We start from the raw sequence: 144,179 nt of genomic DNA, 5'->3' as shown, positions 1-144,179 counted from the left end.
TATCAAGGTTTATCGCAAATACGATAATAAACGACCGCAATGCATTAATATCGCTGAAAACTCAGCGATATTCATGCATTACCGAGCTAATGCTCTTAGCCATGTTATCCACCTCCCATTGGATAACATGGCTAAGAACTGCTCAGGGCAGGTGCTAGCTTTTGGAGATATTAGCGCTTATCTCGAATATTTCCAAAAGTTGATAATAGGAGATAGCGATGTTAGCGACTGTTTCCAGTCGCTAACATCCTGGCATGCCCACTTTGCATGTCATTAGTGATAAATATCACTCACATGCAAAGTGGGGCCCAAGATGGTCGCTATCTCCTACTAGCCGTCGCTAACTGGTGTTAGCAACAGCTAGGTAATACAGATATAATTTTATCTCCGCGAAGCGGAGCGCTGTTACAGATATATATCTTGTTTTTGAACGTTAATTTCTCAAAATCCACTGAAGCACATATATTGAGACCTAGCAAAGGCACATCGAGCTACCAGTCCCTACAATTTTGCCAAATTTCGTGCAAATCCATTCAGCCGTTCGATTATTATTATTATTTTTTTTTTGCCCCGCGGGGCCCTTTTAAAACCTCCACATCAAACCTAAGAGGTCAAGGAGGATCTACTATGCCCCCTTATGGTCATTTGCCCCTTCGCTTTGGCCTCCTCTTGTCTCTCGATCCTACCGAGAGACAAGATGGCGGCCGCTACGGACTGTTTGCAATGTTTACAGACGCCGGAGAACCAATCAGCTTCGCAAACCTCCGTTACGCGAAGCGGAGTGCTGTTACAGATATATATCTTTTTTTGAACGTTAATTTCTCAAAATCCACTGGAGCACATATATTGAGACCTAGCAAAGGCACATCGGGCTACCAGTCCCTAATATTTTACCAAGTTTCGTGCAAATCCATTCAGCCGTTCGATTATTATTATTATTTTTTTTTTTTGCCCCGCGGGACCCTTTTAAAACCTCCACATCAAACCTAGAGGGTCAGCGAGGATCTACTATGCCCCCTTATGGTCATTTGCCCCTTCGCTTTGGCCTCCTCTTGTCTCTCGATCCTACCGAGAGACAAGATGGCGGCCGCTACGGACTGTTTGGAATGTTCACAGACGCCGGAGAGCCAATCAGCTTCGCTACGCGAAGTTCCGTTACGCGTAAAGTCCGCGAACCGGAGCGCTGCCCGGTCCGCTGTTACAGATATATATCTTTTTTTGAACGTTAATTTCTCAAAATCCACTGGAGCACATATATTGAGACCTAGCAAAGGCACATCGGGCTACCAGTCCCTACAATTTTGCCAAGTTTCGTGCAAATCCATTCAGCCGTTCGGGCTAAAAGTGAGGCCAACCGCCCTATGGAAAACTCAATGTTAAAAACACGTTTTGGGACCCCCCTTTTTTCTCGGCCCCCCCTTGACGAAACCCCCCCAAATTTTCAAGGGCTGCTCAGAAACAAAATGTGCCATTTTCCTGAAAATTTCAGCCAATTCCGTCCACAAACGCCAAAGTTATTAGACATAGAATTTTTAAAAATCCCATAGAGAAAAAATCCTAACTATATATACCTACTGGCGACCGCCAGTAGGTAATATATATATATATATATATATATATATATATATAAAACTGCAATACCTTGCAGCGCTCCACCATTCCAGTGAAATAACAAGGCATGGACCTTCTTTGCAGTATACCGTTTATTGCCCAACAAACAGCTCAGCCATGACGCGTTTCGGCCGTCCCTGCGGCCTTGGTCACATGACGATACATTTTTTTCAACCCAATTTAAAGTGCTAGTGCATCACATGTCAACAGTAGACATAGAAAAATTACTACCGGTATACATACCCTTGCTGGATTTAGGTAACACTGTCACAGTTTCTATCTGTATAAATACAGTTAATCATTCGCACAAACGACAGTTGGTAATTCACTACCATCAAAAATAAGTTCATATTACGAACAAGCGCATCCCAATATTACCGTAGCTCTTATTCTGTCTACACATATAGTTTATATCCCATAACCTAATATCTTATACTAAATCTATATGACATGTGTTTGAAAAAGGAGATATCTAAAGAATAAACGTGCTCACCCTAACGTGTTTGAATTATATAATCATACTAAAGAAAAATTATTTTTTCACTCATAATGAAGTGCACAGGAGTTATTGTAAGCATGATGTTGGTCACTAAATACCAAAATTGAATTGCAATTAAAATTAAATCTATATATACACATATATGCAATTGCTTAACTGTTACCTGAATTTAATGTTTATCAAATCCAAGAATATACACTTTATATGATATATAGGAGGATCCCCTTCTATAAACAAGTTAAAGTGGCTTAGTGCAACAGTACATTAAAGGTAAAGTGACTCATGCTTTTTTTTAAAAGAAAATTAATTAATGAAACACCCAAAAGTATCATGATGACACTGATGAAGTTTCTGTTCTTTGTTCATTGTTACTCTGGGACTTTCGGGGGAAGAGGATACAGTTACTTCTTAATTTACATCAGGGGCAGCGTTACAACAGGAAAATCAATACAGTACATAACTTAATTTGATTGGCTATGTATCCCTATTCAATTCATCTATACAGAACCATGGTTCATAGTAAAAACAGATAAAAGAATACTATTGCAATGTAAGAACAAGCCCAATGTATAAAAAAGGATATCGGTGACATAATAAAACCAAACAATCTAAAATACATATGGATAAAACTACCCTAATATTTAGAGGTCGGCTTATATTAACTATAGATCACCTATTGTATATTGTTGCACGCCGGTATAATTTCAAAATCCTCTAACGATTTTAAAGGTAAAAGAGGAAATAAATATATATTCGGTACAAAATATGTGCAAAATACGCAATTTAATATCCTAATCTTAAAGCTTATTCTCAACAAATTTGGAGTGATACATGCCTAAATCTTCCTTTATGAATCCCTAAGTGGCTTTCCTTATAGATATGTATGGAGGTCCTCCGTAGTATTTAGACCTCCAGGCTACTTAGAATCAAATTCTAGAATGTAATTTGTCTCAGTTCTTCGCATGTTGGCCTCCCTATCCCCTCCTCTCTTTGTCAACGGGATAGACTCAATTGCATAGTATTTTAATCCTTGAGGCTTACTATTGTGACATGCCTCAAAGTGTCTAGCAACTGGGTAATTTTGATCTTTATTTGTTATTGCACGCAAATGTTGCAGGATTCTTTTATGAACCGGCAACTTGGTGCTGCCAACGTACTTAAAATGACATTCACATTCTAAAACATATATACAATATTCGGTTTTACATGTAAGCAATTGTTTGATTTCTCGAGTTGCCTTAGGGATGACCGTAGTATATTGTTTAGTATTCACCCCATATTGACACGTTTTACATGAAAAGCACTTATAAAATCCCCTACTTATAGGTCTACTAGGCTCTTTCTTCAGGCATTCCGGACTTTTCTTAGTTAGAATTGTGCCCAAACTCATACCTTTACGATACGTTATGGACGGATTGGCGGGCATCAATTCACCAATAGTAGGGTCATCTTGTATAAAGTGCCAATTGTGTCTGACTATATTTCTTAATTCCCTTTCTTGCTTGGAATAAGTCAGAACTAACCGAACTGTGTTAGTATCCACACTCTGGATTCTTTTGTCTTTGGGGATATATTTAAGGAGATCACTTCTAGCTTTTTGTCGGGACTTTCTAATAGCGGTTTCCACTGTTCTAGTGCTGTATCCTCTTTCCACAAACCTGATTAAGCTCTCTTGTTGCTTCTTGATCATATCCCTCTCATCACTACAAATACGGCGGATGCGAAGCATTTCGCCATATGGGATAGATTTGATCAAGTGTTGCGGATGGGCACTTGTCGCATGCAACAGTGTGTTGCCAGCTGTTGGTTTTCTAAAAAGGGTAGTACTAAGAACATTGTTGTTTAAAAAAACCTGCACATCTAAAAATGTCACCGATTCCTTACTGATACTAGAAGTAAAATTCAAATTAAGATCATTTACATTTATCTCCTGTATAAAATTTAAAACACTGTCCTCAGATCCATGCCACACAATAAAAAGATCATCAATAAAACGAAGCCAAGAGACTATATTGGATGTGCAATAGTGCAAATACTTTCGCCTGAGGACCAGTTCCTCCCACCACCCCATAAAGAGGCACGCATAACTTGGGGAGAAACTGGCCCCCATGGCTACACCCTGAACTTGTTGGAAAAATTGATCATTAAATATGAAATAATTGTTTTCCAAACAAAATGTTAGCATTTCCAGAAGCATTCTTGTATGATTGGAGAGTTCCATTGGCCTTCTGCTTAGATAGTATTCACAAGCTCGTAGGCCATCTCTATGTTTGATACATGTGTATAGGGAACTTACATCCAATGTTACCAGGAGATAGTCTGATTTCCACTCAATGTCATTTAATTTCCGCAAAAAGTCACTGGTATCCTGGACATATGAATTCAGGGATTTCATATGTGCCTGTAGAAAATAGTCTATATATTTTGATAAGTTCTCTAATGGTCCTCCACACGCCGAAATAAGCGGTCTTCCCGGCGGTTCAGTAAGACTCTTGTGGACCTTCGGAATGAAATATATGTATGGGGTTAGTGGGTGGTCCTTTTTAATGTACTTGAACTCATCACCACTCAACATCCCTACTCCTTTCCAGGCCACCAGGTTTTTGTTCAGTTGTTCTAACATTGTTCTATATTTTTGTGGATTGCTTCTTCTGTAACAGTTGATGTCATTCAACTGACTGTATGCTTCCTGGAGGTAATTCGCAATTGGCCATAGCACGATATTCCCCCCCTTGTCAGAGTTGCGAATTACCAGCTCAGCATTCTGTAGTATTTTTACCAATTGGTTCAGTTGTCTTCCTTGACTAGTATATTTTTTCTCCCTTTCATTGTTTACACGGGCCAGCCTTTTTATTTTCTTTACCACTGCTTCACTAAATGCATCAAGTCCATCACGGGTTGCCAGGGGAATATATTTTGATTTCGGTTTGAATGGGGTGTTGGGTTTTCTTTGGCCACTTAGGGTCACTCTTTCTTGCGTTCCCATACTGTCCTCACTTTCCAACTGGCACATATCATGATACAGTCCCATGTCACCTACTGTCAATTCAGCATCACCTCCACCTGATTTTGAGGGTTCAGTGACTATACTGGATTGTTTGTGCACAAACTGTTTTTTTAGTTTCAATTTTCGTATATATTGGTATATATCAGCCCTTGTTCTCGTGTAGCAGAAATTTGATTCTGGGCAGAAACTGAGACCCAGACTGAGGAGTTGCTCTTCCGCTCTTGTTAATGTTACAGGACTCAGGTTTATTATGGACTTGGATGCCGTTGATTCTATTACTGGTGTGTCCTGTATATCCCGAGTACTGCCTCTAGCCTCCATTTGGGACTCCTCATTCAGGTCTACTGTCGTGGTTTGCGGGTTGCACCCCGACCCCGACCACGATTGCTTTGACCTCCTCTGTTTTGCGGCATTGCGCCTGCTCCTCCTACGTTGGGTTTTTGTTGCACAGTTTTTCCTTGGAAGCGAGACCTCAGGGTATCTCTTCTGCTCTCTTTTAAAATCTCCAATTCTTCCCCCAAGGTCAATGCAACCTTGCTTCTTGTCCTTGGCCCCTCATTTTCTGAGCCACTTTCTGCTGCTGAGCTGTACACCACCGAATCTCCTTCTGTGGACTGGTTTATTGCAGTGGTTGTTGCACCCCGTTTACTGGCTGTTACTGTTCTTAGGCTATCATATCGGCGCGCAAATGTGAAAATCTGCCCGTTGGCATAGTCATCTCTGTCCCTTTTGAATTTCTGAATTTTTCTGATTTTTTATTTTGTCCTCTTCTTTTGCCAATCTTGCTATCATTTCCTCCCTTAATTTGGTGGTTTCGGGGGTCTCTTTTCCGTCTATTTGTAGTTTAATGTTCTCTTCAAGGGCATCTATTTTCTTTAATAACTCATCCCCATCAATTTCGGCAAACTGTACCAAAATTTGCATTAAACGACGTGAGTTATCAAGATTGCACTCACCCCATGCTACCATCATGAGGGGGTTTGGTGCTTCGTAGTTGGGGGCCAGCATTATCCGTAGCCCTCTAGGGACTCTCCCCACATCCAAATATCTTTTCAGTGAGCGTGCCTCCCACCATTTGGACTGTTTGTTACGTTTTAATTTTTCTAACTCCTTGAAGGCACTTCTGATGTTATTTGGCTGTACCCCACTTGGCTCCCTTCCTGTCCCATTGTTAACATTGGATTCGTTCTCTATCTCCTCAGAGAACATCTCCTGCGCGGCGAGCTCCCGGGCTCTACGTGCATCGCCTGACATTGCTGCTGTTTGGGCTGTATTATTTGTGCTGCTTTACACACACGAAGTCACCGCAATTATTCTCGGTCTCGGGCAGCAATCAACCACCCCGATATGACCTCCTTTGGGCTTCGTGCGTGCACCTCCTCCCTCCAATCAGTCACACTTGTGCATATATGTTTCTCTCTCCCTTACCAGGGTTGCTGACTTCACTCGGCGCGTGTTCGGTACCTCGCCTGCTTCCTTTTGACTGAAAAAACAATTGGTTTCACATTTGTTATAGTTAGGCATTAGCATTTAAAAAACCTTTGAAATTCACTGAAAAAACCATAGGTTTCACACCAGTTATAGTTAGCTGAACATTTTGCTCATACAAAACCATTGAAATTCCCACGTTATAGTTAGTTGGACTCACTATAACTCGCGCGCCCGCAATCCACTGCTGATGATGTCACATAATACATCATTCATTACATGGTCAGTGACATCACTGATGACATCTCAAATGACATTACTGATGACATCTCAAATGACATCTCAAATGACATCACTGATGACATCTCTGATGACATCATCCAGTGAATGTGTGTTTCTGAAAAGTAAAAATATGTTTTATATATTGAAAAATGAGTGGAAGAATGAGTCTCTGGATGAAGGATTTAGTAGGTGTGTGACTGACTGTATGAGTGAGTGATTAAATGTGTCTTACTGAATGCATTGGTTAGTGACTAATCTGTTTGAATGTGTGCATCAGTATGTCTGTTGTTGTGTAAGCTGCTGCATGTGTTGATTAGTAGCTATATGAGTGGCTATATGAGTTATTGATTGGTTGCCCAAGTGTTTGTATGTGAGGGTGAGTGTGTGTGTGGGTGTCTGGGAGGTGTGTGACTGTGCATAGATGTGTGAGCAGTTGATTCACTTGGTATATGGGTTCAACAGTGCATGTGGAAAGAGCTGTATGAGTGGTTGACTGTGTGCATGGGTGTGGTGGTGAGTGAATGGATATCTCAGTGCTACATGTCCAAGTAAGTACATATGTAAAACACAGTGCATGTGAGAGTTGGCATATATAAATGACTATACATGAGAGCCTATGATTGCATAAGTGACTGTATGGATCAATGTGTACTTGTATCAGTGATTGTAAACGTCATATGTGTTAGTCTATGTTTGAATAAGTAAGGTTTTGTGTGTATAACTGTATAGATGAGGAAATGGGAGTGTGATTGATTCTTTGCATGACTGACTAGGTGTGTGAGTAACTCCATGAATGAGTGGCAGTGTGTGAGTGTCTGTATAGGTGTATGAGTGCATATAATAGTGTTGTATTGATGAGTGACTGTATGTATGAGTGATTGTATGGGTGAATGAGTGGATGTGTGTGTAGACTTAGGAATCAGTGAGTGCGTATGTAGTAACTGTTATTGGTGTGTCAATGGTTTCTGGAATGGTAGTCTGTATTTAACACTGTGTGTATCAAAGGGTAGATTAGAGTGTGAGGAGGTGCATCGTATTATCACATCAATGATGTCATCAGTGATGTCATCAGTGATGTCATTTGAGATGTCATCAGTGATGTCATCAGTGATGTCATTTGAGATGTCATCAGTGATGTCATCAGTGATGTCACTGACCATGTCATGAATGATGTAACTATAACGTGGGAATTTCAATGGTTTTGTATGAGTAAAATGTTCAGCTAACTATAACTGGTGTGAAACCTATGGTTTTTTCAGTGAATTTCAAAGGTTTTTTTTAAATGCTAATTCCTAACTATAACAAATGTGAAACCAATGTTTTTTTCAGTGAATTTCAAAGGTTTTTTAAATGATAATTCCTAACTATACCGATTGTGAAAACTCTGTTTTTTTCAGTGAATTTCAAAGGTTTTTTAAAAGCAAATTACTTTGTATATCGAGTTTGTAACCTACGATTTTTAGTGTTTTTTATTAGCTGTTTTTTATAACTAATAATAATTATTATTATTATTTTTTTATTATTTGTTCAATGTATTTTTCTTTTTTTTTCATCATTTTTTCCTGGGGCGCTCAGGGTGCGCGCACCGGTAAGCTTACCCGTATCATTTTGTCTTGGAGCGCTCAGGGTGCGGCCACCGGTAAGCTCGCCCAAGAGCGCAGCGAGAGCGCCAGTTCTGCATTCGTAAAAAAAAATTTTATGAATACTAAATAATAATGCAAGACATTCAGTACCATACTTATAAAAGTAGTATTTTTGATTTTCAGAATGGAAATGATTTTGCATTTCCGTAAAGCTAGCAAAACGTCATTTAGGCGCGCCGCGTAAGCGCACACGGAAGCGCCCACGTTCGTGCTGCGTAAGCGCCCCCGGAAGCACTCCGGTGCGCGCAGCGTAAGCGCGTCAAGTCATGTGACCTTAAAATAACAATTTTCATTGGTTGCTAACAGTTTTTTTTTACAAAGAATGAAAACCCCACCCATTTCCTTCACTTCTTCTTTCACTTTTGTGACAGCAAGACCTGTTTTTTTCTGCTGAACGCAATAGGGATTAAAATGGGTGCTACACCCACCAGTAGCAGTGAGGACTCGGATGGGTTCATAGAGGAAGAGGCTCCTCAGCCCAGGGTATAAGAACACTTCATTTGGAAGTTTTTTTCCATTCCAGCTGATAAAAAAAAGGTGAATGCTCCAAAGGTGGAGTGCAGAATTTGCCATACTGTCCTTTCACGGGGTGACCCTACAAGGAAATACAGTTTTGGAAATTCAACTATGATTCGGCACGTTCAGAGGAGGCACCCCCAGAACTATGCCCGGGAGAATGTGAGAGCTCTGGCACGAGATGCTCCAAGGGATGGTGCCTCAACTTCGACTGGAGGACCAACTGCATCATCGGTGAGGGGGCGACCTGAACAGCTGATTCCAAATATTCAGCCTGTTTTTGATGGCATCACGATCAAATGCAAAGACTGTGATGAACTACTTTGTTACGGTGAACAAAGTATTATGAACATTGTCCGAACAAGAGAAAACCACCGCTGTCATCCCCATCCCTAATTTTGACTCTTTGTTTTTTGCTCCTGTTGAGCATTTTGAGATTCCCTGTTTTTGTTTTTGTTGAAAAAAAAGAAAAAAGAAAAAAAGTTCTTTTAAGAACTACCTCCAATTCTAAAAAAAGACTGTATTCCTAAAAAATTCAAAAAGAGTAACTGAAGTGGAGTGCAGTGAGAGAGGAAAGGAAAATGAGTGTGAAAGCAAAGAAAGGGACGAGAGGGGAAGGGAAGTGAAGTAGGGGGCCTGAAAGAAGGTGAGTGTGGAGGTGAGTGAGGAGAAGGAGAGTGAACATGGGGAATGAGGATAAGTGAAGAAAATGTAGTAAAGGAACGGGGGGGTGGAAGGGTAAGAAAAGAGCAGTGATGTTGAGGAAAGAGTGGAGATACAGACTGGATAAAGGCAAGTGAGTGTGAGACAAGGTGAGTAAGGGAGTGAAGAGACAGAGAAAGTGAAAGAAAAAGTGAGAGTAGAGGACTGAGTGAGGGAGGAAAGAAACATAAGTGAGGGAGTGTGGCTGAGTTATAGGGAGTGAGCGTGACAGAAGAGAAGTGAGAGACTAAAGGGACGGAGAGAATGAGGCAAATAGAGAGAGAATGAGGGAAAGGGAGTGTAGAAGTAAGAGGACAGAGGGAGTAAGAGAAGGAATTAGTGAAGTGGAGTAAGGAGAGTAAGGGAAGGGAAAACAGTGAAGGAGTGAAGGAAGGGACGAGAAAGGAAGGAAAGTAAAGGAGAAAGTCTGAAAGAAGGTGAGTGTGGGAGTATGGCTCAGTTATAGGGAGTGAGCGTGATAGAAGAGGAGTGAGAGACTAAGAGGACGGAGAGAATGGGGGTAACAGAGAGAGAGTGAGAGAAGGGGAGTGAGTAAGTTAGAGGACAGAGGGATTGAGAGAAGGAGTTACTGAAGTGGAGTAAGGGGTGTAAGGAAAGGGAAAACAGTGAAGGAGCGAAGGACGGGAAGAGAGAAGAAGGAAAGTAAAGGAGAAGGTCTGAAAGAAGGTGAGTGTAGGAGTATGGCTGAGTTATAGGCAGTGAACGTGACAGAAGAGGAGTGAGAGACTAAGGGGACGGATAGAATGAGGCTAACAGAGAGAGATTAAGGGAAGGGGAGTGTAGAACAAAGAGGACAGAGGAAGAAAGAGAAGGAGTTAATGAAGTGGAGTAAGAAACTGCACATTTTAATTGGTTGTACTTTTGAACACTTTGAAAGTCACATAACATTCATCCATCCCCCCAGTGCTCATTCCCCTGTTACCATGGTAACTCCCTCCTCACCCAGCACACAGTTCAGAAGTTCATCATACTATGTTGCAAAAAAATGCAGCAAGGGTGTTTGACCTCTCAATCTACCAGCTAATCATGTGCAATGTTTCTTGAAATGACTTTTCCTCAACCATTGAAATGACTTCTTTCAAAAAAAGTATGCACCCTAATTTTCAGTGCTGAATTTTTAGAAAGCACCAATCATTTTTGGTTTTTCAAGTGCACTGAATCTCAACCACTTTTTTATATAACTCCTACTTTCAAACTGCCATTTCATTTCCACAACTCATCTGAATACAAGCACATCTACCTTCAAGATGCCCAAAGTCTGGTTTGTGGGTCATAGCTTTGTCCACTGGAGTCAAAAATACGCAGCTAACAGAGGTATTTACAACCTTGATTTACCAAATGTGGACATTGTATGGATTGGACAGAGAGGATTGAGAAGTCACCAATTGATACCATTGGTAAAATCCTTTATGCATTTACCACACCCTGACCTCATAATTGTGCACTGTGGTGGCAATTGTTAGGATTTGGGGTCCAGTCCTCTCTCGTTGACCGTGGTCGACCATCACATGATTTGCGTGGCTGGGAATATAAGCAAGTCCTACCTTCTTTTCCTTGCTTGTAATTGTGAATGTGTGGGTTCCTGGTTCCAGTGATTTGGCTTTCCTTGCAGTTCTCTCACAGGCTTGTGAGTGCTTCCTTGCTCTTTTTCTTACCCCATTTTTTGTGTCTGCCAGAATTCCCTTGTGTTCATTGTTTTTGCCCTTCCCCTTCCCTGCTGGTCGTTTCATATAGTTCAGCCTTAGTCTAGTTTAATTAGGCTTCCCTTCTTTAGTTTCCCGATTTTCCCAGTGCCCGTTTTTGTACTGTTGGGGGGGTCTTGGGGCTCCAATTCCCCTGCCTTGTAGGATTTAGTGGTCGCTCCACTTGGGGCAAGTGTAGAGCTTAGAAAACGCGTTTTGTGTTACCGCTCCACATCGTTTTGTAGGCGGAATGACGTTTTGGGTCATTCCGCGATGGAGTTTCTAGCCGAGTCGGCTTTGTTTTGCTTCAGGGGACGAGCTGAAGCCCTTTCGATAATTTATACGATAAGGGGGTTTTTTATGCCCTACAAAAGCCTTTTCCCCCTTTTTATCCCGAAGTAAGACACCCTTATCTTAAGAACACTGTGCTTTTTGGTGTTCGTTTCTGTCCAGCTTCCAAGAGGTGTTATCTTGGATTTTGACTACTGTTACTGCCCTATTATTCTCCACGAAGCCAAGCCTGCATACTTGCCTGGTGCAGAAGCGTGGAGGCTGGAGTAGTGATTCAAACGACATTCTTGGGTGGAAATAGACGTGGTGTCTTGGGATATCCCACCCCCTTTTCTGGGTCACCTGCATACTCATAGTTTGTTCTATTGTGAGTGGCAGTTGGACTGGATAAGAGGACTGGAACATACTCCGTTCCTGCAGTGTATGGGCAGAGTGGACGGAACTCAACAGAATTACAAGCCCAAGTTTTATTACACTGCCCGGACGGGTATGGAGGACGAATCGGGGGAGGGGGCACTAGGTGGGGCCACTAGCCTTCCGACTATGCAGGATGTAATGGGCGCTTTGACGGCCTTACAAGCCCAGGTTCAGGACCTGCGACAAGAGAATGCAGGTCTTAAACAGGAATTAGGGGCGGTGAGGGCCAGAGAACAGTCACAACAGAGGGGACTGGGACCGGTATTACAACCTGCAACATTTCATTATGGAGGTAGCGGGTCAGGACAGAGTACTAGTGCTGGTGGGGTCCCTCTAGCCGTAACGGTTAACACTCCTCTCACTGTACCCTTGGCTCCCCCAGAGAGGTTCACAGGGGATAGTGAAAAGTTTGGCACATTTATGAATCAGTGCCAATTACACTTTATGTGTAAGCCGGGTGCCTTTCCTGATGACTCGGCCAAAGTAGCCTTTACCATATCTTATTTGGCTGGTACCGCTGCTCAGTGGTCTATTCCCTTAGTCGATAGTGATGACCGAGTATTGTACAACTATTCGGCTTTCAAAGAATTGATGAGGGGACCTTTCGCTAAACATGCATTTATGCAGGCTAGTGATGCGGAACTTTTGAAGCTACGGCAGGGCAGGCAGGATCTGTTGGCTTATGTTTCTACGTTTAACAGATTGGTGTCTGAGACTCATTGGCCTATGGACAAGAGAACTTCCCTGTTTTATCAGGGTCTTTCGGAGGAAGTTAAGGATGTGGTATCTCAGGTGGTGGATCCCCCTGAGGATTGTGCGGCATTCATTGACCTGGTGGTTAAGTTGAACCATCGGTTGTTAGAGAGACGAGGGGAACGCAATCGGTTTCAGGTATCTCGGGGCAGCTATGTTAAATCTGATGTCAAACCCCTTGGGGAACACAAGAGTGTGCCTGAACCTATGGAAATAGGAGGGGTGAGAGGGCCTTTAACCATGGAAGAAAAGAAGCGGAGGAGGGATTTGAATCTTTGTTTGTACTGCGGACAAGGAGGCCATTATGCAAGGGAATGCCCTGTGAAGCCTTCTGGAGTTGGGTATGGCAAGAAGGTGGCATGTACTCAGGGGAATGGTCGCCAAGTTGAGACAGTGGAATTGAAAGGAAAGTATGAAGTACTGGGGGTTCTGGACCAGGTGCCACGGCATTTCATTATAACCGCTCATCTCTTGCTCTCTGTAAATAACCGAGTGCCTGTGTCTGTTCTTTTGGACTCAGGTGCCACAGGTAATTTTATTGATATTACTCTGGCCGACAAATTGTTGATTCCTTGTCGAGAGAAAGAACAGCCAGAGCCGGTAAGGGCTATTGATGGGACAGAATTAACATCGGGTTATATCACTCGCCAGACTGAACCCCTAGGCTTGTTGTGTGATAATGGACATTGTGAGACTGTGACCTTTGACCTGATAGATGCTCCTTCTTTTGGCTTGGTGTTGGGGGTACCATGGTTGCAGGAACACAATCCTAAGATTGATTGGGTTCAACGTTTGGTGACTTTGGACTCCCCTCATTGTCTTCAACATTGTTACAATGAGGCTAGTACTCAGAGACCCCCTTTATCATGTGCTGTGACTGAGACGTGTTCTGTCCCTCCGCAGTATTCTGCCTTTAAGGGAGTTTTCGATAAGGGTCAATCTCAGGGTCTTCCTCCGCACCGGTCTTTTGACTGTAAAATAGACCTGGTGCCGGGTGTTCCTTTGCCGTGCAGTCGTGTATATGCACTATCGGAACCTGAGGAGCAGCACCTCAAGGAATATATAGAGGATATGTTGAGGATGGGTTACATTCGTCCCTCTTGTTCGCCGGTGTCTTCAGCGATCTTCTTCATACCGAAGAAAGAGGGGTCGTTGAGGGCATGTGTGGACTATAGGGCCTTGAATAAAGCCACAGTGAAGAACAGGTATCCTCTTCCTCTCATCCCCATGTTGTTGGACCAGCTTCGCAAAGCCACGGTATTTACCAAATTGGATTTGCGGGGCGCTTACCATCTTATACGTGTCCGCCCCGGGGATGAGTGGAAGACGGCTTTTAAGACCAAGCACGGATTGTTCGAGTACTGTGTGATGCCGTTTGGCTTATGTAATGCGCCTGCGGCATTTCAATTCTTCATCAATGAGGTACTCAGGGAACATTTGGATAGGACTGTCATCGTCTATCTAGATGATATTCTCATCTTTTCTGAGACTGGTGCAGAACATCAAAACCACGTGACACAAGTACTACAGAAATTACAAGACCATCATCTGTATGCTAAGCTAGAAAAGTGTCAGTTTAGTACCTCTACGGTGGAGTTTTTGGGATTTATTATTTCTGCAACTGGTATTCAGATGGACCCTAAGAAGATACAGGCTATTGTCACCTGGCCGATACCTTCTACAGTTAAGCACATTCAAGTGCTCTTAGGATTTGCCAATTTCTACAGGCGATTTATTTCCCATTTTTCTGACATCGTAGCTCCTATGACACGCCTGTTGAGGAAAGGGGTTCCCTTTGTCTGGTCATCTGAGGTACAGGACGCCTTTCGGTTGTTACTTGGGAAATTTACATCAGCGCCAGTATTGGTGCATCCTGATCCTGCCCTGCCGTTCTTTGTGGAAACGGATGCCTCATCGTGTGCAGTGGGTGGGGTATTATCGCAAAGGGATGAGGGGACTGGCCATATGCATCCCATTGCCTTTTTCTCCAAAACCCTGTTGCCAGCAGAACGCAACTATACTGTGGCAGAGAGGGAGTTATTGGCGGTGAAGTTGTCCTTTGAGGAATGGCGCCATTATCTATGGGGTGCACGCCATACCATCACGATCTACACTGATCATAAGAACCTGGAGTTCTTTCGGTCTGCTCGTGCCTTGACACCACGCCAAATGCGGTGGGTCCTATTTTTTAACGAATATGATTTTGTTATAACATATAGGCCCGCGGCGCAGCAGATCAAGTCCGATGCTCTTTCCCGGATTCATGTGGATCATCATGAAGTAAGTCCTGTGCCAGAGGAGACGCCTATGGTCGATGGTGCAAGGATCATTGGAGCTACGACCACTGATGACTTCCCCTCTCTATTGAAAGAGCGTTTGAGAGAGATGGATTTGTCGCCATGGTTGACATTGCCTCAGATTGTCACTCAGGATGGGTTGTTATGCCATGAGAGCCGGTTGTTTGTTCCTCCTGTTTTGAGAGAGATGGTGCTGCAGTGGTGTCATTCTTCTGCTTTGGTGGGGCATCCTGGGGTGCGGAAAACAGGGGAATTGTGTTTGCGATGGTTTTGGTGGGAGTCCTTGGCAAAGGATATTCAGGGTTATGTAGCAGCTTGCCCTGTTTGCGTAATTAGTAAACCCACTCACAGTAAGCCCTCTGGTCTTTTACAACCTTTAGAGGTCCCCCCAGTTCCTTGGCATATCATCAGCATGGATTTTGTGACAGACCTTCCTTCTGTGTTTGGATTTACCGCCATTCTAGTGGTGGTGGATTCGTTCACGAAGATGGCGCATTTTATTCCTTTAAGCAAGATCCCTACCGCCAAGGAAATGGCTTTGGTATTTATGACTTCTGTAGTGAGAATACATGGTTTGCCCTCGGTGATCATATCTGACAGGGGGGCTCAGTTTGTGTCCCATTTCTGGACAGAGCTTTGTTCAGTGCTAAAAATGGAAATAAGGCTGTCTTCCGCATATCATCCACAGTCAGGCGGGCAGACTGAACGTGCCAACCAGACTATGGAGCAGTATTTGAGGTGTTTGGTGTCTTCTTTGTCTTGCGATTGGGTAACGGCTCTTCCTATTGCAGAATTTGCATATAACAACAGTCTGCATTCTGCTTTGGGTCTCCGTTCTACTGTTCCTTGGGGTACCACCCTCGGGCGTTGGCGATTCAACCCACTGGGCATGTGCCAGCCATAGATGATGTGTGTAGGAGGCTGAGTGATATCTGGGGCGTGGCAAGGAAACAGCTGCTGGACGCTAAGGTGGCTATGAAGACTCAGGCCGATAAACATAGGGCCCCGGCTTACAAGGAGGGTGATCTAGTTTGGTTGGCCTCTCGTAACTTGAGACTACAGGGTTCCCGTAAATTGCAACCTCGGTTTGTGGGCCCTTTCCCTATCGTTCAGGTGGTTAATCCGGTGGCTATGAAGCTCAAGCTGCCAGACGACTATAGGGTACATCCTGTTTTTCATACATCTCTATTGAAACTTCTGCCCTGGTGTTGCCCCCCCCGCCTCCTCTGGTCATCGATGGGCAGGAGGAGTTTGAGGTTCAGGCTATCCTTGATTCTAGACGTAGGAGGGGCCATCTCTTTTATTTGGTGGACTGGAAAGGCTACCCCCCTGAGGATAGAACATGGGAACCGGCTGGTGGGGTGCATGCGCCTCGTTTGGTTCGCTTGTTCCATAGGCATCATCCAGGAAAACCCCGCCCGGTGGGGAGGGTTGTCGGGGGGGGGGTACTGTTAGGATTTGGGGTCCAGTCCTCTCTCTTTGACCATGGTCGACCATCACATGATTTGCCTGGCTGGGAATATAAGCAAGTCCTACCTTCTTTTCCTTGCTTGTAATTGTGAATGTGTGGGTTCCTGGTTCCAGTGATTTGGCTTTCCTTGCAGTTCTCTCACAGGCTTGTAAGTGCTTCCTTGCTCTTTTTCTTACCCCATTTTTTGTGTCTGCCAGAATTCCCTTGTGTTCATTGTTTTTGCCCTTCCCCTTCCCTGCTGGTCGTTTCATATAGTTCAGCCTTAGTCTAGTTTAGTTAGGCTTCCCTTCTTTAGTTTCCCGATTTTCCCAGTGCCCGTTTTTGTACTGTTGGGGGGGTCTTGGGGCTCCAATTCCCCTGCCTTGTAGGATTTAGTGGTCGCTCCACTTGGGGCAAGTGTAGAGCTTAGAAAACGCGATTAGAAAACAAGTGTTTTCTTCGTTTTCTTCCGCGTTTTGTGTTACCGCTCCACATCGTTTTGTAGGCGGAATGACGTTTTGGGTCATTCCGCGAAGGGAGTTTCTAGCCGAGTCGGCTTTGTTTTGCTTCAGGGGACGAGCTGAAGCCCTTTCGATAATTTATACGATAAGGTTTTTTTTTATGCCCTACAAAAGCTTTTTCCCCTTTTTATCCCGAAGTAAGACACCCTTATCTTAAGAACACTGTGCTTTTTGGTGTTCGTTTCTGTCCAGCTTCCAAGAGGTGTTATCTTGGATTTTGACTACTGTTACTGCCCTATTATTCTCCACGAAGCCAAGCCTGCATACTTGCCTGGTGCAGAAGCGTGGAGGCTGGAGTAGTGATTCAAACGACATTCTTGGGTGGAAATAGCGTGGTGTCTTGGGATATCCCACCCCCTTTTCTGGGTCACCTGCATACTCATAGTTTGTTCTATTGTGAGTGGCAGTTGGACTGGATAAGAGGACTGGAACATACTCCGTTCCTGCAGTGTATGGGCAGAGTGGACGGAACTCAACAGCAATGACCTGGGCACTTTGACTGGGGTAGGTCTGGAAATGCTTTTAAAGGACATCTTTGGGCAATTGATGTCACTTTTTCCAAAAACTGCCTTGGTATTTTCTAATATATGCCAAAGGCAAAAATGGAACTGGTCCAACCAATTTTGTCCACAGATTGAGAAAGCAAGGAAACATGTGAATAAATCTGTTTCTGCTTTCCTCAGAGACTATGGTATGGGTTCCATTTACCACAACAACTTGCGTTACAACATGCAAGACATCTATAGGAGAGATGGTGTGCATTTTACAGAGGAGGGGAATAGAGTTTTCCTCTTGAATATAAGACCCTGCATTGGTACCTACTTGTAGGTACAAAAAACACCCACATAACACAACAGCTCTTTTCAGAGCTACCCTACCTCTAAGCACTCTAAATTATTTTTTCACTCTATTTTCCTGCACTATTTTTCCCCGTGGTGCGCTCAGGGTGCGCGTACCGGAGAGCGCACCTGGGAACGCACAAAGCGCTAACCCTGTGAAAATTTTAAAAAAAAAAGAAAAAAGGTTTTTTGCCCTTCAGGGTCCTTCTAGGCCCCCCTCAGAGAACCTAGGGGTTCAGGGGGTGTCTACTCTGCCCCCTTTTAATTATTTCCCCCTTTCTTTTTCACCTCTTGTGTCTCTATTCTACCGAGACACAAGATGGCGGACTCTCCGGACTGTTAAGAATGTTGACAGAAATCCGACAGCCAATCAGCTTTCCGCTCGCGCACTCCCGTAGCGCGCCGGGTGCGCTCCCCGGTACGCGTACCGGTGAGCGCTCGGAGCGCGCCTATAGATATATATGTGTTTTTGAAGTTAATTTTCAAAAAAACCACTGGAGCAAATCTTACCAAATATAGCAAAGGCACATCTGCGTACCAGTCCCTACAATTTTGCCAAGTTTGGCGTAATTGCATTCAGCGGTTCGGGCTGTAGACTTGTCAGACCGTCCTATGGAATTTAACATGGGGAAAACATGTTTTGGGACCCCCCTTTTTTCTCAGCCCCCACTTCACGAATCCCCCCAAACTTTCAGGGAAGGAGCGGAGCGGAGCTGGACATAATTTTGGAAAATTACACACAAATTCCTCAACCGGCGCCAGAGTTATTCCCAATAGAATGTTGCGGATTTCCTATGCTAGCTAGGTCCTAACTATAACTACCTACTAGCGACCGCCAGTAGGTAATATATATATATATATATATATATATATATATATATATATATATTACCTACTGGCCGTTGCCAGGAGGTAGTTATAGTTAGGATCTAGTTTCCATAGGAAAAGCATATTTTGACTTGCCTATATCTTTCGCGCTGGTTAACGAATCTTCACAAAATGTTCCTAGAAATGTGTCATAGTAAGTCTTGTTGTGGATGGGAAGTTTTGGGGTGATTTGTGAAGAGGGGGCCGAGAAATAGTGGGCTAAAGAAAGTGAATTTTCCCATTTTAATTCTAATAAGACTCGTAGTCGAACCTACATCCCAAACCCCTGAACTGAATTACACCAAATTTGGCAGAAAGTTAGATGTTATTACACAAATTGTACTTTTTAGGTTTCGCCTCATCGAAAGCTGCGCCGCGCAGCTTTTCGGCGCAGGCGAAATCTAATGTTTACAGTATGTGGCTTGGGAATCCGCCCTCTGTTCCATTGGCTAGCTCCATAAATGGAGGCTAGCCATTGGAACAGAGATCTGTCCGTCAATTGCGGAGCAGATTTGGGGGCGTTCCGGCCATTTTTACTCATCCTGCCCCTTGGACAACGTCATTGCGGTGGTGGGGGGTTCCGATTTTTTTGGGGGGGGAAGGTTTGTTTTGGTCATTGCAGGCCGACCGCCGCTGGAAGAAGTCCAGGTGAGTGCTTTTTCTTGCCGTTTGCCGTTCCCGCCCCCCCTCCCGCTGTCCGTGCCTTTCCCGTCCCCCCTCCCGCTGTCCGTGCCTTTCCCATCCCCTCCCGTTGTCCGTGCCTTTCCCGCCCCCCCTCCCGCTGTCCGTGCCTTTCCCGCCCCCCTCCCGCTGTCCGTGCCTTTACCGCCCCCCTCCCACTGTCCGTGCCTTTCCCGCCCCCCTCCCGCTGTCTGTGCCTTTCCTGCCCCCCGTCCCGCTGTCCGTACCTTTACCGCCCCCCTCCCGCTGTCCGTGCCTTTCCTTGTTTTCTTTGAAAGTGCCACATCCGTCGTTCAAGGGTGGCCAGTGGGGAAGGGGGAGCCTTGTATGAGCCCCACTCCCAGCAGTAAACGCCTCCCTCTGTGAGGAGTATGGGTGCCCTCGCATTAAGATGTATACATGCTCTCAATGTTAGATATACTTGTGCTCTTTAGTGACTAGGTTTAGGTGTGATGCACAAGAGACGTGTGCTCTCATTATGACGAGCATAAGCATGCTCACTGTTTCATGCCTGGACTGGTACATGTTCTCTCGCCGTAAGGTGTCTAGGGGGTGTCCTTATAAGATGCACGTGTGCTCTCAAAGTGTGGGTGCCTTCTCACTTGGAAATGTATATACTCCCTCACTGAGTTGTATAGATGATGTGGCTGTAAGGTGCCTGTGTTCTCTTTATAAAGTATGCATATCTTCGCGCTGTGAGGTGTGTATTTTTTATCAATATGAGTTGTGTAGGCGGTGTCGTTATAAGATCAGTGCATGCTTCCGCAAGGTATGTAAATATACCTTGCCACTGGGCGTGTAAGGTCGAGCTCATGTATGCTGTCTCACTCAAGCGTATAGCATGGTCTGGACAGGAGATACATGTTTGCTCTCGCTATATGGCGTTTGGGTGTAATATTTACAAGTGCTCTCGATATAAGGTGCACTTGCACCCTCACTATAAGGTGAGTATGTGCCCTCACTGCGAGGTGCACTTGTACCCTCAGTGTAAGGTGCATGTGTGCCCATACTGTGAGAGACCCCTGTGCTCCCAGTGTAAGATGTAGATTTGCCCTCAATGTGCGATGTCCTCGAGCTCTCACTATAAGTTGTTTATGTGCCCTCACTGTGCTCTCATTTTAGGCTGCGTATGTGCCCTCATTGTGAGATGTGCGCGTCCGTGAGCACCTCACAGTGCACCCTCTGTCACATCTAAGTGTTGTCACGCTAAGGTGCATAAATATGCCCTTGTTGTGTAAGGCGCACGTTCTCTCAATGTACGGTGTTGGCGTGCCCATACTGTGAGAGGACCCTCTGCTTCCAGTGTAAGGTCCCTTCACTGTGAGAGGCACTTGTGCTCTCATTATAAGGGGCACAGGTGTCATCATTGTGAGAATCACATGTTCTCTCACTATAATAAGGTGTACATCTGTGTGATGTGCACGCCTACATGGACACTTCACAGTGTGTGCTACATCGGGTGTACTTGTGCTGTCATTATACGGTGCATAGCTGCTATCACGGTGAGAGGTGCACGGTACATTATACATTGGGTCAGATGTAGATGCTCTCACTAAAAGCTGCATGCGTGTCACTACTGTGAGATCTCCACATACATGTGCCCTTTGTCAGATGAATGTGTGCTATCACGAAAAGGTGTCCATGAGCCATCAGTGTGAGAGGTTCATGTACCCGGACACATTACTTTGGATACTTTGTCAGACGCACGTGCTCTCACTGTACACCCGCCTTCATTGGGGCATGTGCGTGTACTCACTATGAGGTGTGTGTGTTTACTGTGAGGTGTGTGTGTGTGTGTATATATAAATATATATCCTCAGTATAAGCATCTTTCTTTCACAGTCAGCACTCTGATAGATGTATGTTCGCACTGCAAGATGACCGTTCTCTCCCTGCACAGTGTAACTGTGTCTTCAGCATAAGATACTTATCCCACTCTATGCATGACATGTGCCTCCGTTGTGAGATGTGCCAACACACACGGCCTCTTCATAGCGAGGACTGCTTGTCATCTGTGTATGACACGCTCTCTGTGCAACGTTTGTCCTATGAGATGTTTGCAACAGTTTGTCCAGTACTTTAAGTGCCATGATTATACACTCTGGCCATACCATCTCCACCCCCCCTCCTTACAGTTTTCTGTAGCCAACAATTAACTGCGCAAGCAGACCTATCAGATCGCTACATCTGCTCCCTATCTAGAAGTAACCAGTTCCTATAGCTACAGGCTATAAACTCGCACTATCCAGCACAAAGCAGTGTGAGTCTTCTAGGGAGAGCATGGTGTGTGGGAGAGCATGGTGTGTGAGAGGCAGCAGTGTGAGTCTTCTAGGGAGAGCATGGTGTGTGGGAGAGCATGGCGTGTGGGAGAGCATGGTGTGTGAGAGGCAGCAGTGTGTGAGAGACAGCAGTGTGAGAGACCTTTTATTTATGTTTTGGTTTTTGAAACATAAATAAAACGCATTGTTATCTGCAATATCATTAGCTCAAACTTGCGTAAATACGCGATTGCATTGCAAATGCTATAGGTTTCGCATTTGCGAGAGATTAAGCTATTGGCATTGTAAATGACAATGCCATTTATTTATTTATTTTCAAAACCAACACATAAATAAAAATTGTCATTTACAATGCCAATAGCTCAAACTTTTCAAAAGGCGAAACCATTGCATTGTAAATGCTTGTTGTTATTTGGTGGAAACCTTGCAGCAGGTTTTGAGAAATTTAGTAGAAAAAGTTCGTGATATCTGTAGTTGTGAAGCCTTGGTGAAAAATGATGAGCATGTGCAGGGAAATGCACAGCTTTCATTGGCTGCCAACACTTCAGCCAGGAAGTGCTGGCAGTCACTCGCAGCCATTCTGAACCATAGACTGCAGTTTTTACCAAGAGATGATATTAAATGAGTGGTACCTAAAAAATGCATAGAATACAATACCTGTCCCAGGGCTCATAGCACCATCATTGACACAGCTGCTGGTTGGGAAATGATGGCCAAGGCACCCAGACTGATACTTCTTGTTCACCGCCCTTAAAAAGGCTAGAGGCTGTTTGATGGAAGTTGCCTCCAGCTAGAAAAAAAGTGAAAAGTGATTTCTACTTGGGGGAATATCTTAGCATCCCCCAAGACTGAACTTCAAAAAAAGGCTTTGGGAGAGGTATGAACACATCCCTTGTTTGCAGATATTCTTCAAAAAAGTAAAACCCCTAAAAATATATTTTGATCCATTCCTGGCCACTCTTAATAGCATTGATACCTCATTGAAGACCTTAATTGGGTCAAGTTTAACTAGCAGGTCTAAATAGGCAATAGAGCCTAATTTAGGGTTGCAAAAGCAACCTGTTGTTCAAAATCATGATAAGCTACACCCCTGTAAGAGAGTAGCCAGCAGGATAACAATTTGGCTGCTAATTTTTCTGATCTGATCTCGCAAAACAGAGCAGCCAGGGATCTGAGTATGGCTTAAAGAAATGGTCAATCTTGGCCTGAACATGGGCATAATATACCAGAGAAGGGCAGGATTACTAGCATTGAGCATCACACAGTGAGACCAAGCTCTAAAACACTCCTTCAGCTCCCGCCAGAAGTAACTCAGCTGGTAATAGTCTTGAAGAATGTTCCACCTTTATTCAATGAGAGAGAAGAAGCAATACAGCAATTAAAAAACAAAGTGGTACTCTGGCTAGTAAGAGCTTCAAACTGGCATAATTGTGAGAGCTTATTTAGGAGCATAAATAATGTGCAGAGAGTATTATGGGTCAGCTCACCACCAAAGTATGAATCTGGAGACTGTGTTGTTGTTGATTTTAGAAATATGTACATAGCGGGTTCTCTTCTGGAAAGGCTCTCTACACTTAGTCCTTTAAGAGACAGCATTATGGCAGTACCACTGGACTATTTTTATAAACCAGGTGCCCGAGCATGCTCTATGTTCCTCCACATTGATCGCTGAATACCTCAGAATTTTGCTGTTATGTCTTATAATCATTTCTCCCCTCTTAAACAAATTTATCTACTAGATGCAAAGACTCTGACCTCCCAATGTTTCAATCTTGGCTGGCTCCTTTAATTCCCATGTATAATCTAGAGTGTACGCTATATAATTATAAGGGACATCAACCCAGGAAATGGGGAGAAAAGATCTGGCTCCCAATATCAAAATGGTTTAACCGGGAAGGAAATGAAGGAGTCTGACTATAATTTTTTGAAGGGAATATCAATTGGTAGAAAAGGAGGATCATTATAATCAACTACGATAACAACCTATTTTTTATACATTAGGGGTACATTCTCTTGCTTCCGATTTCTTTATACCTGTAACTTCTAACTGTGTAATTTATTTATCATGGTATTACTGGTATTTTTTTATGATGTAGCTGGTACTTATTTGTACAGTTCCTCTCTGATAAAAAAAAAATATATATTGGCTGATAGGCAACATGCTGTTTGACCGTACAAAAAAAGTTTAAGTCGCACACCAGCTTGATTGTGTATTATATTGGTTCTCTTTAGCCACCAGTATTCTCATAAAATAAACAGCCAGCTGTTTGTCAGATGTTCACCACAGTTTGGTTCGCAACTAAAATTGCACTGCACCTTTAAACAAATTTGATCTAATTTCAACAATGGTTCTCCATTTCCTGGCAATGTTCCTCTGATAATTCCAAGATGGCACACATTTTAGAGATGCATGATGCTCTCCTTTCTGTTATTTCATGGTCTATGGTCATAAAAGCCCTTACTATTTACTTTTCCCTTTTCTTTTTTTAGTCCGCTTTGGTGCTTTCCCTCAGGTAATATTATATTGTTAGTTCACTTCATTTTGAGTTTACCCTCCATCCCTTAACCCCTGCTGTCAGTCCAACCTCTCACCTCCCTATGTGCAATGTTACCTCACCCTGAGAAGATTGTCTACTCAACATTTGAATGGAAAGTGTTGTGCTACTAAATTTGCCTCAGTAGCTTTTTCCAACTCTGTGTACCACCCATTCCACTCATGACCTCCTTGTCTTCAGCGCACTGTAGGAACACCATCCAGTACACCCCAATGACACCCACTTTTGGAGGCAGAAGCCAATGCAGAGCCACCCACAGGTCTCAAGGCAGGTCAGATCCTTGTATCAGGCTGCAGTGGAATTCAAGCTGTGTTTGCACCCTAACCCTTCTTAGCCCAAAAAGGCAAAGCAGAGTCAAGGAACTTGTTGGGTTATTATACATATGAGATTCTAAGCTATTAAGCAAATGTGTTCTAAAAACCGAGCCACGCAGAAGCTGAAATGTTCCACAAGTATGTGTGATAAAATACATTTTCAAATTTACATTATGTGGTGTCGTTTTCAGGTCCATGGTTCATATCCACACTTTGAGGGCAAGCACTAAAACTATCCACAATTTGAGGAAGAACACTTGATTTACAGTGCATACAAGTGACTTTCCAGACACTCCCTTTGGTATTCTCACTGTTTGCATTACTCATCAAAAATTATGCCAGTGGAATGTACATTTTTGTTGCATACATTGCATATGGTCATACCAAATCTTCTAGGTAGGTAATTCAGAGATTGATTCACAATTAACTTTCGAATGTCCTAACTGGTTTGTTAGATCTGGGGCATGAGGCGTTTCATGGTGGGCCAAACTGCATAAGTACATTTCTAGAAATTCAAATTAATGCACGCATTTACCCACCTGTTACTGCTAGTTTTCTCACCCTGGAAAAACACGCAAATGTAACCATGTGAAAGGCAGGAGTGTAATTGCAGGGAAGAAAATCTAAAAAACAAAATGAATAAGAAATAAAAAAAATGCATTGACTGCAATCACAGAGGTTATCTGTTGCCCCAGAGATATTGTGTGATGCTGATGCTATCGTGACAGACCCTTGGAAATATGCCATTATATCCCTTGTACGTCCGGATGTGAAAACTGATAGCTCATTCTTGGTTTGCCGCCACCGCCAACAGTCAGCGTTTTCGATCTTACCTGTTTGGGTCATTAAGGACACAGTAGCTGCCACCGCTGAGAGTCACCGGGGCCATTGCAGCGTGGACGGACGCCGGAGGGGAGGCGAACTACACCTCCCAGCGTCCCCTGACCTGCGCATCCCACTGACAGCAGCTTCGAGCACCAGGAGGCGCCCAAAAGGACGCTCGGGCTCCCGCTGAGCAGGAGCTCATTCTTGTTTTGCCGCCACTGCCAAGAGTCGGTGTTTTTGATCTTACCTGTTGGGGGCATTAAGGACACAGTAGCCGCCACCGCCGAGAGTCACCGGGGCCATTGCAGCGTGGACAGACGCTGGAGGGGAGGTGAACTACACCTCCCAGCGTCCCCTACGCTCGGGCTCCCGCAGCGCGGGACGTGCACGGTCGAACCTGGTCTGCGCCTGTCATAGCCTGACAGAGACTGGACTGGGCCACCCCCCTGATATTTGGACATTGTTAGCAATTAAACAGTTGGTAAGCTTCAATTATTAGAGTGGTTGGTCCTTTTTTCCCACTGTATTTTCTTTCGCTCGTTGTCTTACTTTTTTCTTTTCGTCATATTTGTGCTAAAGGGAAGTACCATGAGTAAACATAAGTGGCCAGCTGCTACCCTAGATGCTTTTATCATTAGGGCAGAATCGCTATTAAATCACGATATTCAAATTGCCGAAAGGAGACTGTCCCTTACACCAACACATACACAGAGGTGTTCACCTAGGCTCTCTGGTACACCACATATTTCACCGCTGGTATCCCTAGATACAGGGAAGGAGGATGGACTGGCTCTTAATTGTTCTAATCTGTCCGGTTCTACAGGGACAAACGATACAACTAGCTTGCCAATGGAAACCAGATTCAGAAACCAAAACCAGACACTGGCAAAAAAATAGATACCAAGTGTGTAAAATAGAAAGTTCAAGTCCCTAGGAAGACCAAGGCCAGAGCTGTTGGGGGATCGGTACAAGGAGGACAAGCTAAATCTAGTCTGGAACCCACCAAAGTCCTTGTGAAGAGTGTGTGCACCCAGACAGAGCCCTATGGTGATCAGAACTATCCTGTCCCAGGTAACTATCTCGCGGATCTCGAGTCTATTGTGAAGAGATCTCTGGATTCCGCTAAGGAAGGTATGCTATCTGACCTAGTGGACCATATTAGTGAGGCTTTAAGGCCGCTGGAAGAGAAGTTGGGCCTATTACAAAACACTATAGGACAGCTGAGTTTTAGTGGCCACCCATCTGGTGACTGTGCCCAGAAGAGAGGAGATTCATCAAAAGTTAGTGCACAAGAGGAATAGGTCTATCCCGCTTGAACCAGAGATAATTATATGTTGCGATAAGGCCAGGAGCAGTCCTAGTTCACACAATAAGCCCATAGTAGATAACAGAGCAATACCAACGGTGATTGAGGTAGGAGCTAGTATTGTACCACAACAGAACCTAGGAGGCAACCTACATGCTGCTCCAGCTTGTGATAGACGTGGCATTCAAATAGACAAACCACTACTATATAGCCCAAAAGGTACAGACCTAATCCCCAGCGAAGATGTCTTAAAGCTACCACCTGCATCATGTCCCTATATGCTAATTTTAGCAGGGGTACCGGCAATTAGAAGGGATTAGAAAGAGAACTGGTTGAACTTGAAAAACAAGGTGATTAATTGGCTAGCAAAGTTTAGGCAGTTTAACCCAATGAGAGAAGCTGATATCCTGATGGTACGCAGGGTAGGCTGGGTGGGAGAATCTAGAAAGAACATCAAAGGGGATTGTGTAGTACTAAACTTTAGGCGGCCACATATGATCAGGGCTATTTTAGCTACCAAAGAGATGACTGATCTGGGATATACTAGTATTAGCGCGTTACCGCTGGGATGTTTTTATAGACCGATGGAGAGAGGTAATATAAATAATTCCGATTCAAAGGTCACATTGAATAATTGTTTTGAGGTCCTATCAACCCTTGATGATCTAGAATGACATTCAAAGTCCATGCATCCTTGGTTGGAAATATTAACAGTGTACAGGAAGGATGATTGTTTGGACAGGAGTCTTGTATCTCAGCCACGAACGGTGGTGGATTATCAGCCATATCGGCGAAGGGATTCTAGGGCTGAAGCATTTACCCTGGTGATGGCAGAATGCTTCTGCGATCAACAGGTGGTTAACATTGAGGTTTCCCCGTCTCACATGCTAGACATACTGATCCAACCTCAAATACTGGGATTCTGGGAAAGGATTTATTGCAGCTCAGGGACTCTAGCAATATACCGAACCTGCATGTTAGTGGAGAAGTGTGGCTCACCGTGGCTCACCGTCTATTCTACCGAGACACAAGATGGCGGACTCTCCGGACTGTTAAGAATGTTGACAGAAATCCGACAGCCAATCAGCTTTCCGCTCGCGCACTCCCGTAGCGCGCCGGGTGCGCTCCCCGGTACGCGTACCGGTGAGCGCTCGGAGCGCGCCTATAGATATATATGTGTTTTTGAAGTTAATTTTCAAAAAAACCACTGGAGCAAATCTTACCAAATATAGCAAAGGCACATCTGCGTACCAGTCCCTACAATTTTGCCAAGTTTGGCGTAATTGCATTCAGCGGTTCGGGCTGTAGACTTGTCAGACCGTCCTATGGAATTTAACATGGGGAAAACATGTTTTGGGACCCCCCTTTTTTCTCAGCCCCCACTTCACGAATCCCCCCAAACTTTCAGGGAAGGAGCGGAGCGGAGCTGGACATAATTTTGGAAAATTACACACAAATTCCTCAACCGGCGCCAGAGTTATTCCCAATAGAATGTTGCGGATTTCCTATGCTAGCTAGGTCCTAACTATAACTACCTACTAGCGACCGCCAGTAGGTAATATATATATATATATATATATATATATTACCTACTGGCCGTTGCCAGGAGGTAGTTATAGTTAGGATCTAGTTTCCATAGGAAAAGCATATTTTGACTTGCCTATATCTTTCGCGCTGGTTAACGAATCTTCACAAAATGTTCCTAGAAATGTGTCATAGTAAGTCTTGTTGTGGATGGGAAGTTTTGGGGTGATTTGTGAAGAGGGGGCCGAGAAATAGTGGGCTAAAGAAAGTGAATTTTCCCATTTTAATTCTAATAAGACTCGTAGTCGAACCTACATCCCAAACCCCTGAACTGAATTACACCAAATTTGGCAGAAAGGTAGATGTTATTACACAAATTGTACTTTTTAGGTTTCGCCTCATCGAAAGCTGCGCCGCGCAGCTTTTCGGCGCAGGCGAAATCTAATGTTTACAGTATGTGGCTTGGGAATCCGCCCTCTGTTCCATTGGCTAGCTCCATAAATGGAGGCTAGCCATTGGAACAGAGATCTGTCCGTCAATTGCGGAGCAGATTTGGGGGCGTTCCGGCCATTTTTACTCATCCTGCCCCTTGGACAACGTCATTGCGGTGGTGGGGGGTTCCGATTTTTTTTGGGGGGGAAGGTTTGTTTTGGTCATTGCAGGCCGACCGCCGCTGGAAGAAGTCCAGGTGAGTGCTTTTTCTTGCCGTTTGCCGTTCCCGCCCCCCTCCCGCTGTCCGTGCCTTTCCCGTCCCCCCTCCCGCTGTCCGTGCCTTTCCCGTCCCCTCCCGTTGTCCGTGCCTTTCCCGCCCCCCCTCCCGCTGTCCGTGCCTTTCCCGCCCCCCTCCCGCTGTCCGTGCCTTTACCGCCCCCCTCCCACTGTCCGTGCCTTTCCCGCCCCCCTCCCGCTGTCTGTGCCTTTCCTGCCCCCCGTCCCGCTGTCCGTACCTTTACCGCCCCCCTCCCGCTGTCCGTGCCTTTCCTTGTTTTCTTTGAAAGTGCCACATCCGTCGTTCAAGGGTGGCCAGTGGGGAAGGGGGAGCCTTGTATGAGCCCCACTCCCAGCAGTAAACGCCTCCCTCTGTGAGGAGTATGGGTGCCCTCGCATTAAGATGTATACATGCTCTCAATGTTAGATATACTTGTGCTCTTTAGTGACTAGGTTTAGGTGTGATGCACAAGAGACGTGTGCTCTCATTATGACGAGCATAAGCATGCTCACTGTTTCATGCCTGGACTGGTACATGTTCTCTCGCCGTAAGGTGTCTAGGGGGTGTCCTTATAAGATGCACGTGTGCTCTCAAAGTGTGGGTGCCTTCTCACTTGGAAATGTATATACTCCCTCACTGAGTTGTATAGATGATGTGGCTGTAAGGTGCCTGTGTTCTCTTTATAAAGTATGCATATCTTCGCGCTGTGAGGTGTGTATTTTTTATCAATATGAGTTGTGTAGGCGGTGTCGTTATAAGATCAGTGCATGCTTCCGCAAGGTATGTAAATATACCTTGCCACTGGGCATGTAAGGTCGAGCTCATGTATGCTGTCTCACTCAAGCGTATAGCATGGTCTGGACAGGAGATACATGTTTGCTCTCGCTATATGGCGTTTGGGTGTAATATTTACAAGTGCTCTCGATATAAGGTGCACTTGCACCCTCACTATAAGGTGAGTATGTGCCCTCACTGCGAGGTGCACTTGTACCCTCAGTGTAAGGTGCATGTGTGCCCATACTGTGAGAGACCCCTGTGCTCCCAGTGTAAGATGTAGATTTGCCCTCAATGTGCGATGTCCTCGAGCTCTCACTATAAGTTGTTTATGTGCCCTCACTGTGCTCTCATTTTAGGCTGCGTATGTGCCCTCATTGTGAGATGTGCGCGTCCGTGAGCACCTCACAGTGCACCCTCTGTCACATCTAAGTGTTGTCACGCTAAGGTGCATAAATATGCCCTTGTTGTGTAAGGCGCACGTTCTCTCAATGTACGGTGTTGGCGTGCCCATACTGTGAGAGGACCCTCTGCTTCCAGTGTAAGGTCCCTTCACTGTGAGAGGCACTTGTGCTCTCATTATAAGGGGCACAGGTGTCATCATTGTGAGAATCACATGTTCTCTCACTATAATAAGGTGTACATCTGTGTGATGTGCACGCCTACATGGACACTTCACAGTGTGTGCTACATCGGGTGTACTTGTGCTGTCATTATACGGTGCATAGCTGCTATCACGGTGAGAGGTGCACGGTACATTATACATTGGGTCAGATGTAGATGCTCTCACTAAAAGCTGCATGCGTGTCACTACTGTGAGATCTCCACATACATGTGCCCTTTGTCAGATGAATGTGTGCTATCACGAAAAGGTGTCCATGAGCCATCAGTGTGAGAGGTTCATGTACCCGGACACATTACTTTGGATACTTTGTCAGACGCACGTGCTCTCACTGTACACCCGCCTTCATTGGGGCATGTGCGTGTACTCACTATGAGGTGTGTGTGTTTACTGTGAGGTGTGTGTGTGTGTGTATATATAAATATATATCCTCAGTATAAGCATCTTTCTTTCACAGTCAGCACTCTGATAGATGTATGTTCGCACTGCAAGATGACCGTTCTCTCCCTGCACAGTGTAACTGTGTCTTCAGCATAAGATACTTATCCCACTCTATGCATGACATGTGCCTCCGTTGTGAGATGTGCCAACACACACGGCCTCTTCATAGCGAGGACTGCTTGTCATCTGTGTATGACACGCTCTCTGTGCAACGTTTGTCCTATGAGATGTTTGCAACAGTTTGTCCAGTACTTTAAGTGCCATGATTATACACTCTGGCCATACCATCTCCACCCCCCCTCCTTACAGTTTTCTGTAGCCAACAATTAACTGCGCAAGCAGACCTATCAGATCGCTACATCTGCTCCCTATCTAGAAGTAACCAGTTCCTATAGCTACAGGCTATCAACTCGCACTATCCAGCACAAAGCAGTGTGAGTCTTCTAGGGAGAGCATGGTGTGTGGGAGAGCATGGTGTGTGAGAGGCAGCAGTGTGAGTCTTCTAGGGAGAGCATGGTGTGTGGGAGAGCATGGCGTGTGGGAGAGCATGGTGTGTGAGAGGCAGCAGTGTGTGAGAGACAGCAGTGTGAGAGACCTTTTATTTATGTTTTGGTTTTTGAAACATAAATAAAACGCATTGTTATCTGCAATATCATTAGCTCAAACTTGCGTAAATACGCGATTGCATTGCAAATGCTATGGGTTTCGCATTTGCGAGAGATTAAGCTATTGGCATTGTAAATGACAATGCCATTTATTTATTTATTTTCAAAACCAACACATAAATAAAAATTGTCATTTACAATGCCAATAGCTCAAACTTTTCAAAAGGCGAAACCATTGCATTGTAAATGCTTGTTGTTATTTGGTGGAAACCTTGCAGCAGGTTTTGAGAAATTTAGTAGAAAAAGTTCGTGATATCTGTAGTTGTGAAGCCTTGGTGAAAAATGATGAGCATGTGCAGGGAAATGCACAGCTTTCATTGGCTGCCAACACTTCAGCCAGGAAGTGCTGGCAGTCACTCGCAGCCATTCTGAACCATAGACTGCAGTTTTTACCAAGAGATGATATTAAATGAGTGGTACCTAAAAAATGCATAGAATACAATACCTGTCCCAGGGCTCATAGCACCATCATTGACACAGCTGCTGGTTGGGAAATGATGGCCAAGGCACCCAGACTGATACTTCTTGTTCACCGCCCTTAAAAAGGCTAGAGGCTGTTTGATGGAAGTTGCCTCCAGCTAGAAAAAAAGTGAAAAGTGATTTCTACTTGGGGGAATATCTTAGCATCCCCCAAGACTGAACTTCAAAAAAAGGCTTTGGGAGAGGTATGAACACATCCCTTGTTTGCAGATATTCTTCAAAAAAGTAAAACCCCTAAAAATATATTTTGATCCATTCCTGGCCACTCTTAATAGCATTGATACCTCATTGAAGACCTTAATTGGGTCAAGTTTAACTAGCAGGTCTAAATAGGCAATAGAGCCTAATTTAGGGTTGCAAAAGCAACCTGTTGTTCAAAATCATGATAAGCTACACCCCTGTAAGAGAGTAGCCAGCAGGATAACAATTTGGCTGCTAATTTTTCTGATCTGATCTCGCAAAACAGAGCAGCCAGGGATCTGAGTATGGCTTAAAGAAATGGTCAATCTTGGCCTGAACATGGGCATAATATACCAGAGAAGGGCAGGATTACTAGCATTGAGCATCACACAGTGAGACCAAGCTCTAAAACACTCCTTCAGCTCCCGCCAGAAGTAACTCAGCTGGTAATAGTCTTGAAGAATGTTCCACCTTTATTCAATGAGAGAGAAGAAGCAATACAGCAATTAAAAAACAAAGTGGTACTCTGGCTAGTAAGAGCTTCAAACTGGCATAATTGTGAGAGCTTATTTAGGAGCATAAATAATGTGCAGAGAGTATTATGGGTCAGCTCACCACCAAAGTATGAATCTGGAGACTGTGTTGTTGTTGATTTTAGAAATATGTACATAGCGGGTTCTCTTCTGGAAAGGCTCTCTACACTTAGTCCTTTAAGAGACAGCATTATGGCAGTACCACTGGACTATTTTTATAAACCAGGTGCCCGAGCATGCTCTATGTTCCTCCACATTGATCGCTGAATACCTCAGAATTTTGCTGTTATGTCTTATAATCATTTCTCCCCTCTTAAACAAATTTATCTACTAGATGCAAAGACTCTGACCTCCCAATGTTTCAATCTTGGCTGGCTCCTTTAATTCCCATGTATAATCTAGAGTGTACGCTATATAATTATAAGGGACATCAACCCAGGAAATGGGGAGAAAAGATCTGGCTCCCAATATCAAAATGGTTTAACCGGGAAGGAAATGAAGGAGTCTGACTATAATTTTTTGAAGGGAATATCAATTGGTAGAAAAGGAGGATCATTATAATCAACTACGATAACAACCTATTTTTTATACATTAGGGGTACATTCTCTTGCTTCCGATTTCTTTATACCTGTAACTTCTAACTGTGTAATTTATTTATCATGGTATTACTGGTATTTTTTTATGATGTAGCTGGTACTTATTTGTACAGTTCCTCTCTGATAAAAAAAAAATATATATTGGCTGATAGGCAACATGCTGTTTGACCGTACAAAAAAAGTTTAAGTCGCACACCAGCTTGATTGTGTATTATATTGGTTCTCTTTAGCCACCAGTATTCTCATAAAATAAACAGCCAGCTGTTTGACAGATGTTCACCACAGTTTGGTTCGCAACTAAAATTGCACTGCACCTTTAAACAAATTTGATCTAATTTCAACAATGGTTCTCCATTTCCTGGCAATGTTCCTCTGATAATTCCAAGATGGCACACATTTTAGAGATGCATGATGCTCTCCTTTCTGTTATTTCATGGTCTATGGTCATAAAAGCCCTTACTATTTACTTTTCCATTTTCTTTTTTTAGTCCGCTTTGGTGCTTTCCCTCAGGTAATATTATATTGTTAGTTCACTTCATTTTGAGTTTACCCTCCATCCCTTAACCCCTGCTGTCAGTCCAACCTCTCACCTCCCTATGTGCAATGTTACCTCACCCTGAGAAGATTGTCTACTCAACATTTGAATGGAAAGTGTTGTGCTACTAAATTTGCCTCAGTAGCTTTTTCCAACTCTGTGTACCACCCATTCCACTCATGACCTCCTTGTCTTCAGTGCACTGTAGGAACACCATCCAGTACACCCCAATGACACCCACTTTTGGAGGCAGAAGCCAATGCAGAGCCACCCACAGGTCTCAAGGCAGGTCAGATCCTTGTATCAGGCTGCAGTGGAATTCAAGCTGTGTTTGCACCCTAACCCTTCTTAGCCCAAAAAGGCAAAGCAGAGTCAAGGAACTTGTTGGGTTATTATACATATGAGATTCTAAGCTATTAAGCAAATGTGTTCTAAAAACCGAGCCACGCAGAAGCTGAAATGTTCCACAAGTATGTGTGATAAAATACATTTTCAAATTTACATTATGTGGTGTCGTTTTCAGGTCCATGGTTCATATCCACACTTTGAGGGCAAGCACTAAAACTATCCACAATTTGAGGAAGAACACTTGATTTACAGTGCATACAAGTGACTTTCCAGACACTCCCTTTGGTATTCTCACTGTTTGCATTACTCATCAAAAATTATGCCAGTGGAATGTACATTTTTGTTGCATACATTGCATATGGTCATACCAAATCTTCTAGGTAGGTAATTCAGAGATTGATTCACAATTAACTTTCGAATGTCCTAACTGGTTTGTTAGATCTGGGGCATGAGGCGTTTCATGGTGGGCCAAACTGCATAAGTACATTTCTAGAAATTCAAATTAATGCACGCATTTACCCACCTGTTACTGCTAGTTTTCTCACCCTGGAAAAACATGCAAATGTAACCATGTGAAAGGCAGGAGTGTAATTGCAGGGAAGAAAATCTAAAAAACAAAATGAATAAGAAATAAAAAAAATGCATTGACTGCAATCACAGAGGTTATCTGTTGCCCCAGAGATATTGTGTGATGCTGATGCTATCGTGACAGACCCTTGGAAATATGCCATTATATCCCTTGTACGTCCGGATGTGAAAACTGATAGCTCATTCTTGGTTTGCCGCCACCGCCAACAGTCAGCGTTTTCGATCTTACCTGTTCGGGTCATTAAGGACACAGTAGCTGCCACCGCTGAGAGTCACCGGGGCTATTGCAGCGTGGACGGACGCCGGAGGGGAGGCGAACTACACCTCCCAGCGTCCCCTGACCTGCGCATCCCACTGACAGCAGCTTCGAGCACCAGGAGGCGCCCAAAAGGACGCTCGGGCTCCCGCTGAGCAGGAGCTCATTCTTGTTTTGCCGCCACTGCCAAGAGTCGGTGTTTTTGATCTTACCTGTTGGGGGCATTAAGGACACAGTAGCCGCCACCGCCGAGAGTCACCGGGGCCATTGCAGCGTGGACAGACGCTGGAGGGGAGGTGAACTACACCTCCCAGCGTCCCCTACGCTCGGGCTCCCGCAGCGCGGGACGCGCACGGTCGAACCTGGTCTGCGCCTGTCATAGCCTGACAGAGACTGGACTGGGCCACCCCCCTGATATTTGGACATTGTTAGCAATTAAACAGTTGGTAAGCTTCAATTATTAGAGTGGTTGGTCCTTTTTTCCCACTGTATTTTCTTTCGCTCGTTGTCTTACTTTTTTCTTTTCGTCATATTTGTGCTAAAGGGAAGTACCATGAGTAAACATAAGTGGCCAGCTGCTACCCTAGATGCTTTTATCATTAGGGCAGAATCGCTATTAAATCACGATATTCAAATTGCCGAAAGGAGACTGTCCCTTAAACCAACACATACACAGAGGTGTTCACCTAGGCTCTCTGGTACACCACATATTTCACCGCTGGTATCCCTAGATACAGGGAAGGAGGATGGACTGGCTCTTAATTGTTCTAATCTGTCCGGTTCTACAGGGACAAACGATACAACTAGCTTGCCAATGGAAACCAGATTCAGAAACCAAAACCAGACACTGGCAAAAAAATAGATACCAAGTGTGTAAAATAGAAAGTTCAAGTCCCTAGGAAGACCAAGGCCAGAGCTGTTGGGGGATCGGTACAAGGAGGACAAGCTAAATCTAGTCTGGAACCCACCAAAGTCCTTGTGAAGAGTGTGTGCACCCAGACAGAGCCCTATGGTGATCAGAACTATCCTGTCCCAGGTAACTATCTCGCGGATCTCGAGTCTATTGTGAAGAGATCTCTGGATTCCGCTAAGGAAGGTATGCTATCTGACCTAGTGGACCATATTAGTGAGGCTTTAAGGCCGCTGGAAGAGAAGTTGGGCCTATTACAAAACACTATAGGACAGCTGAGTTTTAGTGGCCACCCATCTGGTGACTGTGCCCAGAAGAGAGGAGATTCATCAAAAGTTAGTGCACAAGAGGAATAGGTCTATCCCGCTTGAACCAGAGATAATTATATGTTGCGATAAGGCCAGGAGCAGTCCTAGTTCACACAATAAGCCCATAGTAGATAACAGAGCAATACCAACGGTGATTGAGGTAGGAGCTAGTATTGTACCACAACAGAACCTAGGAGGCAACCTACATGCTGCTCCAGCTTGTGATAGACGTGGCATTCAAATAGACAAACCACTACTATATAGCCCAAAAGGTACAGACCTAATCCCCAGCGAAGATGTCTTAAAGCTACCACCTGCATCATGTCCCTATATGCTAATTTTAGCAGGGGTACCGGCAATTAGAAGGGATTAGAAAGAGAACTGGTTGAACTTGAAAAACAAGGTGATTAATTGGCTAGCAAAGTTTAGGCAGTTTAACCCAATGAGAGAAGCTGATATCCTGATGGTACGCAGGGTAGGCTGGGTGGGAGAATCTAGAAAGAACATCAAAGGGGATTGTGTAGTACTAAACTGTTGCAGGGTTTCTGTACTCACACAGAACTGTGCACAGAGGAGTGGAACCTCGGCAAATTAGGGTGTCCCAAAACTTACCTTAGCAACCAACTCACCCCTTACCGAGCTAGCTACAGTGTCTCATTGGACATATCAAACACCCAATGTTTAGACAAACCAGAACATGAACTTACAGTACCTCAGGGTACGTGGGACTCATGAACACTCTTTCGTTATATTATCATTACAAACCAGAACATGGAGTAAAGAAGACACATGTGCATTTGAAATGTTTATTTACTAATGCCGTCTTCTCAGGCGCAGTATCTTTGATAATACAAGTATACTTATTATCAGTAGCAAAATTATCAGCATAGTTACTAAGACATAAAAAGCGAATGGTGACAGCATGTTAACATGCTGTAATGAATAAGAGTTAACAACACTTATATCTCACCCTCCCTAACACGTATATTATATTATTATCTAAGAAGGTCTCTTTGGGTTGTTTTAGGGCGGGCCCATACCTTAGTGTCCTAGCATGAAGGAATCACATCAGCATACACCAGCTCTCTCTGCATGTGCACCGCATCAAGTGTGTTAACAATTCTCGTGCAAAGCAATATCAATCCCGCCTCAAGCCCAAGTTGGCAAAGGCTGCACTTGTGTTATGACTATGAAGGCGTGGAGATCAGACCTCATAACAATTCCATATCGTGTTGCTCCTGAAACTTCAGCACTCTCCGTGCAGACATGGTTTATTAAACAAGACTGATATCAGAGCAATAACATATTATTCTCACATACACCACGGCAAACCACTAGGTTGAAAGCTAAGTCAACAATTAAGGGTCGTGTGCAGAAGTTGCAAGAAAGGAAAAATGGCGTTTAAATCTCAAATGTACCTATGCTAACTTAACACGATATAAGGATATATAGGAGCTATACAACACCCCCCCATGATCCGAGAACGGACTAAATAAGGTAACAGAAGTGCCATCACATGAGAGCAGAATCCATTTATAAACGAGCATGAATAAAGATTCAATTATAAAAATTAATGCTAAAAAAATAGCCCACAAATATAATGTGGCTCAAGCCAATAGGCAAGGAAAAATAAAATGTCTTGACCAAAAGTCAATAAAGTCAAGGAAATGCTATCAATCAGCATGTCAAATTGAGGCAGTGTCTAAGATAAGATCGTATATGAAAAGTAAGCTGCAACAGCCTCCAGGAGGAAGTCACTGTCCTCATCAGAAAACAGTTCAGCCATCCAATTTAAAAGATGAAAGGAACATACGTGATCTTCCAGCACCGGATCCTCTATAACCATCAGAGGACAGCTCGGTGGGTTCTCAAGAAAACTTAGTTCCAAGAAATTTTGCGCTGCCGACAACACATCCCAGGGACCCATTAGTCCATGTGCCACCGCTAAGGCCATAATCCTTTCGTCAGAACAAACCAACTCGTGAGCAATGATAGGACTCATCAGTTGATCAAAATCGACGTCAGAAGATGCTGGTCCGCAGAGACACAAATCAATGGCCCAAAGGAAATCACAGGTCAGACAGCGAAATACAGGCTGGACACAGGTGAAATAGGAGAACCGAAAAGATAATCCAAACGCCGTGCTTAGAGTCGCTAACGGCAGTGTGCCATAGTAATCAAGCATGCGGTTGCGAAACCGCGTCAGTAGTAGCTGTGCGTGGTCTTGCACAGGAAGGGCATCCATATTTAAAAAGGCAGAAAACCACCAATGCGCCAGCCGCTAATGCAAGCAAAAACGGGAACCCTCCAAATAAGGATGAAAAAATAGAATGGAAGAAGGCAGGGACGACTCCAAAAATCTTCTCAAAGGAAGTCACGAGACCACCGCTAACAACTTTAAAAAAATGTGCTAGGCCCGTTGTGGAGGATGCGTTAAAGATAGAACGGACCATGGCTCCGAAATGCAAAGGCAAATCAGTGTTTAAAAGAGCCTGAACCTCCGTACGGGTGTTAGCAATGTGAAGCACGAAAGTTTCACGGGCCGAGCTCAAGGCCACCTCTTTCTGGGACAATAGAGCTCTTATTCTAGCCATGCCGCTGAATTCTGCTCCCAAGGTCGGTATCTGTGGCCAAATGGAAGACTCCCTATGTTCACGTGTGGGAGGATAAAGAACATTTCTGCAGCAAATAACTCGCTCACTAACCGTTACTATGAAAGCTATACCTTTAATTAAACCACAGCAGTTTTCATTATTGAGCATTAAATAACTACCATTCTCCAACAATTTAAACGTGGGGATGATAGCAGGAACTGGCGTGCCCTGTAAAACGCAAGCCATATTCGGTCGGTCCTTGTTACATGAACCGTGTAACTGTATGTGTCTGCACATTAAAGAATGATCTGGCGTCTCAGTACACTCATCCCCTGTTAGATAAACCTCTTGTTCATCCTTGAAACATCTGTATGTGTATGGGAGTGACCAGACCTCATGAAGAAAACCGCTACCTAAGGGTTCAAAACGACCTATTGGCACATATTTCATACAATTTGAAAACTTATATAAAGCAAACGGCAGCGTTATTAAACCGTGGATAAGCCACGTAGCAGCAGTGGTCTCTGCCACAGAAAAAGGTAAAGATTCCAATCTTTCAATATGGAGCATAGAAAAGGAAGCATCACGCATTGAAAGCAAGCGTTGTTTGTCTGTCAAATTAAACGGTGCAAATAAAGAGGAAACGTTCATGTATCCCCAGGGAACTTTACCCATTTTTAGAGTCTGTAGTGTCCATGCAAACTGCATGATTGAACGTAATTGATTTTGACCATGGTATAATACAGACACTTCATCATGCACAATATCAACAACAGACGACACAATATTATCTAATGTGTAAATTCTAGAGGAAAGTACGTTAATGCTATTGTCAACCACTGCAAGCACTTTCTCAAGATTTGCCTGATCAATAGCCCTAAGGCGTGAAGCAGCCTCAATCTGTGAGAGTTTCCAAATTTCATTGTAAACACCATATAACCACCTTTTCGACCTGCCACTAGCTGGGCCCTTAATGAAATCATTCAAATCCACGTCTGCATTCAGTTTGGAAAGGTGATACTTAACCGCAGGTAAAGTTGAATGTTTCAGCCAAGCTTGACACAACTTGCCAACTGAGTAAGAGGTGACAGTATGACTCAAATCAAAACGGGGATCAGATCTAACAGTCTTAAAACCGTCAGTTATATTTAAAAATCTCTTTTGGCAAGAATCAGCACTACGGTGCCAAAGCAGCCAACCCTTGGGATTCATACTGGAAATGTTAAAGGAGGAATTCAGAAGCAGAGCCTGTATATCTCTAATGGACAATTTAGTAAAATTACTCCAATTCTCATATTCCTCCAACTCCGGGAAAGACGGGGTGTTTAACCTTTTAGATGTAGCCAATCCAAAGCACGTGGTCTGGGAAATGGTTTCATTTAAAAACCACATATGATTTGGGATGAGACATGCACGGTGCAAAGCCTCAGTGCCTTGTACCTGCCAGGCCCTTGAGCCCCAAACTGACTTAAGGTCTATGGTATCCTTCCAAAACTCATACCCTCCAGTAACTAATTGATCCAGGAAGGCCTTTGAATATAACAATTTTGTATTTGTAAGTCGGACCTTGGACAGTGGCTGTTTGTGAAATTTAAAATAAAAGGACTCGGGATTGGACTGATTAAAGTCAGTTAAATAAGTATACTTTTTAAGAAACGTTTCTGAACTCCCTTGTGTTGGTGCTGGGCAATGTTCCCACTGAGTAAAATTAACCGCATCCCTTCGGGAAGATGTCTTGTGTAAGAAGTGATTGCCATAATGTTGGTAACAGAACAATTCACCATAATTAGCAGATTCTAAATATAAATCCTCAGCATCAAAAGCAGCATAATATTTCAAATCAGAAAACAAACTTTCCACAGCATTAACATCCCAATCATCAGAACGAATGTTTTGTTTCACTACATCCCCCATATTAACTCTTAGTACATTAGGGACATTAACGACTTCCGTTGGGCCATGAATCTGAAAACGAACTGCATCCCACGCGATTCCATCCAGAACAGGCCACGCTGTGATGTTAACCAAAGTCAAGTCTCTTTTTAATCTGTGTGTAGAATGTGAAGAGGAAAGTGGGGCCAAAGTTCCATTCAAATGAGTAATGCAAGTTCTCTCCTCGACATAGTGTCCATTCATAATGCGAAAAAAATAAAACACAAAACCAATTGACATAAAAAGGTAAACTGAAAAAAGGACCAGCCAAATGTATATCCAAGGAGGTATCAAAAAATGTTTTTTAAACAGGCTAGCATATACTGCAATTTTAGAGGGTTTTTTCGAGGCAAGGGAAGCAGAGTCAAATGAAAATCTGGATTCCGTGGCTAAACGAGCTTGCAGGTCAGGCATGGACAAATCAGTGGGGTATGTATAGTCTGTCTCATCAAGGTTAGTTCCTGGTAAATTATTCAATAATGGACTGGAAACAGCAGGTAATTCGATGGCCACCTCAGGTTCATTATTAGAAGCAGTGGGCATAATTGAATTTCTCACAATGGAAGGACAGGAAACAGCCGGTGTCATGCTAAGAAGAATCGGCCACTCTGTGTATCTTGACATTGTCAATAGAAATAAACCTGTTTTCCTTACGACCTGGAAGTGGTGGTAAAATGACTGTTCTTGTGCCCTTCACTCCAAGCACTGGGACCGGAGCTCGATAGGAGGGACCAAACTCTTTCTTGTTGTCGATCTTCTCTCGAACCAGTTCTCCAACTTGGGGTAGCCAGCCAACTACCGGGATCTGCAACGCATCATCCGATGTGGAGGGCAAATGTTCCTTTGCAAGAGTGTCTCTCGTCTTTTGTAGATTCTGTAAAACATTGCAATGTTCATCTGCGTCAAAGGAAGTGGCGCGAACCACCGAGTCTAGACCGTCAAGGTCAGGGACGAACATCTTGATGCCAAAGAGCATTTCGTATGGGGTCCGCCCACCCAGAGACCTTCTAGGGAGATTATTAAGAGCACGCTGCACGCCATAGAGGTGAGCCAGCCAGTTTCTGCCAGTGCCTATAACTCGGGCTGTCAAAGATTGCTTTAAATCACGGTTCATTCGTTCAACTACACTATTACCCTCGGGTCTGTAGGGTGACGAAAACTTGACTTGGACCCCCATCGAAGTCATGGCATCCTTATACGCCTTAGAGGCGAAAGCCGGACCCTGATCCGAATGGAAGGTACCACAGGCAAAAATCCCTATAAAGATACGCAAATCTCTGATGACAGTCCGGGAATCAGCGCTGCGATGTGGCCATACCCACACAAAGCGTGTGCATGAGTCAACTGCTACTAAGATGTATTTATACGCAGTATCAGATGAAAATGGACCGCAGTGATCTAAATAAACACAGCCTAGTGGTTTATTAGAAATGTACAACTGAGTCTGAGGCGGACGCGTAGCAGTTGAAGGTTTAATCTGCTGGCATATGTCACAAAGAAGGACATAATCACGCGTCTGTTTGTACAGTCCCCGCCACCAGAAACGTTGTTGTAGTTGCGTTACAGTGGCTGAGACGCCCGCATGCGCAGACGCCACACCTTCATGAGCCGCTGTAATCAAGTCTGTTCTGCGATCCGAGTTGGGAATCAGCCGTTCCCCAACATCAGGAATTGTCACAAAAGGAACCTTTTCGGGACTTAAGTGGTATTTATACTTCGAAGGGAATCCCGCAGGATGTTTACTTCCCTTCTCAGAGGCAGCAACCGCTGCCAAGATGTCGCTATCAATCTTGGTTTTTGACCTAGTAACTGCTGCAACTAAGTATGTAGATACTGCTGATTTCGCCGCTTCATCAGCAAGCGAGTTGCCAACAGCGTGAACTCCCACGCGCTGATGACCGAGAGTATGAATCACATAAACGAGTGGCAACATAGCCTTAAGCTCTGCCACTCGAACCCAGATCATTTTATGTTTTATTGTGCTACCCTTGGAATCATGAAAATCATTTTGAATCCAAAAGAACAAGTTTTCATTGTAAGACTGGACACAGTAGTAAGAATCACTTACAATTAGAGTAGTAACACTTGGATCTGCGTACTCCAAAGCTAGTAAGAGAGCACGAAGCTCTGCCAATTGTGCGGTGCAATCGCCCAGGGGCAACGTGTGTACCTCCCTGGAAATGAACTCATCATTCAACATAGCACCGACCACAATGGCGCATGCGGAAACGTAGGCATGTTTAGAGCCATGCGCAACCTGCGCCGACCCATCAGTGTAAATGATGCAATGGAAGTCTTCCAAAGGTCGCATCGCCAGAGGAGCAGGATGAACGAATTCATACTGCAAGTACTCCTGCGACCGTAAGGAAGCGTCAAAAATAAACATGACATCTGCGGATGACAATGACGCAGCCCACTGTATCCACCGAGGGTGCAAAGCCTTTGAATTTGGTACACTGGCTTTCGTGACTGCCTCTAAATGAGGACAGGGTGTTACCACTAGCATGCGCTTCCCCTGTGACAGAGCACGTTCCTTTAGAATTGCCATCTGTACAGCAGTTAAAACCTTTTCCACTGTGGGAAACCGCATCTCAGCCGAAGTGTACAAGTGTGACTTGTAAGCAATAGGTACCGTGTCACCTTCATTAAAAGTGAGGTACGTGAAACCCACCGTCCCAGGAATTATTCTTATGACTAGGTTGGTGTGGTTATCACGAGTCAGTAAATATTTAGAAGCGAGCAGATCAGCCTGCAAGGATTGCAAAATGGCTGAATGCTCAGGCAGCCAGCATGATTTTGAGAAAGTTGGTTGTATCAAAGCATACAAAGGCTTGATACGCTGGGCATATTCCGGAATGTAAGTTCTGCCGAAATTCAAAAAGCCCAGTAAAGACTGTAATTTTTTCAGTGTCGTCGGTGCGCGCAATTGTGCGCACTTCTCTAAGAAGTGAGGAGCTAAACCTCTACCTTCATTGTTGAGCTCATAGCCCAAAAACAACACTGTGTGTTCAGCAATGTGCGATTTTGCAAAGTTGAATTTGTAACCCATGTCTGCGAAGTTGCAAACAAGTGAATTTACACGACACAGATGCTCCCAAATATCGTCGTCTGTGAGATATATGTCATCCACATACGAAAAAGCGTCAGGGTCTAGTGCCTCCAGAATAGAGACTATTCGAGCGGTAAATATACCAGGACTATTCTTGTAGCCCATTGGAAGACGCCGGAATTGCTTTTGGACTCCAGCGCTTGTAAAACTGGTCCATTGGGAGCTAAGGCTGTCCAATCTGTGGGCATAAAAACCATTGGATATGTCAAGCGTTGTCTTGAAACGCTTACGCACGAGACTATCCACTAGGGCAGAGCCGTGGGTATTCTGTACTGCACAGTTACGGCAATGCGAGTTTAAATGCCGGTAATCCAAAACCAAACGATATGATCCGTCAGGTTTATTCACAGTAAAAAGGGGATTATTCATCGGTGACACACACGTTTCAATAACTCCCTGATATTCCAATTGTTCAAGGATTTCCGCGACGGAAGATTTTGCTTCACGCCGAATGGGATATTGAGGTTGAGGCTGCGGCTGAGACCGCAACGGAATTTCGTGGCAAGGCGACAATTTATCCCAACCACATTGGTTACGGTACAGAGCCGGCGCGAGAGCCCGAGCCCACTCTTCTGCAAAATGCTGCGCATGCTCTTTCGAGACAGTGTTCGCGAAACTGGGTAGGATCACCTCCTCCCCTCGCGGCGCCGCGAGCACAAAAGGTGGGGGCCAGTCAGCCTCCGAAAGTAAAATATCATATGTAGAAGACAGATTCTCCCAAAATACACCTTTAACGGTACGCTGTATGTCACCTTCAATTAACAGGACAATTTCATATAGTCGGGTGCAAGCCCCGTGATTCGGGTGCGGGGTAAAGCCACCCAACGCAGGCCAATTAGTACCTGGAATTGAGAGTGGGCCTAACCTCGCAGGGGACATAGAGTGGGGGAGGGCGCCATCAAACCAAACTCGATGCTGCCAATGATCAATAGGTATTTCCAAAGCCCTGTACGGCGTATATTCAGCCGGGACATCCGAGGCGGTGTAGGAGTGGAACAAACCAGAATTAGCGTCCACAGCCGGAAACGTAACCCAAGAGTAAAACAACTCGTAAGGAAACGCCGGATCTGCACATACCACGAAAATCACAGCCATCCCATCTACTGGGACTTGGTACGTCTGAAGATGGTTGCGTACCGCTACGCGACTATGCTGCGCAATAGCCACCGCTGCCGCCATTACAGAATTGGAAATAAGAAAACACAAAGAATACTTTGTAGCACAACTGGGTAGTAATTCAAAGAAACCGTTTAAGTAAGTATCAAGCTTGAAGAAAGACCTATTTCAAAAAATAGGTAGGTTTCACCAACACCCCGTTTTCCGGAAACGGACGTGAAGGGGTTAAGGCATGAACGATAAACTACTCGAGTGTCATGATATAAGACCACCGAAAACGTTGGGCGCCATGTTGCAGGGTTTCTGTACTCACACAGAACTGTGCACAGAGGAGTGGAACCTCGGCAAATTAGGGTGTCCCAAAACTTACCTTAGCAACCAACTCACCCCTTACCGAGCTAGCTACAGTGTCTCATTGGACATATCAAACACCCAATGTTTAGACAAACCAGAACATGAACTTACAGTACCTCAGGGTACGTGGGACTCATGAACACTCTTTCGTTATATTATCATTACAAACCAGAACATGGAGTAAAGAAGACACATGTGCATTTGAAATGTTTATTTACTAATGCCGTCTTCTCAGGCGCAGTATCTTTGATAATACAAGTATACTTATTATCAGTAGCAAAATTATCAGCATAGTTACTAAGACATAAAAAGCGAATGGTGACAGCATGTTAACATGCTGTAATGAATAAGAGTTAACAACACTTATATCTCACCCTCCCTAACACGTATATTATATTATTATCTAAGAAGGTCTCTTTGGGTTGTTTTAGGGCGGGCCCATACCTTAGTGTCCTAGCATGAAGGAATCACATCAGCATACACCAGCTCTCTCTGCATGTGCACCGCATCAAGTGTGTTAACAATTCTCGTGCAAAGCAATATCAATCCCGCCTCAAGCCCAAGTTGGCAAAGGCTGCACTTGTGTTATGACTATGAAGGCGTGGAGATCAGACCTCATAACAATTCCATATCGTGTTGCTCCTGAAACTTCAGCACTCTCCGTGCAGACATGGTTTATTAAACAAGACTGATATCAGAGCAATAACATATTATTCTCACATACACCACGGCAAACCACTAGGTTGAAAGCTAAGTCAACAATTAAGGGTCGTGTGCAGAAGTTGCAAGAAAGGAAAAATGGCGTTTAAATCTCAAATGTACCTATGCTAACTTAACACGATATAAGGATATATAGGAGCTATACAACAAAACTTTAGGCGGCCACATATGATCAGGGCTATTTTAGCTACCAAAGAGATGACTGATCTGGGATATACTAGTATTAACGCGTTACCGCTGGGATGTTTTTATAGACCGATGGAGAGAGGTAATATAAATAATTCCGATTCAAAGGTCACATTGAATAATTGTTTTGAGGTCCTATCAACCCTTGATGATCTAGAATGACATTCAAAGTCCATGCATCCTTGGTTGGAAATATTAACAGTGTACAGGAAGGATGATTGTTTGGACAGGAGTCTTGTATCTCAGCCACGAACGGTGGTGGATTATCAGCCATATCGGCGAAGGGATTCTAGGGCTGAAGCATTTACCCTGGTGATGGCAGAATGCTTCTGCGATCAACAGGTGGTTAACATTGAGGTTTCCCCGTCTCACATGCTAGACATACTGATCCAACCTCAAATACTGGGATTCTGGGAAAGGATTTATTGCAGCTCAGGGACTCTAGCAATATACCGAACCTGCATGTTAGTGGAGAAGTGTGGCTCACCGGTTAGAGGAGGCAGTCCCTGATGCAGAGGTCAGACCCGGGACCAGGGTTCAATCCCCAACGCAGCAGGGTCTTGAGCTCAAAATGTCCACGGACTCGATAAATCTCGCCTCGGTGCCTACTCGAATCGTGAGTTCACACTCTGCAACTCTGGGCAATAGCTTGCTTAATCTCCACTACGGCCCCACCGCGATGGGATGCCTGGTCTTCAACTTGGGGATGCCCAGTAGGGGTAATCTCGCAGGGAAAGGCCAGGACGGGTTCCTAAAGCAAGCGCCTTGAGACCTTACGGTGAAAAGGCGCTATATAAGAACGTATGATTTACGATTATTTATATCATGAAATATTGCAGGTTTAAAGAGGAATATGTTGGATCCAACATGGAATGATTATATAGAGGCTAGTGATTTTATACTTCTGCAAGAGACCTGGCTCTTAGATATACCCCACAGAGTTGGGTTTAAAACATTTTGGGTGGGGGCAAGTCCCTCAGTAACGGGAACACTGTCAGGGGGATTGGTGATTTGGATTTGGATTTCTTTAGAAATCACCATTGTCCCTCTGGATGTACCGTCTTAAGACATTCTGGGCCTAAAATTAATGGCAAAGGTGGGGCCGTATATCTGTTTAATATTTATAATAGACCTTGCCCTGCACATCGTGAGTCACCAGTAATAAGTCAGCTGGACCTCCTCCTTGATTCATTGGGGCATAGACCAAATATTGTAGCAGGAGGTGATTTTAATTGTAATTTTGAGCCTGTATCGGGATTTGGTAATCTGCTGGAGGTTGAAGACCAGGCGTACAATATTCCAGAGATGGAAAGCAAAAAAGAGGTTAAGTGCACAGTGGCTGTGACTCAACTACTAAGGTTAACAATGGCCCATAGCCTCGGAGCCTGTAATGGCCGTCTTCCATCTGACAGACCCAATGCCTATACGTTTAGTAGAGGTAAATCACTAGTAATATAGACTACATTTTAGTGTCATTGGGATGTTGGAGTCACTTGGTTGACTTCAAAATAGATGCCAGAACTGAGAGTGACCACCGACCCTTGAGTTTGTCGGTTTCTCCAGAATTCTTTTTTTTACCTCAATATGGTTCTATTGAGATCGGCAGCTTGGATGATGAAATTATACTAAAGCGAAATAATCGAGCTGTAAAATGGCCACACATTTTAAGGAATAAAAAAGCAATGGCCAGTATCTATTAAATTTTTGCAGATACTATTGCACCCTTTTTAGAAAATCACATAGACCAAATAAAGATGACAGACCTGCATGGTACGTTGGTAAGTGCCTTAGGACCAGTACTAAGCAAAATGCCCAAAGAAAGGAAGATAGGAGCAACAGAGAGGACTGGCCTTGGCAACCCGTGGTATAACAGGGATTGCCAAATAGCCAAACAAGAGTTAATTAAGGCTATTCAGAGCAAAGACTTAGATAAAATAAGGGAAAAAAGGCGCACTTACAAACAGATTCTAGAAGATGCAAAGAGGTTATTGGATGAGGAGATCTGGGCAGACCTAATCCGCGAGTCAAAAGCAAAGAATCAGGCCGGATTTTGGAATTTGATGGCTAACGATAACAGATCAGGGAGAACGCAAAGAGATCTATTCCTTGATGAAAATACATGGGTGGACCATTTTTCTGCAGATTATTCCGAATCCAATGGTAATAGTTTTGATTTAACAGAGGATACGAATAATTCTGCAAAGGCAGTTAATATGAACTTTACACTAAATGAAACTATTTTAATATTGGAATCAGTTAAATCTGGCAAAGCACCAGGACCGGATAAAATCCCTGGTGATCTCTTAAAACATGATTTGAGTATTTGGGGTCCCTATATTAACCATCTCTGTAACGCGATAGCACATTTCGAACCAATACCAAATACGTGGAAGGGGGCGGAAATAGTCACAATTTTTAAAAAGGGAAATAGACACGATCCGGCGAATTATCGCCCCATTAGTCTGATTGATATTCCACAGAAATTATATGCCAGGCACTTACTATTTTGCCTATCGACCTGGATTGAAGAGGTTGATTTACTCTCAAAATTTCAAGCTGGGTTCAGAAAGAAGACTAGTACCACCGACCAAGTCTTCAGATTTTTATGTCTGTGCTGGAAATATATAACCCTAAGGCAAGGTAGTCTATATATTGCCTTTGCAGACTTGAGGGCTGCATTCGATTTGGTACCTAGGAGAAGTCTTTGGGGCTGCCTGAAAGATCTAGGGGCACCAATTAAATTGCTTGTACAGATAATTAGGCTACATGAGGGAAACTACGCTAAAGTGAGATGGGGCCAAGGGGAGAACTTACCAGGGAAATACCTGTGAAACGGGCTGTACGGCAAGGTTGTGTGTTGCCGCCCACCTTGTTCACACTGTATGTAAATGACATCCCTTGTTTCCTGTAAGGTTGCAGAAATTATTCCCCCAAGCTGGGAGGGGAAGTGGTACCCGCATTACTTATTGCAGATTATACCATCTTAATCTTGCAAACCCCCAGTGGCCTTCAAAACTTGCTGAATTCCTTCCATTTATACTGTACCAACAAGGGACTTGAAATTATTCCCAGCAAGACTAAATATATGTCTATTAACTCACATAAATCCTTCAAAAAGAATCTAGAATTAAATGGTCAAAGACTAGAATATGTAAACAGTTTTAACTATCTAGGCATCACACTTGTTTCGAAATGGACCTGGAAGCCGCAATTGGAAAAAAATAGATTAGATCTGCTCCAAAATTGTACCCCCATTACAAAGAAGCATGGAGGGAGTACCTCTAAGGCTGTTTCTCCTGCCATCAAGGTTTTTAAATTCAAGGCTCAGTCAGCTGCCTTGTATGGGGCAGAACTTTGGGGACTGTATTGTAAATGTAACTTTGAAACTGGAGAAAATAAAGTATTCGTAAGTTACTGTCCTTACCTAATAGAACCCCGATGCTTCCGGTAATACTTGACCTTAATCTAAAACGTACTGATAGTCTTGCTGTATTACGCCCCCTTTTATTTTGGGTAAGAATTTGATCAACGGCTGAGCTTGTACATTATAAAAAGGGTTTGCAAGAGATAATGAGTTTTGGTCTTCTAAAGGCCATCCCGTGGTTTCACCATGTGTTGATCTGGTTTAAAAAAAATAGGATTATCACATTATTGGGATGAGCCTTCAGATTTGACTATGGCGTGTAGTAAGGTTGTAAAGTTATCCTTCTGGAACTATATGAAATGAAATGAAATGAAATTGGGTTTTGTAAAGCGCGTTACTACCCGGAGGCATCGTAGCGCTGTGGGACGGTAGGGTTGGGAGGCTGCTATCTGATTTTAATGGAAGAGAAGTGTTTTCAGGCTTTTCCTAAACTTTTGTAGATCAGGTTCGCTGCGCAGTGTGGGTGGCAGGGAATTCCAGATTGAGGCCGCGTTCCATGAGAAGGAGCGCCCACCCCACCTAGCCCGTTTGATTTTCTTAGTTGAGGCCAAAAAAGCTGTGCTTGAGCGTAGTGATCTCGGCGGATGGTAGGGAGGAGCTAGGGAGCAGATCATTGCGGGGGCTTTATTCCACATGGCTTTGTGCATTATGCACATCGCCTTGAATTTTACTCTGGCCTGGATAGGCAGCCAGTGTAGTTTCCTCAAGGCGGTGGCTCCCGAATGTCTTCGGGGCAGTCCAAGAAGAAGGCAGGCTGCCGCATTCTGGGTTACTTGGAGTCTTTTTATTGTGCTGGACGGTGCGCCCAAGTAGAGGGCATTCCCATAATCAAGACGGGACAGAACAATGGCCTGGACCATTATTCTTCGGGCCTGAAAAGGGAGGAGAGGCAGGACTTTCCTCAGCATCCTCAACAGGCCAAAGCATGTGGCGGAGAGTATTGTGGCTTGTTGATTGAAACTTAAGGTGTCATCTAGCCATACACCTAGGCTTTTAATCTGATATTTTGGTTCTGGTGGGAAACCCATGCAGATCGGCCAGTAGTTCTTGCTACTGTTGATTCCCCAGAAACATTAGCTCTGTTTTGTCCCCATTTAGCTTCAGGTGGGACAAGGCCATTTATTTTGTTATCGCTTCTAGACAGCAACTCAGATTGTGGTTAGTACAGCCTGGCTGATTCAGGGCTACCACTAACTGGGTGTCGTCGGCATAAGTTATGATTTCAAACCCAAACGGGTGCACAATTCCTGCCAGGGGTTCCATGTACACATTAAATAATGTGGGGCTCAAGGAGGAACCCTGGGGCATGCCCTGATTGAGGGGCCAGATTTTAGAGTGTGTGACCCCCTCCACTACCTGAAATGTGCGGTCCTCCAAAAAGGACCTTAGCCACGTGATGGCATTTCCTGTCACTTCCAGATTTATTAAGCGGAGATTAGGATGTTGTTGTTCACGGTATCAAAGGCGGCACTCAAGTCCAGCAGCATAATTGCTGTGGTGCCGCCTTGATCCATGTGCTTCCGGGCTAGTTCTGTTACGGTCAGCAGGGCAGCCTCTGTCCCCAGTTTTGGGCGGAAGCCAGTTTGAGAATCATGGAGTAGGTGGTTGGTTTCCAAGTATTGCATCAGGATGGTGTTGATGTGCTTCTCAAGCAGCTTACTTATCCAGGGGAGGAGCGAAATCGGGCGATAGTTTGCCATTTTTCCAGGGTCGAGATTGGGCTTCTTCAAGAGGGCCCTGACTTGTGCACATTTCCAGGCTTTTGGTACGTTCCCTGTGATTATAGACGTGTTCATGATATTTAGGATAGTTGATCTAATGGTATCCGCAACCTTCAGCAGGTGGCGTGGAGGGGCAGGATCGGTGGGGGATCCGGATGTTACTTTTTGCATTAGTGCTTTGAGTGAGTCTTCCTCAAGCAGTGGAAATTCCGCTAGCTGGCAGGCAGAGGTAGTGGGGTTGGTGTCTGTTTCCGAGGAATGCAGTTCAAGGGAGTTAAAGGATAGGGAGATGGAATAGATCTTTTGAAAGAAATACTCTGCCTGTCTATCGCAGTGGTTCTGAGCTTCGCTGGGGTCATGCATAATGGGAGGGGTGCTAATCAGGGATTTGGCAATCCGGAATATTTCCCTCGGGCTGTTGGACGCGGCCCTCATTTGTTCCTCATAGAATGCTGACTGAGCCAAAATAATTTCGGCTTTGTATCCCTTAATGGCTTCCCGATGACTGTTCTTGTCCTGCGCCCTAAATGTGCGTCTCCATGTCCTCTCAAGTCTCCTGTAGTTTTGTTTTAGCTCGTTTAGTTTAGGGTTGAACCAAGTTGACTCTTTGCACTTTGTTTTCTCCTTGAGGACTTTCAGAGGAGCTATCACATCTAGTGAGGACTGTACCCATTCGTTGTTGTGTTTGTAAAGTATATCTGGATTATCTCCTGTTTGAAGTGGGATAGTGGAGAGGGAATTAGCCCATTGGTCAGCCGATATCGTCGCCCAATTCCTTCCCCTTAGTATGGCACGAGGGAGGACTGATGGGGGGTTCAGGGTTTCCCAAATCAGTGGCACCAAGAAGTGGTCGGACCACGGGAGGGGGACTGGGGTCCCTACATCAAGCCTGTGATCATTGCTTAGGACTGCATCCAATCAATCAATCAATCAATCAATCAATCAAAGCATTTGTATAGCGCACTACTCACCCGGAGGGTCTTAAGGCGCTAGGGGAGGGGGGGTCCGCTACTGCTCGAACAGCCAGGTCTTGAGCTGCTTCCTGAAGGCGAGGTGGTCCTGGGTCAGGCAGAGGTGGGTCGGGAGGGAGTTCCAAGTCTTGGCGGCGAAGTAGGAGAAGGACCTTCCCCCTGTGGTGGCTCTTCGGATGCGGGGGACGGCGACGAGGGCGAGGCCGGTCGATCGAAGCTGGCGTTTGGGAGCGTAGAAGTTGAGGCGGCTGTTGCCTGGGCCTTGGTTGTGCAGGGCTTTGTGTGCGTGGGTGAGGAGACGGAAGGTGATTCTCTTGTTGACCGGGAGCCAGTGCAGGTCTCTCAGGTGTCCGGAGATGTGGTTGCGACGGGGGATGTCCAGGATGAGTCGTGCTGAGGCGTTCTGGATCCGCTGGAGTCTCTTCTGGAGTTTGGCGGTGGTTCCGGCGTAGAGGGCGTTGCCGTAGTCCAGTCGGCTGGTGACGAGGGCCTGGGTGACCGTCTTCCTGGTCTCGATGGGGATCCACCGGAAGATCTTGCGTAGCATGCGTAGGATGTTGAAGCACGACGAGGAGACGGCGTTGACTTGTCTGGTCATGGAGAGGGAGGAGTCCAGGATGAAGCCCAGGTTGCGTGCGTGGTCTGTTGGTTTGGGTGCGCTGCCTAGGGCGGGGGGCCACAGGGAGTCGACCCAGGCGGAGGGTGAGGATCCCAGGATGAGGACTTCCGTCTTGTCCGAGTTCAGTTTCAGGCGGCTGTTCTTCATCCATTTGGCTACCTCTTTCATCCCTTCGTGTAGGTTGGCTCTGGCGGTGGCGGGGTCGTTGGTGAGGGAGAGGATCAGCTGGGTGTCGTCGGCGTAGGAGATGATGTTGAGGTTGTGCTGGCGTGCGATGGCTGCGAGGGGACTCATGTAGACGTTGAAGAGGGTTGGGCTGAGCGAGGAGCCTTGAGGAACGCCACAGATGACTTCGGTGGCTTCTGATCTGAACGGGGGGAGGCGGACTCTCTGTGTCCTTCCGGTGAGGAAGGAGGTGATCCACTCCAGTGCCTTCTCCTGGATTCCGACGTTGCTGAGGCGCTGTACTAACGTACGGTGGCAGACAGTGTCGAAGGCCGCGGAGAGGTCTAGGAGGATGAGGGCCGCTGTTTCACTGTTGTCGAGCAGGGCTCGGATGTCATCGGTTGCTGCGATCAGGGCGGTCTCGGTGCTGTGGTTGGCCCGGAAGTCGGACTGCGAGAGGTCGAGGGATCCGTTCGTCTCGAGGAAGGCGGCCAGCTGCTTGTTGACGGTCTTCTCGATGACTTTTGCGGGAAACGGGAGCAGTGAGATGGGTCGGTAGTTCTTGAGGTCGGTGGGGTCGGTTGATGGCTTCTTTAGTAGGGCGCTGAGTTCGGCGTGCTTCCAGCTCTCCGGGAAGGTAGCGGTGTTGAAGGAGGTGTTGATGATGTCCCGCAGGTGGGGTGCGATGACAGCGTCGGCCTTGTTGAAGACGTGGTGAGGGCAAGGGTCGGTCGGAGATCCGGAGTGGATGGAGTTCATCGTGCGGATGGTGTCTTCGGTGCTGATCGGGGTCCAGGCGCGGAGGGTGGTGGTGGGGGGCGGTGGTTTGGTCGTGGCGTGCGTCGGTTGAGTGCTGAAGCTGTTGTGTATGTCCGCGATCTTGTTGTGGAAGTAGGAGGCGAGGGAGTTGCAGAGGTCTTGCGAAGGGGTGATGTCTTTGTTTCCGGCGTTGGGGTTGGAGAGCTCTTTAACGATTTTGAAGAGTTCCTTGCTGTTGTGTGCGTTGTTGTCCAGTCGTTCCTTGAATGCAGCTTTCTTGGTGGTGTGGATCAGTTGGTGATGTTTTCGGGTGGCGAGCTTGAGGGCAGTCATGTTGTCCGGTGTTGGGTCTCTGCGCCAGGCTTTCTCAAGGGCTCTGCAGTCCTTCTTGGAGCTCTTGATTTCGTCGGTGAACCATGGGGCTTTCTTGCTGCCGGGTCTGCTAGGCGGGGTCCTCAGAGGGGCGAGGTCGTCTGCGCAGTCGCTGATCCACTTCGTGAGGTTGGTTGCCGCTTTGCTGGGGTTCGTTGCGCTGGTGGGTGGGTTCTAGGTCAGGGAAGTCGCGAGCTGGTCGGCTGTGATCTTGTTCCAGCTTCTGCGTGCAACCTGTTGCTGTTGGTGGTGGATCGTGGTCCTTTTGAAGCTGAAGTGGACGCAGCTGTGGTCCGTCCAGTGGAGTCCGGTGGCGTGGCTGAAGGCGATGTCCTTGCTGGATGAGAAGACGGGGTCGAGTGTGTGTCCGGCATAGTGGGTGGGGGTGGTCACCAGTTGCTTGAGTCCGAGGTTAGCGAGGTTGTCCAGCAGGGTGGTGGTGTTGCGGTCGTTGTTGTTCTCCAGGTGGAAGTTGAGGTCCCCGAGGAGGATGTAGTCAGCGGAGGGGAGGGCATGCGGGCTGACGAAGTCGGCGATGTCCTCGCTGAATTGTGTGCGTGGTCCCGGGGGTCTGTAGACGAGGGTACCTCTGAGGGTGGTCTTGGGGTTGATGTGGATCTGGAAGTGCAGGTGCTCGGCGGGTGCGAGGGTGTCGTCGGTGTTGGTCGTGATGCGGATGGAGTTCCTGTGGATGATGGCGATGCCTCCTCCTGTCTGGTTGACGCGGTCCCTCCAGATGATCCCTTCCGGGAGGCGTTCGTCCAGGTTTCCGTGAGGAAGGCGACGTCTGGGGCTGTGGTGTCGAGGAGGTTCCAGAGCTCGACGGCGTGTCTGTGGACGGAGCGGGTGTTGAGCAGGATGCACTTCAGGTGGCTGCTGCTGTTGCTCGTCGAGCTCTTGGGCACTGCTGGAGTGGTGCAGGTCCGGATGCAGGTGAACTTGCAGGAGTTGCAGCAGAAGGGTCCGTGGGTGCGTCTCGGGGTGGCTCTGTAGCAACCCGGGAGTCGGCCGGCGTTGAGTGCGTTGAGTTCGGTGGCGACGTAGGTCCGGCGGGAGGGCTGGTGACTGCGGGAGACAGGGGTCCGGGCGCTGGACGCCGGCCAGGCGCGGACGGGTGCAGACGGGCTTACCTTTGGCATGCCTTCGGCGCACAATCGGCGCACCCGCTGCGCGTGCACACTGCGCGTACGTGCGGTTGCCATATATGGCGAAGTGGGAGGGAGGGCGGAGCAGCTGGGAGGCGGGGAGGTCACAGAAGGCAAAGGGGGCGGGGAGCGGGGCGGGGGTCACAGGGGCAGAGCGAGGTGATCGGCGCAGGGGTAGAAAAATCTATTAACAGTCACCCAGTAATAACAAGGAAACCAGGGACGGGGCACACAAGTACAGCAGTCAACAACAGAAAAACGGCAGCAAGGCGACAAAGGGGCACACAAGTACAGCAGTCAACAACAGAAAAACGGCAGCAAGGCGACAAAGGACGGGAGATACAGCGAGGGGGGCGGGGTCCACGGGGCGGGCTCAGCGAGGCTGAGGGCGGCAGTGGGAGGGAGTAGCACACGCTACAGCTGGTGGCCGTGCGGCGCGAGAGTGTCCTGCAGGTGACCTTTGTTATGCATGGGTTCGAATGCCTTTTGGGTAAATTGGAGGGCTGCAAGGTTGTTTAGAAAGGAATTAGCTAGGGGGTCTGAGAGGTCATCCAGGTGGATATTTATGTCTCCCAATATTGTGAAGTGAGGTGAGGAAATGGCTAGCTCGGCAACGTAAGAGGGAAGGGAGTCCATAAATTCCCCTATTTGTCGCGGAGGGCGGTAGAGAAGTAGTCCCGAGAATGTTGAGGTAGCAGATAGGTCTAAGGCATGGGTACTCACAAACTTTCTCTTGGGGGCCAAATTTACAGTGTGGTTTGTTTGCGAGGGCCGCACCGGTGGGGGCGGGATCAGTGGGGGAGGGGGCGGGGCTAGATCAACCAAAAAACATATGACCATGAGGTTGATCACAGGTCCCTGCAGCGGATGCCTTCGACTGCGCCACCACACCCGGCATACACACATCTATCTCCCTCCTTCGCTCCTTCGCTCCCTCTCTCGCTCTGTCTCCCTCCATCCCTCTCTCCCTTCCTCGCTCTCCCTCCCTCGCTCCCTATTTTTCTCCATCCCTTGCTACCTCACTCGCTCCCTCCCTCGCTCCCTCCCTCTCCACCTCCCTCTCTCGTCTCTCTCCTTCCCTCCCTCTCTCGCTCTCTCCCTCCATCCCTCTCTCCCACCCTCTCACTCCCTCTCTCGCTCCCTCTCTTGCTGCCTCTCTTGCTGCCTCTCTCCCTCCCTTGATCCCTCTCTCTCTCCCTCCCTCCCTCGCTCCCTTCCTGTTTGTCTGACTGTCTCTCTCACTCCCTCCCTCACTCCCTCTCTCCCTCACTCCCTCTCTCCCTTCCTCCCTCTCTCTCACTCCCTCTCTCTCACTCCCTCCCTCCCGCCCTCCCTCTCTCTGTCTCCCTCCCTCTGTCTATCTCTCTCTCTCACTCCCTCCCACTCCCTCCCCCTCTCACTCCTGCCCTCACTCCCCACCCTCACTCCCCCACCCTCACTCCCCCGCCCTCACTCCCCCGCCCTCACTCCCCCGCCCTCACTCCCTCACCCACATTCCCTCGCCCACACTCCCACCATCGCCCTTACTCCCTCCGTCGCCCTCACTCCCTCCGTCGCCCTCACTCCCTCCATCGCCCTTACTCCCTCCCTCGCCCTTACTCCCTCCGTCACCCTTACTCCCTCCGTCACCCGCACTCCCTCCGTCGCCCTCACTCCCTCCGTCGCCCTCACTCCCTCCGTCGCCCTCACTCCCTCCGTCGCCCTCACTCCCTCCATTGTCCTCCTCTGTCGCTGTGCTCCCTCTGTCTCCCTTTCTCTGTCTCCCTTTCTCTGTGTACCTCTCCCTCCCTTTCCCTCTCCCCTCTCTCTCTCTCCCTCCCTTTCCCTCTCTCCCTCTGTCTCCCTCTCTTTCCATCCCTCCCTCTGTCTCTGTCCCTCGACCTCCCTCTGTCACCCTCTGTCATCTCACCCGGCCTGTGTGTCAGCCCCGGGTGAGACAGCTTCCTGACACACACAGCCGCACCCAAGCACTTCACAGGTCGTTAAATGCTAATAGGCTTTGTTGTATTCCACCTCTTCTTAGGCCCCTGCAGCTCCACTCTGGCTAAGTAAGAATTGCCCACCCCAGGCCCCCACAAAGCAGCAGAGACTCTGAGTCGCGCTGCAGCAGACAATCTTTAAAAGAAAAAAAAATACATTGGTAGGATGTCTGCAAGGTCCGCGGGCCGCCAGGGAAGGCTTGCGGGCTGTACTATGAGTACCCATGGTCTAAGGCAAAGCTCATGCTTTCACAGTCCAGGATTCCGACTGGACAGGCTCTACATTGGTAGCAGTTTTTAAATAATATCCCTAGTCCTCCTCCTCTTCCCCCCTTTCTGTCGACTCTCTGTAGTCCATAACCACGTTGTAGTATGGAGCTAATGTCTAGGTCGATCTCTAGCCAGGTTTCCGTCAGGAATATGGCATCCGGGTCGAGATTGTCGAGGAGAAGTGACATTTCCACAGAGTGTTTTGTCAAGGACCGGCAATTTAGGAGAAACATTTTAAGCGGAGGATTGGGATTCTCCGTTAGTTTGCGCGGGGGTCTAGGTTCGAAGCGGCAGTGTGAGCACTTCCTTATGGCATTGTTTGGGCACATGAAATGGCGGCAAGATGCCTCTGTTTTGGGCTCTAATTTCCTGAGGGAGTCAGAGTCATAGCTTAATCGAATAGTAAGTTTCTCCTGGCATGAGGCAGGGAAACTGGTCCCTAGTCGCGGCAGGGCGCAGACGGGCTTGCCTTTGGCGCGCCGCGGGCGTGCGCTTGCCGCTTTTGTAGGGTGGTGTGCTCCAGGACTAGAGCGCTACCCTCCCGGAAGTGGTGGCGGAGCCGACGGGAATGTGACTTTCCTCCCTCTAGCCCTCCGCAACAAACGGGAGAAGCCGCAACGGAATGGGGATCGGGAGAGTCAACACTAGCAGCGGGTTAAGTGCACAATGAGGCAATTTTTAAAAATAGTAATTCATTTTTAAAAACATATTCTAATACAACAAGGGGTTCTTTAAAAATAGTGAATCATTTTTAAACAGTTCTAGTACAGACGGCAATCATTTTAGCTGTCAAATTGTTTTTATCAGTGCTTCTGTTTAGCATACAGCGGTCAGGCAGAGTCTCCGTCAGAGACCTACCGCATCCACCGCGCGTGCTCCCGCCTTGCCGCTTTTGCAGGGTGGTGTGCTCCAGAACTAGAGCGCTACCCTCCCGGAAGTGGTGGCGGAGCCGGCGGAAGTGTGACTTTCCTCCCTCTAGCCCTCCGCAACAAACGGCAGAAGCCGCGACGGAACGGGGCTCGGGAGAGTCAAGACTTGTGATGTCAGGCGCAGCTAGCAGCGGGTTAAGTGCACAATGTAGTAACTTTATGCATGATTCCAGTATAGGATCTTTAACTACATCGTTTCTCTTGTTTAAAGATATACCTCAGTTCGAACTATTGATGGATGAGGTATGCCCACAAATTGCCAAAGATATGGGGTTCTACAAACAAATGATAAGAAATCCAAATGGGGTAGTAATCGCAATGACAAAGATTATGATAAATGTACTTTTTGCAAAAATTTGACCGAAGTCAAGGAAGATGATACACATATTTTTTTCTTTTGTCCCTTATATGACACTCCTAGAAAAAGATGGATTAAACCACTCTGCAACACTTTAAAATTAAGGCATTGCAGAGAGGCAGATCTTCTATTAAGGTCTGATACCACACAATTGGTGGTCTTTTGTGTATCTAGATTTCTTTGTAGTGTGAAGTTTATTAGGGCTAAAAATGGTTTGAAACTGTAAGATCTGTTGCATAAAACTCTAGCAAATACTTGATATAGTTTGTTTTTATATTTGATAATTGTTAAAAATAACCCAGTGATGAATTTTCCAACCATTTAATCTCTGTGGAGCAATTAGATATCATGTCATTGACAAATAGTAATCTTGAGGGGTGTGACTGAAAGATTTTATATATTAATTCATTTTAATGCAAAGTTTTTAATTGTTAAAACATTTTTTTATTATATTTATTGTATTATGAATCAGTTGATTTTAATTGTAAATATAAGACGGATCTGGGTAAATGTGACGCCTTCCACCAAACCACTGTGACAAAGATATGCTTTCGCTAAGATCTGGATGGAAATGTGTTATATTCCTTTTTATGTACTTTTATGGTCTAAAAATACCGAAATAAAGTTATAATTGAATTGAATTGAATTGAAAACTGATATTACAATGGTATTTGGGAAGAAAGGGAGGCAGATGTTGTTCCTGTAAATATAAATACTGACCTTGATGTTGATTGTGGAAATAATGGTGTTGTGGATATACCTGTCTGGCTCCTAAAAATTATCATAATATACTTAGGCGTTTATTTTGGAACATGGCAGGTCTTTCAAATAAGGTGAGGAATAAGAACTGACTTAACCTTACAAATGGCTATAATGTTTTTTTTTTACAAGAAACCTGGGCCCAGGAAACTGTATATATTGATGGGTTTGTAACAGTCCACACCTCAGCTGGACACTCATTGGGGGGTCATCACAGAGGTGGTTTGCTTACTTTAATAGTAACCACTCTGGGTAATAAGGTCTGCAGTACATATCTAGAATTACCACATTTTCAATTTAATAACATTATGTATGAGCCTGATGTTACACTAGTCATTGTTAATTTTCCTAATTGTTATCATAATAATTTTGCCCCTTCCAATACTGATATAGCTGTGAGGCTTGAACTCTCCAATTAGGGGCCGATTACAAGTTTGGTGGTCCAACCACCAGAGAACTGCGTCTGTCTACTCTATGCTGTTGCAAACAACCGACTGTCGTATTGCAAGTTTAGCAGCCAGAAACACACATCGCCGCCCTGGAGATCCTGTCAGCGGTTTTGCGGTGGACCTGTGACGTGGTGAATTGTCAGTGGTAAGCCGGCAGACACCGCCAGGATAGCATTTTCACCACCAAGTGTATTACGAGTACAAAATGACTTTAATTGTCTCAAGGCGGCACACAGCCAATGGTAGTTACTCAAAGGCAGCCATTAGCCGATGTGGCAGGAACCAAAAAATTATTTTAAAAAATGCTATTGGCTGGATCCAAATACCACACATTGGAAGTGTCATCACAACTAGCAACGCCTGCAAAGCACGCCATAAAACACACCTCTAACTTGACTCACATCCTTTGCCATTCTTTACAGAGCAGCCACCTTCAACACAACTCTCAATACATATTTCAATCTATCACTTATTAACCATCACCACCCTTTTAACTCTATATGTACAACCCAACCCACTATCCCCTTCTTAAATATTCCTTTGAAGTCACTACCCTAACATTTTATTATCCCCTCACTATGGCACCCAAACAACCAGCCTTCACCAAAGGGCAATTGAGATCCATGGTGGATTAGATCAATAAAGTAGAACCCAAAATGTTTCGAACCCAAGGCCAGCATACTCCTCACAGTACGAGAGCGGAAATGTAAGAGAGGATAGTCAACAGTTTGAATGCTGTTGGAAACAACCCACAGACACAGCAGGACATTAGGTAGAGGTAGAACGAACTCCAAAAGAATGTTCGAAAGAAGTGCAGCGACCACCTATAGGAGGTATGGAGGACTGGCGCTGGTTCTCCCAGCTCACCATTACACCTCATGCCCTGGGAGGAGAAGATCATGGCCATCCTACACCCTGAGGGCTTGTAAGGAATAATGGGAGGAATGGACTCTGGAAAGCTATACTACAAGAACTGATACAATATCACAATGTCCTGTCTGCTAGCTAATAGGCCAGTTCTGTCCTCATTAACATCTACTCCCTGAACATGGCAAGTAGAACCTATCTCAAGAGTTGGTTTGTATGTGGCAAAGAACATTGTTGCAAAGACTATAGATTTTTATTGCAAAAATGGTATCATATTCCAATGTTGTCTGTAAGTGCTGCATCAAACCCTACAAGAATGGAAACATGAAATGCGGGAATATGCAAATGTGTGTCAAATATAATATGTGTACAATATACAGCTATGGTACAATACACAGTAACGTAAAAAATAACTTCATCCACCATGAGGCCTGCTCTCTTCATCTCCACCCAGCATGCTACACTCCTCACCCCCCTCAGCTCTTAGCTATCTTGTTATTGAACTTATACCACTCAAGGAGATTAAGTCTTCTCAGCCTCTGATAAAGTCACGCCCGCCTGACCATATCTACCATGAGGCCTGCTCTATTTACCTCCACCCAGCTTGTTATACTCCTCACCCCCTCCTCACCTAGCAGCCATCTTGTTACTGAACTATCACAACTCAAGGAGCTGAACTCTTGTCAGCCACTGCCAAAGTCACATCGCTTGACCACATATACCATGAGGCCTTCTCTCTTCACCTCCACCCAGCAGTCTATAATCCTTACCCCTCCTCCTAACCTGACAGCCATCTTGGTACTAAACTAACACCACTCAAGGAGATGAACTCTTCTCAGCCTTTGCATAAGTCACATCTTTTTTACTACATCTACCTCAGGCCTGCTCCATTCTTCTCCACCCATCATGCTACACTCCTCACCCCCCTCCTCAACTGGTAGCCTTCTTGGTATTGAACTAACGCTACTCACGGAGCTGATCTCCTCTCAGCTTCTGCTAAAGTCACATTCTCTTGACCACATCTACCATGAGGCCTGCTCTCTTCACCTTTACCCACCATGCTACACTCCTCACCCCTCTCCTCAACCGGCAACCATCTTGGTATTGAACCAACACAACTCAAGGATCAGAACTCCTCTCAGCTTCTGCTAAAGTCACATCCTCTTGGCCACATCTACCATGAGGCCTGCTCTCTTTTCCTCCACCCAGCATGACAGCTATCTAGTTACTGAACTAACACCACTCAAGGAGTTGAACTCTTCTCAGCCTATGCTAAAGTCACATCTGCTTGACCACATCTACCATGAGGCCTGCTCTCTTCATCTCCACCCAGCATGCTATGCTCCTCACCGGGCAGCCATGGTACTCAAATATCAAACATAAAATCTGTCATATAGAAATATGTTAAAACATGCAAAATGAGGTAGACCGCTTCAGTTGTTGGTGTCATGCACAGAAGCCCCGAGCTATATATAACACAAGTATACAACTAAGATATGTGTGCCAAACAAGACACTCAGGTTTACAACAATGCCAACTGAGCCAATGCTCACACTTCAAAAATGTTATTTGAGAACAAAGTCATTACTCCAAGGTCATTGTTGACAACTTAGCAAACGATATGCCTTATTGTATGAACAGATATACATTGGAATCGTACCCTTTCAGCGTAGGTAATTTTTGCTGACACTCTGAGGAAACAGCAAATCCCAAAAACGAGGATTTCATATTTTAAAATGTGATATGAAATAATTACAGATTTCCATTAATTATGTTAAAGATAATTTACGTCAATAGTAACAGATATCAGTTCTTCAGCTGTGCAATGGACAGGAAACAAAGATCATAGATTTACACACACAAACAATGCCATTAACTTTAATTTCTCTTTAAATCCATAACTGACTCCGCAACTGTTCCCAAGTAGTTGGAGGAAAGTCAGCAGAGTCCAACCCAAGACGAAGATGAAGAAGATGAAGAAGCCCTCAGTGACCAAGAAGCTCTTGAAGCACTGGACATCGATGACCCGCCTAGCATATCTGGACAGTCTGGGCAGACCTCAACAGTTGGCCACACTGGGACCACACCACCTACCATGGCAGGAACAATACAGACAATATCTGTCCCCAAAACCACTGCACCTAGTACAAGAAGTACCATATCCTGCCCACAGTCCTGGCTTCTCAGAAAGCTACCACCATCCAGTCAGTCAGGAGTCAAGACTCAGTGGGAGTGTGAAGTCTGTGTCTAGGGCAGACAGCAGTGTGGCTAGACGTCAGAGGAGGGCCAATGTGGATCAAAAGCATGAGTCCACTGATGAAATGGGCACCCAGGCTGCCATAACACAGAACCTGGCCATGTCCCATGACTCTCAAGGTGTGTTGGGCCCGGTTGTCAGCGATGTTAGGGAAATGAAGGAGTTGCATGAGTCTACATACCAGGAGGTTGCTGCCATCAGGGGAGATGTTGCCAGCTTCAACAATGAGGTTGTGGGCCTATGCACAGAGGTGGCTGAGGTCTGCATTGAAGTGGCTGGCCTCCATGGTAGGGGTGCAGAGGGATATAAACAGCACCTTCTGCAGGGCTTTCCCCATAACAGCTCCCCCTCACAGCGTACCAAGCTCATCACCAATATCAACCTCTACTGCTGTCACAGGAAGGGAGGCCCTGACAGAGGAATTTTCTACCAGCAGGCACCCCAGGCTCAGCGGCTCCCGATCCCACCTCACCTAGAAAGAGGGGGTGTCCTTGTAAGACTTCAGGAAACAAGGGTGGCAGGACCAGAATCACCAGCAGAGAACCACCTCACCACGAATGTCTATGCTCGGTGTGCCACACATTCATGTTGTTGACTCGACCTCCCCTATTTCTTACTGTGATGTGAGGAGTAATTTGGACTTTGGTTCCGGGAAACTAGGGACTCTACTTCAATGCTTTCACCTACCATGATTGTATCCTTCACTTTCATTGTTAGTTTTCATCCATACTATTATCACTGTTATTCTCACAATTTATTTGTGTTCTGTTTTTTCATTTAAATTAAGAACACTATACCCCACACCTCATATTGTCCATTGTATTCATTCTCTTATTGTTTCATGTGATAAGTCGACCACGTTCAAAAACATTAGATGTTTGCAAAGGTAAAATACTTTTCACTACTTCCAATATAGTTGTGCCTGCAAAACAACAGTGCTATCCCCTCTGTAGAATAGTAGGTTAAATGGGGATACACACACATTGTTTCATCATCTACATCATTGAATCTCTATATTCAGATAATGTTAGAATGTGTGTCAGCTCTACATCTTCGTTACTAAAGGGGATGATCGACAGAGCGCTTGAGAAAATCAAACACTCACCCCCACTCAACTGATCTGGGTTTAATTCATCATAATTATTTAGCTCACTCCACCACCCAGTTCAGACATGGCCATATGCAAATCAGTCTGACCCTGTGTTTCATGGGGACAGTCCAATCCGATCTGCCAAGCCATGTCTTCCCTGGACCGGAAACAAGCATCCTGGGACCGGTTTCAGGGTCATAACACTCATCAGCCAGGCTATCTTGAATCCAGTGGCAAAGTGAGCAAGGTACCCACGTCTGGGCATACCCTGCCAACTTAGGGTGAACAAAGCCATACCAAAGGGGATGATGGACGGAGCGCTTGACCAAATCAAACACTCACCCCCAGTCAATTGGTCTGGGTTTAATCCATCATTATTCTTTAGCTCACTCCACCACCCCAGTTCAGACATGGCCATATGCAAATCAGTCTGACCCTGTGCCTCATGGGAACAGTCCTGCCTGAACTGCCAAGCCATGTCTTCCCCGGACCGGAAACAAACATCATGGGACTGGTTTTAGGTTCATAACCCTCATCAGCCAAGCTATCTTGAATCCAGAGGCAAAGTAGGCAAGGGACCCACGTCTGGGAATACCCTGCCAATTTAGGGCGAACAAAGCGATACCAAAGGGAATGATGAACGGATAACTTGAGCAAATCAAAAACTCACCCCCAGTCAACTGATCGGGGTTTAATCAATCATCATTCTTTAGCTCACTCCACCACCCCAGTTCAGATATGGCCATATGCAAATCAGTCTGACCCTGTGCCTCATGGGAACAGTCCAGCCCTAACTGCCAAGCCATGTCTTCCTTGGACCGGAAACAAGCATCCTGGGACCAGTTTTGGTTCATAACCCTCATTAGCCAGGCTATCTTGAATCCAGCGGCAAAGTGAGCAAGGGACCAATGTTTGGGCATACCCTGCCACCTTAGGGAGAACAACGCGATACCAAAGGGGATGATGGAAGGAGCGCCTGAGCAAATCAAACATTCACCCCCAGTCAACTGATCTGGGTTTAATCATTCATCATCATTCTTTAGCTCACTCCACCACCCCAGTTCAGACATGGCCATATGCAAATCAGTCTGACCCTGTGCCTCATAGGAACAGTCCAGCCCAAACTGCCAAGCGATGTCTTCCCTTGACCGGAAACAAGCATCCTTGGGACCAGTTTTGGGTTCATAACCCTCATCAGCCAGGCTATCTTGAATCCAGTGGCAAAGTGAGCAAGGGACCAACGTTTGGGCATACCATGCCACCTTAGGGCGAACAACGCGATACCAATGGAATGATGGACGAAGCACTTGAGCAAATCAAACATTCCCCCCCAGTCAACTGATCTGGGTTTAGTCATTCATCATCATTCTTTAGCTCACTCCACCATCCCAGTTCAGACATGGCCATATGCAAATCAGTCTGACCCTGTGCCACATGGAAATAGTCCAGCCCGAACTGCCAAGCCATGTCTTTCCTGGACTGGAAACAAGAATCCTGGGACCGGTTTTGGGTTTATTACCATCATCAGCCAGGCTATCTTGAATCCAGTGGCAAAGTGAACAAGGGACCCACGTTTGGTCATATCCTGCCAACTTAGGGCGAGCAAACCAGTACCAAAGGGCAAGATGGATGGAGCGCTTGAGCAAATCAAACACTCACCCCCAGTTAACTGATCTGGGTTTTATCCATCATCATTCTTTAGCTCACTCCACCACCCGCAGTTCAGACAAGGCTATCTGCAAATCAGTCTGACACTGTGCCTCATGGGATCAGTTCAGCCCAAACTGCCGAGCCATGTCTTCCCTGGACCGGAAACAAGCATCCTGGGACCGGTTTGGGGTTTATTTTTATTTTTTATTTATTTATTTATTTAAACACTTATAAAGCGCAACGAAGGCCCATGGGCATCTTGGCGCTAAGCATCTGCTCAATTCAGCCTTACAGGAGGATATGATTATTGGTCAAATAGCCACGTTTTGAGGTGCTTTCGAAAGGACCATAGAGAGGGGCTACTTTTTATGGACAATGGCAGGGTGTTCCAGAGCTTGGGTGCTGAAACAAGAAATCTTCTATCACCCCATGAAACCAGTTTGGTACGGGGTATTTCCAGCTGGAAACGATCGGAGGACCGCAGGGACCTGGTGGGCCGGTAGGGAACAAGTTGTTGAGTGAGAAAGGCTGGTCCCTGGTTATGCAACGCCTTATAGACAATGCAAAGGGCCTTAAACTTAGTTCTATTCCTGATGGGAAGCCAGTGAAATTCTCTGATGGTTCCTGAGACTGATTGATATTTGGGGACATCACCCAGCAGTCTGGCAGCAGCATTTTGAATGGTTTGCAGCTTATTAAGGACTCTTTCTTGAGAGTTCAGGAAGAGGGCATTGCAATAGTCCAAGGTGGACAAAACCAGGGACGTGATCAGGGTTTTACCAGCTGAGGCAGGGAGGAAAGGGAGAATTTTTTTAATGATTCGTAACTTATAGAAAGCGGAAGAGGCAATCTGATTTGCGTGAGGGAGGAAAGTGAGGCGGTCGTCAAACATGACTCCCAAGTTCCTCACTTTGCTGACGGGAGTGGGGGGGGGACCCATGGACTGTGGCCACCAGCGGGAAGACCATTCTGGGGTTAAGTTTCCAAAGATAACCACCTCGGACTTATCCGAGTTCAATTTAAGGCAATTGGATGCCATCCAATTCCCTATGGCCTGCATGCCCAGATTGAAATTATCGGCGATTTTTTGGCCGTCATTTCTGATGGTTAGGACCAACTGGGTGTCATCAGCGTAGGATGTAAGGCTCATCCCGTGAGCTCGAATGGTATTGGCAAGGTCCGACACATATATATTGAAAAGTGTCGGACTCAGGGATGAGACTTGGGGTACTCCGCACGGCAGGGACAGGGTGGTGGACTGAAAAGGCCCTATGGTGACCACCTGAGTTCTTTCAGCAAGAAAGGAAGCCAGGAGAGTCCTAGCCTTGTGCCTAATCCCCAGGTCTTCGACACGGTCGATCAGGATGGCATGATCGACCGTGTCGAACGCCGCCGACAGGTCCAGCAGTATCAAGACTGCTGTGCCACCCGCATCGCGAATGGTTCTAATATCCTCTGTTGCCTTGATCAGGGCCGTGTCCGTCCCATGATGTTGGCGAAAGCCAAACTGGGAATCATCCAGTAGATGGTGGGTTTCTATAAAGGCTGGCAGTTGGACATTCAGGGCCTTCTCGACAACTTTTGCCAAAATAGGCAGATTGGCAATAGGTCGGTAATTTTTGAGCTCGTCCCTATCTAGGTTTGGTTTTTTCAACAGCGGCTTTAGTAATGTCTTTTTTAGGTCGGAGGGGTAAACGCCTGTGTTGATCAAAGTGTTGCAGATGGTAGTGATGGCTGGGAGCAGCACTTCCAAGACTGGAAGCAATACTTTAAAAGGGCAGGGATCCAGGGCAGAGCCTGATTTGATGGATGACAAGATATCCCTGACCTGAGTGATAGAGACCTCCTTAAACTGAGAAAGAGAAGGGCCAGCCATGGAGGGACTCGCCGGCTCAGTGGGAGTGTTTAGAGGCATTTTTACGCAATTGGCAAAGACAGCATAGATGTCATTAACTTTGTTGTAAAAATAAGGAGGTTGTAGATTGGGCAAGCAGCCAGCCAACTGTTTGGTGGTCTCAAACAAGGCCTTGTTTGAGTTTTTGGAGAGTTCAATTTTCTCGGAAAAGAACTTCTTCTTTGTAACCCTCATCAGCCAGGCTATCTTGAATCCAGTGGCAAAGTGAACAAGGGACCCACGTTTGGTCATATCCTGCCAACTTAGGGCGAGCAAACCAGTACCAAAGGGCAAGATGGATGGAGCGCTTGAGCAAATCAAACACTCACCCCCAGTTAACTGATCTGGGTTTTATCCATCATCATTCTTTAGCTCACTCCACCACCCGCAGTTCAGACAAGGCTATCTGCAAATCAGTCTGACACTGTGCCTCATGGGATCAGTTCAGCCCAAACTGCCGAGCCATGTCTTCCCTGGACCGGAAACAAGCATCCTGGGACCGGTTTGGGGTTTATTTTTATTTTTTATTTATTTATTTATTTAAACACTTATAAAGCGCAACGAAGGCCCATGGGCATCTTGGCGCTAAGCATCTGCTCAATTCAGCCTTACAGGAGGATATGATTATTGGTCAAATAGCCACGTTTTGAGGTGCTTTCGAAAGGACCATAGAGAGGGGCTACTTTTTATGGACAATGGCAGGGTGTTCCAGAGCTTGGGTGCTGAAACAAGAAATCTTCTATCACCCCATGAAACCAGTTTGGTACGGGGTATTTCCAGCTGGAAACGATCGGAGGACCGCAGGGACCTGGTGGGCCGGTAGGGAACAAGTTGTTGAGTGAGAAAGGCTGGTCCCTGGTTATGCAACGCCTTATAGACAATGCAAAGGGCCTTAAACTTAGTTCTATTCCTGATGGGAAGCCAGTGAAATTCTCTGATGGTTCCTGAGACTGATTGATATTTGGGGACATCACCCAGCAGTCTGGCAGCAGCATTTTGAATGGTTTGCAGCTTATTAAGGACTCTTTCTTGAGAGTTCAGGAAGAGGGCATTGCAATAGTCCAAGGTGGACAAAACCAGGGACGTGATCAGGGTTTTACCAGCTGAGGCAGGGAGGAAAGGGAGAATTTTTTTAATGATTCGTAACTTATAGAAAGCGGAAGAGGCAATCTGATTTGCGTGAGGGAGGAAAGTGAGGCGGTCGTCAAACATGACTCCCAAGTTCCTCACTTTGCTGACGGGAGTGGGGGGGGGACCCATGGACTGTGGCCACCAGCGGGAAGACCATTCTGGGGTTAAGTTTCCAAAGATAACCACCTCGGACTTATCCGAGTTCAATTTAAGGCAATTGGATGCCATCCAATTCCCTATGGCCTGCATGCCCAGATTGAAATTATCGGCGATTTTTTGGCCGTCATTTCTGATGGTTAGGACCAACTGGGTGTCATCAGCGTAGGATGTAAGGCTCATCCCGTGAGCTCGAATGGTATTGGCAAGGTCCGACACATATATATTGAAAAGTGTCGGACTCAGGGATGAGACTTGGGGTACTCCGCACGGCAGGGACAGGGTGGTGGACTGAAAAGGCCCTATGGTGACCACCTGAGTTCTTTCAGCAAGAAAGGAAGCCAGGAGAGTCCTAGCCTTGTGCCTAATCCCCAGGTCTTCGACACGGTCGATCAGGATGGCATGATCGACCGTGTCGAACGCCGCCGACAGGTCCAGCAGTATCAAGACTGCTGTGCCACCCGCATCGCGAATGGTTCTAATATCCTCTGTTGCCTTGATCAGGGCCGTGTCCGTCCCATGATGTTGGCGAAAGCCAAACTGGGAATCATCCAGTAGATGGTGGGTTTCTATAAAGGCTGGCAGTTGGACATTCAGGGCCTTCTCGACAACTTTTGCCAAAATAGGCAGATTGGCAATAGGTCGGTAATTTTTGAGCTCGTCCCTATCTAGGTTTGGTTTTTTCAACAGCGGCTTTAGTAATGTCTTTTTTAGGTCGGAGGGGTAAACGCCTGTGTTGATCAAAGTGTTGCAGATGGTAGTGATGGCTGGGAGCAGCACTTCCAAGACTGGAAGCAATACTTTAAAAGGGCAGGGATCCAGGGCAGAGCCTGATTTGATGGATGACAAGATATCCCTGACCTGAGTGATAGAGACCTCCTTAAACTGAGAAAGAGAAGGGCCAGCCATGGAGGGACTCGCCGGCTCAGTGGGAGTGTTTAGAGGCATTTTTACGCAATTGGCAAAGACAGCATAGATGTCATTAACTTTGTTGTAAAAATAAGGAGGTTGTAGATTGGGCAAGCAGCCAGCCAACTGTTTGGTGGTCTCAAACAAGGCCTTGTTTGAGTTTTTGGAGAGTTCAATTTTCTCGGAAAAGAACTTCTTCTTTGTAACCCTCATCAGCCAGGCTATCTTGAATCCGGTGGTAAAGTGAGCGAGGGACCCACGTTTGGGCATACCCTTCCAACTTATTGCGAACAAAGCAATAACAAAGGGGATGATGGACGGAACACTTGAGCACATCAAACACTCATCCCCAGTCAACTGATCCGGGTTTAATCTATCCTCATTCTTTAGCTCACTCCACCACCCCAGTTCAGACATGGCCATATGAATATCAGTCTGACCGTGTGCCTCATGGGAACAATCCAGCCTGAACTGCCAAGCCATGTCTTCCCTGGACCAGGAACAAGTATCCTGGGACCGTTTTTGGGTTCATAAACCTCATCAGCCAGGCTATCTTGAATCCAGTGGCAAAGTGAGCAAGGGACCCACGCCTGGGCATACACTGCCAACTTAGGGCAAACAAAGCGATACCAAAGGGGATGATGGACAGAGCGCTTGAGCAAATCAAACACACCCCCCAGTCAACTGAACTGAGCTTAATCCTTCATCATTCTTTAGCTCACTACAACACCCCATTTCAGACATGGCCATATGAAAATCAGTCTGAGCCTGTGCCTCATGGGAACAGTCCTGCCTGAACTGCCAAGCCCTGTCTTCCCTGGACCAGGAACAAGTATCCTGGGACCAGTTTTGGGTTCATAACCCTCATCAGCCAGGCTATCTTGAATCCAGTGGCAAAGTGAGAAAGGGAACCACGTTTGGGCACACCCTGCCAACTTAGGGCGAACAAAGCAGTACCAAAGGGGATGATGGAAGAAGCACTTGAGCAAATCAAACACTCATCCCCAGTCAACTGCTCCGGGTTTAATCCATCATCATTCTTTAGCTCACTCCACCACCCCAGTTCAGACATGACCATGTGAAAATCAGTCTGACCCTGTGCCTCATGGGAACAGTCCAGCCTGAAGTGCCAAGCCATGTTTTCCCGTTACCAGGAACAAGTATCCTGGGACCAGTTTTGGGTTCATAACTCTCATCAGCCAGGCTATCTTGAATCCAGTAGCAAAGTGAGCAAGGGACCCACGTTTGGGCACACCCTGCCAACTTAGGGCGAACAAAGTAATACCAAAGGGGATGATGGAAGGAGCGCTTGAGCAAATCAAGCACTCACCCCCAGTACTCTGATCTGGGCTTAATCCATCATCGTTCTTTAGCTCACTTCACCACCCCAGTTCAGACATGGCCATATGCAAATCAGTCTGACCCTGTGCTTCATTGGGACAGTCCTATCCGAACTGCCAAGCCATGTCTTCCCTGGACCGGAAACAAGCATCCTGGGACCAGTTTCAGGTTCATAACTCTCATCAGCCAGGCTATCTTGAATCCAGTGGCAAAGTGAGCAAGGTCCCCACGTCTGGGCATCTCCTGACAACTTAGGGCGAACAAAGCGATACCAAAGCGGATGATGGACGGAGCGATTGAGCAAATCAAACACTCACCCCCAGTCAATTGATCTCGGTTTAATCCATTATCATTCTTTAGCTCACTCCACCACCCCAGTTCAGACATTGCTATGTGCAAATCAGTCTGACCCTGTGCCTCATGGGAACAGTCCAGCCTGAACTGCCAAGCCATGTCTTCCCTGGACGGGAAACAAACATCATGGAACTAGTTTCAGGTTCATAAACCTCATCAGCCAAGCTATCTTGAATCCAGTGGCAAAGTGAGCAAGGGACCCACGTCTGGGCATACCCTACCAACTTAGGGCGAACAAAGCGATACCGAAGGGAATGATGAACGGAGCATTTGAGCAAATCAAACACTCACCCTCAGTGAACTGATCTGGGCTTCATCCATCATCATTCTTTAGCTCACTCCACCAACCCAGTTCAGACATGACCATATGCAAATCAGTCTGACCATGTGCTTCATTGGGACAGTCCAATCCGAACTGCTATGCCATGTCTTCCCTCGATGGAAACAAGCATCCTGGGACCGGTTTCAGGTTCATAACTGAGCATAGTCCCGTTATATAAGAAGGGCCCAAAAAACTCCCCGGCAAGTTTTAGGCAAATCTCCCTTCTAGACGCTACGGGGAAACTGTTTGCAAAAAGTATCCTTGGCCACTTGCAAGAGTAGGTATTCGGAAATAATTTAATCCCCCTAGAACAATCAGGGTTTCGTAAGAACAGTGGTACTTTAGATAACATCTCTGTTCTGCAAACTCTGATTGATAAATACCCTGTGGGTGGGAGGATACCGTTGTATACAGCATTTATTGATTTCTCCACAGCGTTCGACAGGGTAGATCGGGGGACGCTGTGGAGGAAATTGGTTACTATGGGGATCCCAGGGAACCTTTTGTGATTAATAATTGCTCTCCACTCTTCGACATGGACCCAAGTCTTGTTAGGGGGTACTCAAGGCCTCTCAAAGAAAATATCCACTCACAATGGGCTGAAGCAGGGGTGCCTTCTGGCCCCTTTGCTCTTCTCAATCTACATAAATGACCTACCGAGTCGGATAGGGGAGAGCAAAGGGGTTCCTCCTCAAGTGGGTAACTTGAAAATAAGTTGTTTGCTGTATGCAGACGACGCTATAATAATGGACTTAACTCCAATTGGGTTACAGAGAAGACTGACGGAATTAGTTAGGTACACTGAGGAATATTTTTTAAAAATAAATATTTCAAAGAGTAAAGTGATGATTATACGTTACAATGGCTGCAAGGTTAGAACAAATTTGAAATGGTTCTTGGGAGATGAAAAAATGGAAGTAGTAAAATGTTACCCTTACTTAGGAAAATTTTTCACAAACAGGTGCTCAGCTAAGAGACATTTGGATCACTGCAAAAGTAAAGCTATCTCACAAGCCTCCGCAATTAATCGCTTGTACTTGCAATGCGGGAAAAGACATTTTTCGCATGCTATTGCAGTTTATAAAATAAAGATTCCACCAACTCTGAATTATGCAAGTGAAACAATAGATGAGAGTGAGTGGGCAAAGTTCGAGAAAGTGGAAGGAAAGATCTGGCGCCAAATATGCAATTTGAGTCATGCTGCGCCAATCGCGGCACTTAGGCTCGAATTTGGCCTTCTGTCAACATATGTGTTATCAATGGCTGCTTGCTTGAGGTGGTGTAATGCTCTGATAAATGGTCATGACAACTTATTAAGGTTAGCGTTGCACAAGGAAATTTTTGTAAACATGATGCGGAAAAGTGCAATTTTTAGGAATTATTTAAAGGCTTTAAGTATTTTCGGTTTAGAGTTCGAAGGGGCTGCAGTTTTAAATAAAACAGCATTAAAGCATATAATTAAAAAAACTATATATGTGATTTCACGTGAAAGAGATCTGAAATCATGCCACTCGAATGGTAGGATGGATTGTATTTCGGGGAGCTCAATTGTTAAAAATCCTCAGCTGTACGTTCTATGGAACATGAATCACGGTGTACGTAGAGTGATTTTGCTAATAAGAATGAATTTACTCCCTTTGAGAATTGTAACAGGATCCTGGGAGGGCATTCCCAAACATGAAAGACAATGTCACTTATGTGCTAGTGGTATACAAGACCTAAATCATGTTTTGATTGTGTGCCCAGCACTCTACTCAATACGACGCAAATACTTAAGGCATGGGTTTTTACAGTATAACATCTCCACAGCAGAACAGGCCCGAAATGTTCTTCTGTTCCCTCCATCCGAATTGATATGTTTTAAAAAATTTCGTTTTTTTAAAGAATTTTTAAATGTCTTTTAAAAATAATGGGTTAAGTTGTCCCTTCGGCGTTAATAGTATTATGAGAACCTACATGTATTGCAGCAAAATAATTGTAAAGACTACTCTTTACCCGCGTATCACATGATAGTTGCCTTAAGTAGTTAATATTTCCCTGTTTGTCAATCTATACTGTTGTTAGGGGTGTTTGGAAAACATCCTTTAAAAATTGTACAGAGCATCGGCACTTTCTTCCTCTTTCTTGATAATCGATTGCCCACGTGCAGCTTTTGAGTTCCATCGCTGCTTGGTATATATAGAGAATATCTCATGCACTAGCACTTTCTCAAGCACTTTATAAAAACCATCCGCTGCAGTTTTTACTCTTTCATAAAATTGGATTGAGTACTAGCAATTTTGTATGACTTGCTATTTACCTCGTGCATCACTTTAGGTACACTGCTGCTATTCAGTTATTGTTAATAGATGTCCTGGAAGATGGTATTTAATGCATTATGCACTTTACTGATTGCATTAGCACTTTTATTAAGCACTTTATAAAAATCATTTGCTGCTAATACTATTCCATGATCTCCCTATATGATGGTTTTTTAATTGTTTTGGATTTATTATTATGTGTATAGTGGATGATAATCGTATATTATTCCGTCTGTGTGCCTTCGAAACCTCAGTTAATGTGTTAACCCAGGGTGATAGCCAATACGGTGTTCTTACTGGAAATTGATGATTATTGTCCGTAAGTGTACCACACTTAAATTATGCCGAATATTGAAGTGACAAGATAACCAAGAAAAGAGATTTCCTATTTTTAAATGGATGTTTTTACAATATTGATGTTGTAATTCTTTATTGTTTGCACAATGACTTGTATGAAATGTTTTTTTTTGTTTTTTGTTTTTTTTGTTTTTATGTGGAATTCCTCGGAATTCCGAATCATAATAAAATAGACTGAAACTGAGACTGAGCAAGGTACCCACGTCTGGGAATATCATGACAACTTAGGGCGAACAAAGCGATACCAAAGGGAATGATGAACGGAGCACTTGAGCAAATCAAAGACTCACCCCCAGTCAACTGATCTGGGTTTAATCATTCATCATCATTCTTTAGCTCACTCCACCACCCCAGTTCAGATATGGCCATATGCAAATCAATCTGACCCTGTGCCTCATGGGAACAGTCCAGCCCCATCTGCCAAGCCATGTCTTCCCTGGACCCGAAACAAGCATCCCGGGACCAGTTTTGGGTTCATAACCCTCATCAGCCAGGCTACCTTGAATCCAGCGGCAAAGTGAGCAAGGGACCAATGTTTGGGCATACCCTGCCACCTTAGGGAGAACAACGCGATACCAAAGGGGATGATGGACGGAGCGCCTGAGCAAATTGTGATGTATTCCTATAGGTTCTGAATCGATCCCCCTATTCCTGACCCTATTCTGGTTAGCAAACTAACAAGTTAACTAGCAGTCAGCCCATGAGGCAGCAAACCCCCATGATGCAGATGCCGTTATCTGACGAAGCCACACTACGGCACAGGAACGTGTTATCTGATTAGGTCATAACGCTTGCGATCTAATTAGACAAGCGATATTCCTCCAGCCCCTGATAAGGCATACGGAGTTCTCATAACAAATCAAACCTATGACAACCCGGGAAAAACCCTGCGGCCATTGTTTTGATTTCACCGAGAACTTCAGCAAAAGAATGTGCTAACGACCTGGTCGTATGACATCCTTATTGACGTATCTATGTCCATCCTTACGTCAATCTCGGCACCTTAAAGGTATAAATATTACCGATATTGCCCTATGCAAACACACGCGGTGGTGACGAGACGGAGCAGCCATACTTGCCAAAGCCCAGAGCAGAGCAGACCCCGCTGGCGCAGCCCCGCCTTCCTGACGCGCTGAGAACGAGACGCGCTGCTTTCTCCTGCCGAGAAATCCAGCACCGGCGTTTCCGGGTAGCCCTCGCAGGCAGCCTGGAATATCGAGAGCAGAGAAGAGAGATACCATCCCTCATTCATCCTAACTTCCAGGTACAGAACTGAATAACCCCTCACAGAGAATTCTCTAGTCAGTCACTTGGCAAAACAAACTTAACTTAAACTGTAACTTTCTATTCCCGCCCACGTATTAGACTTAGGTCAGGTACACGGGGTAGGCGTATCTAGAAACACCAGTTGAGTACGTTTAGTCAAATGTATATGTGTATGTAATATATTTTATTCATTTTAAACCTTCATATGGCTTAGAAACCATATCAATGTTTTTACAGTATTATTTTATACTTCTGCTTTTAATGTATGCACTTTACTTAACTATAAGTATTGCAATAATATCGATCCATTTCTCTTGTACGAGAAAAGAGACTGATCAATAAATAACATCTTTTATTGAACACGCCCGTCTCTTCCTTTTCTCTACAATCTGATGAGACTAAGAATGCACGTACTGACTGAGTAAAATAAATTGCCTTTTGTTCACACGACTCTCGAGATACACTCTTGATTAGGGGAGAGCAAAGTTGTCATGTTCTATGGTTGTCAGAAACTAAATCCCTTCTTGTCTAATCAGGGAAGTTAATTCCTTCCTGAACATTCGAGAAAGTTTCTAGTGAACTCTGAGCTAGCTGGCAAACCCAAAACTTTAAGTCTAATATCGACAGTAGTAGACCTAGTTAACGTCTGTCTAGGCCTATACTATTGAAGGTATTATTCCAATGCGCAGAGCCTATTGGGATAATAGGAACTACACTACAAAATCAAACATTCACCCCCAGTCAAATGATCTGGGTTTAATCAATTATCATCATTCTTTAGCTCACTCCACCATCCCAGTTCAGATATGGCCATATGCAAATCAGTCTGACCCTGTGCCTCATGGGAACAGTCCAGCCCAAACTGCCAAGCCAAGTTTAGTAGACCTAGTTAATGTCTGTCTAGGCCTATACTATTGAAGGTATTATTCCAATGCGCAGAGCCTATTGGGATAATAGGAACTACACTACATGGCGCCCAACGTGTTTGGAAAGGGCGATAAAACTAACGTAAGACATTTAAAGTAACTCAGTCGTGCTTTCTCACTCAGACCCCTTTCTCCCATAATACTCCAAAGACGTTTGGAGTGGGTAAAAGGTAATATCCGCCAAACCTCGCAGGAGGAAACTCCTATATATGGTACTTGGTTTAGTCAACGTTGAAGGATAAAACCGTTCCAAAATATTGTGCATCTAATCTTTCGTTTCCATAAGAAACCTGATCTGCAAACAAAAGAAATAACCGTCCTGTCAGTAAAATGGTAGACAGTGATGAAGAAAGAGAGACAGTTAGATTAGCAACTGAACTCGCAGCCGCTGATGCTGCTATACAAGATGCAGACCAGGATATAATACTCATCCCGGTCATCAAAAGGAAATCTATAACCTTAAAACTTATAGAAAATGGACTGACACCTAGAGGTGGTACAGTCATATTCGTAATTGAGGCACACGAATATCGGCAGACAGAGGTATACTATTCATGGATACATTTTCCAGCAGCAAATGCTGTAACAAAGTACTTCCACTATTACAAAATAGAGGAACCTCCTGAAACGTACACTCCTTTCGAGGAGGTGGAAGTACCACTCAAATTTCAAGAGCACCTGCTCTTATTTGATGGCGCCCTAAAACATAATAATCACATCACCAGGCTCGGTCCTTTAGGTAGACCAGGAGCAACGTGGCCAGTCCTAGCCGGATACACACCACATCCAGACATCGATGGGATGTCTGCAGCAAACCTTTTAACACAGCTAAAACAACTAATAAAAATACACAGACAATTAGTCCAGTATGTGATGCGGACTTCAACAATTCAGCCAGCGATTAAAATTCCACAGCTGACCCCTCACCAGGGGAACACAAATAAAATTACACCACAGAACATACAATCCTGTCTAGGTAAAGTACCGGCTAACGGGAACAAATACCATTCTGGTTGGCACAGAAAATCACCCAAATAGAGGCGGTGTTTCCTGACACCACCCCATTAGAAAAACACAGGATTCTGACTACCTGTCTTCCAATGGGAATCGCACCACACATTGAGGACTGTGACACTTGGGGTACAGTCTTTGCTTCCATCTACACAAAAACGCAAGGTGTTCCATCCATTTCGGTAATACCAGATGTGCTAAAACAAATTCAAGACGAATACGGTCCAGAACCCGCTTTAACTCTTGGTATGAAATTACTAAAAGACTTCAAGCAGGTCTCGGCTATATTATTAGCCAACATAAAAGGTGAAGCAGCAAACGTGGCGATCCGCCAGAGGTTAAAGGAGACAGATATAGCAGACCAACCAGCTGAAATTGCCAGAATCATAGAAAAATCCTATGAGGAACTAGGCAGAGATAGTTTAGGTGGAATACCAGTAAAACCACAACTGATTGAAAGTCCTGAAAAAATATTTTTTAATAATAATTCAACATCACAGAAAAAGAGCTGGGATGGAAACAAACAATCCAATCCTAAAGAAAAAAAATTCCAGTCCAGAGGAAGGTCTCCTAGGCGAAGAGAAAAATCTCCGAACCAAAGACACAGGTCACCCCAGAGTGACCCCTCTGGGAAAAGATATAACCTTAGAAATAGGGATAATATAAAAAAGCCTGATAGATATCAAGATATTGATACACGTCCCTCTCAATCTTTTCAGACTTCCTCGCAGAAATCGGAAAGAAGAGGACGATCAGAACAAAGAGAAGAGCACGCCAAGTCCAAAGACAAGGAACCTGCTCAGCTAAAAAAGAAATTACAATTTCCAAAAAAGAAGGTAGCCAGTATCAAGGTAGTTAACAATGCCGAGAATACTGAGGACACAACTGAAAAACGGAGAATGGGCTCAGACAATGCTAGACAGCGCAGCAGAAGTGAGCATAGCTCGCAAAGTCCTTATGAATCATCTGGAGACAGTGGACACGAATGAATATCTTCAAGTAGAAACTGCAGACACCAGAGTTAGCAAACCTCACAAAATATACGAAATAACATTACGTATAGAGGGGGATAAGACTAGAAAAATAAGGGGACTATTTTGGGATAATCTCTCCAAGGGCTATGACATCCTTCTAGCTGAAAAAGACTGGCCACCAGAGTTTGTCAGGGAGTGCCCTCATGGCGAAGAAATAATTATGCCTGCCTTCTCAAATCACATCCCAATTCATAAAAAATACACACTTGCTAGAAAGTGGGCAGTAGCTCTAGCTCCTGCTTTATATAAAAATCACGTAGGATGGGATGAGGACTCTCCTCCTCACAAAATCCAGTTAAAAACACAACCTACTGCACAAAGGCAGTACCCAATTAAGCAAGAAGCTAAAAAACAGGTAAAAGAAATCCTAGATCAGCTAGAATACCAGGGGGTGATTGAAACTTGCACCTCACAAATGAACAACCCTTTGTTTACGGTCTCCAAACCAGACAATTCATATCGTCTAGTTTTGGATTACCGACACCTTAACTCATGTTGCAAAACTTTTGCAGTGCAAAACTCACATAGTGCTGCACTAATGAATAACATAGTGCGCAAAAAATACAAAACAACCTTAGACATCTCTAATGGATTCTTTTGTCAAAACATAGCACCAGAGAGCAGATATTTGTCTGCGTTCTCAATAAATGGCACTCAAAAACAATTCTGTCGGTTAGCCCAGGGGTACAAGAACAGCCCGGGAGTATTCTCAGCGAGAGTAACAGAATTACTACAAATATATGATGATGAAGCATTATCGTATGTCGACGACATATACTTAACAGATGATGACTTGGAGACTCACTTGAAGAGAGTGAACACCATAATACTTGGGTTCGCAGCAGAGGGTTACAAATTCAACTTTAAAAAGTCCAGAATTGCCCATCTGAAAGTCCTGTTCTTAGGATATGAATTATCAAGTGAAGGCAAAAGCCTGGCTGACAATTTTCTAGAAAAGGGTGCCGTACTCCAAGCACCTAGAAGAATTACAAAATCTAGAATATGAAAGAACATTCCCTCTGCCAATCGACATTCTGCCTTTACGACATTACGCCTGTGTAATTTATACAGACCGACATGCTCAACCCCCCGTTTGGGGAGAACAAGCATACAACCCCACATGTGGGATTACAAAAGAAGTGTGGCGCGGAGGTAAACTTAGACCTCTATTAACAAAAACACACTCAGTAGAAACTAATTCAGAACAACAAACTGAAATATTAGCATTGAAAATGGCGCTAGATAATGCGGATCGCGAATTCCCGACACTTATAGTGTCAGATTCATATTACTGCGTCAAATCATATAACAAGGATTTGCAGACATGGATTCAAAACGGTTACAAAGATGACACAGATGCACCAATAAAGCAGAAACTGCTCTGGGAACAAGTAGTTCTTTTACAGAAAGAACTACCAAAGACTCACGTGATACACACGCTGAGTCATCAACGTGATGGCGTTCACGTTGCAGGGAATTCATTGGCTGATGAGGCCGCAAAGGCAGCTGTGCAAACGGCTTCCGTAGCTGCCATCACCCGGTCAAAAACAAAAATAGACAGCGAAATATTCCAAGCTGTCAGCGCTTCAGAAAAGGATTCGATAGAAACACTCCCGAAAGGCTTTCCAGTAAAATACTCATACATAACTGATGCAAACTCCGTCCCTTTTGCCCGAATCCCTGGAGTGGGGGATAGAGTGTTTCCAAACATGGACAGGAGAAACTTGTTAATCGCAGACGCACATATGGGCGAGGGTCTCAGACACCTCAAACTAAAAGATTCTCTGGAAGAATTACAATCAAGGTACTGGTGGCCAGGCATGAGCCTGCATCACACCATGTTTGTAAAAAACTGCCCAAACTGCAACAGAGATCGCAGTGGGGAGAGAAACAGTTTAATACCTCGTTGTTTTACTCCAGAAGAAATCAAGAGTAAAAAGCAAGGCTTGCGATTAACATATACAGGCTAGTTTCCACTTATAATGTAGATCACCAGCACTCGGCTGACGTCTGGACTGTTATACAAAGATTTGCGAGTCTAAATGGCATATACGCTAAGAGCATGCTACGTTTGATCATGGTTTTCACTCTAGCCTTCCAGCCTGATGGGAAACATGACCAAATGAGCATAGCACAGCGGGAATCTTCTCACTTCCTTCCTGAGGGATACGGGATGGTGTAAAGAAAAAACCAAGGCATAAAGCAATCTATAACGGAAAGGATATTAGGTTCGGGAGCTGGGTGGGTCAAACATCTAATAAGTGTCCAACGTAGTCTAAATAACTTGCCAAGAAATTCTCTGAAGGGATTCAGTCCGTACGAATTATTATTTGGAACTAGGATGTTGATCTCTGACCTTGATAGTCAGACTTCAGTGGTGAAAGAAAAAAGCTTTGATATCAAAGACCGTTTGGCTATTTTGCAGGACTTAAACAAAACAAGAAAAGACCTGAGCAACATAAAGTTGAAACAACAGCCAACAACCACTGAAGAACCACCACCTGTCCCAGCAAGACCTGTCTGGATTCCAAAAGTCGGGGATCTAGTCAGGGAGAAGATCGCGGTAAAGAAGGAATTTGGGCCTTCTTACAGAAAAGCAGTTCCTGTCTTGTCTGTCAACGGGACAAGATCAGTTGTACTACCGCCACTTGCTGGTAAAAAGGAGAACCGAGTTGTATCCATCGACCTGGTAAAACCACAATCATGTGGCCGATAACAAATAGTAGGCCAAGTGGACTCCCAATAAGTAGCAGAGCACCAAGGTTTGCTACCAGTACAGAGGTCCTAACTAAGAGGCTCATCACATTCGAAACGCCTACAGAAGAACAACAAGGACTATGCAACAATGCAATGGAACTTAGACCTCTGAAAACCCAAATAAAAACATTTAGCAGAGACACACCAATCTATAATGAAGTACCAAGTGCAAATGCAAGAAACAGTAATCCTGAACCAATTGGAACAATTGACAGAACTGCATCCGGCTACTTCATAAACTTCGATGATTCCTCTGAAGGCTTCAGTGAATCAAAGAAACAGCCATCATCAAAAACCTTTAAAGATAAAGCTAAAGAACTTTTGAAACAACTGAAAGAAACATATCTGATTTCTCCATGGCTTGAATTTTGGGTGGGTTTTGGTGCATTTATCCTCATACTTTGGCTCATCATGGTACTAACTTTGGGACGCTTCATTGAGGGAAAATATGCTAAAATGGACACAGCAAGTCAGAAAATCAACTTGATCCTCAAACCACACACATCTTCACATGTCGAGAAAAGAGAACTTTCTTCAGTCAACTTCACAGCCAATCCTATACCGGGTGGGGTAGCATGGGACAACACTGACTACGAAATTTATGGTCCGGTCGAAATCCTGAAATATCCACACCAAATTAAGATCTCATTGAGTGACTTTGTGAAACCAAGCTCATTTGCTGATGATTGGGACTTCGAAAAGATTAATAATATGATGTCTGACTTAGTAATGTCTGCTAAATTTACCAAACATGATTATTTGCAGGGTTCTACAAATTATGATAGTATGTACTGTTATAACCACTATGGTAACCATTTTCTACATAGATCTGCACAACCTAGAAATGTTTTAAATTATAATCAATGGGAACATTGTGCAACACCTCCAAAAGGGAGCTCAAGAACCGTTTACGACAAATATTCATACTTTTCAGGTTTTAACATAAGTAATGCTGAAACATTTTATTTCAAATTGTCAAACAAGACAGGGACAAAGACCATGATAACCAACACAAAATTGATATATTCGGACTCATTCTTTGAACAAATGAATACTTTTGGTTTTGATTATTGGGACAAAAATGTTGAATTGAAAAGTGTTTGGGGCACAAAAGAATGGCAATTACAGGGTATAGAATCTTTGTTTAGAGCCTGCATGATCCCAGAACAAATTATATTTTTAAATGACACTGTTCAACAAACCACCTGTCTTGGCTTAGCCAAAATCAAAGACTTAAATAAACCGTCTATTCCAAAACCAACAATGTACAGCAATAGTTCTACAGATGAAGAGATAGACGTAAATTATGTATTAAACCAAAACAGAACACATCCAGATTGGAAACAGTGGTTGATCTGGCCCACAGATACTAATAACTGTCAAGACAGATTCCTGAACAAAACACAGGGGTTCAAAATGACCAGGCCAGACCCTAGATATCCTCAAATACATCACCCAGGGATAATAACCACCTACAGTGTGGGCAAATTATGCCTTCAATGGCTACAAACTTCCACACTGGCAGAAATTAAGCAACACCTATCTTTACTTACTGATGGTGCTGACTTGCGTGATTTCACTATGGGACCACGCAAACAGCGTCAAAAGCGATTCATAGCAGCCTCTGTATATGCAGCATACAATGAGGCCTGGAAGGTTACTCAAATTGAAACAGCAGAGAGAATACGGGAAATTGACCGTATTAATTTGGAAAAATCACTTTCTGTAGTGGACAATGGGTTAATGACTCTGTCCTCCAGAATTTTTTCTTTGGACAGCATTGTGTCTTCAGCAATCGACATATTATCGCAAGACTTACTGTTATTACAACACGGTCAGTCCCAATTGTGTTCTATTGTACAGCTTGGCTGGACGTTACAAAATCTGCGTTCAGGCTATGTGCCTTGGCGTTTAATCAACACAACGTCACTATTCTATATCTTTAACCTTACTGATAGACAAATCAGTATGGCCCAAAAGGGAGCTGATTATACAATCCTGAGCATTGAGAAACTTGAGAGATTACCAGTGACAATGTCAGAACGACCTGTCAGTGAATGGATAATACATGGAATAATAAATATTCCAATATCAACCTTCAGGTTTCAATACTGCCAAAAATATATACAGGCTGGCATGTACGAGAAATTGGGAAAAGGGTACATAAAAACAACATGGAACCTGCCCTATTCATATGCATGTGTCAGTAATAAAGGACAGAAAGTGTTTCTTAGTGGCAATAATTGTGCAATGTCACTAAGCGGTACACTTCTGTGTAACGGAATTAGTTTGCATGGAGCCTGTGAAGGGAACTCAAATAACCTTTCATGTCACCAGCAAGGCGCACCTGCAACAGAGATAGAACCATTCTTTCAAAGACTCTATAATGGGAGTTACATTCTAATTGTAGACCGCAGATGCTGTAGTCTTATGCCCGGGACTCCTTATCTCGTAACTACGACTGCGAAGGTCAAGTGCTGTGGACACTCATTGTTCCCCAGCTCCTTTCCAGACAGGGAGGCAAGGGCATGGCCCAACTTGAAAATTACTTCTATTCGAATAGATACTTTAAGCAGAATGAAAACAGTGCTTCTTCAGACGCCTACACGGCTCACGTCATCAAAAGAAACGTATGATCTACAAGTCGCAAGGACGACTGCAGAGATACATTCATTGTTATCAACTAATTCCCCCATACATTTCGCAGAAATCCTGAATGAAATCTTAAATATTTCAGATACCAGCGGTGTCTCAAAAGTATTTAAGACAGTATTTTCGATGGCATTAACACCATTCAAAGCCATACTGGGTATTTTTCCAGACTTCGTCCATTCGATTTTTGGCGGACTTCCCCTCATTTTAGGACTGATTGCAGGAATCCTATTCCTAGTCCTTATTTTTCGTTATGGCAAACCATGTCACAGACAAAACACCTGCGACAAGGGAAGAAACAATCCTAGCCATTGGATACCGGGACCGGATATCAAGAATCCTGGGACTATCCCGGCTTAGAGACCTGAACATGACTTGGTTTCTATCATTTCGACCTATGTGGCAACGATGTGTTTTACCTGTATTAAGGTGCCTGCTATGCGGAGAAGAATGCGTGTTAGACACCTGTCTGACGCTACAATCGGATGCGCCAATGGATGCAGAAACATTGTTGAGCCCAATCAAGGTTCATGCTTTGTGCTGCCCTCAAAGGCTACCAATCCTGATGACGGCATTCGTGGAAGCTTCACCACTACGATTAAGGGGTAGTGAAGTACAAGATGAAAGCAGCATCGATCAGGTACGACCTTCTGTCAGCAATCCCAATCAGAATGTCAATGGAGACAATCATGCACACGAATGCATGGTTACACCTATTTCCGAGTTAGTGGAACTCTCCCAGGAAGCTGTTGACAACTTTTTCGAGAGTCTAAATGATATGATGTTCTCACCAGAACAGAAATAGAGACTTTTGAACAAACTCGTACACGGCGTTCCCTGAATTTGGCCTTCAACTTTAATAATAAAGTCACATGAACAATTTTCCCTCCAGTTCACGGACAGCAATTTTTTCAGCAGCCCCAAAATATTTTTGCATATTTTTCGGGACACTATCTTCTGCTTAAAGTAAGAACTATTCTTAGAGAACTAAGTTTCTAAACTTAGATAGCTTATAGACTTATAGCTTATAGACTTTAGCTGCCCGCTGGCATGTTCATGAATATTTTATTCTGTGATGAAATGGTCTCGAACTTTTTTTCTGTATTAAGAGCCATTTCATGTGTAAATTCTAATATACCGAATAGCAATAATGTATACAAATGCGTGAGTACTTTAGCATTATTCTACAGCTTGAGTGCATACAATATATATGACTGCAATTTTTCCGTATATTTGTAAATTTCAAAATGTATTTATGTATTTTGGGGTGGTAAGGTATACACACTACTCTATAGTATGTTGTACTATGTTTTACTATGCATAGATTAGTAAATATGTCCATAGTTAGCGTGGAGTGGGTGTATGTATTCCTATAGGTTCTGAATCGATCCCCCTATTCCTGACCCTATTCTGGTTAGCAAACTAACAAGTTAACTAGCAGTCAGCCCATGAGACAGCAAACCCCCATGATGCAGATACCGTTATCTGACGAAGCCACACTACGGCACAGGAACGTGTTATCTGATTAGGTCATAACGCTTGCGATCTAATTAGACAAGCGATATTCCTCCAGCCCCTGATAAGGCATACGGAGTTCTCATAACAAATCAAACCTATGACAACCCGGGAAAAACCCTGCGGCCATTGTTTTGATTTCACCGAGAACTTCAGCAAAAGAATGTGCTAACGACCTGGTCGTATGACATCCTTATTGACGTATCTATGTCCATCCTTACGTCAATCTCGGCACCTTAAAGGTATAAATATTACAGATATTGCCCTATGCAAACACACGCGGTGGTGACGAGACGGAGCAGCCATACTTGCCGAAGCCCAGAGCAGAGCAGACCCCGCTGGCGCAGCCCCGCCTTCCTGACGCACTGAGAACGAGACGCGCTGCTTTCTCCTGCCGAGAAATCCAGCACCGGCGTTTCCGGGTAGCCCTCGCAGGCAGCCTGGAATATCGAGAGCAGAGAAGAGAGATACCATCCCTCATTCATCCTAACTTCCAGGTACAGAACTGAATAACCCCTCACAGAGAATTCTCTAGTCAGTCACTTGGCAAAACAAACTTAACTTAAACTGTAACTTTCTATTCCCGCCCACGTATTAGACTCAGGTCAGGTACACGGGGTAGGCGTATCTAGAAACACCAGTTGAGTACGTTTAGTCAAATGTATATGTGTATGTAATATATTTTATTCATTTTAAACCTTCATATGGCTTAGAAACCATATCAATGTTTTTACAGTATTATTTTATACTTCTGCTTTTAATGTATGCACTTTACTTAACTATAAGTATTGCAATAATATCGATCCATTTCTCTTGTACGAGAAAAGAGACTGATTAATAAATAACATCTTTTATTGAACACGCCCGTCTCTTCCTTTTCTCTACAATCTGATGAGACTAAGAATGCACGTACTGACTGAGTAAAATAAATTGCCTTTTGTTCACACGACTCTCGAGATACACTCTTGATTAGGGGAGAGCAAAGTTGTCATGTTCTATGGTTGTCAGAAACTAAATCCCTTCTTGTCTAATCAGGGAAGTTAATTCCTTCCTGAACATTCGAGAAAGTTTCTAGTGAACTCTGAGCTAGCTGGCAAACCCAAAACTTTAAGTCTAATATCGACAGTAGTAGACCTAGTTAACGTCTGTCTAGGCCTATACTATTGAAGGTATTATTCCAATGCGCAGAGCCTATTGGGATAATAGGAACTACACTACAAAATCAAACATTCACCCCCAGTCAAATGATCTGGGTTTAATCAATTATCATCATTCTTTAGCTCACTCCACCATCCCAGTTCAGATATGGCCATATGCAAATCAGTCTGACCCTGTGCCTCATGGGAACAGTCCAGCCCAAACTGCCAAGCCATGTCTTCCCTGGACCATAAACAAGCATCCTGGGACCAGTTTTGGGTTCATAACCCTCATCAGCCAGGCTATCTTGAATCCAGCGGCAAAGTGAGCAAGGGACCAATATTTGGGCATACCCTGCCACCTTAGTGAGAACAACGCGATACCAAAGGGGATGATGGACGGAGTGCCTGAGCAAATCAAACATTCACCCACAGTCAACTGATCTGGGTTTAATCATTCATCATCATTCTTTAGCTCACTCCACCACCCCAGTTCAGACATGGCCATATGTAAATCAGTCTGACCCTGTGCCTCATGGGAACAGTCCAGCTAAACTGCCAAGCCATGTCTTCCCTGGACCATGAACAAGCATCCTGGGACCAGTTTTGGGTTCATAACCCTCATCAGCCAGGCTATCTTGAATCCAGTGACAAAATGAGCAAGGGACCAACGTTTGGGCATACCATGCCACCTTAGGGCAAATAAAGCGATACCAATGGTATGATGGACAAAGCGCTTAAGCAAATCAAACATTTGCCCCCAGTCAACTGATCTGGGTTTAATCATTCATCATCATTCTTTAGCTCACTCCACCATCCCAGTTCAGACATGGCCGTATGAAAATCAGTCTGACCCTGTGCCACATGGAAACAGTCCAGCCCGAATTGCCAAGCCATGTCTTCCCTGGTCTGGAAACAAGCATCCTGGGACCGGTTTTGGGTTCATTACCATCATCAGCCAGGCTATCTTGAATCCAGTGGCAAAGTGAGCAAGGGACCCACGTTTGGATATGCCCTGCCAACTTAGGGCGAGCAAACCAGTACCCAAGGGGAAGATGGATGGAGCGCTTGAGCAAATCAAACACTCACCCCCAATCAACGGATCTGGGTTTTATCCATCATCATTCTTTAGCTCACTCCACAACCCCAGTTCAGACAAGGCTATCTGCAAATCAGTCTGACACTGTGCCTCATGGGATCAGTTCAGCCCGAACTGCCGAGCCATGTCTTCCCTGGACCGGAAACAAGCATCCTGGGACCGGTTTTGGGTTTGTAACCCTCATTAGCCAGGCTATCTTGAATCCAGTGGTAAAGTGAGCAAGGGACCAACGTTTGGGAATACCCTGCCAACTTAGGGCAAACAAAGCAATACCAAAGGGGATGATGGACGTAGCGCTTGAGCAAATCAAACACTCATCCCCAGTTAACTGATCCGGGTTTAATCCATCATCATTCTTTAGCTCATTCCACCACCCCAGTTCAGACATGGCCATATGAAAATCAGTCTGACCCTGTGCCTCATGGGAACAGTCTAGCCCGAACTGCCAAACCATGTCTTCCCTGGACCAGAAACAAGCCTCCTGGGACCGATTTTGGGTTCATAACTCTCATCAGCCAGGCTATCTTGAATCCAGTGGTAAAGTGAGCAAGGGACCCACGTCTGGGCAAACACTGCCAACTTAGGGCAAACAAAGCGATACCAAAGGGGATGATATACAGAGCGCTTGAGCAAATCAAACACTCACCCCCAGTCAACTGATCTGGGCTTAATCCATCATCATTCTTTCGCTCACTCTATCACCCCAGTTCAGACATGGCCATATGCAAATTAGTCTGACTCTGTGCTTCATTGGGGCAGTCCAATCCGAACTGCCAAGCCATGTCTTCCATGGACCGGAAACAAGCATCCTGGGACCGGTTTGAGGTTCATACCTCTTATCAGCCAGGCTATCTTGAATCCAGTGGCAATATGAGCAAGGTACCCACGTCTGGGCATATCCTGCCAACTTAGGGCAACAAAGCGAGACCAAAGGGGATGATGGATGGAGCACTTGAGCAAATCAAACACTCACCCCCAGTCAATTGATCAGGGTTTAATCCATCATCATTATTTAGCTCACTTCACCACCCCAGTACAGATATGGCCATATGCAAATCAGTCTGACCCTGTGCATCATGGGAACAGTCAAGCCCGGACTGCCAAGCCATGTCTTCCCTGGACCGGAAACCAGCATCCTGGGACCGGTTTTGGGTTCATAACTCTCATCAACCAGGCTATCTTGAATCCAGTAGTAAAGTGAGCAAGGGACCCACGTCTGGGCATACTCTGCAAACTTAAGGCGAACAAAGTGATACCAAAGGGGATGATGGACGGAGCGCTGAAGCAAATCAAAAACACACCCCCAGTCAACTGATCTGTGCTTAATCCATCATTATTCTTTAGCTCACTCCACCACCCCAGTTCAGATATGGCCATATGCAAATCAGTCTGACCCTGAGCCTCATTGGAACAGTCCAGCCCAAACTGCCAAGCCATGTCTTCCCTGGACCGGAAACAAGCATCCTGGGACCGATTTTGGGTTCATAACTCTCATCAGCCAGGCTATCTTGAATCCAGTGGTAAAGTGAGCAAGGGACCCGCGTCTGGGCATACCGTGCAAACTTAAGGCGAACAAAGCGATACCAAAGGGGATGATGGACGGAGCGCTTGAGCAAGTCAAACACTCACCCTCAGTCATTTGATCTGGGTTTAATCCATCATCATTCTTTAGCTCACTCCACCACCCCAGTTCAGATATTGCCATATGCAAATCAGTCTGACCCTGTGCATCATGGGAACAGTCCAGCCCGAACTGCCAAGCCATGTCTTCCCTGGACCGGAAACAAGCATTCTAGGCCCAGTTTTGGGTTCATAACTTTCATCAGCCAGGCTATCTTGAATCCAGTGGTAAAGTGAGCAAGGGACCAACGTTTGGGCATATCCTGCCACCTTAGGGCAAACAAAGCAATACCAAAGGGGATGATGGACGTAGCACTTGAGCAAATCAAACACTCATCCCCAGTTAACTGATCCGGGTTTAATCCATCATCATTCTTTAGCTCACTCCACCACCCCAGTTCAGACATGGCCATATGAAAATCAGTCTGACCCTGTGCCTCATGGGAACAAACCAGCCTGAACTGCCAAGAGATGTCTTCCCTGGACCAGGAACAAGTATCCTGGGACCAGTTTTTGGTTCATAACCCTCATCAGCCAGGCTATATTGAATCCAGTGGCAAAGTGAGCAAGGGACCCACGTCTGGGCATACACTGCCAACTTAGGGCTAACAAAGCGATATCAAAGGTGATGATGGACGGAGCGCTTAAGTAAATCAAACACTCACCCCCAGTCAACTGATCTGGGCTTAATCCATCATTATTCTTTAGCTCACTCCACCACCCCAGTTCAGATATGGCCATATGCAAATCAGTCTCACCCTGTGCCTCATGAGAACAGTCTAGCCCGAACTGCCAAGCCATGTCTTCCCTGGACCGGAAACAAGCATCCTGGGACCGATTTTGGGTTCATAACTCTCATCAGCCAGGCTATCCTTAATCCAGTGGTAAAGTGAGCAAGGGACCCACGTCTGGGCAAACACTGCCAACTTAGGGCAAACAAAGCGATGCCAAAGGGGATGATGGGAGTGCTGTGCTGCAGTCTGATGCGAGCGAGCGAGAGGACGCGCTGGGAGGCTCTTGACCAGCTTCAACTGCCTCGCTTCTCCCCCTCTGCAGCTCGGGAGAGGCGTCCTCCTGGTTGGTGTCTTTTCCCCGTCTCCTGCTCGCCTGCTCCCTGCTACCCGTGGAGTAGGATAGGCAGGGCAGGGAAGGAAAGGAAGGGCATCGAGGTCCTTACAGCAGCGGCACCAAGTCTGAGCGTCACGGTTCACAGCCGCTCCAAACAAAAGGCATTCTAGCCGCGAACAAAATTCGGGAGAGGCCCGGTCGCGGCGGGAGCCGCAGTGAGTCACCCTGCAGCGGCAGGAGCCGGGGGATTTTTTTTGGAGACATTTTCACTGCGGGTGAGTGCTGTAACACATATTGAGGCTTGGGATCTGCTGACTTTGTATGCTCCCAATTCCCCCTGCTGGACTGATATGCTTTCGTGACACACGATTCTTGGTGCACAGACCTGATCAGCAGACAGCAGAGTTCACCTGACCTGGTAACCCCCCCGCAAGGTGCAAGGAGCACAAGGGGGGGCGCTAGAGGGCGCACTAGCTGAATGGGCGCACCTTCGTGAGGCTCCAGCAGCCTGGCATAAATATCCGTTATTAATCCTCTTCCCCTGCTCTCATCCGCCCGAAAATTCCCACGGAGGGGCGGCTGGCACCACTGCACACTCGGTGCAACTTTGCAGGCTCTGCCCCCTTGGACGCCGGAGTTACAGCTGGCGGAACCCCCTGGCCGACGTGTGCCTTGCTGCTGCGGTGCCTGACCTCGGCTCCAGGAACTACGCGAGCCCCCGGCTCGCCACGAGGCAGGCGGGCCCACCGAGCTTGGCGGGCGGCACACCCAGTGCTTGCAGAGTAACCGGCGTCGGTAATCGGCAGCAGAGGACATCACGGTAAGCGCTGCAGACGACGCGGGGGCAGAGGAGGTGTGGTGCTCCCGCCGGCTTTGCCCTGCTGAGACGCCCCTGCTGTTGGACTAGGCGAGATATTCTGGCGCCATTTTGCTTTGCCGGCAAATACCTGCAGGGTGCCCAGGACTTACAACGGCTCGCCCATAACCTGGCTGAGCACGGACTAAGTACCCGCTTTTTGCCGCTTCTCCCTCAGACTGTCAACTCCTGCGGCTTGGGGCTCCTGGCTATACCCTTGAGGAGCTTCATCTTTGGCTGGCGGTTCTTGCACCTTTTGCCTTATTTACCGGTGCTCCTCCGCACTGAGCACCGTCTTATATCGTCCAGCCCTGAAGACACCCCCTGCTGCCTAGTGCCACGGTTGAAGCGGGGAAGACTCTACACTGCGCTGAGTGGCGCGGGTTTGCTGTCCCTTTCCCTGGCTCCTCTCCTGCTGTAGTGCGGAAAGCGCCTGGACGCAGAGACATTGTGCTTCACATTGCCGACATGGGGAAGCCGGACAGACGTCAGCCCAGGCTGCAGTTCGAACCCACATCGCAGAAGAAGGCGACGCGACACACGGGAGACGCAGCACAGCCCCGGAGCCCGGTTACGGAGGCCTCGTCATCTGCCCCTCTGGCCCCAGATATAGCCACCATACTACAGGAGATGCGCCAGGGCTTTGCAACGGTGGTTGATAAAGTGGATAGGCTTTCCTCTAGAATGGATGGGATAGTCCAAAAGATGGATGTACATGAAGAGCGCATAACTGAGGTGGAGCGCCGGATATCAGACAATGACGACACCACTGCGGCACATGACTCCCGCCTTGCTAGGATGGACAATGTGTTACGAGTGATCGCCGCCAAGAATGAGGAGTTGGAGGCTAGGAGTCGGCGGAACAACATTCGCCTCACGGGCATTTCAGAGTCGACCAACACGGGGAAGATGGAGTTGTACATAGAAAGGCTGCTCACGGCGGCGGTAGGGGCGGAGGCTCTATAGAGTCAATTTATAGTGGAGCGCGCTCATCGCTCCCTTGGACCTCAACCCAAACCTGGAGCCCCGCCGTGTCCTATAATTGCGCGCCTGCTCAACTATCTGGATCGAGATGCGGCGCTCCGAGCAGCCCGGGCGAATCAGAACCTAACGTATGATGGTGTACCCTTCTCCATATACCCTGACTTTCCCCCCGGTGGTTCAAGAACAACGGCGAAAATTCCTTGCGGTCAAGAGGAAGCTGCGAGACCTGAACATTGACTATGCCCTCTTGTACCCGGCTAAACTGCGGGTCACCCATCAGGGCACGCAGCACTTCTTTCTCAACCCTCAACAGGTCGAGGACTACCATAAAACTTTGCCTAAACGACAGAGGCGACCTGCGGACGCTGAGGACTTAAATGCGTCAGGTCCTGAATAATCAACGGATGGCGTTATATTGTTCTTGATCCCGCATTCACCTGGATCGTCCTCGATCCCTTTTTGCACGGGGGGTCCCATCCTTCTCTGCGGTGGCTGCAGCTGCCCCGGGGGTGCCATGGACGGGTGATGACCTGCAGGTGGTAATGTATGCCAGGCCCCCACCCCCCTTACTCCCTCTCTACTTTAGATGGAGACCCTAGGGGTGGACTTGCACGGAGTGGGAGAACTGGGGGTGGTTACACGTGCACCTCGGATGACCCCTACTGGGTATTCCCCAATAGCAATGACTTTGATTCTTATTTGTTGGTTGTTTTCTTGCTTTGTTTTGGTATTTGGGTGGGGGGTGGGTATGAGATGCTGGCAAGTTGGGGTGGCTTCAGTGGGTGGGGGGTGGTGGGCTGGTTGCCTTGCGGGACGAAAATGCGCTGGGCAGAGGATGGCTTCCTTTAGTAGAGCCGGGAAGTTTGTCCTTTGGGGTTCATAGCAGAGAGATGTTTGTCTACTTCAGGCCCGGTCCTGTTATTGGGAATGTTGGGGGGGTGGCGGGTGAGGGGGTGTGTTAAGGGTGCTGTTGGGGTTCAGTTTATAGCATGTGCTTTTTGTGTCTTGAACTTACTTGACTGCCCTGAGGGGGGCGCCTTGGCTATGGCCGGGGGATGGGGGGACGGGATGGGTTGGGGGTGCGCTGTCTGTCACTGGAGCGTGTCACAGGTGGTGAGGGTGCTCCCTCGTTGTTTCAGCTCCCTGCTCCGTTGGGAGTCGAAGGGCCAGCTTGATTGGGCAATGACCTGTTCCTTGGCGCTTACTGGGCCATTCCACACACTATACTCCTGCATACATTTTTACGAACTTATACATGGGTGACACACGCTTAAATGTGATTACCTGGAATGTGAGTGGGCTGGGGGATTTTAGGAAGAGGAGGCAGATATTAAGCTACCTTGATCGCCACAACGTTCACATCGCCTTCCTGCAGGAAACGCACTTTGCGCCCCACAGGTCGCACACCTTTGGCAGTAGATGGGCTTCGTACACGGTCTTTGCTAATTACTCCTCCTATGCGCGGGGTACGGCCATTTTGGTTAGGAAAACCACTCCCTTTCAGAGGGCTGGCTCCAGAGCTGACCCCCAGGGGAGGTATTGCTTGCTATGGGGTAGACTGGGACATATGGCAGTGAGACTGGCGTGTTGTTATGGGCCCAACTTAGATGACCCGCACTACTTTACTGCTTTGTGGGCTGCGATAGTGGAGACGGGTCCGCAACACCTCATATGGGGGGGCGATTTCAATACCACCTTGCACCCCCCCCTGGATAGGTCACACCCCGCCCCCCACCATTACACTAACAGTCGGGACGTCCTTCAGGCGACCATTGCCAGTAATAATCTTATAGATGCCTGGCGTTCACACTGCGGGCCCAGAGAGGAGGGTACACATTTCACGGCGCAGGCTAGATCATGGGCACGGCTCGACTATTTCCTCCTGACCTCACATCTGTACACATCGCTGGTCCACGCGTCGCACCTCCCCAGGACATTTTCCGACCACTCCCCCGTCTTTATTACATTGTCCGGCTCTGAACTAGGGCCCCCAGTGACTGCGTGGCGTATGCAACCCTCTATGTTATTGGACTCGGTATTCCAGGAGGAACTCCGGGATGAATGCCTGGAGTTCTTTAAACGTAATAAGGACTCTGTCCAGGACGTTGAGACGATATGGGACGCCTTTAAGGCCACGCTCCGAGGTCTCTGTATTTCGAAAGGCTCGGGAGTACTCAAGAGCATACTAAATAGATTACGCACTCTAGAGTCTGACTTGCGGAATGCAGAGAACTGCCTCAGAGTAAACCCGGACACTGCAACCCTCGCTGTCATACGCGAAAAGCTGTCTGAATACTCTGCGGAAGCTGCTAGAGAGGTAAAGTTTAGGAATAAATACTGGATGGCCAGGCGATACGGAGAGGGTGAGAGACCTGGGAGGGCCCTGGCGGCGACGGTTAAGCTAATGCGCTCACCGACCGTTATACTGGAACTTGAGACTGCTGAAGGGCTGATACTCAGGGACACCGCACAAATCCTGAACGAATTTGTGCGACACTATGGTGCGCTATACTCCTCTAACAGTACTGGTGAACTCACGCTGGACGATTATCTGGCGGATGTGTCCTTGGGGTGGTTGAGCGATGCGCAGCGAGCCTTTTTAAGTGCCCCGTTTGAACTGGATGAGGTCAGGGAGGCAATCATGCATATGAAATCGGGCAAGGCCACCGGGCTCGATGGCATCCCTATTGAATTCTATAAAACGTTTATTGATTTCATGGCGCCAGTATTGCGGGAGGTTTATGAGGACTCGCTGGAAGTGGGCCATCTCCCTGCCTCCATGAGAATTGGCCTTATTACATCCCTACTCAAACCGGGTAAATCCGCTACTAGCTGTGACTCCTATAGGCCTTTGTCTTTATTAAATTGTGAAGTGAAAATTCTTGCTAAACTAATTGCAGCGCGCATTAGCCTACTCCTTCCTGATCTGATTCTTCCAGACCAGGCCGGATTTGTTCCTGGCAGAGCGACGTCGCACAATCTCCGTACCTTTTTTTCGGTCCATAACTCCGTCCACGAGGACCTCCCTATGGCGGCCATTTTTTTAGACGCAACCAAGGCGTTTGACTCGCTCGAATGGGATTATGTGTTTAAAGTCCTGGAGCGAATGGGGTTCCCACTTATTTTCATTTCCTGGATCCGATTATTGTACACACGTCCGGTGGCCAGAGTCCTCATAAATGGGAAACTATCTCCGGAATTCCAAATCTCCAGGGGGACGAGGCAGGGATGCCCCCTGTCCCCGCTCCTATTTGCTATAGCCACTGAACCCCTGGCTGCTAAACTACGGCAGCATCACCGGGATAGTGCACTGCGCTGTTTTCAGAGACAAATACTTATCTCTATGTATGCTGATGATATCACCCTTTATGTTCGCCACCCCGGCGAAAACTTGCATCCCATCCTCAGAGAGTTTATACGGTTTGGTGCCCTTTCTGGAGTCCAAATTAACTGGAATAAGTCTTGTATTTTCCCTCTTACTGCCTCGACACGTCAGTTTCCACTTGAGTTCCCCCTTGCCTGGTGTGAGGGAGATTTTAAGTATTTGGGTATACATATAGAGAGAAGTAGAGAAGAGCTGATTTGTGCTAATTATGGCACTGTGATGAATAAGATAAGTGACAATGTATCAAGGTGGATCACACTCCCCCTTTCCATGGCTGGGCGGGCCTCTCTGGTTAAAATGGTGATTCTCCCTCAACTTTTGTACCTTTTTTTGTACATTCCTTTTCATCCCGGACCCTATTTCTTTAGGCTGCTACGCTCGGAGTTGCTCCGACTTGTGTGGGGCGGGAAGACACCCAGGCTCAAATGGGAGATCCTTGTTCGACCGTTCTCGCAATGGGGCTTTGGTGTACCGGATTTTGAGCTTTATTACCGGGCGGCTCAGGCCCACTATGCTTACTTCTGGGTGCACCAGCAGAAATATATGCCTCAACTGGCAGCCGAACACTGGTTGGCCCACCAGACCCCCATTGAGGGCGCATTCTACTCCCAGATTGAGGGCAGAGACAAGACTCCTAACACGGTGTCTAGCACTGTGACGGCGTGGAATTCCATTACCCTGAAGATGGACTTACACTTCCTATATGCTCCGCTAGTGCCGCTGACCTACCACCCGCAACTCCCGCTCCTATAGGAGGCTGGCTTTCAAAAATTGTTGAAAAGAATCCATGTCACTACTTGGGGGGACCTATATCGTGATGGCACCTTCCGTACCAAAGATCAGTTATATGAGGGCATACAACCGACACCTCTAGATTTGTTTTACTATATTAGGCTCAGGCACGGACTACGGGCCATCACGCCAGACTTCCCCTGCGAGCCCCCAGTGCTTCTTCCTCTGCAGAACCTGCTACTTCACGACCATCCCAATAAACTAGTCTCCACACTCTATAAGTCTGTCCGGGCCAATATGACTTATACTGCACTGCCCGCTAGGCACAAGTGGGAACAAGATCTAGCCCTGACCCTTACAGATGAACAATGGGAGTTCTGCCTGCAACAGACCGAGCGCCTTTCCTCTAACAGCCGTTATAGGATAATCCACTATAAATTCCTACACAGACTATACCACACTCCAGCGTGCCTACACAGGTTCCAGCTGAGACCGACGGACACGTGCGACAGGTGTGGGGCTCCTGGGGCTGACTTCCTTCACCTTGCATGGGGATGTGCCGAGGTGGGCCGCTACTGGTCCCAGGTGTTTCATGCATTGTCCAAGATGATACACATGACGGTAGACCCGTCCCCACTGGTAGCTCTGCTGGGGTATGTTGCACCTCTCCAGGCGGCACACCGCAAATATGTGGCACTAGCCATGCTTTTGGCTAAACGCAGGGTGGCCTGTAGGTGGGGGAGAGGAAGGGCGCCCAAGTTTAAGGATTGGATGAATGACATGGTGTACTGCCAAGAACAATTGCATACTTATTCCGAGCTGCTGCCGCCTACTTCTAGGCCTACTGACATTTGGGCCCCATTGCAATGTTATTTGATAACTGACCCACTGGATGATGATGGCACCTGAGATTGGGATGGTGGGACGTTGAAGAGTTGCTTTCTGGGCCTGGTCTGAGGGTCCTGGACTGATCTGCTGCGTTCTGGCATGATGTGTTTACTGCCCCCCCTTGTTCCCCCCCTCCCCCCCTTTGCCCCCCCCCTCCCCCCCCTCTTTTCGCCCCCCACCTCTCCAGTTCTAGAACATCTGTGGATTGCTCATACACCCGTGTCGTTGCCGGGGTGCTCTCCGGCCTCATGACTTCTGTAATATGTACGCCGTTACTATGTTTTTGGAATCATGGCTTTATTGACTGCGTGCCTCCCCCCCCCCTGGGTTCACCTAGACACCGCACATGCTCATGTTGATAAAATTTAAACAAAAAACTCGAAAAATGCAAGACACATTGGTTTGGCTATGTAGATGATGCATTTGTCACTTGGATTCTACTGTTTGGCGCGATTGTATCGCACTGATGCACCTTTGTTGTTACTTGTCCTATAAATTTGCACTGATAGCGGCCGGCCTCCGGGTTGTTGGCGAGACGCTGTGTAATCCTGACAATGCTCAATAAATGTTTTGCACAAAAAAAAAAAAATTTTTTAAAATACCTCAAAAACGTAAAAAAAGGTGCAAGGAGCACGGAGCACACCGTACATCAGTAACCTGCTGCCCACTTGCCACCCGCCGAAGGTTGCGGCTGTCACGTCTCCACGGCGGTATCGAGGGGCACACCGGAGCAGCAGAGCCGTGCAGAGCAGGGTGCACGGGAGGTGTGGTGCGGTCTGCCGGCCTATCAGGACTGACGGTTGCGGCTGGAAGAGTGGAAGGCTGCACCTTGTGGCATCGCTGTCTAGGAGCCAGGCGGGGGCAGCGTGCAGAGTTGAGCAGGGGGAAGCCGGGGGGAAACCCCTGCTCCTCTGCCCCTTTGTTCCCCTACCGTCGTCGTCGCCAGCAATAGCCCAGCCAGTAATAGCCCAGCCAGACAGCCAGCCACCCGGCATCCCTTCATTCTTTCTCCTGGGAAAAATCCTGCCAGAGCAGATGAGAGTAGCCACAGATCAACCTTCAACTCCATAACCCCACAGGTGCGGGGAGAAGTCAGCTGGGCTACAGGAGTGTAGCACAATAGGAAGAAACCAGGAGGTCACAGCAGTAAGCAGAAGGCAGAAGGTAAGAGGCGCAAGGTGCAAGGCGCTGTGGGAAAGCTGCCCCTAAGGGAGGCCTGTGGAAAAACATATCAGAATATCATTTGAATAAAAAACAAAAATTTACGCAACCAACCCAAGGCCTTTTTACCTTCGGGGGGAGCGAGCAGTCTTTCACACAAAGGCAAAAAGGCAGACAGAGGTCCTTCAATTTGCAACCCAGTCCAATTAGGTCACCACAACCTCATCAGCCACGACTCAAAAAATCCAAAAGACCTACAAGAACAACGCCAAAGTACCAAAGCACCAAAGCACCAAAGCGCATCATGAGGTCAGGAAAAGTCAGAAAGGCAACTGTCAATGCCCCGGCCAAACGGCGCAGGGCAGAAAAGCGCAAACACATAAACAACTCAGACAATTCGCTGATTGAACAAGAAGAACCTCTATTATTAGATACATCGCTAGAAAGGCCAGAAAGGACCAATATAGACACAGACACAGACATCAGTAAAATAGATAGAAACGGCATTCAACCGAAAATCTATTCTATTTTCTCATTTTTGAAAGAACCAGGCTCATTCCTAAGTACCTCTAACAGCAACCTCAAGGGACTCCCTTCGCCAATGGAGCCTGAAGGGGGTTGTCAAAACCCACACCTAGAAACGGCAAAAAACAAAAAGTGTGGAAACAAATGGAACCAGCACACCCCCGAGAAACAGAGTGCACAAATGGAAAGCCTCAATAATGGCAAGAGCGAGGGTGACAAGGAATTAAACATACACCTAAGAAGCAAAAAGGGTTATCCCCTCGAGCCAAAAATTGTAATACAGACAAACGTGCAGTCACCAGCCACAGCAACAGGGGCAGAAAATAGTAGCAAGGAACCCAACACTGACATTAAAACAGCCCCACCGGGAACTGGCGAGTCAAACGCCCCAAACCAGGCCGATATGTAGCCTCCAAAGGAGGCTGAACAAATAAACAAAATAAATCAAAACTCAGGAAGCATCATCTCCACCGCGAAGGCGGAACATATCACTGATCGGGAACAGGCCACAGCCCCGGGGAGTCAGCTCGCCCAAAATCTAGGCCATTTGGGCCGGGGTAGAGAGTCAGAGAAACCGCCGGAAAGAGTGGAAATGGAAACATCGGAAACAATAGTAAAACTGGACTTAACTCAAGCACACGACCAACCAGTTGCGGCTGACATAGAAGATAATTCCCAGCTAACAACAAAAGAGTGGGAGAGGCTGGTAGCGTCATACTTACCAGCTAATAGTCAGGTCGATCACAACACAGAAGAGAGAACACCAGTCCCGGACAAGACTCCACCAACCAACGATCACCCAAAAAGCGCGGAAGTCCTATGGTCATCATTGCTAAATACTCTCCAACTATCGATAAAAGCCATGCAGTACCACTCGGAAAAAATGGACATCCAGCTATCCCTTTTAAATTTCTTGGCCATACACGTAGCCAAAATTGAGAACAAGTTGGCAGACATGAACGACATGATAAAGAGGGTGCAAGCGGAAACTAAAATAGAGCGGCCAAGTTGCGCCTGCTACACAATAGTGGACAAACTTACCTCAATCCCCCAACTTCTGGGCAACATTGTGGCAGATTTAAAACAGACATCCGGAAAAACAACCGCAATGGACTCAGATCCTAGTGAGGAGGGCCCAAAACAACCCCACAGACAGCACAGAGAACAGTCAGACATTGTAAACCAACAGAACTCATCTACTGTGTCCAACAGTCAAAGAGGAGATCACGCGCCAAACACCCCTATCGGCCCTGAAACCAGTAAATTTATTCACAAAACCTATGCAGGTGTCGCAGGGACATCCCTAAGGCAGCTCCCTGACAATCAAAGGAGCGAAACCAAGGTGCAAACAAACACATACCCAGGAAACACGCAAGGGCAAAAGTTAGAAACCTGCAAAAGCCCCATAACGAAATCACTGGGAAAGCAACCAAGGAAGAACTGAGGGTAGAAAATAAAAAACCCCGAAAACAAAAAAGAAAAGGAAGAAATAAGACGGCCAACATAAAAACCTTCTTTAACAGGACAACTAAGACTCCAGAAACAGAAAAAGAAGTGACAGTTGTAACAGAAAGTCCGCCCATGACCTCAAAAAGATCTCCGCTCAAGGAGATATCAAAGACGACAAAAAGGGAGAACCCCACCCAACTAATCTCAAAGGGGGGACCGACGGCAGACGGAAGCAAGGGACCCACCTTGAAACATGAATTTACAGCAGCCCTCAACACGAACAACGGGGCAGTGCAGGGGGAGGACTATACAGTAGCCAAGACACACGATAGCCCTGGGATAGAAACGGGCACAGAAGACATAAAAAAAACGGAGGTTGGGCAGGCGGAAGCAAACAGAGGCATAATACTGTTCATTCCCGAATACAAGTCAAGAGGCAGAGGGGACACTCTCAACCGAGGTAACATCTTATACCTACTATCAACGTTCAGCAGCCTGTCGGACATTAGTACAAAAGATCGAGTGGCAGTGGAATTCACCCACTACAACCAACTGTCAGATCTGGAGATTACTAAAACAACATGGGCAAGGAACGAAACCGCGACGAGAATAATGGAACTAGAAGCACACTTTCTATCCTGGGGAATTCGCCTAAAAAGACGAAAAAACTGGGTACCCTGAACCACTACGCCAGGCATATAATGAGCAACAGAGCCAAAATCCGACAAACAAACAATCACAAGCAAAAACTAAAAGTGTCTTAAAGGGGGCCAGAAGCCTTTCAGTTCCCAGGATGTCCCCCGAGACCAACAGGCAAACAAACCGGCCACTTGGCCATGATGATTGGAACTGGATAGCAAGGACCATCAACACAAGGGCCCCTAGGCTCTGACAAAACACTCAACAAAAACACGCAACACAACAACAGCTAAGAATATGTTCCTGGAACATAAATGGCCTAAGGAATAAAAGAGAAGACCTCGAGCTCTTTGATTACCTCCAAAAATTTTATATTATAGCATTTCAGGAGACCTGGCTAGACCAACCATACCAAATTCAGGGCTTTACCTCACATTACCTCCCAGCAACAAGAAATGCCAAATATGGCCACTTAAAAGGCGGACTGGCAATATACACTGCCGTTAAGAGCTTCAACGACCCCATCCACATAAACGCGATACAGACAGGGAACAGTTGCACACTCACCATAGAACTAGAAGTGAGGGGAAAAGACCAAATCCAAAAGTTAAGATTTATGAATGTATATCTACATCCCCGGGAGAAAAAAGCTGGAATGAACCTCTTGACGGAAGAAATCTCAAAAACACTGGCAGAAGCGGAAACCCCCAACCTTATAGTAACAGGGGACTTTAATATGTTCCTGGGAGGGTCTCAAACTAGGGATACATGTCTGGAGGACCAATTCCGAGCATGGAACATACCACAACAAGCAATAAGCAAATGGGAGAAACAAAATCGGCTGTCAAGGACCAGTGTAAAGGACCTAGAACATCACAACCTGGCAGCGCTAAATGATCGCTTCACAAACGACATCCCCCCGACAGCCACCTTTCATAACTCATCCGTCAGCTCTATTCTAGACTACACATTCTCATCTCTTCAACTCTTTGGGAATATCACGGACTTCCGAATAGGCACAATGTCTGTCAGTGATCATCAGCCGCAAGAATTTAGCCTTAACTTCCAGGGGGCCGCGACAACCTCACCAGCAATAAATTTAGGTTGCTCGCTGAAGATGGCACAGAAAAGAATAAAATACAACACGACAAACCTGGAATGTTTCACAACGGACGCAAGAAGCCGATGGGAAAAGATCATCACAAACCAGCCCGATCAGTTAAGCGCCTGGGAGCAATTCACCAGCAGCCTCGGACAGGCACACACCAGGAAACCAAAGAGCCACATAAACCAGGAACATAGAAACAGCAACATACAGACAAAGCTGTCGGAATCAACCGGAAACCGCTGCAAGGCCACAAAGAAAAAAGCCAAGATTAAGCACCTGAAAAGAAACATCAACAAACTACTGCGGAAACTACATCGAGATGGACCTAACACCACAATACAAAAGGAACTGGAAAAATTCAAACAGAGTCAAAAAAGAATATTATGGCACGAAAAAAGGGAAGCAGAGGATGAGTTATGGGCCAGACTTCTCCATGATGCAAAAGGAATCAACACGAGCGGAAGATTCTGGAAGACAGTCAACAAACTCCAGTATTCTAGAAGCACTAGCATTGACTCCTACTTAACTGAGGATGCCTGGTCCAACTACCTTCAGGCCCATTTCAACACAGCAAAAGAGACGGCAACAATCAGCCGACCAGAGAAGGGCAGCAAAACTCGAGCTGGGCCTCCAAAACAGGTCATTACTTCATTAAACCCTACCGAAAAACAAATTATAAGCAGGATCGTTAAAGGAAAAGCGGAGGGAGCGCCAGGCCCCAACGGGATACCGCCAATTCTCTACAAACAAAACCAGGAATACTGGGCTACGGCCTTACTACCTCTTTACAAACAGGTAATAGACACCACAAAAATCCCAGCGTCGTGGAGAGGCTCGATATTAGCACCAATTCACAAAAAAGGCGACGTAAAGGACCCCAAAAATTACAGACTAATAGCCTTAATTTATAACGAGGCCAAATACTATGCCGGTCTTCTACTAGAAGAGCTCAAGGAATGGTCGGAAGCAAATGCAGTAATTCCCATTACCCAGACAGGATTCCGAAAAGAACTGGGCACATCAACAAACATTCTGGCCCTCTCACTCCTCATCGACGCCTCCAAGACAGCCTATCTGCCCTTGTACTTATGTTTTATTGACTTCGCCGCAGCGTTTGACAACATCAACAGGAATTTACTATGGTCAAAACTGGAAGACAGGAACATTCCATCGGGGCTACTAACACAGCTGATCTTATTACATACGGGCACTTGGGTCCAAGTCAAGTTAGGAACAGGAGACCTCCTATCAAGGAAAATACAAACCACAAAAGGCCTAAAACAAGGGTGCGGGCTGGCGCCAACATTATTTAACATCTTTATGTCTGACCTTGCACAGCAGCTGGATGAAAGCAACTCTCATGCTCCAAGCAGAGGTGGCTTCACTCTCTCAAATTTAATGTACGCTGACGACATTGTCCTAATCAGTAGAACACCGATAGGGCTACAACATCTAATCAGCACAACCTTTAATTACGCAACAGAGAACAGCCTAAGTATCAACCTCACAAAGACCAAAACAATGAGGATAAATGCCAAAAGATCATCTGTAGGGCACTGCTGGCACATGGGAGGGCACACACTTGAAAAAGCGGAGGAATACAAGTACCTCGGCGTAATTGTGGACAGCAAGAGCTCATTTCAACAGCAAAAGGAAGCAATCAAACGGAGGGGTATCATCATAGCGATAGCACTAAGGGGCCTAAAAACGAAAGCAACTGGCCGAAGCTTCACTCCCCCACTTCAAGTACTTCGAGCAAAATTGACACCCGCCATAACGTATGGAAGCGAATGCCTACGAGGGAGAGACGCTCAGCAATTGAATAGCACAATAGTGAAGGCGATCAGAATGATATTCAGTCTGCCCACTTACACCTCGCCGGCTCAAATAATGCTGGAATTTGGCCTAGGAAATCAAAACCCTGGAGCGAATGGGTGCCTATGCTAAAAGATGGCACAAAATTCAGAGAGGAGAAGCTGCTAGTCTCAACTTCTACCTATGGAAAGAGATAGAAAGAAAGAGCAACAGCGCAGCCGCAAAATATTTAAAGCAATCAATAAACACCTTGTGCCTACAAGAAGCCTGGAAGTGCAGCGGGTCCTATAACATCTTCAAACAGCTAGTTAACAAATCTGTCAGAGCTATCTCATTTACAGAGGACAAAGCAAGCCTAGCCAATCGCGCGCACGGCTGGATGGTCATTAAAACCTATACAAGCAGCCTCAACCAAAGCTACCTAGGAGCTGGGTTCACTAGGAGCATCAAGGAGAAGTTCTTACATCTACGGCTGGGCCTACTCCCATCACAAAATCACCTCCCTCCATGGAAAAGGCCCAAAGCAACAATCAACTGCAGAATATGCGGGAACGCAAAAGAAGACATTCAACATCTAATTTGCACCTGCAAAGGCCTGGTCACAGAGCGCAGGCTACACTTAAAAGTGCCCTTTAATAAACTGGGCATAAGAACATGCCGGCAACCGGTCATGGCTTGCTTCGATGGAAAACACATCCAATTAGCATGCCATTTTGTAAAATTTCTAGAGAAAGTAGAAAAGAAACAGGAAAGCCAGACGGCAGACACCAGCTGCAGTAAAAATCAAGAAGCAAATTAAAGGGGCACTGAACAGTGAGCCAAGTCGCACGTTACAACGATGCTTAAAACCCAGGGGCAATGCCTTTTACACTGTCATCGCAGGAATGCAAGGGACCAATGCTACCGTAAGGGTTACACGGTGTGAAATCAGTATACATTTTAGTAGCAAGGACTTTCTACCGCACGAAACTATTGTCATCGTTTACTCGCTTTCTCCAAGGGACTCACGGATTTTAACTCACGTTTTGTGGAAAATTTGTATACATTTCTGTAGCAATGACTATTAACATCATGAACCTATAGTCATTTTATACTTTTTATAATTTTATTTTTCCCATGTATTAATATTTGCAATGGTTTTAATTAACTGAGCAATAAAGATTACTTACCTATACCTATAACAGCAAAGGGGATGATGGACAGAGCGCTTGAGCAAATCAAACACTCACCTCCAGTCAACTGATCTGGGCTTAATCCATCATCATTCTTTCGCTCACTCTATCACCCCAGTTCAGACATGGCCATATGCAAATTAGTCTGACCCTGTGTTTCATTGGGACAGTCCAATCCGAACTGCCAAGTCATGTCTTCTCTGGACTGGAAACAAGCATCCTGGGACCGGTTTCAGGTTCATACCTCTCATCAGCCAGGCTATCTTGAATCCAGTGGCAAAGTGAGCAAGGTACCCACGTCTGGGCATATCCTGCCAACTTAGGGCGAACGAAGCGAGATCAAAGGGGATCATGGATGGAGCACTTGAGCAAATCAAACACTCACCCCCAGTCTATTGATCTGGGTTTAATTCATCATCATTCTTTAGCTCACTCCACCACCCCAGTTCAGACATGGCCATATGCAAATCAGTCTGACCCTGTGCCTCATAGGAACAGTCCAGCCCGAACTGCCAAGCCCCGTCTTCCCTGGACCTGAAACAAGCATCCTGGGTCGGTTTTGGGTTTGTAACCCTCATCAGCCAGGCTATCTTGAATCCAGTGGTAAAGTGAGCAAGGGACCCATGTTTGGGCATACTCTGCAAACTTATGGCGAATAAAGCAATACCAAAGAGGATGATGGACGGAGCACTTGAGCAAATCAAACACTCACCCCCAGTCAACTGATCTGGGTTTAATAATTCATCATCATTCTTTAGCTCACTCCACCATCCCAGTTTAGACATGGCCGTATGAAAATCAGTCTGACCCTGTGCCTCATGGGAACAGTCCATCCTGAACTGCTAAGCCATGTCTTCCCTGGACCAGGAACAATTATCCTGGGACCGGTTTTGGGTTCATAACCCTCATCAGCCAGGCTATCTTGAATCCAGTGGCAAAGTGAGCAAGGGACCCACGTCTGGGCATACACAGCCAACTTAGGGCAAACAAAGCGATATCAAAGGGGATGATAGACGGAGCACTTGAGAAATTCAAACACTCACCCCGAGTCAACTGATCTGGGCTTAATCCATCATCATTCTTTAGCTCACTCCATCAGCCCAGTTCAGACATGCCCATATGCAAATTAGTCTGACCCTTTGCTTCATTGGGACAGTCCAATCCGAACTGCCAAGCCATGTCTTCCCTGGACCGGAAACAAGCATCTTGGGACCAGTTTTGTGTTCATAATCCTCATCAGCCAGGCTATCTTGAATCCATTGGCAAAGTGAGCAAGGGACCAAAGTTTGGGCACACCATGACACCTTAGGGCGAACAACGCGATACCAAAGGGGATGATGGACGGAGCGCTTGAGCAAATCAAACATTCACCCCCGGTCAACTGATTTGGGTTTAATCATTCATCATCATTCTTTAGCTCACTCCACCATCCCAGTTCAGACATGGCCATATGCAAATCAGTCTGACACTGTGCCTCATGGGATCAGTTCAGCCCGAACTGCCGAGCCATGTCTTCCCAGGACCGGAAACAAGCATCCTGGGACCGGTTTTGGGTTTGTAACCCTCATCAGCCAGGCTATCTTGAATCCAGTGGCAAATTGAGCAAGGGACCCACATCTGGGCATAGACTGAGAAACTTAGGGCAAACAAAGCGATACCAAAGGGGATGATGGACGGAGTGCTTAAGCAAATCAAAAAACACTCACCCCAGTCAACTGATCCGGGCTTAATCCATCATAATTCTTTAGCTCACTCCACCACCCCAGTTCAGACATGGCCATATGCAAATTAGTCTGACTCTGTGCTTCATTGGGGCAGTCCAATCCGAACTGCCAAGCCATGTCTTCCCTGGACCGGAAACAAGCATCCTGGGACCAGTTTTGTGTTCATAAACCTCACCACCCAGGCTATCTTGAATCCATTGGCAAAGTGAGCAAGGGACCAAAGTTTGGGCACACCATGACACCTTAGGGCGAACAACGCGATACCAAAGGGGATGATGGACGGAGCGCTTGAGCAAATCAAACATTCACCCCCGGTCAACTGATTTGGGTTTAATCATTCATCATCATTCTTTAGCTCACTCCACCATCCCAGTTCAGACATGGCCATATGCAAATCAGTCTGACACTGTGCCTCATGGGATCAGTTCAGCCCGAACTGCCGAGCCATGTCTTCCCAGGACCGGAAACAAGCATCCTGGGACCGGTTTTGGGTTTGTAACCCTCATCAGCCAGGCTATCTTGAATCCAGTCGCAAATTGAGCAAGGGACCCACATCTGGGCATAGACTGAGAAACTTAGGGCAAACAAAGCGATACCAAAGGGGATGATGGACGGAGCGCTTAAGCAAATCAAACACTCACCCCAGTCAACTGATCTGGGCTTAATCCATCATAATTCTTTAGCTCACTCCACCACCCCAGTTCAGACATGGCCATATGCAAATTAGTCTGACTCTGTGCTTCATTGGGGCAGTCCAATCCGAACTGCCAAGCCATGTCTTCCCTGGACCGGAAACAAGCATCCTGGGACCGGTTTGAGGTTCATACCTCTTATCAGCCAGGCTATCTTGAATCCAGTGGCAATATGAGCAAGGTACCCACGTCGGGGCATATCCTGCCAACTTAGGGCAACAAAGCGAGACCAAAGGGATGATGGATGGAGTGCTTGAGCAAATCAAACACTCACCCCCAGTCAATTGATCTGGGTTTAATCCATCATCATTCTTTAGCTCACTTCACCACCCCAGTTCAGATATGGCCATATGCAAATCAGTCTGACCCTGTGCATCATGGGAACAGTCAAGCCCGAACTGCCAAGCCATGTCTTCCCAGGACCGGAAACAAGCATCCTGGGACCGGTTTTGGGTTCATAACTCTCATCAACCAGGCTATCTTGAATCCAGTAGTAAAGTGAGCAAGGGACCCACGTCTGGGCATACTCTGCAAACTTAAGGCGAACAAAGTGATACCAAAGGGGATGATGGACGGAGCGCTTGAGCAAATCAAACACACACCCTCAGTCAACTGATCTGGGCTTAATCCATCATCATTCTTTAGCTCACTCCACCACCCCAGTTCAGACATGGCCATATGCAAATCAGTCTGACCCTGTGCCTCATAGGAACAGTCCAGCCCAAACTGCCAAGCCATGTCTTCCCTGGACCAGAAACAAGCATCCTGGGACCAGTTTTGGGTTCATAACCCTCATCAGCCAGGCTATCTTGAATCCAGGGGCAAAGTGAGCAAGGGACCAACGTTTGGGCATACCCTGCCACCTTAGGGTGAACAACGCAATATCAAAGGGGATGATGGACGGAGCGCTGAGCAAATCAAACATTCACCCCCAGTCAACTGATCTGGGTTTAATCATTCATCATCATTCTTTAGCTCACTCCACCATCCCAGCTCAGACATGGCCATATGAAAATCAGTCTGACCCCGTGCCTCATGGGAACAGTCCAGCCTGAACTGCTAAGCCATGTCTTCCCTGGACCAGGAACAAGTATCCTGGGACCGGTTTTGGGTTCATAACCCTCATCACCCAGGGTATCTTGAATCCAGTGGCAAAGTGAGCAAGGGACCCACGTCTGGGCATACACTGCCAACTTAGGGCAAACAAAGCGATACCAAAGGGGATGATGGACGGAGCACTTGAGCAAATCAAACACTCACCCCCAGTCAACTGATCTGGGCTTAATCCATCATCATTCTATAGCTCACTCCATCACCCCAGTTCAGACATGGCCACTTGCAAATTAGTCTGACCCTGTGCTTCATTGGGACAGTCCAATCCGAACTGCCAAGCCATGTCTTCCCTGGACCGGAAACAAGCATCCTGGGACCAGTTTTGGGTTCATAACCCTCATCAGCCAGCTATCTTGAATCCAGTGGCAAAATGAGAAAGGTACCCACGTCTGGGCATATCCTGCCAATTTAGGGCGAACAAAGCGAGACCAAAGGGGATGATGGATGGAGCGCTTGAGCAAATCAAACACTCACCCACAGTCAATTGATCTGGGTTTAATCCATCATCATTTTTTAGCTCACTCCACCAGCCCAGTTCAGATATGGCCATATGCAAATCAGTCTGACCCTGTGCATCATGGGAACAGTTCAGCCCGAACTGCCAAGCCTTGTCTTCCCTGGACCGGAAACAAGCATCCTGGGACCGGTTTTGGATTCATAACTCCCATCAGCCAGGCTATCTTGAATCCAGTGGTTAAGTGAGCAAGGGACCCATGTCTTGGCATACTCTGCAAACCTAAGGCGAACAAAGTCATACCAAAGGGGATGATGGACGGAGCGCTTGAGCAAATCAAACACACACCCCCAGTCAACTGATCTGGGCTTAATCCATCATTATTCTTTAGCTCACTCCACCACCCCAGTTCAGACATGGCGATATGCAAATCAGTCTGACCCTGTGCCTCATAGGAACAGTCCAGCCCAAACTGCCAAGCCATGTCTTCCCTGGACCGGAAACAAGCATCCTGGGACCGGTTTTTGGTTCATAACTCTCATCAGCCATGCTATCTTGAATCCAGTGGTAAAGTGAGCAAGGGACCCACGTCTGGGCATACCCTGCAAACTTAAGGCGAACAAAGCGATACCAAAGGGGATGATGGACGGAGCGCTTGAGCAAATCAAACACACACCCTCAGTCAACTGATCTGGGCTTAATCCATCATCATTCTTTAGCTCACTCCACCACCCCAGTTCAAATATGGCCATATGCAAATCAGTCTGACCCTGTGCCTCATAGGAACAGTCCAGCCCAAACTGCCAAGCCATGTCTTCCCTGGACCGGAAACAAGCATCCTGGGACCGGTTTTGAGTTCATAACTCTCGTCAGCCAGGCTATCTTGAATCCAGTGGTTAAGTGAGCAAGGGACCCATGTCTTGGCATACTCTGCAAACCTAAGGCGAACAAAGTCATACCAAAGGGGATGATGGACGGAGCGCTTGAGCAAATCAAACACACACCCCCAGTCAACTGATATGGGCTTAATCCATCATTATTATTTAGCTCACTCCACCACCCCAGTTCAGATATGGCCATATGCAAATAAGCCTGACCCTGAGCCTCATAGGAACAGTCCAGCCCAAACTGCCAAGCCATGTCTTCCCTGGACCAGAAACAAGCATCCTGGGACCGATTTTGGGTTCATAACTCTCATCAGCCAGGCTATCTTGAATCCAGTGGTAAAGTAAGCAAGGGACCCACGTCTGGGCATACCCTGCAAACTTAAGGCGAACAAAGCGATACCGAAGGGGATGATGGACAGAGCGCTTGAGCAAATCAAACACACACCCCCAGTCAACTGATCTGGGCTTAATCCATCATTATTCTTTAGCTCACTCCACCACCCCAGTTCAGACATGGCGATATGCAAATCAGTCTGACCCTGTGCCTCATAGGAACAGTCCAGCCCAAACTGCCAAGCCATGTCTTCCCTGTACCAGAAACAAGCATCCTGGGACCTGTTTTGGGTTCATAACCCTCATCAGCCAGGCTATCTTGAATCCAGGGGCAAAGTGAGCAAGGGACCAATGGTTGGGCATACCCTGCCACCTTAGGGTGACCAACGCAATATCAAAGGGGATGATGGACAGAGCGCTTGAGCAAATCAAACATTCACCCCCAGTCAACTGATCTGGGTTTAATCATTCATCATCATTCTTTAGCTCACTCCACCATCCCAGTTCAGACATGGCCATATGAAAATCAATCTGACCCTGTGCCTCATGGTAACAGTCCAGCCTGAACTGCTAAGTCATGTCTTCCCTGGACCAGGAACAAGTATCCTGGGACCGGTTTTGGGTTTATAAACCTCATCAGCCAGGGTATCTTGAATCCAGTGGCAAAGTGAGCAAGGGACCCACGTCTGGGCATACACTGCCAACTTAGGGCAAACAAAGCGATACCAAAGGGGATGATGGACGGAGCGCTTGAGCAAATCAAACACTCACCCCCAGTCAACTGATCTGGGCTGAATCCATCATCATTCTATAGCTCACTCCATCACCCCAGTTCAGACATGGCCATAGGCAAATTAGTCTTACCCTGTGCTTCATTGGGACAGTCCAATCCGAACTGCCAAGCCATGTCTTCCCTGGACCAGAAACAAGCATCCTGGGACCGGTTTCAGGTTCATACCTCTTATCAGCCAGGCTATCTTGAATCCAGTGGCAAAATGAGCAAGGTACCCACGTCTGGGCATATCCTGCCAACTTAGGGCGAACAAAGCGAGACCAAGGGAGATGATGGATGGAGCGCTCGAGCAAATCAAACACTCACCCCCAGTCAATTGATCTGGGTTTAATTCATCATCATTCTTTAGCTCACTCCACCAGCCCAGTTCAGATATGGCCATAATCAAATCAGTCTGACCCTGTGCATCATGGGAACAGTCCAGCCCGAACAGCCAAGCCATGTCTTCCCTGGACCGGAAACAAGCATCCTGGGACCGGTTTTGGGTTCATAACTCTCATCAGCCAGGCTATCTTGAATCCAGTGGTTAAGTGAGCAAGGGACCCATGTCTTGGCATACTCTGCAAACCTAAGGCGAACAAAGTCATACCAAAGGGGATGATGGACGGAGCGCTTGAGCAAATCAAACACTCACCCCCAGTCAATTGATCTGGGTTTAATTCATCATCATTATTTAGCTCACTCCACCACCCCAGTTCAGATATGGCCATATGCAAATAAGTCTGACCCTGAGCCTCATGGGAACAGTCCAGCCCGAACTGCCAAGCCATGTCTTCCCTGGACCGGAAACAAGCATCCTGGGACCGATTTTGGGTTCATAACTCTCATCAGCCAGGCTATCTTGAATCTAGTGGTAAAGTGAGCAAGGGACCCACGTCTGGGCATACCCTGCAAACTTAAGGCGAACAAAGTGATACCAAAGGGGATGATGGACGGAGCGCTTGAGCAAATCAAACACACACCCCCAGTCAACTGATCTGGGCTTAGTCCATCATTATTCTTTAGCTCACTCCACCACCCCAGTTCAGACATGGCGATATGCAAATCAGTCTGACCCTGTGCCTCATAGGAACAGTCCAGCCCAAACTGCCAAGCCATGTCTTCCCTGGACCGGAAACAAGCATCCTGGGACCGGTTTTTGGTTCATAACCCTCATCAGCCAGGCTATCTCGAATCCACTGGCAAAGTGAGCAAGGGGCCCACGTCTGGGCATACACTGCCAACTTAGGGCAAATAAAGCGATACCAAAGGGGATGATGGACGGAGCGCTTGAGCAAGTCAAACACTCACCCTCAGTCATTTGATCTGGGTTTAATCCATCATCATTCTTTAGCTCACTCCACCACCCCAGTTCAGATATGGCCATATGCAAATCAGTCTGATCCTGTGCATCATGGGAACAGTCCAGCCCGAACTGCCAAGCCATGTCTTCCCTGGACCGGAAACAAGCATTCTAGGCCCGGTTTTGGGTTCATAACTTTCATCAGCCAGGCTATCTTGAATCCAGTGGTAAAGTGAGCAAAGGACCCACGTCTGGGCATAACCTGCCAACTTAGGGCAAACAAAGCGAGACCTAAGGGGATGATGGACGGAGTGCTTGAACAAATCAAACACTCACCCCCAGTCAACTGATCTGCGCTTAATCCATCAGCATTCTTTACCTCACTCCACCACCCCAGTTCAGACATGGCCATATGCAAATCAGTCTGACCCTGTGCCTCATAGGAACAGTCCAGCCCAAAGTGCCAAACCATGTCTTCCCTGGACCGGAAACAAGCATCCTGGGACCAGTTTTGGGTTCATAACCCTCATCAGCCAGGCTATCTTGAATCCAGTGGCAAAGTGAGCAAGGGACCAACGTTTGGGCACACCATGACACCTTAGGGCGAACAACGCGATGCCAAAGGGGATGATGGACGGAGCGCTTGAGAAAATCAAACATTCACCCCCAGTCAACTGATCTGGGTTTAATCATTCATCATCATTCTTTAGCTCACTCAACCATCCCAGTTCAGACATGGCCATATGCAAATCAGTCTGACACTGTACCTCATGGGAACAGTCCAGCCCGAACTGCCAAGCCATGTCTTCCCTGGACCGGAAACAAGCATCCTGGGACCGATTTTGGGTTCATAACTCTCATCAGCCAGGCTATCTTGAATCTAGTGGTAAAGTGAGCAAGGGACCCACGTCTGGGCATACCCTGCAAACTTAAGGCGAACAAAGTGATACCAAAGGGGATGATGGACGGAGCGCTTGAGCAAATCAAACACACACCCCCAGTCAACTGATCTGGGCTTAGTCCATCATTATTCTTTAGCTCACTCCACCACCCCAGTTCAGACATGGCGATATGCAAATCAGTCTGACCCTGTGCCTCATAGGAAGAGTCCAGCCCAAACTGCCAAGCCATGTCTTCCCTGGACCGGAAACAAGCATCCTGGGACCGGTTTTTGGTTCATAACCCTCATCAGCCAGGCTATCTCGAATCCACTGGCAAAGTGAGCAAGGGGCCCACGTCTGGGCATACACTGCCAACTTAGGGCAAATAAAGCGATACCAAAGGGGATGATGGACGGAGCGCTTGAGCAAGTCAAACACTCACCCTCAGTCATTTGATCTGGGTTTAATCCATCATCATTCTTTAGCTCACTCCACCACCCCAGTTCAGATATGGCCATATGCAAATCAGTCTGATCCTGTGCATCATGGGAACAGTCCAGCCCGAACTGCCAAGCCATGTCTTCCCTGGACCGGAAACAAGCATTCTAGGCCCGGTTTTGGGTTCATAACTTTCATCAGCCAGGCTATCTTGAATCCAGTGGTAAAGTGAGCAAAGGACCCACGTCTGGGCATAACCTGCCAACTTAGGGCAAACAAAGCGAGACCTAAGGGGATGATGGACGGAGTGCTTGAACAAATCAAACACTCACCCCCAGTCAACTGATCTGCGCTTAATCCATCAGCATTCTTTACCTCACTCCACCACCCCAGTTCAGACATGGCCATATGCAAATCAGTCTGACCCTGTGCCTCATAGGAACAGTCCAGCCCAAAGTGCCAAACCATGTCTTCCCTGGACCGGAAACAAGCATCCTGGGACCAGTTTTGGGTTCATAACCCTCATCAGCCAGGCTATCTTGAATCCAGTGGCAAAGTGAGCAAGGGACCAACGTTTGGGCACACCATGACACCTTAGGGCGAACAGCGCGATGCCAAAGGGGATGATGGACGGAGCGCTTGAGAAAATCAAACATTCACCCCCAGTCAACTGATCTGGGTTTAATCATTCATCATCATTCTTTAGCTCACTCAACCATCCCAGTTCAGACATGGCCATATGCAAATCAGTCTGACACTGTACCTCATGGGATCAGTTCAGCCCGAACTGCTGAGCCATGCCTTCCCTGGACCGGAAACAAGAATCCTGGGACCGGTTTTGGTTTTGTAACCCTCATCAGCCAGGCTATCTTGAATCCAGTGTTAAAGTGAGCAAGGGACCACGTTTGGGCATAGACTGCCAACTTAGGGCAAACAAAGCGATACCAAAGGGAATGATGGACAGAGCGCTTGAGCAAATCAAACACTCACCCCCAGTCAACTGATCTGGGCTTAATCCATCATCATTCTTTAGCTCACTCCACCACCCCAGTTCAGACATGGCCATATGCAAATTAGTCTGACCCTGTGCTTCATTGGGAGAGTCCAATCCGAACCGCCAAGCCATGTCTTCCCTGGACTGGAAACAAGCATCCTGGGACCGGTTTCGGGTTCATAACCCTCATCAGCCAGGCTATCTTGAATCCAGTGGCAAAGTGAGCAAGGTACCCACGTCTGTGCATACCCTGCCAATTTAGGGCGAACAAAGACATACCAAAGGGGATGATGGACGGAGTGCTTGAGCAAATCAAACACTCACCCCCAGTCAACTGATCTGGATTCAATAAATCATTATTCTTTAGCTCACTCCACCACCCCAGTTCAGACATGGCCATATGCAAATCAGTCTGACCCTGTGCCTCATGGGAACAGTCCAGCTCAAACTCCCAAGACATGTCTTCTATCATCCCCGTTGGTATCGCTCAGCTCTACATCTGCAGCAGGACTTGCTGCAACAGCAAAAATCTGTACTATCACCAGTTTTGCTACTTGGTATTAGATTACCAAATAGTCACAAACTCACTTCATGTCAAAAACAATTATTTTATATAAAACATATGACATGCACATGTAGTTTGGCTCAAAGCTCATTCAATTCAAATAACATATTGAATATCAGTACACAGACAAATGTCTGCACCACAGTCCTTGACCCCAGTAACTAAACAATCATGCGTTGCCTACATCTGGTAGTATAACACAAGTACATGTCAGTCATGTTTGACAAGCACTTTTAGAACATATTGAGAATACACAGAACCAGTCACATATAGGTCATAAACAATGAGGAATGAGGGCATGTGAATGCAGATTGACATTAATTTCCCTTAACTCAAAGATTTGATGTGACACATGATGGCACACATATTGATTTAGGACTAACGCACTAATGAGACAAAATTCCAAAAAAACAAGGAAAAGAAAACAAGGAACTTGCCAAACCATTGTAGTACAAGCAGTCCTCACAAAGATGTATCCCACCCATCATCTATGACACAGTCCCAGGAACAATCAATGTTCACTCTGTTCTTCAGAAACTGCAACAGATACCAGCTGAATTCACAACTTGATTATAAACACACGAAGACAATATGATACACAAACCTAGAAGTGAACAACACAGTGATTAGTTCTGCATAATCTAAATATACATACCTCATGTAGGCATTTCCTGAGGCTCTACATTTTTTAATAATGAATTTCAAACTGGTGTCATTAATCACCTTAAAAACATCATACTACAGCCCTTTTCCTTGGCTAACCATGGTCTGAATAACTCATAATATTTCCTCGGTCTGTACTGCACCCTCACAGTGCCTAGTGCAACTGTTAACACCACATCTCAAAGCACACTTACCTTCAGGATAAGTCGTTGCGGATGATTTCCTGATGCACAGATGCTTCATTATCCTCACCACTATCTGCATCATCACTTGCCATTTCCCAGCACCCAGCAGCTGGATTCCCATGCTCTCCATCCTTTGGGATATATAGTATCTCCCATCTCAGGGCAATGCTGTGGACGTTGTAGCAGGCCACGGTGGTCAGGCATACTTTCCAAGGTGAGTATTTGAGGGCTCCACCAGTCCTGCCAGGCAGCAGAATCTGGCTTTCAGGAGGCCAGAATTCTTCTCCACTGGTCACCTTGTCCTTCCTTGTGCGTCATTTAAGCGTTGTTCACCAGGCGCTGTAGGATTTCAGAGCGGCATCAACAACCATGGCCGGTTGGGATATCCTGAGTCTCCTAAATGTGAGATATATAGTAGGAAAATAATAATTCACACAGTCATACTAATTTGCATTATATGTATGTATAATTAATCTTCCATACATCACACTTACCCCCAAACCATGCCCTCTATGGTTGGAATTGTGACATCAACCATAATATGTTACTGTTCCACAGGATGAAGCTATTATAGGCAAATCCTGGAAACCGGGCACAGATGTTGGAGATGTACAGATAGGCCAAACAGACAACTTGCACATTAATGGAGTGGTAGTAAACTTGCTCACAGTCGTGGCGGCTACTAAGGGAATGTTTGTACAATCAATAGATCCAATGACATGTTGGATGTGACCTAGGCCATAGAAATCTGCCTTCGCTGTGTCTAAATCATCATGGCCAGGGAACTGAATGTATCGTCTCACGTCTTTCAACAATGGTGCAAGCACCTCTGTCAGGGTAAGACTGGATGTCGCTTGTGACATCCCACCTGAATTGGCAACAGTAAACCGAAAAGAGCTAGGGGCCATAAAGTGTAAAACAGACAAAGCTTTTACAAGAGGGGTGAAACTGTGGGGATTGTTAAACTCAGTTCGGATATCCCCCTCTCACTGACTATTCATATCCAGGATGGTCAATCAATTCAATGAGTATTTCTGGATAATGTGCCTCTCCTGCATGGTCTGGAGGTTGGGGAATGGACGGAACTATGGAGGATGCCAGCCTCCCCCTCTCCCAGGGTACCTAAGTGAGAGAGTAGAGGAACATCATTGCATTCTTTTCAAAAGCAAAATATGTTGACATGTAATGCATTGTACAAGTGGAAATTACATAGGTTTTTTTTAAGCCAGGTACTGTGACTTTATTAATGTCCAGCCTGCCCTTACTATCATTCACCTACAAGGTCACAAATCACATCACGACACCTTGATCATGCACAACATCATATGAAATTAGCTGACATGACAAAAAGGGTGGCTTGTCTGACATGTTTATACTGGCACACCATTACACATGTTGCAGTTAGCCTACCTGTCATGTACATCTACACATTCCACAATCAGCACCATGTATACCACTTTGACTTGGATTATGAGCAAATGAAAAATTAAGCCTTTAACAATCACATGTAGTGGTAGAGGTACAAATACAATTGTCAAAAAAACACCAACAAGTGGTTCTGATGCCATATCAAACATCACACTCGACCGCTGACATGGCGTCAGTCTGAACTTGCACAAATAGGAAAATAGAGGCGTACACCGCCAGCGGACAAAGACTGCTCGCTTGGCGGTTTCATGCACAGCAGTCTCCCTCATAGGCTAACGTTGGCTACTTTTGATTGCAATCGACCAATGGCTATGTGTGTCTATGCATACGCACGCATATGCACTGCTCAAGTATGCTGCAATTCAAAAATACACTCACTTGCCTACAAACACTGCTTCCATTTACCACTCCTAGCAATCAGCTGCTGTGTGCAACCATGCCAGGCCAAACCAGTGCTAGGGCTCCTGCTTTCAAAAATAAAGAGCTGAAGACCCCTGTTGGAGAAGTCCTACCAAAGTATGACCAGTTCTATGCTTTACCAGAGTTGCAGGTAAGTACCGCGTATTGCTTTGAGGATGCAGATGTCACTATCCCTAACTATAAAAGCCAAACATAAAGACTAGGATGACTCCAATCAAAGCCCTTACATCTGTCTGCTTAACTTTCATCACCTAGGGCGATATGTGTCAAGAAAGTATTTTGCGATTCCAAAATAGTGATTTTTAAGGAATCGCTATTTAGGAATTGCAAACTGGTATGTATGAAAAAAATCGCTTTTTTTTTAGAGATTCCTTACTCTTCCTTATTTGCGAATTCGCATTTTGCGAATTAGCAATTAAGGAATATTTTCCAATGCATTCCTATGGGCCAGGAGGCCCATAGGAATGATTGCAAAATTATTCTCAAATTGCGATTTCGCAATTTGCTAATCGCAATTTGAGAATTATTTCAAGGCTGCAGGGGTGTCTCAAAGACACCCTGCTGCACCCCTGAAATCTACATGTGTGTGCATATGGCTCACATACATGCCCTATGGGTATGTGTGTGCATCACATGCCACCTTTAAAAATGCCAAAGTGTGCATTTTGGGAAGAATTCGCAAGTTACCATCAACTACAAGATGGTGGTAATTTGCGAATTCTTAACCTAAATTCGCTAGCCAAAAATGCTACATACATAGCTTTTAAGGAATCGCAAAATTGCGATTCCCTAAATGCTATGGCAAAATAAGGAATCGCACAAGTTTGTAATTCCTTATTTTGGGAATGTTTCATACATCCCAAAACATGCAAAAAGGCCGTTTGCGATTCGCAAAGGCCGAAATTCTGCGAATTTCGGCCTTTGCGAATCACAAAAGGCTTGATACATATCGCCCTAAGTTTGCCTGATATGTGTTGACATATGATACCTTGTCTGTCTTTATCAACCAATATTTAGAAATATGTACAGCACTACATCTGAGACCTGTGGCAAATATGATCAACTGGATGAATGGCTGGATGTGGATTCTATTGTCATACTCATGTGATACATGTACAAGCTTTTTAAAATGGCATGTAACTATGCATCACAGTTGGGTGAACTTGGTTAGTGCTGCATCAGAGGAATGATCTTATGAGTGTAGAAATCGACACGTCTCAAAACATTTGACTCACCATGAACTACCCTGCTAGTATGAAAGCATCCCCAAACAATGACACAGTGAGCAAGACTATTTTGTTAAAGTGTTTTGCAAAGACATTAGATAGTCTTTATTTAATGAAATTCCGAAACATATGTAGCTTCAGTGGGAGCATAGCACCTAACTGCCAAACAGATAATCCTGACTAGATGACACTATACCTGGGTCACCATAGCTGATGCAACTTGTCACTTAACATCCTTTAAATACGTGTAGCATAGCATTGACAAGTAACCTATCACAACTACTATTATGTGATGTCATGTACATATTTCATGATCGGATCTGTCATACTCTTTACATTCTTGTGGCTATTTCTGAGCATCAACTACATGTTCATAAGGAGTCACTTAATACAAAGCATCCACATGTGTGTAACAATGACTGTCAGACCCTAAATTATGAATGTTTAGTCTATTTGATTCATGTAACAGTGCTTTTCTATCCTAAATGGTGAACAGTAGTTGTTCTGACATTGCACACACACACTATGTTTAGATCCTGCATCAGATGTAAGTATGAGTCACCACACATGGCAGATAATAAAACTGAAAACAAACACATTGGAACATGTCACAGGAGTCACAAACATGTTGTGTACTCCTTGTACTGAGTCAAAGTAGTGACTTGCCTAAATCATTGTAAAGTCTGACATAGTCATCGCACCAGTACTGTACTCCCAAAGGTGTGACCTCTTGACTAATTACACAGACAGTGTGTGTTTGCCCTGCCTTTTGTTTTGCAGTCAATTTAGCCTGACTCCTGGAGCAAGCAAAATCTTTCAAAGCATTTAAATTATATATGTGTAATGTACCTCAATGTGTGTGTACATGGCCTACAATGTTTCAAATGACCTCTATACAGTAGCAATGTACATCTTGCACATGTCAGTTGTCCTGAAAACATTGATCAGTGCTGTAAAAGTCATGTGTCTTGCATGTGCAGTCCATTAAGCATCTGCTCTATCCTTCCAGGTCAACGCCAACCAGAAGCAAAGAATTTTGAAAGCCATCGCCCGGAAAGTGCAGACCCAGGGAGTCTTTTGCTTGCACAGCTTCCATTGCCAGAAGAGGTGGGAGGACCTCAGCCGAAAGATCACCCTAGTCCAGGTGGGAAAGTCCTCCCTACTTCAAAGGGGCAGTCGCCGGACCCTGACTCCCCTCATGGCCCATATTCTGGTGGTGGCCTACCCTGAGCTTGATGAGCAGTTGAGGGCCAAACAGCAGCTAGGACGGGGGTTATTAAAGACCTGGACTTATGATTCAGTACCTTAGAACATCTGAAATGTCACAGGTATTACAAAAAAGAATCTATCTGTATTGTGGCCAATGCCAGTTCCCATTACAGTATACATGCCTGTGTATTGTCATCAGGCTGTGCCCACATATGTTGGCCAGACCACCATCCACACTGCAGTATGCAACTAAATGTATGGCTGTTCATGGCATGGCCTCTGTGCCCAACATAACAGAAGTAGGATGTAAAAGTGTCAAGAACGTATGTGTGAGGTTCAAGTACAGCATCAGACATCTCATAACTAACAGGGATGTGAGGACGTTGGTGGTTTTCCCACATACTTATCAACATGAGTGTTTTGAGAATATCTAAATCTGATGTAAAGGCTCCGATATATTTAGTCTGAGAAGTCACAATTCCGCATCACAAAGGGAGGTCCCATACAGCTGAGTTTTCATGCAATATAAATGGCACAAACAAATGGATTATGGTTGCAAACATGATATTGTCTGCAGATGAGTAGTATGTAATGTTAAAGTTGTGTACATATGCATATCTATATGGAGAGCAACACCATATAATATAGGTAAGAGATCAATGGTTGTGGTGCTATGATGCCTATTCCCAATGGTATACAGGTGTAATGTACTTCTCATGGGCAAAGGATTCCTTTGAAAACAGCACACTTTCCATCTGCTGTCACTAGAAAAACTCCAATATGGAAACAGTTGAGAATTAGTCCCAAATTGAAAGTGGAGATGTAGAAATGCATATGTGGTGTCAGGACATGTGGATGTATGTGTTCATATGTCAAGTGAAATATTGGTCACTTTGTTTACAAATTACTCAGGATGTCAGTCAAATTAGCAATGTATGGGAAACATCCTATAGTCAGCATGTCAAGGTGTATACTCAATAAACATCTAAGTATAATCTACTACTTACACACAGTTAGTAATGAATTTAAGAATCATTAAGCAGGGTCAAATTAGTCCTTATTGCATGCCTTATTATGCAAGTTTTGTGATTCTGCCATGTCCGTGTGTCGAATGGGTATGACTGAAGTAAGCAATGTCTAAATGTCAATGTCAATGTCAAAGGTACTTGTAGAGCGCGAACAATCATCCTAGATAGGATATCACGGCGCTGTCATGACAGAAGTGGGTGGTTGGCAAATAACAGGGTCACAATTATAATGTAAATGTTTTTAATTTCCTTCTAAAGGACAAATAGCAGTCAGTTAATCTAAGCTCCATAGGCAACTCATTCCAGCTATTTGCCGCCAGGTGGGAGAACGCCCGTCCACCCATCCTAGCTGTTTTCACACGAGTATTTCTTGCTCTAGCTGCCGTGCGGGATCGCAGGTTCCTGCAAGGAGCGTAAAATCTGATTTTATTTTTTAGGATATGAGGGCCAGTATTGTGTAAAGCTCTATGCGTTATGCACAGCAGCTTAAATGTGGCTCTCTGCCTCATTGGTAGCCAGTGAAGCTCACGCAGGCAGCTTTTGGCTGAGTCTTACTTTTTTTTATTACAGATTGCCTTCGCCGCAGCGTTCTGTACAATTTGTAGTTTAGAAAAGAGGTAGTCGGCCATTCCCATGAACAGAGAGTTTCCATAATCCAGCCTGCTCATAAATAAGGATTGGACAAGAATTTTCCTACACTCAATAGGGATCCATGGGAAAACTCGCCGGAGCATCTTGAGTATAGCAAATCCTTTGCCACAGATTGTTGATACATGGGCTTTCATGCTCAAGGTGTTACCTAAAGTCACGCCTAAGTTCTTGGCCGTTGTTGCTGGACTGGGAGCGGTGCCCAGAGTTGTGGGCCACCAGCTGTTGTCCCATAACTGTGTGTGTCTACCAAACAACAGTACTTCAGACTTATCTGCGTTTAGCTTAAGGCAATGATTGTGCATCCAGCTGGCTAGTTCAGTTAAACAGTTAAATAACCTATCCTTAGGGTCATCTTCTTCGTCTAATGTAATCATCAGCTGGGTGTCGTCTGCGTAAGAACAGATCTCGACACCCCACTTTCTCCCTATCTCAGCAAGTGAAGAGACAAACACATTAAATAGGGTAGGGCTCAATGAGGCCCCCTGTGGGACCCCATACTTGATATTCCGGGGAGGGGAAACAAAATCACCCATCCGTACTGACTGTGTTCTGTCTTGCAGAAAAGACTGCAGCCACCCTAATGCATTTTCCCGGATACCCTTGGCTGCAAGAATTTCTAGGAGTCGATGGTGTGGAACGGTATCAAATGCCGCCGAGAGATCCAATAAAATCAGGGCGGCTGTTTTTCCCTGATCTACCTTGGTTCTTATGTTGTCCATCACTGCCAGGTGTGTTGTCTCGGTACAGTTATTAGCCCGAAACCCTGTTTGGGAAGTATCCAATAAGTCGTTGGTTTCTAAGAAATCGGATAGCTGCCTGTTGACTAATTTCTCCATCACTTTAGACAGATATGGTAATTGAGAAATAGGCCGATAGTTTGCTGGATTGTTAATATCAGACCCTGCTTTTTTTAGTAGGGGCGTGACTATGGCGCTTTTCCAGGTCTTCGGGATTACAGCAGAATTCAGCGAGGAATTAAAAACTTTGGTTACAGCCGGGCAAATTATTGGTATTAATTGTGAGAAAATATGGTGTGGGCATGGGTCCAGTGGAGAGCCTGATTTTACTTCCAACATAGCATTGGCCACCTCCTCCTCTGAGAATGGGCCAAATCTAGGACAGCTAGCCTGTGCTAGGGGTGGTACAAGGGTGTGTGGTTGTTTCGATTCAGTGTTGGAAAAGGAGGCATAGATCATATCTATTTTTTCACAGAAGTATTCATTAATTTTATTACAGCCCTCTTGTGAGGAATAAGATCCAGTGAAAAGCTGGCAGGGCTACATAGCTCATTGACTGTTTTAAATAGTTCTTTCGATGAATTTTTACTTTCTGTTATCCTCCGTGTGAAATATTCTTTCTTTGCTTTCCTGATAGCTTTATTGTAAAGCGCAAGTTCTTTTTTGTATAAGGCTCTCCTTTCTTGGGTTTTAGTAAGTCTCCATTTATGTTCACAAGATGTACATCTCCTTTTTAGAGATTTTAATTCCGGTCCATACCATTTCTCTGAGACTGTGCCTCTACGTTTGTGTTTAGAATGTGGGGCTGAGCAATGTTCCAGTGCGCTCCTGATGTTATTCTGTAGTTGTTCTATTTCATCATGAATGTTAGTTTTCCCTGCTGGTGCATAAGTAAAATATTGCTGGAATTTTTCTCCCGAAAAATTTGTCGAGCTCCTTGTGGGAGCTGCTGCTGAAACCAAAGGTTTGGAATGGTTGGTAAACATATTGATGGTGAACGCGATCATAAAATGGTCAGTCCATATCATAGGTTTAATCTCATCCATATCGATAGTTCCTATGTTAGAGAACAAGAGATACAAAATGTGTCCTGCCCTATGTGTTGGCTGATTAATTCTCTGTATCAGCTGTAGAATTTCCATGTCCTCCATTAGCTGTTTAGTTAAGAGGTTGTTACTACTATCAAAATGTACATTGAAGTCCCCTATCAGCAAAATATTCTTATTTTTAAGACAGACCGGCAAAATTTGGGAAAAGAGTTGGGCGCTGAAGTCTAATGTGCAGGCAGGGGGATTATAAATTATCACTCCACCAAATAAGATATTGGTGTTTATGGATACAGAAAAAGCCATTGCTTCATGATTGTTGGCCTGTGTGATGGCTTCTTGTCTGCAGGTGAGGGATTCCCTAAATATCAAAGCTACCCCTCTGCCTCTTTTCTTCATTCTATTCAACTTAAGTATTTTGTTCTCCGCTGGAAGGGCTATCGCGATATCTGGGGTACTGTGGGTGTCAAGCCAGGTCTCAGTTATAAAAGCCAGATCAGGTTTGTCGTTGGTCAAAATGTCATATAGCTCCGTCGCGTGTTTGGGTAGGGATCTAGCATTGAGGTAAATGCATTTAAGAGCCAGGTTTGGGGTATCTGTCAGACTGATTTCTGTCCCTGTGTCACTTTCCCATCGGCAGTTCCGACAGCAGAAAGGGCCCATAATATTAAATGGGCCCATTCTAGCACATTCTGAAATCTTTCTTACCCCTAAGCAGTTGAGACTCCTGAGCTCGCTGCTGGAGTACGAGGTAATGCGGCTAGTACCCACTGTAGGTATTAGGACAGGGCGAGTGGCCCCTGGTCCCGGCCTGTCACGGACGGGCGCAGACGGGCTTGCCTTTGGCGCGCCTTCGGCACCCCGCCGGCGCCCCCGCTGCGCCCGTCCGCTGCGCCTCCTGTATAAGGGTGCCATTTTATCCTACCGAGGGCGGGAGGGCGGGAGGGGCTTAGCGCTAGTATGCTAGCCCTCCAACCTTCTCCTCACCCAAAATGGCGGCCCCGAATAGCCCTTACTCGGCTACAATCGGGTCGGTGACAAAGTGCAAATGCCTTTAAAACCCTGATATCGTTTTAAAATTTGCTAACAATGTTTAAGTGCAGGTCCCGGCTTTCCACCTCAGGACACTGTGTAATTTATGAAAACGACAATTTTCAAGTGCGCTGGATTTCTGTGCAAATTACAATTTACAAATTCAGAGGACAAAGTTTAAAAACAATTAAAATGCAATTAAAATGCCTTCAAGCGCTCGGTTTCGCCATCCACACACACTAGCAATCAGTGGGGAATGGTTTCTCGATTGGTTTTAGCCTACCGAGGGCGGGAGGGGCGGGAGGGGCTTAGCGCTAGTATGCTAGCCCTCCAACCTTCTCCTCACCCAAAATGGCGGCCCCGAGTAGCCCTTACTCGGCTACAATCGGGTCGGTGACAAAGTGCAAATGCCTTTAAAACCCTGATATCGTTTTAAAATTTGCTAACAATGTTTAAGTGCAGGTCCCGGCTTTCCGCCTCAGGACACTGTGTAATTTATGAAAACAACAATATTCAAGTGCGCTGGATTTCTGTGCAAATTACAATTTTACAAATTCAGAGGACAAAGTTTAAAAACAATTAAAATGCAATTAAAATGCCTTCAAGCGCTCGGTTTCGCCATCCACACACACTAGCAATCAGTGGGGAATGGTTTCTCGATTGTTTTTATCCTACCGAGGGCGGGAGGGCAGGAGGGGCTTAGCGCTAGTATGCTAGCCCTCCAACCTTCTCCTCACCCAAAATGGCGGCCCCAAGTAGCCCTTACTCGGCTACAGTCGGGTCGGTGACAAAGTGCAAATGCCTTTAAAACCCTGATATCGTTTTAAAATTTGCTAACAATGTTTAAGTGCAGGTCCCGGCTTTCCACCTCAGGACAGTGTGTAATTTATGAAAACGTCAATTTTCAAGTGCGCTGGATTTCTGTGCAAATTATATATATATTAAATAGTTGGTGGAAACATTTCACAATCATGTGCAAATGGTTCTATTTCTCAGAGGGTTCAAACAGACCCTGCTACATACATGGACAAGGAGTAGCAAAAATTGACACATTCAATTGTCAGATACTGTGTTCAATACCACCATGTGTAGAGTAGTCGAAAAACTCATGAACACACAAATTTCACAATACATTGAAGACCACCATCTCCTGGATGATACACAATTTGGTTTCCGCACGTATCACAGTACGGAGACAGCCCTGATCAAAGCGGCAGATGAAATAAGAGCCATTTTAGACCAAGGAGGCACGGCCGTGCTCATTCTATTGGATTTATCCGCTGCTTTTGACACGGTCGACCACAACATCCCGATCGACCGTGTCAACAGCATAGGTGTCCAGGATAAAGCCAGTAACCTCCTTTCATCATTCCTCTCAAACCGCACTCAGACAGTCACGCTAGGAAACTTCAGATCTGCTCAGATGACACTACCATGTGGTGTCCCACAGGGCTCATCCCTGAGCCCAACGTTATTTAATGTTTACGTAACCGATTTAGCAAGAGTCATCAAGTCTCATGGGATGAGCCTTACATCTTACGCGGACGACACCCAGTTGGTCCTGGCCATAAAAAACAATGGATAGGAAATAGCAGCCAACTTCCAGCACGGCATGCTCGCCATTAGTGACTGGATGGCCACAAATTGTCTGAAGTTAAATTCCGAGAAAACGGAAGTTATGATCTTTGGCAAGCTCAGCCCGACCTGGCCCACTGCCTGGTGGCCCACAGAGCTAGGTCCCCCACCCAACCCCGTTACCAAGGTTAGGAACCTAGGCATAGTATTGGACGACAAACTCACTTTTGCCGCTCATGCCAATACCATCGTCTCTTCCTCTATCTACAAACTGAAAACTATAAAAAAAATCCTCCCTTTTCTCCCCCCCCCCAACTCTGGAAAAACACTGGTCACAGCTTTTGTAATGTCCTCCTTGGATTATTGCAACTGACTTTTTATCAATGCCCAGCAACAAGTCATCCGCAAACTACAGTCGGTGCAGAACGCGGCGGCGAGAATGCTCTAGGGAACTCCCAAGTTCAAACCCATCGCCCATATTATCAAAAGTTACCACTGGCTTGCAGTAAAAAACCGCATCAAATTCAAGGCTTTATGCATCGCTTACAAAGCCTCACGCAAGCTAGGACCCCGGTTCCTTCTCAGCTCCTTAGCTTTCCATGTCCCCAATCGACCTCTACGATCTTCCTACGCCCTCATGATGTCCGTACCACACACTAAAACAGCTTCCTGGGGCGATCGAAGTTTCATTGTTTCTACAGCCAAACTTAGGAACTCTCTTGATTTAGATATTTGATCCAGTCCCACTCTGTTAGCTTTCAGGAGAAGAATAAAAACCTGGCTGTTCAATCAATAATTCACCCCATCTTCTGCTACGTTCACAGCGCCGAGACGCCCTTAGGCATTTGTTGCGCTTTACAAATTTCACAAATAAATAAAATAAATAGAGTAATGACTGGCTCATGTTGCAGACATGCATGCGCTCTTGACAAATCAGTATCACTACTGTCATACCGATTAGGATTGTTTGGATGTCAACATTGCTTGTCACTCAAAGTGCTAATCCATTGCAGCATCTACACAGCCAAGCGGGGAGACATGGGCCAAGATGTTTGGGATGGTCAAAGTGGTTCCAGTTGGGACACTGACACTGATGGACCCAGTTGCCAAAAGGGCAGGGGGAGAACCATGGATCATACAAACCTGATGACTACATCCAGCGAGTCGGATTCTAGGAGCTCTCTCTTGGTAGAGGTGTCACCACCCAATTTGGTGAAGTGTCATCAGTGTCCACCACCACCCCTGTCATCGTCACCCTCACTGCTGCTCTCCAAACAGTTGCACAGGCCCTCTCCCTTCAAGGGGGCACCATCTCCTCTGCTGCAAGCACCTCAAATCCTGCCCCTGTGTCCCCAGCTGCCCTTGGTGCGGATGCTATTGGCCACCTGAAAAAGATCTCTGTTAGGAAGACTGCACTTTGGGATGCCATTCAGGGTCTGGGCACCCAATGTACACATATAGATACCAACCTGGGTGGTATTCACAGTGGTATGTGTGCCCTACAGGATCAGGTCAAGCCCTGGCCTCCTGATTAATGGCAGCTATAAACCTACCATTAGTAAAGAACCTGAAGCACACCCTTTCCTTTTAAATGTTCTTTCTTTTTTCTTTTAGTTTAGCGTGCAGCACTCTCAATGCACTCAGTCCCAAATGATCATACTTGAAATTCAATAAATCAATTGTGGTGCGCCCTTTGCGTGTCACGAAGGAGTTGCACAGCCTTATTAACATTTGTTAACAAAATTAAACACATACTCTGTAATGTTGAAAAAGTTCAACCATATTCACAGGCAAACACTAAAACTTGATTCCTCCAAAACGTTACATTTTAACCAATGCAGTTCAGTCCTCTTCGACCTTCATCAGGGGTATCTGCAGTGTTTAAAAATACATGGAAACTAACAGTTCATATGTATCTAACATATACAACAAACTCCCACACTTTACAACGTTACCGAAATTGGTTTAAATCATCGTGCACCTCTAACACATAGTGTCCACCACCCCGTACTGCTTCAATTCTCCCCAATGAAACCTCCCCCCAAAAATCTTTTGTGCCTCTCATGTGAACACAAACTATAGTCACTCACATTTATCGTGCCTGCCTCCAACTCTACTCCCAATCTGCTACAGTGAAACTGAGGTACAGTGAATCAAGTCTGTAGAGAGGATCTCAGAGGGTGGGATGGATGATTTAGGTGGACCAGGTCCAGAAGATATTTTGGAACCATTCTGGATTTGGCCTTAAACATGTAGCATACCGCTTTAAACTTGATGCAATTAGCCATAATATGCTAGTGCAGCTCATGGAGAAGGTTGGAGGCTGAGGTAAGCTTGGGTACCCAATAAAGAAGACTGGGGCTGCATTGCACAAGTTGCAGCCAATGAGTGGTTGATTTGTCGGCTCCCAAGTATGACACATTGTCATAGTCCAGTCTGGAAATAATAAGAGCTTGGATCACAGTCCTTTGTGCTGAGAAGGTGATCAGCCACAGGATTTTATTTTAGCCAATTGAGTACCGCAAAGCAGGTAGCCGTCACCTTGGCCACTTGTTGTTTCATGGATAGTGATTCAAGTTCATAAAGCTTTATTCGGTTTGTTTTTGTACAACCATATAAGCTGAACATTTTTAAAAAGGAATACACACACACACAATAAAATATCAATACAAAATTCATCACAAGCCCAGCAATAATATATTCTGTTTACAGGACAGGTTATAGTGTATGAGTCCACGGGCCGGCTCTCCTAGTTACTTCAGTGCAGAGAGGAAAGACATAATTATATAAATATTTAAAACCTATAACAATGAATATTATGTATGAAAGTGCATAGTGCAAGAAAGTAACCCATTCAAATGTATCCCTCTCACAAAAAGGTATGTATTAAAGTGCATTATTAATAAACTTCCGTAACACAATACTGTCTTCCATTTGCAACACAATATAAAGTGACATATGCATAAGTGCAAAAAGCAATAAGTGCAAAAATGCAAATATAGGGAGCAGTATATACAGTATTACAGCATTATCGATTTTCTTGCTGCCCTACATTTCAACAAATATTGTGCAACATAGAAACAGATGTAAGGGCTCTCGAGAGAATAAATTAAATTCATTGCATCCGCTGTTAAACAAGTATTATGTTTTAAAAGAATAGGTTTCAAATAAAATTTCCTTATTGATACATAAAATGTACATAATAGTAGGAAATGGCAAGAACTCTGCATAGATATATTGTCACAGGGGCATTTCATAGTGGAGCCTGCCCCTATTACAGGGAACGACACAAGATGGTGGACAATGCCCAACCTTAAACGTATTAAGACGAATCGGTGTGACGATCTGGTCACATCTGCCAAATATGCTTCAAACCCACTTTTGAGTTCAAGTTGTCTATAAAAAAGAGAAGTCTTTTGGGTCCTAGTCATCTTAATTCGTTCTTCCCTCTTGTATGACAATAAAGTTACTTTTATATCTTTCTTAGAAATAGGTATTAAAAAATCAGAATCCTTGTCAATTTTAAAACCAAACAATATGTTATACTAATGAATTATATAATTTGGCCATGGATTGCGTGAACAGTGCTCTAGTTTAAGACAGTCTCTAATAATGGACTGTGTAAACTCTGTTTCGCTCTTATTCCAAATAGAGCGCCACAAAAGTAGGGGGCGTAAGGCTGCCAAATCAGATATATAATTAAGGCCAGTTTCTTAATGAATAAGATCAGTTGAAGGTGAGTCAGGAGCACACAGCAACCGTTTAAGAAAACTGTGTTCTTCCCTTTGAATTTGGGTCGTAGTTGAATAGCTCCAAACTCCAGCTCCATACAGAGCTGAGGAAACGCATCTTGCGTTATATATGGCAACCATGTCCTTGATTCTGCGATCTCCCAATTTTGTGGCGAAGCAAAAAATTCCGTTGGTATTCCTAATCCATTTATATCTGATGTTATCTTGTTCACCCACCCATTTGACATTACCTTCAAAAGTGATACCCAAATAACAGAAGGTACTAACATTCTGTATTGCGGTGCCATACAAAAAGAAAGGCCTTGATGACTTAATTTTCTTCCCGCATATCATGGTATATGTCTTTGCTTTATTTATTAAAAGTTTCCTACCCTTGATAAAAACATTAAATTCATCAATACGTTTTTGAAGGCCTATCAGGGTACGGGGAATTAAAACAGCATCATCGGCATAAAGTAATACCGATACAACAGCGCCACTGATTTTAGGTGCATCTGCATGGACATTATTTAAAACCGTGGCTATTTGATTAATAAAGAGGGAAAATAAAAAGGGGGCCAATACGCACCCCTGCCTAATGCCTCTTCGAACAGCAAATAAAGGGGTCCGCTCTCCAGTTGGCCCATAGCATATACTGCATGATAGTTTCTCCTAAACCCGGGCTAAGAAAAACACTATTTCCCTTGGGGCCCCGGATTCCAACAATACAGACCAAAGGAGAGAGTGGTCCACCAGATCGAATGCGCTGCTCAAATCAGCAAAACATAAAAACAAGTTACCCTCTTTAGCCACTGTATATTTGTTGATAAGAAGGTCCAGGTTTATGCACTGTTCCACAGTCCCTAATCCTTTCCTAAATCCATATTGGACTGGGGTTAAGATTTTAAAATCTGAGGCCCAGGTTTATAATCTTTTTATAAGGACCCTGCTCAACACTTTTATAGAAGAGTCCAGTAACGATATCGGCCTGTAGTTGCAGGCTTCGAAACGCGAGCCCTTTTTATATAGTGGCACAATCAGTGATTGGGCCCACGGTTTTGGAAAATTCCCCATTACTGCAGTGTTAAAAATCCTTGTTAAGATGGGTGCCCATAGATCTGCTAAATCCTTATATAGGTCAATTGGGACCCCATCTGGGCCCGGTGCCTTCCCCCCTTTACTATTTAAGAGCCCTTCCTCTACCTCGTCAACTTGAATCAATAAAGGAATGATAGGCCATGTAAAAACATCAGTTAAAAGAGAAGGTAAACCTAACCTATCCGGGTTAAAATGTTAGAAAAATGTTCAATCCATTCGGCACAATTCACGTGAGAAGTCAATTCGGGTACACATTTATCCTTTAGGAACGGACTATTAACAGTTTCCCAAAAGAGTTTACTATTATTTGTGTCAGCAGCCATACTTAATTTTTCCCAGGCGTCTGATCTCAACTCTTTTTTATGTGTCTGCACGGCTTGCTTATATTCAACTCGAAGTTCACGGACTAACAGTTGGTTATGCGGCTTGTCCCCAGTGCCAATTTTAATTTGTGTAGGGCCCAGGTACAGTTAGAGTCAAACCATCTTGTAACAACCTGTTTCCTACCCTTAGTATCCCTTGTTAAAACATTTTTAATTATAATATTTATATCAGAGAAGGTGGTTAATAGAATTTCAGGGATAACCTCTTCACTCAGACAGTAATCAATGGCTTCCCTGCCTCTAAGGACCACTTCTTTTTGAATCTTAGGGGGGTCTACCCCACCCCATTTAATTCTCGTCCCGTTAGACCTAACAGGAATAATATCTAAAAGAAATTCGGTGGTATTAATTATTTTATTCCCCCAATCCAATAACACCATGGAAATACTGTTGTGGTCACTAACCACCTGTTCTGATACCCAAAGGTCGGAGTAGGAACTATCCTTTGAGAGTAAAATATGATCTATGTTGCTATTGGCATTTCTCCCAGTGAAAGTCGGACATTTTATCTGGCCCTTTTTCATGGAGCAATCTAGTAAATCTAGGTCATATTTTGCCATTAATGTATTCAAGACTCTGCCATATCCACAATGTGAGAAATGTAAAAGTTTGTCGTCAGTTCCCGTAGTGAAAATGTCATCCCTCATAAAACCACATAAATTAGTTACGGTTGCTGGACAGACCCGCATATTAAAATCACCAGCCCACAGAATGATTGAAAGTTTGCTGGATAATTCCAGAACCCTATCTATTTCCTTTTCTAAGGTATCTAAGTGCGCATCCCTATCCTTATAAAAATTATTATTATAATAATTAATTATACCTAGATCCTTGCCCTTGGGAAACGTTAACCTCAAAAATTGGCTATGATCACCCACGAATGAAGTGCTGATAATTTTACACCCAATTAGTTTGGTGGAAACAAGTAGTAATAATCCACCCTTTGCTCTGCCTGATGGAGAGGGTGTAGCATTTAAACAGTGGGATGTATAGCCTTCTACTTCAACAATATCTGTACTCCAGGTTTCCTGCAGACAGATAATGTCACTTTCATGGGTAATAAAATCCTGCCAGAAAGCTGTATCTAGTTTTTTCCCAAGGCCTGCTACATTCCAAGTTATTAAAGTATACCCTACCTGAATTAAAATTTCTGTTTCTTGTGTAACAAGTAGATCCAGGTCAGGTGAATCTACTATATCCGTAGGAAGTGCAGATTTTGTTATACTTAGGATATCTAGCGCATCTAAATGACCCTTTACTGCATTAAGTTCTATATCTTGTGATTGGGAGTTGCTTACATTGGCTCCCCTGCTGGTTAGGTTATTAATCATCATATGCTCTGAATCATCTATAAGGGGCACCCCTCGTGGTTTAATAAGTCAATCGTTATCCTCTAGTCTTGACAGGCACTGAAATCTATTGTACAAAGGGATGGGAAATTGCATCAATCGTGCTACTTGGTACTGGTGCCCAGGTTGTATTGGGATGAAAAGCTGTACAATCTGGGCCTGAATTATTTAACAAAGATGTTTATAAAAATACCCCAGTGGTAACAAAGTTATGTTATGTTCAAGATTTAAAGGTGGGGGTGCACTAAATAAAGTTTCACGTGCCCAGTTTGGTGACCTAAAATTGATTATCATGCAGTCCGCATAAAATATTTTTGGTGCATTGCCTATCCATCCCACTCTTTGTGTAAGTATTATCTGGTCTGCACTTGATATGGGATAACCAAAATTTTTAGTTAACCAGTACAGGGTTTTATTTTTTAGAAGATCATGTGTTTCAAATTGCCCCTCCCGCAACCTGGGTACGTTACATAAAACTGTAACATACAGACCACATGCTGGTGGTAAATTAATAATCTGTGGTATATCATTAACTTTGGTAGTTTCTGAGTGACGCAAGTCCTTCGTACATTCAGTTGATGATCCCCCTATTTTTTCATTTCCTGCCCAAAAATTTACATTATTATCCTTAGATGATTTATCTTGGATCCCTGGTGTCACTACTTTACTATGACTACTCTGATTTTTAGAATTAGATTGATTGTTTACAGCAAGGCCCCCCGAGTGTGTGGGGTCTGAATTGTCCCTTACCTGCTTTGTTTTGGGTTGGTTGGGTTTAGAAACAGCCCCATTTGAGGTCGAGGCAAGGGGGGCACACATGTCTCACTACAGGATATTATAGGCAGATTGGTAATTTTTGCTATATGATCCTCAGTTGAGCCCACCCTGGCCTCGATATTAGAAATTTTCAAAATGATAGGCCCCAATAGCGTAGAAAATAAGGTCTCTAATCTTCCCCAAAAATCGGTTTCCCCCACCTCAATCGACCCCTCACTGAGGTTTGTGCTAGTGCTCTTTAACTTGCCCTCACACTTGTTCCCCCGCGATCCTACTGGATCATGTACCTTTTTCCGGTGTGAGCGAGTACCCCTACCCTTATGTTTATTTGTAGGCTGTTCTTTGATGATGTGGTTTTGTTTGCTCTTTGCTTTTGCCCTCGTGTTCTTACTTGGGGGCTTCCCTCAGCTACCCTGACTGATAAATCCCGCTCAGCAGGCAGGGGCGCGTCAGGTCCCTCCGAATCTGCTGAATCGTAATCTGAAGAGGAGGCTCTTCACTTATAAATGGCAAAAGCATAGTAGGTGTTAGTGAAAGCCTACTGGCCGAGGGAGGGAGATCAGAAGGCAGTTTTTCCATTAATGGAATGTTCTTTTGGCTTTCGGCTCCAGGAAACCCTGCATATGAGGTCATAAGCATTGACTCAAAGGAATTAGGCAGGGATACAGAGGTATTTTCAGACAGTAAGGGCAAGTATGAGCCTTAGGGGGAGTGAGAGACGTCTCTCGGTACTCTCTATGGCAGTAACGACAACCCCAATAGCTTTCTGCAGCATCTTGTCTATAGCAGTTACACTGGGGAGCGGGGTGGTGGAAGCTGTTTTCTGTCTTCGAGTTTGTACCGGTGTGTTTTTACTCATTTTCCTGAGTATAAATGTGAGCAAAAATATAAAATGTATAACACTATGCACCAATATATACCAGGCAGCAAGTACTTAACATGGGGACAGTAGCACTAGACCAAGGTTAACAGTATTATTTACCATACATTAATGTCTTCCTGCAGATTGTTTAGTAACCAGCCAAATGGTGTGGCCCAGCCCAGTTCCGGCCTTCCCCGGACGGGCACAGACGGCCCACCCTTTGCCCGGGCTTAGCCCTGCGTGTCCCGCGCACGTTCCCGCGACGCGGGAGATGAGGCCGTAATTTAAGCGCCTCTTGGCGCGATTGTCCCAGGTGCGGCTTCCGGCTGCAAAGTCTGTTGGGATTAGTAGTCCTTACATACCACAGGCCCCCCCTCCACACAGCGGCCGCACCGTTATGTAATTAATGCTGGGCAGCGGGAGGCGGGCTATGGCGGCAAGAACGGGCAGCGGGATCCACAGAAATGGCCAGCAGCAGGTAGGGTCGCAATAAATATTCACCACCAAACAAAAGTTCCCACAATAGTGATTCATCCACAATGAAACCCAAGTTCTTAAACTTGGCTGAGGGAGTAGGAGGAGCACCTAGCTTGGATGGCCAATGAGGCGGTCCCCAGAGGCCGGGCCTTTTGCCCAGAATCCTGGTTTCTATTTTATCCCCGGGAGCTGGAGCAAGCTGTTATGCATCCAATGAGAATTCTTGCTCAAACTCCGGCTGAGATCATTGGACCCCTACCCCTGCACAGATGAAAAAGAGAAAATAATCTGAGTGTTGTCAGCAAAGGAAAAGAGAGGCGACCTACAATTTTCCGCCACCTCTGCTAGTGGGCGTATGTATGTGTTTTTAGAGCAGTGGGCTCAGCACCAAGCCCTGCGGGACTCCATAAGAATAAACATGGGAATTGGACTTGTCAGAAGAAGAGGAGACCTGAAAGGATCGGTCCTTAAGAAAGGTGCAAAGCCACTCTGGGGCCATTCCTTCAAGACCAAGTGCCAGCAGCCCATCGAGGAGGATGTGGTGAGAAACTGTGTCAAAGGCAGCGCTAAGATCTAATAGGATAAGTGCTGCTGTTTTTCCCTCATCCAAGCGCTGCCTTAACAGCTCAGTTACCCCTAGAAGGGTAGATTCTGGAGAGAAACCGGCTGAGGGTTTCTTCCGACGTAGAGGGATCACGCCGCACCGCCGCGAATCACTAAGGTCGCTGGTGTTGAAAATTATACCCTACCTATGGATGGCTTATTTACCATATACAGAAATTCAGAAGCAACAGAACTTAGCTCCCTCGCCGTCCGTATTTAATTGAGATCCTCGTTTTGACAAATACCAAATATATGAGTACATTGAGAATCCTTATCAGCACGGACATCCTGCGACTATTTGGCCAGCAACACGGAACAGTTTGATTATCGAATCCATTATATGAAGCGTTTTAGCTTTTCTGTCCCCTGTTTCCATCGTGAGTGGTACCACTGAAGCTGTGCACCGGATTTCATCCTACTCTTGATTTTACTGATTATATATTCCTTTTGAAAGGATACTCGTATATTATATTGCTATTCTCTCTTTTTTTGTTCTGATCCCCTGGTATCTGCACTTGATGATGTACAAGGTCCTGAGGAAGGTGGCTTGAACCACCGAAACGCGCGTAGACCTGCTACAAGGGCCGACTGTTACATCTAGTGGCCCCTGTATAGTATTAGCGTTGTTATCCAGCTAATTGGAATCCAGTTCCTTCTTTTCATCTTAGTATGTGGTATGGTTGTAGTATGACTGGTAGCACGTAAGTAAGTTGCTTGGTTGATTGTTACCGAGGGGTATTATTATTTTTCGACTATTTATATGATTGTAATGTATGATTTGTGATCTTTTGTAACTATTTAATGGATTTTCTATGTAAAAATTTTTTGATTCAAAACAGTATTTATATGAACTTATATATATATAAAAAAAGAAAAATAAACACAATTTTTGAATAATCAGTGTCCTTAATTAACTTGTTACTGTCACTCTATCTGGACATTTAGAGATGCATACACATTATTGATGTATATGGCCATTGAAGGAACTTCTCTTATATTTTGTGGACTCCATAAGAATAAACATGGGAATTGGACTTGTCAGAAGAAGAGGAGACCTGAAAGGATCGGTCCTTAAGAAAGGTGCAAAGCCACTCTGGGGCCATTCCTTCAAGACCAAGTGCCAGCAGCCCATCGAGGAGGATGTGGTGAGAAACTGTGTCAAAGGCAGCGCTAAGATCTAATAGGATAAGTGCTGCTGTTTTTCCCTCATCCAAGCGCTGCCTTAACAGCTCAGTTACCCCTAGAAGGGTAGATTCTGGAGAGAAACCTGCCCTTAAACCGGACTGGGAATGATGAAGGAAATTCTGGGTTTCCACAAAAGAGCTCGGCTGGCTGTTAACATGTTTTTCCAGAAAATAAGAGAAAGTGGGCAGCAAAGAAATAGGATGTTATTTGGAAAGGTAAGAAGGGTCCAGATTTGCTTTCTTTAGGAAAGGAAGAACTGTTGCATGCTTCAATTTCTGGAGAACTACCCCTTCATTCAAAGAGGCATTAAGAAGATCCATGATCATGGATAATATGCCCCTATCACGCGCAGGGCTGTGTGTAAAGGGGCTGTATTAACAAGGACAGGAAAAGCCATGCAGGGTTAACCACAGCCAAAGCATTTACTAAATGAACGCTATCATTCTTGCTCAATCTCTCAGCAGCTACCTGTTAAGAAATGTTCCACAGCTCATTGTATATTCCATACAAGAAGCACTTTTGGCATGGGTTCTGGGACCTAATAAAAAAGCCCTGAGATCCATGTCATCAGAAAGAAGGGACACATGTTGTTTCACCTGGGTAAGTGTTGAGGTATTTAGCCAATCTAGGCACAACTTCCCAACACTATATGATGTACATATTGAAGATCAGACCTATCCTAAACCCTTCAATGTTGCACAGGAATCTAGATTGGCACCAATTAGTGTCCACAGGCCAAACCAGCCATCCCTTCCAATTGGGTTCTGATTAATTAAAAAAACCATTATGTATTGTGGTATCTAGTGTATCCTCACTGAAGCGTGTTAAGTGCTGCTAGTTCTCAAAGACTGAGAACGAAGGAATTTGAGGTGTGTTCAAATCCTTTATTTTGGCTAATCCAAGACAAGAAGTTTGTTGCACTGTTTTACTCAGAAAAATCCTTTGATGTGGTATGAGGCATGCTCTAAATAAGGTCTCAGTTCCCTGAACCTGCCAATCTTTTGTCCTCAGACAGATCTTTTGTCTAAGGTGTCTTTCCAGAAGTTGAAACCCAGTACGGACAGTTGAGAAATAAAGGAAGCAGGGTATATCAGCTTGGTGTTTGTACGCAGATTTTTCTTTGCCTGAGTATGTGCAAGCCTATCATAAGAGGCAAACTTCTGTGCAAATGTTTTTGGACTTCCTTTTAGCGGTGTTGGGCAGCCCAGGTTCACTTGAATCTGATAAGAAGTCGTCATATTGCACGAAGAAGTCAGACCAATTCTGGTGTATTCTTGGCAGCTCAGCAGGTTTTGTAGAGCTGGGAGATAACTCAATCTGTGACATATTCACATAGAAATCATCCATTTTTGAAATCTAGATTTCTGTAATAGTTGCCTGTGCAGTTGCTTCAACAGGAAGAAGTATCACTTCATTGTTGTTTACAGATTCTCTTTGCAGAGGGGAATCTTCTGAAGTTATTAAAGCTTCCATATCACCTTCCTGAATGGTAGTGAAAGGAGTACGACAACTACCCAAGAACCCACGTGGTCTACTGTTGAGAATCGGCCACATAGTGTGGTTTGATCAGATAAATGGAGACAAACCTATTGTCTCTGTGACCGGCAAGTGACGGAAGAAGTAGTTCTAGTACCTTCGACAGTTAGGACAGGTACTGGCACTTTGTAAGATGGCCCAAATTCTTTCTTTTCCACATTTTTCTCTCTGACCAGGTCCCCAATCTTCGGGACCCAGGCAGGTCTTGCTGCTATGACCTTCACTTCTCCAGTGGAAGTGCATTCTACTTCTATGGTGCTTTGAGTGCCCCGGAATTCATTGGGTTCCTGTGAAACAGCCAAACGTTCATTGGTGTCAAATGGTGTTTCCGCCGCCACTGTGCTGACATTATCAAGGTCTGGTACCCACATTCTCACACCGAACAGAAGTTCATAAGGAGTAGAAAAACCCAGGGATTTTCCTGGCATGCTATTGAGTGCCCTCTGGACCAATAGAGGTGATTGACCTAACTGCCACCCGAGCCTAATAACCTTACAGTTAAGAACTGCTTTAAGTCACGGATTTTCCTCCCAACGATTGAATTTCCTTCTGGAAGGTAGTGGGAGGAGTACTGCAAGTCCACACCCAAACTTTTCATGGTTTCTTTGTAAACCTGAGAGCTAAACACGGAGCCCTGGTCGGAATGTAGTGTGCCAGTTGCGTATGTCCCGATGAAGACATGCAAGTCCTTTATGACAGTTCAAGTATTAGCCAAGCTCTGTGGTCAAACCCACAGTAATCTACAGCATGAATCCACAGCCACCAAGATTCATTTGTAAGCTGTTCTGAGTGTAAGGGGCCACAGAGATACAAATAAACAAATGCTAGAAGTTTGTCTGAGATCAATAGGGGTGTTTAAGGTAGCCATTATACAGTTGAGCCTTTCATCTGTTGCCAGACATCACATTTGAGGACAAAGCCCTTGGTCTGTTCAGTTAGACCTGGCCACCAATAAGGCTGCTTCAGTTACGGGACTGTAGCAGTAACCCCAGCGCATGCTGAACCCAAACCCTCATGTGCAGCTATTATTAATCCCAATCTACGGTCAGTATTTGGTATTACTCCATCCCCACTCCTGGAATCTGTAGGAGTACTTGAGTGGAAAACCTTTCAGTAGGTGTGTGTTGTTGCGAGCAGCATTGACGGCCACTATGATGTCTCTGTCTGATCTCCTATTGAACAAGTGATTGCAGCACTGGCAGCAGTGTGGACTGTTGCCTTAGCGGCCTCATCAGCCATGGAATTCCCTTCAACCTGAATGCCAACATGTCGATAACATGAGCCCATTACAAGCATTCTTTCAGCTTCGCCACCTGTTCCAAAACAGCTTGTGCTGATTGTGCCACCCTCGGAATCTCGAAATCCATTTTGGCCACAATAGTGAAGATATTTATTTTAGGACTGGACACATTAGTATGAATTGTACACTATAAGTGTGTGGAATTTGGGATCTGTACTTTGTAGTGCCAATATTAGGGCTTTGAGTTCTGCCATCTGCGTTGTACAATCCCCTAGAGACCTGGTATGTGTTTTTTCAGGACAGAGCTTTCCACCATAAATGCACCCCATTACGATTGCGCATTCCATGGAATGTTGGTGTTATGTCGCTACGGCAGGCTGAGCAGATCCATCAGTATAAGTGATGTATTCATATCAATCTAGAAGCATTATTTCATTTGGCAGATAATATTCACAGTAGTAAGAATCGCATACTATAACTGTGGGGATTTTGGGATCCGTACTTTGTAGTGCCAATATTAGGGCTTTGAGGTCTGCCACCTGTGCTGTACAATCCCTTAGGGACTGCTTGTGTGTTTTTTCAGGATGGAACTCTCCATCATGCATGCGCCCCTTTACAATTGTGCATGCCGTGGAATACTGGTGTCATGTCCCTACTGCAGGCTGAGCAGTTCCATCAGTATTAATGATGTATTTATATTGATTTAGATTGCTGGGAACCCCCAAAGGACAACACCAAAGTGGATCATAATTGTGATTTGTTCTGTCCGCCATATTTTGCCATTGGTGTATGCCAGTCATGTATTGAGGGTTCCCCCTATATTACTTTGTGTGAGATTGTACTGTCTGTGAGAGTGTGGTATGAGAGGGAGATTGCATGATGTGAGGTTCATTCACTTGGGGGTGCATGTTATGTATCATTAGTGTTAACACACATGTCTTTCTATGTCTTTTATCTGTAAATAATATATGTTGCAAATGTCAATTATGTACAACACCTTACCAATTGTCTATTGTGAACATGCATGCACTTTCATTAACAAAGATGCGATAATTATAAAAATCTAAACAGAAAAAGATGAATAAAAACAAATATAATTTAGCATTTTCTGGTGTGGCAAGATTGATTATTGAGGGACAGCCCGACTTGAGCCCTGTGCAGGCCACCAGATAACTAGATATACGTCGGACAGGAGTATTGTTTAATGTTATTGTTTCTTCAGCTTTTCCCCCCTGACTCCTGGACCTAATAAGTGGGTTTAGGTGGTGCCTTTCTTTTAGTATTTTCATATTGATCTAAAAGCATTATTTCATTTGGCAGAGGAGTTCTTATTTGGACTGCAGGAATGCTTGTGTTTGTAGTGTCGAATTGAATCTGTAATCTACATCTGCTGCAGTGAGAGAGTTAGCTCATTTAATCCATTGTGGATGTAATGCTTTGCTCTCTCTCTCACCACAGCAGTCTGTATTGCTGTGAGAATTTTCACAGTGGGTGCAAAACACATTTCAGCGTTGGAGTACAAATGTGATTTGTATACAATAGGCACTATATCACCTTCATTGAAAGTGACATAGGTGTACCAGGTGAGTCCAGCGACTACGCAGATCACCAGGTCAGTTGTGTTTACACGTTTGTAAATGTTTAGCAGCTATCATATCATCTTGTGCGGAATGTAAAATGTTTGAATGTTCCTGTCTCCAATGGTTGATTCTGGGTAATCCAAAGTGTATGTTCAGCCAATATTCAGAAATCCTGAAATGGATTGTAGTCATTTCAGAGTTGTTAGAGGTTGGAGCGATGCGCATTTTTCTAGAAATGTACTGCCAGGTTTTTACTTTCACTTGACAACTAATATCCTAGAAACAGGACATTGAGATAGGGGAATTTTTGATCTTTTGAAAATACATTTGGAACCCAGGTGAGCAAACCCAAGAATGATGTGGTTCACCCTAGCCAAGTGTTCCCTAAATTCATCATCCATGAGATAAATATCATCTATGTAGGACAATGCCTCCTCATCAAGATTCTGAATTAACTCTGTTACCCTGGCTAAAAACAGTCCAGGGCTGTTTATACCCTTGAGGTAAACAACAAAATTGAGGAGGTGAACCTGGCACTGAAAATGCAGTCACATATCTGCTTCCATGCACTATATTCTGACAGAAGGATCCATTTGAGATATCTAGCTTGTTTTGTATTTCTTCTGCACATTGTTATTCATTAATTCGGCACTTTGTGCATTTTGTACTGCAAATCTGCGTGTGAAAGTGCTCAAATGTATGTAGTCTAAGACTAGATGGTATGAATTGTCTCGTTTTATTATGGGAAACAAGGAATTATTCATTGGTGGGGTGCAATTTTCTATTACACCCTGGTATTACTGTTGTTCAAGGATTTCTCTAACTTGTTTTTTAGCTCCATGCTTATTTGGTATTGTATCTGGGGTTGAGAAACTGGTTTTAATGGAATTTTGTGATGAGGTGACTCATAATCCCACCCAACAAGATTGAGGTATAGTGCAGGAGCTAGCGCTAACGCCCACTTCTTGGCATATGAATGTTTAACTGATTCTGGCAAGAGGTCAGAAAAGGCAGGTAAGCTTACCATTTCTCCCTGTGGGACTTCCATTACGAACTCAGGTGGTCAATCATTTTCAGCCAAAAGAATATTGTAACTGTAGATCAGGTTCTTCCAAAAGAGAGCCTTAATGATCTTGGGTATGTCCCCCTCCATTTGGAGTGTTATTTGGTATAAACGATGTGGGACACTTACTCTTTTATCAGGGTTTTCCACCATAATATATTCATCTAGCGCTACTACCACCAGTTAATTCAAGAGGTTCCAGCATTATCACATCCCATTCCCTATTCAGAAGCAGAGTCCTCTGTAGCCTGGGCACATCTTATTTTAATCACGGCTACCTATTTCTTTTTGAATTGAGGTGTTTGAGTCTTTGGGTCGTCCCCTTTAGGGATGTAGTCTGAAGTGTGATATGTTTCCCTTTTCAGCTTCACATGCTCTTCTGATCTGCGCTCTGACCATCCACCCTCCTCCAAATGCGTATCGGATGAATCCTGAAAGGAACAAGAGGAACATGTATCAGTGTTCCGATAGCAGTCAGGCTTTCTAATATTATCACGGTTTCTTAAATTATATGTTTGCCAGTTGATTCCTGCTGAGGAGACCCACCCATGACTGTGTCTCATATTGTTTAATTTTTTTGTTTAATGTCCTATTTCTTCTTGTTAGAATCAGGTATTTTCTTAGAGCTATCCTTTTCAGAATTACTCTTAACCTGCGGTTTCCCATGTCTGGCTCCCACATTATCTCGACCTAGTGTAGCATAGCTGCCTTCGATAAATTTGGGAAATTTCCGCTCCTGCTTTGCAGGAGTGATTTCCCTTAGGTATTGGTGTATTGACAATGCTGCTGCTTCCCTCTTTATGTTACTTAACATAACGGTTTATGCTGTGGCAACATTTCCCATCAGTTTTATCCCTAAGTCCAGGGCGAGGCCAGTCCCATATTCATTCTGTACTTGTTTCAGTACCTCAGATAAAACTGCTATTGAAGGGTTAACATGAGTTTTGGTGTAAACTGCAGTGAAGACAGTACCCCAAGTGGCACAATCTTCCACAAGGGGAGCCATCCTCATTGGCAACGTAAGTTGTTAATATCCTGTGTTTGTCCTGCGGTCCCGTATGGGGAAAAACCGCTGCAAACTGATTTGTTTTCTCTGCTTTTCCGAATGGAATTTTCTCCAGACTGGTGGGAACCTTTCCCATAATGGCATTCAGTGCTTGAGGGCTGATACCTGTAGCAACCAATTGAGGTTGTGCAGCCTGAGCCATTCACACAGGGTTAACTGTGAGTGTTCGCATAATGTACTACGTGAGTTTTCTTTAAACTTTTACAAGATCTTTGTATAGTGTTTTTATTTCTGCTGCATCTAAATCAACAAGATTAGGA

At 45.4% G+C, this 144,179-nt stretch overlaps 1 long non-coding RNA gene across 2 annotated transcripts; it reads left to right on the top strand.

The window, feature by feature from the left end:
* Positions 1-35,431: 35,431 nt before the first annotated feature.
* On the top strand, positions 35,432-129,164 carry LOC144766767 (uncharacterized). Of its 2 annotated transcripts, none has more exons than XR_013597920.1 (3): positions 35,432-35,484; positions 120,701-120,835; positions 127,983-129,164. It is a non-coding gene; the product is annotated as an uncharacterized LOC144766767 (long non-coding RNA). The 2 variants fall into 2 exon arrangements; XR_013597919.1 differs by having other exon boundaries at positions 120,701-121,019.
* The last annotated feature ends 15,015 nt before the right edge of the window (positions 129,165-144,179 follow it).

This window comes from Lissotriton helveticus, chromosome 7 (assembly GCF_964261635.1).
Source record: "Lissotriton helveticus chromosome 7, aLisHel1.1, whole genome shotgun sequence".
In the NCBI taxonomy this organism is placed as follows: Eukaryota; Metazoa; Chordata; class Amphibia; order Caudata; family Salamandridae; genus Lissotriton; species Lissotriton helveticus.
This window is presented reverse-complemented; position numbering and strand designations above follow the sequence as displayed.